Here is a 110,056-nt window from a genome sequence, read left to right as displayed (position 1 = left end):
ACTGCCGCACACCAGCCAGCCAGTTTGGCTCCTGAATTTAACTTTTGGAAGTTCAATGACAACAACAACAACATTTAAAGGGATGTGTCCAGTCTCAGATGCAGAAAAACTATCATTTGGATTTGGATGCTAAGGAATAAAAACCATGCATCTCAAAAAAAAAAATACAATACCAAAACAACAGTCTCAGAGCTCAAGCTGGCAAACCTCAAGCAGACATTCGGCACATGGGAAGAGACAGTCTGTCAGTAATAGGAGGCTTATGGTGTCTTTTCCCTGCTGATTCCCATGGTGACTAAAAGAAAAAGTGGCACTTTTACAGCTGAATTTTAATGGCTTGTTTTTATGCTCTGCATAGGAGATGTAGCCAAGTTACATAAAACACTATCAAGCCATCTATTAACTGTGGGTTCATATTTCTTTCTGAGAGTAAATGACCTACACTGGCACCAAGAAAATGCGTACAAGAACAATATTTAGGCTAGTGTCTTACACAATAACTACCCTGAGGCTTTGTGCTTGTCTTGTTTGTTCCTTTTCCTGAATGCTGTACAAAAGTGCTTTCATCTGTATTTGGAGTTAAATTCTCTGCAAGCACATAAAAGTTGCTGTAGCATCCCTGCACCAAGCAAGCAAGCAAGAAAAACAGTGTGAAATATTTGCCAGTATGCTTTTAGCACTGCTTTAATTACGTGGTGTTTCATGCTGTCTACCTGAGCAACCCTGTGGCTTTTTTTTGCATGGCCATGCAGTGCTGAAGCACCAGCGTAGTGATGAGTGTGTCTAGCTGCCAAGGAGAAAAATAACAGGGTTCCCCAGCCGATCTCAGCTGCTGTCGTAACTGTTAATGAAAGAGGCCGTCTCCAGATCTCATTTGCTTCTCGATGAGTGTAATTACCAAAGCCAGCTAAAAGTACTGGCTGGGGAGGAAGGTACATTGGTGAATTCAGCTTTGCTTCTGTTGCTAAAGCTCTGACAGACTTTGGAAAAATTTCAAGCAAATTTGCTTCCTTTTCTTTGCTTGCACCAGACTGGGGCAAACTGGGAGTAAGAAGAGGCTTCAGAGGTGTAATGTGTCGCTGCTGACACGGCCGCTGCCACCCAGGCGGGCAGCCACATCTGGCGCTGGCTGCTGCTTTTGGGTGGTGGCTGGGGCCAACCTCAAGTGCAGCATTGCATCCCTCAACCTGCAGGTCAGCAGGGCTTGTAACCACAAGATCTTCACATTTTTCTCTCTTTTCACATATAGAAACATGCAGCATGTGTTTATGTATACTATTATATGTGTATTTGTGCGTGTATATCTGTATATATCTATACATGGGTGCGTTCAGGTTAGGATATACTGTCTAAAATGTTATTGGTTTCCTGCTTCTCTTCTACTGTTTCTAGGCACAGCCTGCCAAGACGATGACAGTCACTTATTCCAGCAAAGTAGCAAATGCCACTTTCTTTGGATTTCACAGATTACTCCTAAAGTGGAAAGGCAGCATCTACAAATTGCTGTACAGAGAATTTATTGTTTTTGCTACTCTTTACACAGCGATAAGTGTATTATACAGGTACACACTTTCCAATTCACATCTCATTAAACGTTATACTGAAGTTTCACACTTGGTAGCATTAGGCTGATGAGTGACTGGTTGGGGCGGGGGGGTGCCACATAATTGTTGTCCTTTCCTTGAACCTTTTCTAATCTCCTTTAATTTCCACATTTACTTTATAGATCCAGGGGAAGCATGTAGAGTGTAAATAAAATATGGTCTATCATACTCAACTGATTCTACTCTCAGCCTCCTGCCAATGTTGAGCAACCCTTCTGCTGAAGTTAGGCTAAATAAGTTAGCCTAAATTAGTTAGTTAGGCTAAATAAACACCCATAAGTAGCCCATGATATCTAGTCTTTATCGTTCTGGCATTGAGTGTGCCTCTCTGCTTTGAATGATGAGTATAGGCATTTCTTGCTTGCAGAATTGGGCCTTCAGTTGCTCAGAGGTAATTTCACTGACGACACTGAAGTGAATAAACTGAGGGGCAGGTTATATAGTCTTTTCTCAGGAAAGGTGAAGTTATCCTTAAAGGTAGGAGAGCATGACTAACTTTATTTTTAAGGACCTAAGCTTACAAAGGGACAAGCAAGACTAGCTGGAAAATAGCTGTGGTTATTAGCTGGGTGCAACACAGCACCTGGGAGGGCCAGGCCAGAAGGAGAGCTACTGTTTGCACCAAGGTGTGAATTAAATAGAAGCAATGCATCAATTAATGTAGTGAGCCTTTTAATTGATGAAGTGCACTACACATGAATATCAAAACCATGATTCAGATCTTGCCTTGATCTGTAATTAGGCCCCGGTGTTTTCTTTTTATGTGTAACAAAGAAAAATAGCTTCAGTTGGTTTGTGATTAATGACCAGCTTCGCACAATGTTCAGTGGTCTATACCTGTACCTTCAGAAAGAAAATTACAGTATTAATATGTAAGAAAAACTGAAGGCTGACATTCATTTAAATTAATCTAGCTTCACTGAAAAGTTAGGCAATTAAAGACTGTAATAAATATGACCTGGAAAGCACTTCATATATACCACAGTTTTTACTACATGATTGTAAGCAAAATCCACCAAATATTTGTCACGTGTTCCTTTTATATGAAATCAAAGAATAACTGTAATACCTATATATCCAAATAAAATAATTGTTTGTATTTAAGCCTGTTGTATTTCATTAGATATATTTCTCCATGGGAATAAGTTGCTGTGCTCCACTAATTTTCTATCATTTGATGAATATTTTCCCCACTACAAGATGGATAAAGTTGTGTTTTTCATTTTGTGGGTAAGCAAAATTTTGTAGGAGTAAGAGCAAAAACTGCTGCAATGTGGCATTTTCAAATAACAGTGAGTAGAAATTGGTAACTTTTTGCACTTCAGACAGACCTAAGCATTTTGGTTAAGTAGCCCTCTGGAAAATGAGAGCAAGTTCTGCTTGCTCACTTACCTCTTATTATCATCATTGGTCTGGATGAGATAGCATGCTAATTCTAAAGGTGTATTGACTCTAATTAGCAGTGCCAGTCGAATTAGTCATGAGAAAACAGCAAATACATGAGAATAAATAGTCTTCTCTAGCTTCTTTATTACACGGTACAAGTGTTCTTTTAGAATCTTTAAGAAGCGCTTTAAGAATCTTCTTGAAGACGTTAGCCAAGCTTGCTCCCAAATACAACTATGTGATCATTTGTATGTATTTGCACTTTTTAGTGCCAGAGTATTACAAAAGGACATATACATTTTATTTTTGCTGCAGATTTTTTCTTACAGGAAGCCAAAAACGGTTCTTTGAAAAATTATCAATTTACTGTGACAAATATGCTGAACAAATCCCAGTAACTTTTGTGCTTGGTAAGTACTGGTTACACATGAAATTATTCTCCAACACTGTCTCTGTCCAAGTATCTTGTACGTGTATGTGCAAGGAAGCATTGCAGAGCTGAGGGGCATGTGGGAGATTAGAAGCTCACAATAGTCATCAGCTTCCAGCAGGTTTCCTTAAAGTCAGGTTGCTTTTGTCACATCAACATTTATGCTCAAGTTCTTAATATTCCAACAAAAGAGCATTTTAATATATATAAAGATATATATAGTGCCCACTAACCCTGGTACATTGTTCCTGACCTTTCAAAGCACTAAATTCACTCAAAGTCTACTACAGAAAAGGAAATTTGGAAGTTTGTGTTAACATTGTATGAGATACTCAGATGTAATAGGTCATTAACTTGCAGTGTCTATTAAGTATTGATTTCATACCGATTTTGACATGACTTACTGCATTTATTCTGGGAAATGTAGCAGCTTAGTGATATGAATAATACCCTATAATGTAAATCAAGGTAAGCTAAACAGAAGCCCTGATAGGCATTGGACCTTTTTTTTCTTCCAACCCACAGGTTTCTATGTCACGTTGGTGGTGAACCGGTGGTGGAACCAGTTTGTGAATTTGCCATGGCCAGACCGACTGATGTTCTTGATCTCCAGCTGTGTCCAGGGAAGAGACGAATACGGCCGCTTGCTCAGGAGGACTCTAATGCGCTACGTGAATTTAACTTCTCTGCTGATCTTTCGCTCCGTGAGCACAGCCGTCTACAAAAGGTTTCCCACCATGGACCATGTGGTGGGTGCAGGTACTGCTGCGTCCTTCTCCCAGAATTTCTTTTCCTTTCCCTCACGGGTAGGGGCACAGGGAAGGAAGGAGCCACCTTCATGTTCTCTTTCCTCTTTGGCCCCATGTTTCTGTCACACTAACCCTTGTCAAAGATGCCACCTTTTTGTCACTGGCTTAATTGAAGTGCCTTTAAATGGCCATTTTTAGTGTTCTTCAAGACTTCATCTAGTGGCACTACAGAAAGCAGAATGAGTTGGAGACTCTTACATGGATCTTTTTGCAGGCATTGTGGGGGCAATAGGTCTGCCCCCAACAAACAAGCACGTGGAGCAGGTATAAAGTTTTCCAAGGCATGAAAACTGAAGTCGTTGTGATGTCGTGTAACACAGTAGGAGTGCTGACCTGTTATCCAACAATGTCTCAATGTCTAGGGTCTAGTGCATCAGGGGCTGGTTTCCACAGACACATCACAAATACTCAATTTCATCTCAATTATTTCTGAGTAGATTGAATAGGTCACAGATTGGTTGGGATACACTCTGAATATCACAAACACCAGGGCTTTTTTCTTTGAATTTACAACCCCACCTTAAACTTAGTTTTTCAAGGATAGATAAGTATTAAACACGTCTCTATTCTCTCAGCATAAAGATTTGGTGATTTCTTCCAAATAGGAGATATGTTGCTACTGAACATTTTACATTTCTTAAAATTATTCCTTTGGCATGGATTAGTAAACAAAGTTGTAGTAAGTTAAAATATGCAGTGTGTATATACATATACACATTCAAATATGTGTAAGAAGCTTTGGATGTTGAAAAAAAATCCATGCAAAATGCACTGATCTTTCCAAAAAAATCATTTGCGTTGTCACCCTTTTTTCCAAAATTCAGTTGAATTTTGTAGTTCTCTTTCATGTGCTTTTCAAAAATATTGTTTACCTGAGCCTGTGAGAGGTCAAGGAAGCTTCTGTCGCTCTCTCCAAGCGATCTGCTTCTAGCATGTACTGGAAAATTACCACATTTCCAGCAGGCTAATCCAGCTCTGCCTCCCTATTGCTAAAGACAATCTGTTCCGAAAGAGACAAAATGTCGCAGCATTGTACAAAAATTGTAGACTGGAAAACAAGATTTTTTTTTTTTTCTGCACAGTGGAAAACATTCTACTATACACTACATAACTAAGTATTGGCAGGCAGCTCCGTGGATTTCAGTACAGATTGTGTAGGTCCTTATACACATTGTGCCACAGAATTTTGGTTGATGCGGTATTGAGCACTTGAGGGTATATTTTGCTACTACTAGCATCCAGTGATTAAGACAGCACTCTGCAATTATCCCCTCCCTAATTCCCTACGGCATTATATAACAGGCTGCATGGGAGGGCAACATTTAATATGAACGTGAGTGGCAGAATCTGATACTTACAGAGCAGTCATCACTGAAACAACTTGTGCCGATTTTGCATTTTGCTCTCAAACTGAAAACTGCCATAGTGTAACTACTGCTACACGTTTCCCTTTTCAGCAAATGAACTGCTTAAATTCATAGATTTTAAATCTGAGAGCAGGACAATGATAATCTAGTCTGACTCATCCACAACACACGGCATAAAAGCTTACTCACAACCTCCTTTATCAAGTTGCAATTTCTGACTGAACTGTAATACCTTCTAGGAATCTAAGCAGCCCTGATTTAAAATTCAGCTGATTACAATGGAGAATACACCGCAGAGCTGGCATTCACAACAGTGAACTCACTGTTGAAAAGTGGAATTTCATTTGGAGTCTGAACTTGCATAGAGTCATTTTCTATTCACTGGATTTTTAAATAGTTTTGGTTGTTTGTTTTTTTGTTGTTTTTTTTTAGTTAGGTGAAAACACCATTTTCTCTCAATAACTACCTATTAGAAGAGTGCATAGAGGCTTGAAAAAAAAAAATATGAGCTTCATCTTCTTTAGACTCTTCCTGCAAGGTATGGTTTTCAGTTCTGGATCTTCCTCATAACTATTTTCTAAGCTTTTCATTTCATTTTTACCATTCTGTATGGAACTGTAGGCAGTCATTTCACATAGATTCATGACATCATGATGCTGAGTACTGCAGCATGTACACCATAATCATCAAATGCCTGTCAGTCCTTAAATTTCAAATCCTGTTTGTTGCAAGGTGTGAGAGGAAAGGTGGATTCAAGAACATGAATCTTGAAAAACATGAGTCAACTGCTTGGCAGAGAGCCACCCAAACCAAACAACAGGAGGTGCTGAAGAGAAACATGAGGTTTGAACCCAGTGACATGGCTACCTACTGCTGACTGAAGTGCGCCCACCACTAACTAATCCTTTCTCAGATGAGAATAGAGAAACATAAAATGAAACTTACATATATTTGATTGTTGTTAGCACACTCCGTGGGAGATGCCCACCGATCAGCTCCTTCTTGTAACCCCTAGCCATTACATCATTTGACATGGGTACCCTGAACCAGTCTTGCCTCAATCCATCCCATTTTGACAGGAGTCCTGAATACCCCATGAATCATTTCAGGGAGAGCACTACTGACTTTTTCCAGACAGACTTGTGTTCTCATTAATACTTTTTCCGTAAGATTACTTCGGCTAACACTGTTCACATTATTGCCTTTTCATTCTTTATTGACATCTCCCGTGTCAAGCTTTTCATATTTTTGCAAGGATTCAGTGCCCTATCGTTCCTTAGATCACCCTTTTCAAGATCTTGGCAGAGTATTTGCCAAATATTTTCAATTTTCTGGAACTGCTCCAGTCTTCCAGTGCCAATGTTCTTGTTCAGAGAGTTTGTCAGTTAATTCTTTAAATATTCTTAAATAAAAATAAGGTGAACATATTTAGAAGCCATTTAAGTTTAATAAATATCCTCTCCTGTAATTCATGGAATATAAGGTGTTTTCTTACCCCTGCAATTACAACAAGCAATTCTGTACTGCATATTGCTCGTGTTGCTGTAACATTTACCAACAGGAAATATTTAATATTTTCTGTGATAAGTATTCTAGGTATTATTAATGTCCATCAAAGACAATATTTAATTAATATAAACATGAATGCCTTAACTTTAAAAATAATGGCAACTTGAATATTACTTTGAAAAGAGCAGTGATGTTTATTTTTTTCTGAACAAAAAGGTACCTGGTTTAAGCAGAGAGCTGCACTGATTCTTGGAGCTTCGCTTTTCTTCATGAACCCCTCAGGCTGTGCCCTTCTCGATAATGACTTCCCAGAACCTCTCCAGGGAATTGCATACTCCAGACTGTCATTTGTTTTTATATTCCTTCTGTTTCAGGATGAGAGAAACACCTTTTCCTGTCCTATAATAAGAAATCTGGCCAGCCAAAAATCGAAGGCAGCCTTAAAGACTGATTTTCAGGAGTCAGGAGGATTTGTGGCTAGCAGGTCAATAATCAGTTACCCGATTATTTCTGTGCAACTGATTATGACAGCTGGATGCACACCACACAGGGACCTTTTAAAAGTTGTATATTTCTCTCTTCTTAAGTTCCAGGATTCTGCAGGAATACCGTATCTTTCTGCTGAACTGCTTTTCTTCTAGCCCAACAGCAGTGTGTCCTGTCCTTGTGCTCCTTCTAAGTACTTGCAGTGTTCATACCTTCTGTGTTGTACTATTGCAACTGTACAGCAGTGTCAACAACAGAGTGTTTATGAAGGTCGCCTTGTTTAACAAATGTGCTCTTACCTTATTCACATTTAAAAAAAAAAAAAAAACAGCTGTGGAAGTTTGTATATATTTCTTTTTCACAGCTTCATGTATCATCACCAATGTTAGTAAGAGCAGATCAACTCTTACTAGCTAAAGGACTAGAAAAAGGACTAGACTTACTAGCTAAAGGACTAGGAAAAAATCACTTCCATTCTCAGTTCCCCAAAACTGAATTTACAGCACTCCATCTATTGTTAAACTTGTAGTTAATGGATGAGCCATTTATTTTGGAGCTGCTTTGTTACTATCTTTGTCCTGTTTCAATTCTAATATCAACACAATAAAAGAAGCCTTATACCCACCTGAGCAAAAACTAAGGTCCTCAAACCTAAAGATTGCTCTAATACTAGAAAATCTAGGATTCAGCCAAATTTCTGAGGTTGTTTTTCTCAAAGGCACGGGTGGAAGGAGGACAGCAGAGCAGAGCTGAACTATCCTAACCACAAAGCCCAAGGAGGTTGAGGTGTTGCTCCAAAAAGCCGGCTGCCCCCATGCCAGTCCCAGGCAGCGCAGATTTTGTCAGACACAGCCCTGGCTGCCCTTGGAGCTTCTCGCCATGGAGGGAAGCAGGACTTCACAAGGCCAGGCTATCTCTGCAGGAAACATAATGCCTTCCCAGCGCCAGGGCCAGGCAGGCAGCCAGGCAGAGTGCAGCACGCCTCAGCATGCAGCCCCGGAGCAGACGGCATGGCCCAGTGCACCGTGAGCAGCAGGATTTCTCTGCATGGCTCCTCTTCCTTCTCCTCACTCACCTGCATAACCCCAAAGATGAAACACAAGCTGGCAGAGAAGCATTTCACTGGCAGAAGGTGCGCTCTCTGCTGTGCTATGTTTCATGCACATGCCTGCGTCCTCCCTGGCTTGCTCACTTCATTGCAGATTTACCAAAAAATTATCAGGATCAGAAGGTTGCCGGGCTGCCTTGCAACATATAATGACATCTTGCTAAAAGCCATCGTTGTTGAAAAGTGATAGTTTATTGGCTGATGTTATCCAGTTCCTTATTTTTCTAAAAGTAGAATATGAAACTGGAGGGTGATCAGTACAATACTTAGTATTATCTGTATCTACAGTATTTCAGCAGTTGCATAGGAAAACTGAGCTATAGCAAATCACTGCATATATTGATCAAGACAGATTGCTTTTCAGATACTTAGTGCAGAAAGAAGTTGTTTTAAGCAAGAGTAATCCTGGAAAAATTAAAAAAAAAAAAAGGAGGCTATTATAATTAGTGTTTTGCATAGTTCTATGGAAATATCATATGAACATAATCATATTCAAAATCTATAACATAAATTGCACTGTCTGCACAGAATAAATCAACTCTTTTTTTGTTGTTGTTGCTGTTGTTTGTAAACAGGTTTTATGACAAGATATGAAAGAAAAATATTTGATGACCTTAAGTCTCCCCACCTAAAATACTGGGTTCCCTTTGTCTGGTTTGGAAATCTGGCATCCAAGGCACGGAAGGAGGGTAGAATTCGAGACAGTGTGGATCTGCAGACGCTAATGAATGTAAGTAGAAAAAGTAAATCTAGAGAAAACTAGTATTAAATTGCTATGCGGTAGCTTTTCACTTACACAACTCGATTTAGTGCACACAACTCTCCAGAGTCATCTAAATGATCTTACTCAAAGTCTATACCACTTTTCTCTGTGCACCACTGTACACTCAGGCACACACAGCAGCAGTGCACTGGGATTGTATTTATATGACTGAGGAGGTATTACCTGAAACAATAATTTGATGAGTAAAGATTTCTTCTAGCTTCACCGTAAATTTATACTTGGTTCATTGCTGCAGAAAAAAATAAATAAATAAAATAAATCTAAGAATTATTTGGCATTTTGATAATTTTAATATCAATTTCAGGAAAAATAATCTTCCTGAATATTTTATTATGTGGTCAAACATCCTTTATATGATGGAACACGTTCTCTTTCATATATAACTAAATTGTAGATATGATAAAAACAAAATATAATTTGTGGAAGAAATAGATATCATACTAAAGCATTTAAACTCCATAAATTAAGTGAATATTCAAACACGGCAATGGGCTGCTGGATATAATCATTTAATCAATTTATACTACCTTTTCTCCCGGTCCTTTTGCATGTATAAAAATGAACTGCAACAAAATGTTTGTCATTCAGAATTGATGTCGTTTAAGTTCATTGGGGTTTGTTTCTATTTTTTTTTCCTTCCCATTCAGGAGATGAATAAGTACCGGTCTTGGTGTAGCCTTTTGTTTGGCTATGACTGGGTTGGAATTCCACTGGTCTATACACAGGTAGTGAGATGTTGTCTTTCACAAAATTTGAAACACGGTTTCCATAAAAGGGGAGATTTGTGCCAAATGTCCATAGACTTGACTGGCAGCTCCAAGCTGTTGGGCACTCCCTGAATCCCACTGGCTTATGGATGCCTGGCTAAATATTTAAGTCATGTTTAATGTGGAGATGTTTTGAAGTCCTTGCATAATTTGGAGAGCGGGGAAGCACCAAAATGCTCGTTTCCTGGGTCTACTTCCTAGCCATAATTACTCATGTGGCCTCTTTATTTGTAACATTTTTCTACAGATCTGTAAATAGTGTTACGAAAGGCAGTCAGAGGCCTTTGGATATGTGATGCCTTATGCATAAGACTGTATTATTATATGTTTCCAATTAAATTTTGTTCTTTGCAGGTTGTTACTCTTGCAGTCTATACTTTTTTCTTTGCCTGCCTGATAGGGCGACAATTTTTGGATACTGACCAAGGGTATCAGGGACATGACTTAGATCTTTACATTCCAGTCTTCACACTGTTACAGTTCTTCTTCTACGCAGGATGGCTCAAGGTAAACTAGTTTTCTGGGAAGGTGATGGGGGAACCCTCCCTGGGTGAGCTGGTGAAGGTGTCAGAGCTGAAGTCAAGGTGTCAGATTCACGGCACACTATAAAATCACCAAGGATTAATGGAGTTATACCAAAGCAGGATTCAGCCCAGAGTGCCCTGTGGTCATAAAGAAAAAATCATCTGATACATTTTTAATTCTACTCAATGGATTTTACTGTAAGAAATTGTCAGGATCCTGAAAGAGCCCATTTTATTAATAGTGCAGTGACAGCTCCCCAAGGAAGCATTACTCCAACAAAATCCAGTCCCAGGACTTGGACTTTAAAATAACAGAAGAAATATTAAAAAAAAAAAAAAAAAAAAAAGTTTTTTCTCCCCCTCAGCTGTGCGGGAAATACTGTTGTTGCAGACCTGGCATGAGCTGAAAGGGACGAAATCATACTTGCTTCTTAGGATCAAAGCCTGCCTTTAGTGTCTACTGTTAACTAATCAGATGCAGGCAATTAAAGGTCTCCAGTTTCAGATGAGTTTCAAACATGGCAGCTAATATTGGCTACAATCCCACTGCATAAAAACATTCATTAAAAAAAAGAGTTATGGAAGGACTTGGATGCTACCCATCATCCCACTGATGCCTGGTCAGTTAACATACCGTCATCGATCCGATAGATGAGTAATTAAGGCACACACCTCACACTGATTCTCTCCCCTGCAGTATCAAGGTAGACTAACTGAAAAAAGTTTTGAATAAAAAGCAAATTTGTACATTAGGTTTCCTTTTGGGATTAATAATCATAGCTGGAAACTTTGAGCTCACATTTGTTAGGAAATAAATGGCACAAAATTGGCCATTTAGAGCCCTCTTCCCATTAAAGTCCCCATTTTCAGAGCGCTCATCCCACAGCCACCTCACAATGGCACGGCAAAAGAAGGCAGCATACCAAGCTGGTGTATTGCAAGGGTTTTGCAAGGATTGCAAACATTTAATAGCAGGGTAGATGCCTATAGACCTTAAATTCCTATCTTTTTAAAGTGTATTCATCACAGACTTTCTTTGAAGTTGCAGATGAGAGGCTTTATCTCTAGGCACTGCCTTTCAGGGGCTTAATAGTGAGTTACAAAACTGGATGCTGTTCTTCCTGACTCCCCTGCCCAATGCCTTCCCCTCCATCAACACCCAAGGCTGTCAGTAACATGTTTTCCAGTTAGGCTTGAGGCTCCCAGCCAACTCCAGGCAACAGCAGGTGTGGGATGTCATTATAACTGAGAAATTTTCTGCGTAAGACAATGAAAGGGAGGAGAAGCAGCTTTTAAAAAGCAAATGTAAAATCAGCAATGCTCCCTCAGACTTGCAGTGCCACAGAGTCAGGGTATTTCTGTTCTGAAGGTTAAAGCCCGTTTCCTGCTGAGTGCATTGGGCTTCGGCTGCCAGATTGTGTAAAGGGCTCAGCACTATTGACTTCAGTAACTTGGCAGTTCCTCAGAAATGATGGCGAAACTGAGCTCATTCCTTGGCCTCAGGCCTGATCTGTTATACCTGCAATACAGGGACAAAGTTTCCCACCACGTGAGACATTGCTAAATCCCCATTTTCATTACTGTAATAGACAGGCCATCCAAATACAGGCCTTAGCTGTCTAGCATTACATTCCTTTCCAGACAACAAAGGCCAGTGGCCAGGAAAAGGCCATTGCTGCTGTTCCCTCTGTCCTGACCATGCTCACTGTGGTTTTTTAGCTCATGTGATAGGTTTTGCAGTGGATTTTGGGGCAGTGATTCCTGAGTTAACACCAAGTGTCTTCCCTGGAGAGCCACAGCACCATTTGTGCTCTGGCACACTCCGATTCCAGCAGCTACATCGCTGTATCTGAAATCCGGTGCCCCGGGGCACAGCAATGGGTGCGAGCAGAGGTGTCCCCTGTCTGCTTTTCATTCCTCCTGCCTTCAGTGGGGTTTTCATAGCGTTGGTCTTCTCAGCAGTTCATTCCTCACCTTCCACTGCTGGCCTAGGAGAGTCAGCAAGCGATTAGCTAATGTTGCAGCTGAGAGGTCTTTAATCATGAGGCACATGTGAATAAATAACCGCAGAGTGACTGCCTTGCTATTATAAGTTATTTAGATCGCAGCAGCCCTTAGCAAGTTTCACAAGGGAGGCCGTTTAACCCTGCAGTCTCTTTGCTCAACACCATGTTGAAGCTGGGACCTCACCACTGCTCCCTGCGTGGCCCTGGCCATCTCCAGGATCTTGGCTTTGGCTAGCAGGACACACGGCTTTCACTAGACTTGAGGATTTTTGCGGGCTGCTTTTCCTCAAAATCGCTCAGAGAGATGCAGTTAGCATGACCTTAGGGAAATAGGGAGCAGCTAGGGGCTGGCATCCAGGCCTGGGCTCAAAAGACAACTGTATGCCTTCCAGAAGGCTTCAGCTGCATTGCTGGGAAACATTAACTGAATGGGCCGGTGGAGTATCGAAGACCATAATGCAATAACAGAGCCTTCAGCAGCTAAATCATTAATTTAAATCAGCCCAAGACAGCAGTGAGGGAAGGTAAGGAATATCTTATGTGACAATCACAGTGGCCTGGACATTTCTCAGTTCCTGTAGGCCAGTGCTGACAATCATGACTGACAGCACGAACGAGACACCAGGGGCTGCATCGATGGGGAAAGCAAGCTGTTCCTTCACTCGACTGGCAAAAACATCACACTGGAGCCTGTGTTATGATTGCAAGTGACAGGCAGAGAGGGAGAGAAAAATCAGATCAAATTTTCTCTGAAGCAGCAGTCCTGACATTGCATGCCAACCTCTATTCACGCTGTCTCGTTTCCCTTTCAGGTCGCAGAACAACTTATTAATCCATTTGGAGAAGATGATGATGATTTTGAAACTAATTGGTGCATCGATCGAAACTTACAGGTTGCTGTTGTTATTTCTACTTCCAGCTTTAGCGTATTATAGATCATCATCACATTTAATCCCATTTCTTACATCGAGGTACAAATTAAGGGCAACAAGCGTCATCCAAACAAACTCTTTCCCTGAAGGTGTACCTATAGCTATAATCCCCAGGTTTTATTTTCATAATCTAATGCACCCTAATTTTGGTATTTGGCATTGCTTGCTGCCTGACTAAACACACAAATAGACTACCTCCAACTTTAAGCTCACTTCATGCCAGGAAAAACAAATAATGTCGTTTAATCCTGCAAAATACAAAAGCCATCTATTCCCATCTAGACAAAAACATGTTCTGCTGATCTGAATGTCTAATGATTACAACAATACATATTAATCTTCCTTAAAAAAGAAAACAAAACTATATGTATATATAACCTCAGTGCTGGGGACTTCAGAGACTTTTTAGGGGCAGCAAGGGGAGGAAAAGCAAACCTGAGTATGAAGCAAACCAAGCAATTCAAGTGTGCACAGAAGTGGGAAAGGCCTTCACACCTGCCAGAGATGGTCTCTGGCTTAACAGTACCTCAGGCTTCTTGTGCAAGGGTGAAAGAGAGCCCTGAAATATATTGCAAGGCCCTAAATCAGGACGGTCACACTCTTGATTCTGCAGGTGTTAAAATGTGGACAAGGCCTATCAAAAAGCTCCTCAACTTGTGGAACATTTTAAGGAGCACAATTTATGCCCTGCACAGACTGCCCATAGCACGTAGAGGACTACAAGTCCATTTAACCACATTGTTTGTGAGGAAAGGACCTCAATCCCAAAGAAATATCTTCACAGCACAGAAGACTCAATTTACAATAAAATTTAGGATTTTGTGGGTGTAGGAGGGTATTTGGGATGTATTTTAATAACACTGAGTCTCTTCACACCGCCCAGGGCACCATACATGGCTTACTTTAAAGGGTTTCGAAAGAAATATTGAGTCAGAGAGTTCAAAGCAGATTATTTTGTATGCTGTAATATATTGAATGTGACATAATTTATACAAAAAAAAATCTAAGGTCTCGCTTCTGGCGGTGGATGAGATGCACATGAACTTACCGAGGATGGAGAAAGATATTTACTGGAATGACTCTTCTGCCCGGCCGCCCTACACAAAAGCAGCTGCTGATTACTGCATTCCATCATTCCTTGGATCGACTATTGAAATGGGGTGAGTGGCACTAAAGTCCTTAATGCTATAAGAAAGGTTACCCCCGGGGCAGCCCAGCACCTCTGTTGACTGATGGACACTCAGAGCAGTGCTGCAGCTTGGCACCAGTGGCTTGTACTCTTTGGGGACCTTCACCAGTCCCCAAAGGCTGGTCCTCCTTGCTAACGCTCATTTGGAGCAGCTGCCTTGGGAGTTCCAGTTTGTAACACCTGATTAAGACCATTTCCTTTGTAGGAATGTGATAAAGAGGCATGGGACTTAAGGATGTGATGATATTGTGAATGAGGAAGACTGAGATGGGAAATTAAGTTACTGGGAGGGGGTGGACAGGCTGGTGTTGACAGGATGATGTCCTCAGCAAGCCATGTGCTCATACAATTGTGCGGCCATAGCACACATTGTCTAATTATTGAACAGATTACATTTGGGGGGGGCTTGCTGATAGACTGTGAGTACTGGATGGCACCTGAAGACAGTGACAAACTATATTAATATTTTTTTTTATTTACTACAGCTTATTCATACACCCACAAATAGCTGTTCCTTTGCCTGTCCAATTAGCAGATGATGCCTTTTACCTTGTTGGATGAAATTAGTCCAACTTTTTGTGAAGATAAACAAGAAGTCCTCTTAAATGTTGTATGGCTTTTCATTGACTAATAATCTAGGCAAGTAAGCTGGAATGGTCAGATTTTGTGAAGGGATAAAGAAGAGGAGTCATTTGCCAAGACCAACACAATAACCCTTGTTATAAAGAAGTGTTGGGAGTCTATAGGATTGCCGGGTGTAGTCAGGATCTATATTAGACAGCAGTGATAGGCCGGTCAGCTTAGAAGGTGTTAAGTTTAAACACTTGTGACATGCTCTAATATAAAACAAGGCATTAGGTGTAAATACCATCCTGCCTAAGCAAATACAGGACAAGTAGACATTTTTATCTGAAAATCTTTTTTAAAACTTCAGTCTTTTTTTGTAGCTTTAAAGTATATCTCAAAAAGTTTTCAACTTTTTCAAAAATTTCCAGCTTTCATCAAAACAAAACAAAACAAAAAAGTGGATTTGTTTTGCTTCAGTTTGTTTTGCTTCATTTGGTCTTGGAAAGGAAATTGATGTTTTCTCATTTTTATTCCTCTTATTTTTCCGTTTTTGCTTGCCTTGTAATACAAAGAACAAAGTTTTATATCAGTTCCTTTTATCACACACAGCCTTTTCAGAAGTTCTTTCATTCTGGAAAAACTATTAGATAGCCAAAAGAGAAGAAGAAAAACCCATAGAATATAATTTATTTTACTGTAATTACCACAAGAAAAAAAAAGAATATAAGAAGAAACATTATTAAGTCTGAGAACAATTTTTTTAATAAGAAGCACTCCACAAAGATGAGGGGTAGTAGATGAATAGTTTCATGTTAGTCCCAATGAAATGCAAACAGCTTCTCTTATTAACTGTTTTCCCCTCTGAAATATTTCTGCATTCAACTCTCTAAAGAAGAGCTAGTTAGTTTTTGCAGACTCCAAAAACAAGGTCTGATGGGTCATCCAACTCCAAAGCAAATATATATATAAATCTTGAGGCCAAATCCAAGTTCTTCTCCAGTCCCCTAAACTAACATCTTCACAAATGCAGAATGAAACTTCCTCTGTCTTTCTGGGTTAGTGTTCCCTCCCCGAGCTCCTTGCCTCAGGTTTGGCCCGAGTCCTTTTGCAATCCTTGCCCTTAGGACAGATAACCAGGCTAATTTGACTTGTCTTGTGGGATGCACTGGGTCTCTACTGTGCAGTGAATGGCCTGGCAGATGAAACAATAATTGTACTCATTAACCAGAAGTCATTCTCATTAACCTGAAGTTGTTCTCATTTGCCTGAAGGCCTCTCCTGATCTACAGCACTGTGCAGGGTTTCTTTCCCCTCTTACTCTCATCCTAAGCGCAAGCCAGCCATGTGGAGCTGCTGCAGAGGGCTGCCGCCAGGTATTGAGTGGAGCAGCCTCACTGGGCTGCCCTGGCTCCTGACACCAAATTTCCCTTCCATGCCCTTCCTGAGGGACGCATGAGGGATTTGGCTCCTAACCCCTCCCTCATTGCTTTCTTCCTGCCAAGACTATATGCAGATATAAGGATATATGCAGAAGTGTTGCAGTGCATGTAGACTGCAGCGCTTCCTCCGGGTAAGTAACACCTACCACCTGGTTTATTTGGCAGGCTGGCTGATACCGAATTCCTCTATGGGGAAGAGTGGCCCTGGGAAGAGGAGAAACACCGAAGACAACACTCAGTGCTGAGAAGAGTCAAGAGATTTCTCAGTGTCCATGAGAGTCCTTCATCCCCTGCTCACCGGCGCTACAATCGGCAGACGAGTGAGAATTCGGTGTTTTTCCCAGCAGATGAAAAGGGGCACATCAGAAGGCTGCAAGAAATGCACACAAGGGGGAGACATTCTACCTCAAGCTTCAAGAAGAAACATGAAGGAGTTGAAAGAAGTAGCAGACTTCACAGTAGCAGAGATCTAGGACCGATAACTGAAACCTCAAGGAATGAGACACAGTTCAATGACAGTGACACCTCATCTGAGACAAGCAAGCCAGTTCCCGAGGTCATCATCTCTGAAGTCAAGGAGAAAGCACCTGATGTGCTGGGCAAACCCGCTCTGCAAACAGAGAGCACCACAGGTATGCCAGAAGAGAAGCTCCAAAGGAGCCTAACTGAGGCAGACGTGACTCTTCTGGACCTTCCTTTCTTCCCCCCAGAAGTGACTACATACCTCCCAGACTCTGACATGCGTCAGTCACTTCCTAGCATGATAAGGGAGCCCAAACACGAACCCCATAGTAGTAACATAGCCGGTTTCGTAACAGATCATGAGGGAAACCTCCAGCGATGGAGTTTACCAAGCTTCCACAGTCCCAGTACAATGTCAAATGCTGACTCTGCACCTCCCGTAACAGATCCTGGGACAACTTCACAACAAAGGACCTTAAGTGATGGAAAAAACGTTACTTCTGCTGCTGCTCCAGAAACATTTGAAATGCACCACTTACTAGGTAACCTGGATACAAAAGAAACAGCCATAGTAGAATTTTCTAATGAGAAAAGTGAAAGAAAACTTTGACAGTGCTTCTTCTGGGTCTGGCTGAACTTCCTCTCTTTTCTTGAAAATGGTTCTCACACAGATTTGTTGCAAAGTCCAGAAAGGCAGGCATGCTGCTCAGACAAGTCCTGAGCAAGATCCAGTAGAGGATTTGGGCACCTAAACAGGAGGCACTGTGGTGACATGCTTTAAGCCATTTGGTCACTTGCTTCAAATCTGTGACCCTGTGGGGAAAACACTTATGGAGAGAACTGAGAGCCTCAGAAGTGGATGCAAACCAGGCAGCACACACAGCAGTGAGATGTATAGGCTCACCTAGAGGAAACACTAAGGTAAAGAAGACCAGAGGTGGCTTTGTACACTTTGGATCCACCCTGAACACTGCCATCTAATCTGATGGCCATTCTCTCGGATTTAAGCCTGTAACATCCTCGCAAGATCACCAACAGTTTTGGTTTCTAGTTAATCAGCTGGAAAGGGAGATGTGGGCTCAATTCCCTCAGCCTGGAGAGATTCAGTCAAATATCTCCCACTGCCTGGAGGGGTGCTTGAAAAATCAGGCTCCTTGCTTGTGGTTTGTGGGGGCAAGACCCCGCTCTGCTCCTGCTGGAGGGGGGAAAAGAAAAAAAAAAAAAAGAGAGGATTAAATATTTAACTTAATTAAGAAAAAGATAAGATGTAGAAGATGTAAATCTGATGGCTGGGCGTTGGAGCTTTGAGCCTTGGTTTCTGCTCCTAGGAGAATGTATGTAGCTTGCCCAGGGGCTGTGGCACTCTCTCAAGAGGTAGAGAGCCGTAGAGGCAACTGATCTCATTCCCCCACTCTTGTAAGGGTTTTCAGCTGGCATATATAAGGATTTTCAGCATCTATGGAGAAAATCTGGCTTCTTATATAACTCTGTCCTCACAGACCATGAGCTTGAGGTACTGTGTTTCCCTCTGAAAGGGGATTTAAGCCAGAAATGACTCCCCTACAAATCTTCACTGAGGGTCTGGTCCCACCACACCTACTCAATCTCCTTCACACAGCTTCCACCAGAGTTAAAGGTGTGGAAGCAGAGTCCTCATCCTCCCCAACCCAGACATCAGTGTGTTTTATCTCAGCATATGTAGGCCTCCAAAAGCCTTCCCAGCTTCTCATTGTCCAGCTCTGCTCAGCTTCCATCATTTTCCTCTTGGCGTGGCTGCTACCTAGGGCACACACTCGTGCTTTCTGCCAGGCCATTAAGCATGACATGAGCAATGATTTTTCTGCTTCTCCCACTCACTCTGCCAGCACTCCCTGGCCCAGCAACAGTGTCCATTCTTCAATGGAGGCCAAAGGAAGCCATCCAGTAACCACTGAGTGGATAAGCTTCAGTTAAGTCCCACAGAGGTGTCTATTACACGCAGATGTATGTTAAATTAGGAATGACAGGTCTGAAGTCCCACAGTATATTCTGCAATAAGCAAATAACATTTCACACACAGCAGGCCAGCTCCAGGTTAGCTATAATATAAATATAATAAAAAAGAACTACTGCTGGGCTGAGTTACCAGAAAAATTTCCTCTCATTTAGTCTGTTATCTCACTTTTGCAAACATCTGCGGGTTCTGACTTGTATTAAATTATCTTTTGGAATTACATGCTCTTTTAGGCATTTCTTTTGGTGAGCTATTTGCATGGTAAATGGACTATTTTAGCTACCCCAACAATTTACAATTCACGTTCACTGGCAATGTGAACAATGTAGAATTATTGCATGAATAAAGTTATTTTGAGAAACGCAGTTGTCTTGACTGTACTGAACTGTCAAGAAACACTTCTGGCAAAGGTTTGACCCACCATGCAAAGTCAGCTTGATGTCTACTAGGACCAGAGAGGAAACCCTACAGAAGTGGGCAAAGCTGGAAAAGACTGAGGAGATAATAGGGCCAGGAAAGATAAATATGTCAGAACAACAGCTTGCGCCCAGCAAGTGGTGTTAATCTTAAAAGAGATAAGATACATCAGAATAAAGAGAGGGATGGTCCCTGCACACTCAGCCTGACTTTCCATGTATTTCTAGGATGTGTTTGTGCTCTATGCCAGGATTCACAGAGCCAAGCTGTCAGTGTTCACACTGCAGGGACACATCCTACCACCCTTAAAATCCTCAGTTGTAAATAACAGATCTCTAACTCTTCCTGCAATTTCCTGTTTGAGGAATACATATGTATTTTGGAAATAATGGAAATGTACCAGAATGGTAAGTCAGCTGCGTAACAGGAAAACAGAAATACCCAGCTGCTGCTAAATGAGTGATACATGTTCATAGATGTTTGGTATATCACACACGCACATACACATGAAAAAGAAGTTTTCTAGACAAAGGAGTTTGCTTACAGTCACGCTGTTCTTTAAGAATGATCTGGATAAAGAGAGGATAAGACAAAATAATCCTGAAATAAACAATAACCATACAGTATAATCTTTTCTGTAAAAAGAAACAAATGGCAGATGAGTTATTGTTGCTGCAGGTTGATAGCTGCGATACCAGATGTCTAACATGATGTAGTTGCAAATACAGAGCTGTGAAAACGCACCAGAGAGAGAAAGCATTCCACACCTGAAGGCAGAATCAATATTTCAGGGATACCTACACACAAACCGCCTATCTTTATTTATACTTACTGAGTCTTACAACTGAAGCCTTAAAACCTAAGACCCCATGATGGTAACCCTGCCAAGGCCTGCAATGGGCATAGCACTGGCTCTGTGTTGAGCACATCCACACATGTGGCAGCTGAGGCCATCAATCCCTGCGCCGGGGATGCTGAAGCAGGGCCTGTCCCCAGTGCCCTACAGCCCTGCCCAGCCATGGCCTCCACCCGGCTGGTCCCAAACCATGGGCCCATGTCCACCAGGGAGGTGCCCGATGCTCGGGGATGGGGTTGCCCAAGTGCCACCGCAGATGTGACCCAGGGACACCGGCCATGTCTGCCACCACTGCTGCCTCCCGGCAACCCTCATCTCGCATCAGGCCTGGCTGTGAGGGGAGGTGGGAGATAACGTGCCATTTGGGCCTGACGGAGAGGACTTGACTCTTCATGTCCATGGCCTCTTCCACCAGCCCAGTAAACCTGCTCTGAGCTTTTCACACACAGACGTTGTTCAGCTTCAGGGACAGAAGAGCAGCACCAACACATCCCATTTCCCCACCACAGGCCACCAAGCAAGCTGGAAATGCAATTGCTGTTGACCCTCTCATCCCCCTCAGCACAGGCAGCCCTGGCAGTGTGGAAACCACTGCAAGAAAATGCAAAACAAGGCAGTGTTGAGCAGAAAGCAGATTTTGCTTGGTCAAATTTTATTCACATGAGCAGGGGCAGCATCAGTTTTAGCAACCAAAACAAATTTTTCAGTGGGTATCATTCAGGTGGATCTTCTTTGGCTCAATCATCTGTAGAAAGCTCAACAGCTCCCCTTGCACGGACTGTAATCTGTTTTTTGCTATGCAGATAGATGCTGCTCCCAGCTGTCTGAACTGCCAAAGGGCAGAGGTGTCAGGCAGCATTGAACACCGAGACCCCAAAGAGAAGAAGAGTTAAGAGAGAACAAACACAGGGGAAAAGCAGGTTTGAGAGGAAGTTGTCTGCAAGGGTAGGGGAGAACACGGTGATCACACAGGGATCAGTCCAACTCTTCATATAAATTGGTTGGAGCAAGACCATATAAAGGGAATTTACGTGGCACCAAGGAAACAAGGTTGCCAAAACATGGAACATAATGAGGAAAAGAAAGTCAGTGGGAAATGAGATGGAAACAGCACACAAGAAGAAGAAACAGTACCTAGAACAGATCAGACCAGGATTAGTTTCACCCATTCTTAACTGCCATCTCGTCGGTCTTGCACTGTTAAGCATTTTTATCCTTCATGCTCTCTTCTGTGCAACAAGCTATGATGAGCTCTCTTCGTTTAGAGAGCTGTGGTGTTCATCAGTTATTCAGGAAGAAAATATGTCTTGGTTGTAAATATATAGAGATTGAACCAAACTATGTAATCTGGGACAAGGATCATCCCAAACCCTGAAATCTTGGGGAGGGGTGACTACATTCTGGTTCAGAGTTTCAGTTATAGTCCTTTTTCACAGGTCTGCTGAAGATCTTTACAACAGCATTCGGGCTGAGGCAGAATAAATGCTATTGCAACTCAGTAATAATCCTTCCTATGAGCAGCTTTTGCAAATCCCACTCTGTCATTCCCGCGGTCAAAAATGCAGTAAAAGGCAGACATAAAGACATCTCCTAAAATCCAGAGCGGGCCAGAGCGAGTGGTGATGTCAAGAGACTGAAAGCCGCTCATGCAGAAGGTTTGGTCATCGATAGACTCCTGGAGGGGAAAGCACATTTCCTTGCAGTGTCCCTTCCAGCCCTGGCTCGGGAGCTGGGAGCCAGGAGCCGGGAGGATACGCACCTTCACGACATATTGCTCCGCTGTCAGCTTGTATTCATGGTGCCCGATGGTGAAGCTGATGTGGGGCAAGCTGGACAGTCTTCTGCAATCTACAAGAAACTGTGAGCAATGCACTGGTTGAGATGTGATTGATTTGGCTTTTATGAAACACTGTCCTTTGCATTCGAGCTTTTTGCTGCAGCTGACAGTGAATTTACCACAGAGAAACAACATCAGGCTGACTTACAGCCCAACACTGCCCTCCAGCTTTGCAGGTCCCACACTGGGTCAAACCAGTCTAGCAGCCTAGATCACCTGCACCAATGCCCCCGGGGACTTAGGGAAGATGAAAATCACTGCAAGCTCCAAAGGGGTAAAGGGGTACTCTGATGTTCTCCCTTACAATTTGGAAGCAAAACCAAGCTGGTGAGCCCCAGTGAAGAAGAAATAAGCAAGGTCTGCTGAGCAAAACTCCTCCAATGCCCTGGCTGGGACTGGGTCCCATGTACTCTCTCCAGTAACATCATAGTTTTAGGGAAAAAAAAAAAAAAAGACTTATCCAAAAAGCCTATGAGGAACACAGCACTTTATACTTTACTGTGCCCTGGAGTGGGATTTAAAGAACAGAATAAGAAGAATTAAACTCTGACATGTCCATTAATTTCTATAAATAATACATTCACTTACGGTAACACAGCAGATTGTTTCCTGGCCTCTCTAGCTATTTTATGAAACAACTGGCACTGCAGAATGCTCCAAGCCCCAGAGGGATCTTTGCTGCAAACTATATAGTTTAAAGTCATTGTTTTAGGAGCTTCCTATAAGGAAGAATCTACTTTTATTTTTGTTGTTAAGTCTGCTTAATGAAAACTATGTCCTAAATCTTTTGTATACCTAGCAGGTGTCAGACCATTAGAACAAAATAAATCATGGGATACAGAGGATAAGAGTAACAGAGCCAATATAATGGTTTGTAAGATATGAGAAGCAAGACATAATTCATTTACATAGCTAGTACATGCAGAGCAAATTAATCCTCGCTGGAAAGAGATAAAAGTTCTGGTAAAATCATTGACAGATGCACCCACTTACACCAGGATACATTTGAGCCAGTATACTTAGTATGTCTGTCGTTGCCACAAAAACAGTCACATAAAGTATTGCTTTCGGGTTCCTTTTTGCAGAATCTGAGATGCCAGCTGAGTGCTATTACTTCAGCATTGGAGTAGATAACTGTATACAGAAAGGACCTGTTTCTTTTTTATATTATATTAGTATAACTACTTTGGAAATACATATTTTATCTATATTCATGAGTATGTACCATTATAACTTGTTATCAAAACAAACTGTTCAACATGTATCTGAAAAATTTGAATGGAAACAAAATTTAACATTTAATTGAAAAAGAAGTCAGAAGCCTCATAAGTTACACAGAAGTAACTCCAGGTCTTCCTCTTTCAAAGGGAGACAGATTAAAAGCTTACTTTCTCTCTGATCTTTGCCTGGTGCACTGGGCAAAAGTAACACTCTTAATTTTCTCCAAAGTGCAATTTTGAGTCAGCAAAGTTAACAAGAACTGTACATCCTGGAACCACAGTAAGGTAGTATTAACTGTGGGAGTCAGCAAAAGACCAGCAATAATGCACTGCAAAAATAAGCTGTCCCCTCCCTGGAGATGGGTCAGTTTAGTCACCTCAGGCTCATTACCTCGGTGCTTCAGATATTGCTAGGGATCGGAAAATTAACACCAAGAGGATGCGAAGGGCAGCACAGAGACATCACTGATGACCAGCCCCACCTTGAGCACCTCAGCTCATGCAACACCCCAGAAAGGAGTGTGGGGATCAAAGGACTGCAGATGTGGGCCTTTTCTGACTTTTGTGATCCATTACTTCAGTTATTTTCCACCCTATAAGCTCTTTGCACCAAATACCAGTTTCTCTTCTCCTCTGTCTGTTTTCTGGCTGCACAGTGCTTACCTCTCCAGTATGTGATGGACTTGCCCCAATATACTCCTGGAGTTTCCTGATTTGTGAAGAGGGACCGGTGATGAGAGAAGTGCCTGAATCAACGATGGCTTCACAACCGTGGGAGCAAAATGCCACCCGGCCCTGGATTTTTATACTGCAAGCAAAAAACAAAGCATCTTTAAACAAATTGTGACTGTCACACTGTGACTGGAGCAACACGTCATTGCCAGCTGAAGTACAGCCTGCAGTTAAAACCAGATACCAAGCCTTCCCAATCTTAAAAGTCAAGAATGTCTTTAAAAGCAAAGTAATGAAAGGAAGCAGCATTAGGAAGACTTCTCATTTGTGGGCCCACTTCTCCCTCTCTGGACTCCTGCAGCCCCAACCATTTGCTGCCTGCTGACAAACGTGTCCCCACCCAAGATGAGGTGTGTATCCTCGTGTTTGTTATGAAGCACAAGCAAAGGGGCACCAACTACTTTGACCAAGGAAAGATTAGAACAGGACCTAGAGCTGGATTCAGTTTCCTGGTTCCACATCCACTTCACTGAATAGTCCACCAAGAGTCAATTTGGCCATTGGTGAATCACGTTAAAACATTTAAAAATACTCTCCCAGAAACCAGCTACCCATGTCACAGCAGATTTGGAGAGCCAGTAATCCTCAAACCCATCTTGGCAAGCCCCCTCTTTGAGGGCCTCAAAGATGAAACACTGCAGCCAAGTCCTCCTGCATCTGTATTGCTAGGTGGTTTTGCCTCTGCGTGCTTTACCTGAAGAGGTGAATTTCACCACATATTTCACACATACATACATACTTGTTCAGATGTATTTGCCAGTAGCTTTTCTCGGTGACTGGGACCCAGTGAATTGAGCCTTTGTAGAGGGAATGGTCTATCCCCCCCAGGATCAGCTCACCACCGTTCTCAGTGTCATCTCCTCTGGAAGCAGAACACATGTTAGCAGCGACATGGGCGTATGTCAGCGTACACCTACAAGGTTACACTTAAAAAGCAAAGGACAAACCACAGACCTTTCTAAATTCAGGTGTGGATGTCTGAACCTGATTATTTCCGAATTATAACCAAATAGATCCCGGTTCGGAGCCTCCAAGCAATCTCAGAAAACTTACTGCAGGCCACCGAGGGCTGAAGGCAGGCACTAGGAGCAGGTTGAGCCAGCTACTGCTCTCACCTCAGAATAAACTCTAGATAAATTGGTGGAGTTACAGCTAGGTTCAGATTAGGGAAAATTTCTCTTCTGAAATGTGGCCACTTGGGTGTAGCACTGCATTTCTGTTCATCTCCACTGGCAATAAGGAAGCTTCCAGCAGCTTCATGTCTGAGCTGGGAACTTTTCTTTTGTCTATGGCCAGCTCCAGCAAGAAGAACCGTCTGCCCAAAAACTGATGATCCCCTCCCAACACAGTTTTCCCTTTCATTGCTTTTTTTTTTTTCCCCAGAGGAAAATTGAAAAAAAAAAAAAAAAAAGGAGGAAAACAGGGGAAATTACTTTCTGGAATGGAAGATTTATACAGCTGCACTGTTGTCTCCATCAACATCCAAAGTACATTTGCTTCTCATTTGGCACTGTCACTTGTAAGACTGACCTTTTCAGATAGAAGGAGAAGACTGGCTCCTCCACCAGCTTCTGGTTCATGATGCTGTCAAACACGGGCAGAGCATTGCCCACTGCTAAGGAGGGGTATCCCAAGCCCAGCACGCCATCAAAGTGGGCAAGGGCAAAGGTTGTTCCTGGCTCAAACACGGACTCGCCAAAGTCCTGTCCCTTGATGGAGATGTTACTGATCTGTCCAGTATGAAAAAAAGAACAAGCGGAAGTAAGGGCACCATCGGTTCCAAGAAATTAGACATGTTTCAGGTCCATTTTGATGAATTCACTACGTTTGTTATAGGTAGTGCAGAGAACCTGAGTAGCCTGGTGTTGCCCTGCTGGCTGACACCCCTCCCGGCTGGATGCCCACCTGCAGCGTGTCCTTGGCAGCGATGCCCAGCAGCTCTCCGGTGCCGTACTGCAAGGAGAAGGCTTCCCCGCCATGCTCATACGAGTCCGACAGAAAGGACTTGAATTTCTGGTGCACCCCTGCACAGAACAGACGATACCTGTGCCCCGAGGGAAGGTCCTGGCCACTCACCCCCTCCCCCGTACAGAACTGGCCGAGATGCAGGCGAGGCAGATTTGGCTTTTCTTATAAGGAAGCCATCAACAGAGGTGCCTGTCCCCCTGCAGACACCCAGAATACCTTGTTTGGGGGGTTATCTTTTTTTTTTTATTATTTTGGCTTTTAAATGGAAGCAGGGAATCCAAACAAAACTCAACATTCCCGCAGCTATCTCTTGCTCCCCCCCAGGTTTATTTTCACACCTTTCACACGTGGTGCAGAGGGAGGCCGGGTGGCAGCAGCGGGGGAGCAAGCTGGCGGGACGAGGGAGGCCTTCGGAGCTGTCCCAGACCCTCCCCTCCCAAACTCCCAACAACTTGAGAGAGCAACATTTTGGACTTCTTCCAAATTTTGCTCACAGGTGGCATAAATAGAAAAATAAACAAGTAAATTGCCAGTTATGTCTGTACTCGGCTGAGGCCAATCTACCCAGGACATGAGGAGCGCGAAGGATGGTAAAAGGTTTTCTTACTGCACGCTTCACTGATGCAATAGGCGGAAGGGACCCAAAAATTGGACGAGCCGGTGTCAAACACCACGGTGAACCTCTGAGGCGGCGTGCCCACACTCACAACTCCATAGTACTGCGCCTGGGGGGGACAAAGTGGTCGGCCCTGCGCTGCCCCCCTGGCAGCTGCTGCGGAGGGGCAGGCGGGCCCTGGCGCACGATGCGGCACCTCCTCAAGCTCTGCAGTGCAACTTCAGCTAAACGTGAGCGCACACCACCTCTGCCAGGTGGGGAATCATTTCTGGCTCTGGCTTTCACTTTTCAAGTGAAAAATGAACTCTATTCTACAGATTGGATCTGATGTAGTGAACAAAGTTCATCCAGAGGATAAAGGAACCACTGACCGCCCTTGGACATCAGCTGAAGATAATCTGCGGACACGTGAATGCTGAAGTGAAGAGCTTATCAACATCCAGCCTGCAAGTGTCTAAGTGCCCATATCTGGCCATGAAAGAGCACTTCAGCGTTAAGAGACCTATTTTTAGGAAGAAGCATTTCTGGAATTCAAAGGCAGATAGAAAAGCACTACCCAGTGCCAAGTCGTTTGTAGCGATACAAATATTTGAATATGTATCTTCAAGTGCATGCTTGTTAATTAATACTCTGAATATAGTTTCTGACCCCAGAGTTTACATGAATGAGATAACCATAATGCAAGCCTGTGTGCCATGTAACAGCAATAGAGCAGGATGCTATTCCTCACTATATCAAACATTTATTGATTAATCTGTTAAGTAAAACAGCACTATGTCACTTTGGTCAAAAAAAAAAAAAAAACATCCCACACAAAACCGTTTCTGATGCTAGCTCAATATGCTGGGGAAGCTCAATATGCTGTCCACAGAATGGACAAATGGACAAAATGTTAAAGCCAAGAAAGACAGCTTACAAAATGGTTGACCTGTTGACTTGCCTGTGTGAGATCCAAAGAAACTCATGTCTTTCTTTTCTCAGTTTAGAGACCTAGGTCAGTCTCAAATCCTTAACACATATTAAGCTGAGAAGATAAAGCAGAAAAATAAAAACTCTACTTGGGTCTTTGTTATCACTGATTTATGACTCCACGTGACCAGATAAATGAGATTTGGGGGATATTTTATAAAATGCAAAGATCCAAGTTTCTGATAAATAGAATATAGCCACATGAACTAATCAGATTCTCCTACTAAAAACCCAATCCTGAACCAAGATTGATAGAGGGAAACCTTCCACATTTGTTTGGAGACCCACTGAAGACCAATAGAGATCTATCCAAAAATTAAACTCGTCAGAGGACTACCACTGCTAGATTACATCAGCTTTCTGCCCAGGTCCCATGTTAACCTAGATCTATCTATTTTGTATTTTGTAAAGTAGCACACTGTTTTTTGATGATCCAGTATTTAAAATGAGCCTCCCTTCTCAAGTTTTATAATTTCTTTGAGAGACTTGATTTCAAATGTGCTGGGGAAAAAATCTGCTTTCAACAGAACAGAGTTCGTATGATTGCATTTACCATAACCGTACTTACATTCATGTAATCATACAGCCTTTCTGAAGCGGTTCCTACCGATAGAGTAATATCTGCAGGGAAGCAATGCAGGTACCTCCGAGCAAAAATATCGGGGTGGTGATTCCTCCAGAATTCTTCTAATTCTCCCTTTTCTTTAAGTTGTTTCTTGATAGATTTAAATCGAATGAGCGGGACGCTATGCAAATAAAAGAAATACACAAAGTCTAGCTGGACCTCCTTTCTAGAGTTCTCATACACTATTTTTCTTCGGTATCTTTTCAGAGACCTTAAGTAACACTAAGCATGGGTCACCCCAGGCAGCCAGCTAAGACACGAGGTGCGAGCTCTTACCGTTCCACGGCCACGGCGAAGGGGACGTAAACCACAGCCAGCAGTATCACCCTCATGTCTTCAGCCGGCTCCGAGTCTGATGACACTCATTTACTTGGAATTCTCTTTTTATACCTCGTCGCTAGCAGAGGGCCGTTCGCCAGGTCAATCAATTACAGGAGGTCAGAGCTTTGGCAGCAAGTTGATGAATTTGTTCTCAGAGCGACTGCTGGATTGTGTAAATATTGGTGCTCAGCGAGGCTGGGCACTGATAACCAGGGCACAGTCTAGACCAAAAATACATTTTACTAACAACCATTAGTTTCTTTCACATAAATATAATAAACAGGGGAAGTTTGGCTCCTGTTAGCATGGGAAAGAGTGTAAGCTGCTTTTCAAGCTTGCTTTAGTGATGCTTTAGTAGCCCAGGAGTGTCCAAGGCAGAGAAAGTGGACAAAATGTGTATGTGTGTTTCACTTTTACATGGAGACATTTCAACAGGACTGAGCACATGGACATTTGGTCTGGTTGTAACAAGCCATCCCCTAACAACTGAAGATTAATTCTCTGTTTATGTGTGAGTTCTGGTCTGAACTAAGTGTGATTGCCACCCCAAAGAAATAACAAAAAAGTCTTCTAAGTCAAAAAGATGACAGCCTGCAACACACAGTAATAAACAGACAGTGTTTTTCTCCCATCACGCAGCTGCTAAGGCTGTTTCTAGCTGAGGCTTTGCTGTGCACGTTTCAGCAGGATGTTTGGAAGCACTCACTCGGGTCGATTTACCCAAGAGTTTCCTGAGGCTCACCGCTCCCACCCCTGCCTGGCATTTGGGTTCACGTCAGGCTGGCAGAAAAGTAATGGTGTCAAAAAGAGACTCTGATCTGACAGGTGGCAAAGCAAAGCCCATTAGCCCTCTAGGAGGAGGCTCAGCACTGAGCCTACAACTTGCTTATGAGACTTTTTGAATCTTTTGAAAGTGTGCTACAAAGAATGAATGGCAGCAACATGCAAAAATAAGGAGTCATCACCCACTCTAATACTGATGTTCCAGTAAAGAAAAAAACAAACAAAAAAGAACAAACGTTGGCACAGAAGGGGTCTAAATGCCAGTCACAGAATTTAAATACATGTGTATTAAGTAATTCTCAGCATGTAGTAAAGTCATTTTTAAAAAATTGTTCCTTCAAGCCCCCTGACTTACTATGTCAAGTTGACTGAAGAGAGACGTGAGAGCCTTAAAGTTAACAAATGTAGATCTCACTTTTTTAGTTCCTATGGATTTCGAAATACATGTTTTGCTTTTTCAAACTTACCTCCAAAACTGTAAGGGCTAAAAAAGCCATTCTCAGCAAAGGCTGAGCTGGGAGTAGTCCCACAGCTGTGTGCAGGGCTTTGGTTCTGAGAAAGCAGCAGGATTTCTATTCTAATCTTTGGTTTAAAAGAAAAAAAAATCTCAAAAATGCAATAGTAACACACAACTTTTATATCGATTTACATTTTATTGTGATGTTTCTGAGCTGTCCAGCTTTGATCAGGGTTCCCTGTTCTTTCTCGACTCAGCCATTTTTACAAAAGTTTTCAACAAGCAGCTGTGCTTTCCGTCCAGCAGCCATCCCAGCCACTGAGCTGCGGGACCTTTGTGCTTCAAATGAGAAGAGTGAGTGAAGCTCCGCACAGAGCAAGAGATGTGGCCATAAGTGAGCTTTCAGAAAGCAGCGGCATTTCTGAAGAAACCCACAGAAACCCCTCTGTGAAGCAGAGCTGATGTCGTGCCCTCTGGTACGGCACTGTCACTTTGACAAGAGCAAGGCAACGCCTGTGCTGAACGCTTTTATCACTTGAACTTTTCCTCAAATGCCACAAATGCTTCTGGGAAGTCATTAATACTCATGTTGTAGGGCATCAGGAGTGACTCTGAAGACATAAAGTGACTTTCAAAATACTGCTCTGGGTCTGTAGAGGGAACTGTCTCTGCCTCATGTCCTCCACAAAGTCATTAATTCTCAGAAGGATCAAGATTGTTCATTTTATTGCAAATGTAGGCCTTTATTATCCCACAACATGAAGGTTATTTTTTCCCAAGTACACTGATCTCACAGCGTGTTCCAAACAGGCTTTCATTTAACCAACAGAGGTACAAAATGCAGCAACAAAAGGTCATCGTGACTTTTTTTGATAAACTGGAATAATGATTAAACAACAATGCAGAGGATACCTAAGAAATAATTTCCCGGAGCTTAAAAGGTTCATTAAGTAGAAATAATTCAAGCAGGAAAAAAAAGAAAAAGAAAAAAAAATGTGTGTGTTTATAGACATAAGGTATATTGCAAAGTTGTTTCTCTATACATGGGTTATTAAGAAAAATATATCTAAACTACATATTAACATCCTCTTACGTAGGGTTTTATGCTGTTGTGATCAGCAGGACAGCTGAAGGGATTTGCCTAAGGGACACATATTTGTTAGGGGTGTAAATTTTACTACTCAGCCCTTTTCATTTCTGCCAAGTGCATTTGCTCCTCCACACCTGCAGCAGAGCAGGCGGTCTTCAGAAGGCACCACGGCCTCTTAGAAATGGCAGAAAGCCCTGCTGAGGGCCATAAGACTGTTCTGAAGTCAGAACACATCCTGGGGTAACTGCTTGAGGAAGGTGGCCCTGCGAAAAGCAGACGGGGCACGTGCCCCACGGCAGGCCTCTGCAGGGTGCGCAGTGCTGGAGCAGCGAGGCAGCGGCGGCCCAGTGAGGCCTGTTCGGTGCAGACTGGTGCTCAGAGCTGGCAGGCTGTGCGGGCAGCGCCTCCCACCCCCATAGTGAGAGGATTTTCAACACCACTCTTCCACAGCAAGGCCACGGGCAACTGCAGTGTATCCTTGTTCTCCAGGCTTGATATGCTGCCCAGCTTCCGTGCTGTTTTACAGCCCTCAGGTTGCAGCGCTCACTGTTCTCCATCCCACTGCTACGCTGGTCCCCACCTGCCCCTCTCTGTTGCTCTCCTCCCCCTGTAAATCCTCTATACACTTCATGCCATCACATCTGCACAGCGCACATACTAGAAAACATCCTATAGTCTATACCCAATTCATATTTAAGAGCTGGTTTGCATTTAAAAGCAAGTGATTGGAGAGCTCTGCATCATCAGATTTGACCAGAGATCATGAGGCCACCTTGACTGTTTGATACTGCCTTTTTCTCAATCTTCTGTTTGTTCTGCATTTTGTTGTTCCAAGAATACCATGTATTTTGACTGTGTAGCACTCCTGGAAAGTGACTGCAGATTGATTGAAGAAAATATCCTCCCTAAGTTATGGTAAGTGTGGAAAATGGCAGCAATGAGCTGCAGATAACAAAGACAACAGCCAGCTGCCAGAAAGGCTGCTTCAACATTAAACACTGCCAGCTTTCAAATCCAAAGACCACGACATAGCCATGGCTGACACACTTGTGGGACAATCCACAAGAAAGCTTAAATCAGCAGCAGCACAAGAGGTCAAAGCACAAGAGACAGGAAGGTTGCTCTGAAAAAACAAAAGTGTTCCTGACCTGAATGGCACGTGTCTTGCTGAGAGTAAGGAGAACAGCTCACACAGCACAGTCACATCTAAATAGTCACCGCTTTTAACATCGTATTTCACAGAATCATAGAACCATAGAATGGTTTGGGTTGGAAAGGACCTTAAAGGCCACCCAGCTCCAACCCCCTGCCATGGGCAGGGACACCTCCCACCAGACCTGGTTGACCAAAGCCCCATCCAGCCTGGCCTTGAGCACCTCTAATATATATAATAAAATATATAATATATAAATATAAATATATAATAATATATAAATAAAATAACACGTCTAATCTAATCTCCACTCTTTTAGTTTAAAACTGTTCCCCTTTGTCCTCCCACTATCTGCCCATGTAAAAAGTCACCCTCCATCTTTTTTATAAGCCCCCTTGAAGTATAAAAAGGCTGCAATGAGGTCTCCCCGGAATCTTCTCTTCTAAAGGCTGAACAGCCCCAGCTCTCTCAGCCTTTCTTCATAGGAGAGGTGCTCCAGCCCTCTGAGCATCTTTGTGGCCCTCCCCTGGACCCACTCTAACAAGTCCACATCCTTCTTGTGCTGGGGGCCCCAGACCTGGACACAACACTCCATGTGCAGAGGGGCACAATCCCCTTCCTTGCCCTGCTGTCCACCCCTCTGTGGATGCAGCCCAGGATGGAGTTGGCCTTCTGGGCCGCAAACGCGCACTGCTGGCTCATCTTGAACTTTTCATCCCCCAGAACTCCCAAGTCCTTCTCCGCAGGGCTACTCTCAATGAGTTCCTCTCCCAGCCTTTACCCATGTCTGGGATTGCCCCGACCCAGGTGCAGCACATTGCACTTGGCCTTGTTGAACCTCATTAGGTTCACATGGCCCACTTCTCCAGCCTGCCCAGGTCTCTTTGGATGGCATCCCTTCCTTCTGGTGTATTGACTGCACCACTCAGCTTGGTGTCATCTGCAAACTTGCTGAGGGTGGGGTGCACTCAATCTCACTGTTTATGTCATTGACGATGATATTAAACAGCACTGGTCCCAAGACAGACCCCTGAGGGACACCATTCATCACCGGCCTCCCCCCAGACATAGAGCCTTGACCCCTTCTCTCTGGGTGCAGCCATCCAGCCAATTCCTTATCCACCAAATGGTCCACCCTTCAAATCCATCTCTCTCCGATTTAGATACAAGAATGTTGTGTGGGACTGTGTCTAAGGCCTTACAGATGTCCAGGTAGATGACACTGGTCGGTCTGCCCTTGTTGACTGATACAGTCTCTTCATCACAGAAGGCCACCAGCTAGGTCAGGCAGGATTTGCCCTTGGTGAAGCCATGCTGGCTCTCTTGGATCACCTCTATGTCTTGAATGTGCCTTAACACTGCTTCCAGGAGGATCTGTTCCTTGATCTTCTCAGGCACAGACGTGAGGCTCACCGGTCTGTAGTTCCCCTGGTCCTCCTTCCTACCCTTTATAAAAATGGGAGTGATGGTTCCCTTTGTCCAGTCACTGAGGACAATTCTGGCTGTAATTAAATCCATGGCAGTTTCTCGTCAGGTTTTAGTCTGCAGATTGCAGTAACACAGTTGGAAGGTTCTGGAGAGCAGCCTTGGACAGTTGTGACAGCGAGTGTATTAAGCTGGGATTCAGACAAGAAGCAAAACACGATCTAATGAAGAAGGCCCTACACAGTTAAGGGTGCCAGAGGCTATAGTAAACACGGTTAAATTAGGAACATAAATACTGGAGCCACTAAAGGTAGCAGATTGCCAAGTATTTCTGTTAAAGGTTTGAGATAAGTACTGGGTGGCAAGTAATACTGTTAAATTATGTATTTGGCACCTTGCAAAGCAAATCCATAAAAGTGCCACTCATCTGGAAAGCTGGTCAAGTCTTAACAGGTATTTTTAAACAACAATTAGATTATAGCTGGCATTTCCACTGAAAGTTTAATTAAAGCTAATCCTTTTAGTTTAAAAATTTGGTCTTCTGGGGTGTTTGCTTTCTCCAGTCAATCCCCACCACCAGTACCAGCTGCTCAAACAGAACAACCACAGCAAACCAAGAGGAGCAGGGTTTCCATCAAAGCAAGAGTTTGAGGAAAAATTGGAGAATGTCAAGAGCATGCAGGAAGAGGGGAGATGGGATGTTTTCTGGGAGAGCCAAGTGGGCCTGAGCGTGTGTGTGAGGCAGGGAGGGAGACCTGCACTCTCAGCCATCGTGTCCGTAATCCCCATCACTGAACACTCATTCAGTTATCAGAAACATTTCAGAGCCCTTGAGATTAGTGCCTGGTGCCATGTAAACAGAGCCTTATATTGGGAAGACAGAGTTACCAGCAGGCCAGTGCACAGCAGCAGGAAACCAAGACTGGCCTCGTCCCTCACAGCCCCGTCAGTCTCTGCACAAAGAAGGTCCCAGGATGGGCAACAGCCTGAAAGCCATAGTTGCTTTTGTGCCCTCTGACGACTGCCAGAAGTACCTCCTGGAAGAGCTGGAAGAGATGCCAGTGGACAAGATGGTGGATCTGAGCGGCAGACAGCTAAGGAGGCTGCCTCTGCACATCTGCTCTTTCAGGGAGCTGGTCAAGCTGTACCTGAGCGACAACAACCTGAACCACCTCCCTCCTGAGCTGGAGCAGTTGCAGAACCTCCAGATCCTGGCGCTGGACTTCAACAACTTCAAGGCGCTGCCCCTGGTGGTGTGCACGCTGAAGCAGCTGTGCATCCTCTACCTGGGCAACAACAAACTCTGCAGCCTGCCCCTCGAGCTCCGGCTCCTGCAGAACCTCAAGACCCTCTGGATCGAGTCCAACTGCCTGCAGCACCTGCCCGAGGTGGTGTGCGAGCTCAGCCTGCTCAAGACCCTGCACGCCGGCTCCAACGCGCTGCGCACGCTCCCCACCCAGCTGCGGGGCCTGCAGGAGCTGCGCACCATCTGGCTCTCGGGCAACCTGCTGTCCGAGTTCCCCCCCGTGCTCCTGCACATGCCTTTCCTGGAGGTGATCGACGTGGACCGCAATGCCATCCGCTTCTTCCCCAGCCTGGCTCACCTCCCTGGCCTGAAGCTGGTGATCTACGACCACAACCCCTGCAGGAACGCACCCAAAGTGGCCAAAGGGGTGCGCAGGGTGGGGAGGTGGTCGGAGGAGAGCCCTGAACCCCGCAAGCGGTCGGGGGCAGTGATAGAAATCACGCTTGATGAGAGACCGTCGCCACCTCCTATTGACAAGCCCGAGCCAGAAGCTGAGTCGTGATGCTGCTCAGCTACCTCCACCAGCAGAGGTGGCAGCACACCCACGGTGCTGCCCAGACTCTGCCCATCCCTCGCTTGCTGGGTTGGAGAAGGCATTGTGCCGCCTGGAAGACCTCAGGGTAGGTGCACCAGTTCAGAGCAAAACGCTCTTCTACAGCCACCCTCTTCTGCACGCTCTCCAGAGCAAAGACTTCTCCCTCTCCCCCTCTGTGGGGACCACTCGGAGCTGACAGCAGGGTTTATGTTTCCTGTGGTGGATTGGGCAGAGCACGTACAGGCTCACTGATCTCCACCCACGGGAACCCCGTGGGCTCGCCTTCCCTCCTTTACCCTTTCTGAGGTGTCCAAGCCCAGCTGGAAGCCACCATGCACGGTGAAGATCACTGCTGGGAGCTACAGCTTTAAAGTAACCCACGGCACTTGTCTCAGTGACTTGTTTGAAAGGCAGCAGCAGAAGTAACAGCTCGAAGGTTCCCCTGCCCACCGCGTGGTACGTGGCAGCGGAGCCCTGGCTGCACTATCAAGGCAGCAACGCGTACTGGAGAACTCTCCTCTTACAGCTGCTGTCTTCTTCCTGGAAAATTTGTGACCACTCTGGTTCTGTTATTGCTAATTAGCATTTCAAATGACAGTGAGGAAAGCTACATGCTTTTTTTTTTTTATGATCGGTCTTACGTAGCCGACCCCACTGCCTGTGAGGGCAGCTGTACGTGCTGAGTTTTGATGCAGTAGCAGAAAGCCCTGACTAAAATGGGAGAACCACAATCGTTGCAGAGGTAACGTGCGCGAAGGAAATGTAAGGCTGGGAGCCTGCACCTTCAGACTTACACAGAAACTGAAGCTGAGGCAAGCTTTACCCGATGAACTCCAGCAGGGTGCTGCTGGACTTGGGTGCTTGCAAACCTCAGGTCCGTTCAGATTTCCTCAGAAATGCACTGAACTTTCCAGTGCGTTTTGGTTTAATGGTGTAGCACAGAATAGAAACCTGGCTCAAAGTGACTTTACGTTTTTAGCTTTTGATTCCATAGCACTGAGCGCTGGGTTTGGTGGAAGACAGCTTTTTAGAGAAGGGTGGGGAGCCCTTGGTGGTACAGAGCAGCCACTTCCCCCTCTCCCTCGCTTGTCAAGTGGAACTGTCTTTCCAGCACGGCACACAGAAGTGACAGTTTGGCTTCCCATAAAAGGTTTGAGTCAATGCCAGTTTGTGACTGCTTAACGTCATTTACATTCTTGAAAAATTCTCTGGAAATATATAATCTCCCTTAGCGCTGGCTGCCTTGTTAAATGAAGTGCGCGCTTGGATCTGGCTGGTACCCACATAGCGTACTCGGTATATTCATTAAATTAAATAAAGTGTACTAGATTCTCACTAAGCTAAATCGTCTTTCTTTGGAACTAACTTTCCAAGCTCTCTGTCTTTTTCCAGCAATTTCTTTCTACAAAAGAAATCATTCAACGGGATGAAAATCTGGGGCTTTCTTAACATCAACAGTCAGTGTTTCATTTCCTGCGGAACTAACTCGGTACTCTAGTTATCTGAGAGGGTGGAGGAAGATACACTTTCACCTGCTTTTTAAAGGTTTGTTTTTAACACTACTCTTAACAGTATTTTCAATTCGGGTGATTAGAAGAGAGTCTATGTTGAGTTTGGAGGAGCTTTCCATAAGCAGATTCGCTTCATTTCAGGAAGAAAAACGTTTGCACAGATACTTTATTGATTTCAGATTAACCTTCCTGCTTTGGCAGACTGCCCCTGCTGTTCACCAAGGTGCTGCAGGGCACCGGGAAGGGCCAGTGGGGTCACAGCACCCATCGAGCACCTCTCTACAGCCCACCGCTCAGATGGGGGCATCTGCACTCCTCTCTGCTCAGAATCATCAAAAATCTACCTGAAGACTGCTGCAGGAACCAGACTTCATCACAGTCCAAGTTCCTGAGAAAGGACATTGTGTCTTTATTGCACTCATGAGCACCGCAGGAGCTACTGGAATAGGAAGGAATATAAAGAGATGGGTCACAACAGGCATGTGGGGAAAGGAGTGGAGAAGAGAAAAAGGAATCTGATGCAGTGTGGCACATCTCTCACCAGCTGCCCTCCTGTTGTAACAACCCGCATTTGTAAAGACAGCCAGCCCGAGTCTGGTACCTGACAGACAAACACATGGACTATTTGGCCCAGCATGCTGATCCCTCTCTCCCAAACTGCATCTCCCTCTCTAATGAAACTGCACTTCTTGGTTCTACACAAAGACAAGCGCAACTTTGATGAATATGATTTTATTTATTTCAGCGTATTTTAGGTGGAAGCTGGAAAGGAACAGGGGTTGTACAAGTGAATCTTCCCCCCAACACATGTAAACTGAAATAAGTTAAAATCAACTGAAGGCAGTTACTTCTTGCCGTTGATGGAGCTGCTCATCTCAAGCTTCCGTTCCATAACCTCACAAAAATCACTTAAAAAACTGCTCGGTGAGATCTGGTCCACACATCCTGGGGTACCGGAGAAAATTTAACACGGGCGATGGTCTGGGACACGTTTTCTGTTGAGAAAAAGAAAAATCATAACAATCAGAAAACACTGAGGTTGACCAGTTTCCCCCCACCTGCCTTTATTTTTAATTTTTAGTTGATATTTTGCTTTCAATACTAGTTTTATCTCAAGGCTTTGAGATGGCGCTACCTATTGTGATAATACACCAGCTTTGCGTGGTAAGAAAGTGATTCACAAAACAGTGCAAACTACCTCGTAGTGGGTACGCACAGGATAATCTGCCAACAAGTGGGATTTCTTCCCATACTTAAAAACAAAAGCAATTTTGTTCTAGCTGCAGATTCCACTTCAGACGCAGCTGCAGTTAACTACAAATTTCCCCAAAAGAAAAATCCCTTACATTCTGGTCAGTCACTTTTGCAGATGGTTTAGTACTGCAAGTGGCACTTGAATAGCTGGTGACTTAAGATTCACTAGACAGTTCTCAGGCACGCTACTGTAAGCGCGCTGATGGCTCTAAAGGCCAGGTCATATACTAATGCAAAAAAAATCATATAAAATGAATATTAGCACGTCAGATGTCTGTCTTCATTTCAGATAAGGTATTTTTTATCACAAGGCTTTTCTGCAGTTACTCTTCCGTTGATGGAGATTACCCTACACCATTGTAACTGACCAACACAGGTAGCCATACCTTGGTGCTGCTTTAATAATGTCATCTACACGAAGAATCATTTCTGCTGCTTCAGCTGCACTCAGCAAAACTTGTCTCTTGACTTGGAAACTTTCTGTCACTCCCAAGACTGCCATGTCTCCAATGGTACCCTCTTTCATATCTTTAAGAAGAGATACATTAAGAAGTCTTTTTTTCTCCTCGCTTATTTTAAAGGAAATTACAAGAAGCTGACGATATGGTAGCTTACCTCCTCAAATGAACCACACTGACAGTAGAGGAAATATTTTTAAAATTATTTCACTTCAAGGCCTAGCATCTTGCAATTACATACAAAAAATAATGATGAAAACTCCACTGGGAAAAGGAGATGATACCCAATGGGACTCTCAGCACCATTTCCTTATGTATATCAACTTCAACGCTCTTCTCTGAAATGTTTTTTGTTTGTTTTTTTAAATACGTGCCTTTCTTTTTGAGATTCTTATGACTAGGCCCAATGCAATTAAGGCACGTGGTTTTATGGGTGGAAACTATCCCCTTCACGAACACATTCGCCCTACCATGAAAAGCCTGAAAGAATGATAAAGCAATGTTACATTGTATGGTTATATTTCTGTTTGCTTTGCACATAAGTCATCATATCCATCACCCTGTTCTGCAACACAAGCAAGTAGAAATGTAAGTACCTCTTAATTAACTTCAATGCACAGGGGCTTCTGTCACCAAGAAAACAATTCATCCAAAAAGATTCAGAGAGCAACAGGAGTGCAACTATGTAACACAGACTTTAAAATAATACAGATGGTAGGCGCGCACTGTGGCATCAACACAGTTCTTTCAGCTGAATGTATTAGTGAGAAACAGATGTGACCAAGCTTTGTAAGTCTAATCCCCCCCACAAACAGCAACCCAGTAACGGAAGCATTATCAAACTCCTTACCAAGGCCGTAAGTAGTCTTCCCTTCACTGTGTGCAGCCCTGAGCTGAGCAACCAGATCTGCGCTGTCATAGCCAGCGTTATCAGCTATTATCGTTGGGATCTAAGGGGTAAACACAGGTTGGTGTCCATTAACGCAGAGACTGATCCCTATTACGCATCACACACACACACTTCGATATTGCTATCGTACTATTCCGTTTCAAGAAGAGCAAATATCAACAACATGATATATGATCTGTTACATTGAACAGAAGTCCGAAAAAACAATCAAACTACCCTTCTAAGGATGTTATTCCCTTTTGTTTAAGGCCCTGTAAGACAGCAGAGGAGAGCACGTTAGCAGATTTGTCACCTTGTTTTACACGGACAGAAAGAAATTGTTTCTGTTGATCATTTCAGACTACAACTGGAGGATTTACTTTCAGACCATAGCTTGCTGGTTAGCATTAGCCACCAGATTGTCCTATAACAAAAACTGCACATGCTGCCTGAAGAGGCAATGCCAAGTCTTACGACACTCTTTAATTTTCTTAAGAGAAATGTTTTCTTACAGTCTTTAATTTCCTAAGGACGGTTTTCCCTAATTTAAAATAGAGAAGCTGGAAGGCAGTTTTCCTCAAATTGACAGTCTGTTGTTAGCACAGTAATATTCTATAAACTTCTTTTCTTGTGGTATTCTATTTTCTGCTAAGACACAACCTCCAATACAAGTCTAGAAAATTCTAGATAGTACTAGAGAATGAATACAACTAAATAGAATCAAGGGCTTTTATAGAAAGGCTATTATTAAAATACCAATACTTTTTTCTCAAATAGAAAACAGTAACTTTTTTTCCCATCATTCATCCAAGGCACATTGCTAAATTTCACTTCTTTAGTTTTAGAAAACCTAAAGTCGGAGAGAGAGAAGCAACCATCTGATATCAGAAGTTAGTAAAGCAATCGGCTCTTGAAATTTTACATGTATTAGTCCAGCAATCTGACTAAATAAACTTACCATTCGCAAAGCCTTAGCAAAGGACTCCATTGCAACAGATTCTTTGCCAGGTGTTCTGATGGCAAGTTCTGCAACAGCGTTAGCCATCAGCATCTCTGAACAACCTATTCAAGGAAGACAAACAGGTGTTTTATGAGTTGAATAGTAACACAATGTCTATTTTGGCCATATTAGAAAGAATCTAACACTCACCTCCACCATAAACAGTTCTAGTGTCCTTCACGGTCTGGGCAAGAACACAGAGAGCATCATGCAAAGACCTCTCTGCTTCATCTAGAATCTGCTGTGTTGCTCCACGCAGAACTATGGTGCAAGCTTCACCTAAAAAGGTTCAAATGCAAGAAGATTTAAAACAAACAAACCAAAACAAGAGCCAGACCAAGAATGTTAACATGACACAACAAGAGGCGATCACAAGGCATTTGTGACAGGTTTGCTATCGCTGCAGTCAAGTTTTACATAAAGAGATCAGTTTGTGGAGGAGGAAGCAGGAAGCGTGATGACATTTCACAGGAAGACGCAGGTAGAATGAAACAATGTACACTACGCCATTGCTTTTATCAGTGAACTGCTGTAAGATACCTTATTTAATTGAGTAGAAAATGATTTTTTTTTCCAAGCTGTAGTTTTGAGACATTTACACTATCTGCATTTATTAGAACAAGCTATCAAGTTCTCAAAGCATGACAGGTTGCTACTTTTCTCATCAATCACACAAAGCAGAAATTTTGGGTCCCATCCTTGCAAGTGTTTATGCAAATGTTTAACATTATGTAAATGAACAATTTCAACAATGAACACGTATCTTTGAAGGGTTAGCGTTTCACTGAAGAGCAAGGCTTTCTGAAAAATGCCTACCTGAATCTATTGCAAATTACCTATGCCATCCTGGTAACTGAACAGGTCAGCAAAGCATTAACACAAATGTTACAATGTGCCATTCCTGGTAAAACACTCACCCATTGCCACACCAGAGAAATGAATGAGTTTATCTTCTCCAATCATGACTTCTTCAATAAGCTTGCAACTTCCTAGTTTTACCAGCTCAGGGTGATCAAAGGTCGATGCAATTTCACCACCTACAAGTGTGAGATTATTGAAGTGTCAAAATGAAAACACCTTTTGAAGCAAGGGCTAAGCTAAGGAAAAAAAAAAGTCATTGTAATTGCACAAAAATAAATTCAAGGTAACAATCGTGATAAACCAAATTTTTCCAACATCAAAGCATGTCAACTTCCTACTGATGTTGACAAGTTCTTAAACCACCAATGTTTTGTTTTATGTCACAAGAACTGCAGTAGCTGTAATGCTTTTGAGTTCTGCCCAGATAAGAGGATACATGTTGTTGTGACAGTATTACAGTGTAAATCTGTTTATCTGTTTAAAGTTTTGAAACTATTTAACTCATTAAATGTTCATAAACTACTAAATCAAAATTTGTTGTTTTGAAACTTGTGCTAGCATTAATTCTGCCTTCCTGATTACGCAGCTGAAAATGACTGGCCATCACTCTCCCAAATCATGAGTCTTGCAGCATGTCACGGCAGCCATGCCGTGCACCATTCATAAACTCCCATATCATAAACGAAACAGACATTACAAAGAGCAGAATGTCCTTGAATGAAACACTGTTCTAGTACTTCGCTATTCCCATTAGAAAACCATTTACATGTATTCATTCCCCATGGATGCTCTATTAACCCATATTAGCTTAATAGCATTGCTTTAGCTGTAGCTCTACAAGAAAAGATCAGATTTGCAGTCGAGTTTGTCCTTACTACGAGCTTGTCACATTTCTTCAGCTTTCTGTTTGACCCACTGTGGTCCAATACAGTCCACTTGCTCTACCTACAAAATTTGTTTTGAATTTGTTCCAGAACGTAAGCAGTGTTTCTCTCACTGAAGTGTCTGCTGGTGTCAATGTACGTACAGACGGCCGCGCACAACTGCAACTTTAGTTTTGCTAGCCTGAACTAGTCAGTATCTTTTCCATTCTCCCTGCAAAGCAAACTCCATTCTCCTGATCACTACCATAATTAGTTCTTTTTAATATGTTCCTGCTAACTACCTTTAACTGGAATTTAGGCAATGAGGATCATCTGTAGCATTCCAGACGGTGTTTCATTTTGATTAGATCCTAAAGTCACATTTACACTGACCACTACTAAAAATGTCCAAGATGCTTATGTTATTTGAGGTCCGCCTCAAGTTGATGACTCAGGCCCGCAATTCTAACAGAGGACAACTGTTTAGTCTTCTCTGTTACTACAATCAAACAACAGCCCTTTATAAGAAGATAGTATAAATGAATTTGTTGGTTTATCATCCTACACTTCCTATGGCTAACTTTTATCTTTTCCCTAGAAAACAAACATTTCAAAAGTTTATCAAGCAGGGACTTCATCATAAAGTACTGTTAAAACATGGAAGAAAGATATTAACTGGCTAACCTATACTTTCCAGTTAGTAAGATGTTACTTTATTCACAGTTGCTGGATAAAACATGTTTAAATCATTGTGCAGGGAGGATTCATATTCAAAACGAACATTTTACAAGTATAACACACTGATGGTAGAAACCAAGTTATACCTGCTCCCGAAAGAATACTAACGGTTATATAGCAGTTAAATCAACAACTTAATTTCCAAGTTAGTTACGGTAAATTTCATAGAATCCTCCATATATGTTTGTATTAAGTTCTGTAAAACAAAGCTTATGCTAAGTACTTCTCACATTCACAGATCAGCTTAATAGTAAAACGGAAGTAAAACCTAGGTGATCAACCATGAATATTTACCGAAGGCCAAATAAATAACGTGACCCTCCAAGCTGCACTCAGTAAGGTACTCCACAAACCTGTAACAAGAGCCAGGCGCTCCACACCAGCAAAGTCCGCATGCTCAATTGCCATGACGCCAGCAGCCCCAAAGAGCTGCTCGGGGTAGTTGTAGATCAACTGCCTGCAATTAAAACCAAGTCACATTCTCACACTGCAGGAAGAACAAACCTTTAAAAAGATTGTAAAACCTTTGTTACCAGAGTAACAAAGGACACCTGATGCTCAGCAGTGTGGACACAGTTTTCTGCAAGCTACCGAAACAGTCCTTTTGTGAGGCACCAACCACATGAAGAAAGTTACACCCACACAGAAACAAACCAACAGCAGTGACAGGAAAACATAAGCTACAAAAAATTTCAAGGTATTGTAGCTTTGAAATACACTGCCCCTGAAGACACACTATCAATGCTTGAAGTTCTGAGTTCTTTGATCCTAAGTGCCCGCTAGCCAGTTACTTGCCTGTTCTAGCAGGGCGCACTAGGACATGTAAAGTAACTTCTCTAACTCCTTACCACCACAAAATCCAAACAGGATACAACTTTGTGGGAACAATAAATGGCCAGTCTTGTAACGTACATAGACAGAAGGCCACAGAGCAGAGCACGTGCTTCTTTGTTTATGTATTCCACTCTCCCCAAAGCAGGGTCAATGACCAAACTATTTTTCCCCTCCAAATTAGAGGCTGGGTGTTGTAGAAATTTAGCAGAAGCTGGGACACACCATGTCTGTCAAAAAAAGATGCTCCTAATCTACCTTCAAAAGGGACAGTTGGCATTGCTGATTATGTACAGAGAAGATTCTTCCTACTTTATATCCATATAGCATCCTGTCAAGCATCTCCTTGCTCACTGTGCCTACACTACGACATCACGTACATGAATGAAACATGACACAGATGGAGACTGAGACTTATAAACCCATCACTAGTTCTCACAATTAACACAGATTTTGGAGTTTTAAGATGTGCAGTAGCCCGTAAGTGTAAATCTTTGCTACTGTTGTAAACAGTGCAACTCATATTCCTATCCTTTGATGCGGTGCTCGTTAACCAGCTTCCTAGCAGACTACAGAACCACTCAAATGAGAATTACTGAAAGGCATAAGCACTTCTCACATTATTAAATATATCAATGCTTTGCATCATGACAGTTTAAAAGAGAAGTGCACTGCTATCAAAAACATGTAATTTAGATTGTGATGTTCACTGGACTTAAACACGGATCCCTTATGAAATAACACCACTTCTGCCTTAAAAAAATAAAAAAGCAGCAGAGGGGAGGGATGACACTGCACCACACTTGAGGGAATGTGAAAATTCTGGCGTCACTGAAGTGACTCAATTAATTAAGCATTGGGTAAGATCACCTAATTTTAGGGATAACCTTCTTCACACATATACAGTATTAAAATCCTGCTACTCCGTGACTGCATTCTAAATTCTAGCCCTTTTCCAAGGAAACATACCTGTTAATAAAGCAGTTTATTCCATGCTTAAGAATACGCTCTACTTTCTCCTTCATTTTTTCTTTCTCTGCCTGTTCTATTTCTGCTACCTTTGCTGTAGAGTCCACTCTGACGCGAGAGCCAAAAATCTAAACCAAAGAAAACAAATTCAGTTAAAAAAATGAATTCCATATATGAAAGTACTGTTTCACAACAGCAGTTCTGTTACATACCTTAATCTTATCTGTATCCATGCCAGTATTTGCAATAAGAATCTTTGCATTTTCAATTCTTTTTGGCTGGTTTACACCGATCTTCTTGTCAAGCAAAAACCCTGTATAGTAAGAAAAAGATTAAGACTTCATATTAAAAAAGGAGAACAGTTCATTTAAATTATTGCTAAATAATTAGTAATATTATTATTCAATTTAGTAATAACAATTTTTTTCTAGAACAAATTTGCATAGAGATGTATGACTTCTAACAATTTCATTTCTTAAGCACACTTCCAGCCAATATACAAAGGCTTACCTTCATCTAAGTAAGAATCAGCCAAACTTCCACCAAGTTTCTTAATGACGTGGATAGCCTCCAAATTACCAGAACCTTTCAACCTAAGAACAGCTTCTACAGCCAGCTTGACAAAGTGATCTTTATGATGAGTAAGTAACTTTGATGAGAGAGTCGTTCCCGCAATGTTCATCAAGTCTTCACGGAACTTCGCTTCATCATCGCTGCAATAAAGCCAGTACAGTTATATGGGCAGGTCTGTGTCTGAAAGCCTTTATTATCATCACTCACCTAACACTGAGTCTCTCTCCCTGCTCTTCCTAACCCACGTGTATCTGTACCAGATTTGAACCATGTTCCATTCTGAGGAATGACAGAATTCCTCCAGTGTCCCAAGAAACAACTTTCTATTGAAAACCCGGTTAGATTAGGAGTTCCTTGTGAGAATAGGTTTATTTCCTGGGTGCGAGACACCATACATATTTATGTGCTTAAGGGATGACATTCTGACACCCGCATTTTTCCTAAATGACACAAAGGCACACGAATATGCCTATCTCAAAACACTAAGCAGAAGTAAGATCCATACTCATACGGAAGTTGAGGAAGCCACAGGTAAAGTATTGAAGCTGATTTTAATCTCATTTTTGTTGAGATAGTATTTTGTGAAATTAAGGACAACCAACAACGAACAAAATCAATTCAGTCTTACAATGACATACCCACTTTTTGCCATTCTGGTCAAATACCACGATAACAGGCATTCTATCACCAACTTGGTATGTCAAGATGGTATCTGTAAGACTTCTGTCTACGAAATATAGCAAAACATTTAATCTACACTTCTCCCCGGCAGAATGAGAAATTGCACAACTCGTTCAGATACCAGGGAACTGCTTCTTCAGATTCTTGAGACTAGGTTATGTAACTAGATATTGATGCTGCTTCTCTGCCATACTAAGGCTTTAAAAAAATACCATTTCATAGTACCTTCTACCATTTGCACTACACTACTGAACTGGTACTCTGTGATGTGCAATTTTACTACAAAGTAGTTTAGATCAACTGTTTTAAGAACAAACACTTTCCATTCAGCTTTGAAAAAGTCTATGCTGTCACGCACAGAAAATAGACATATTTAAAATCAGAGTATGAAATCAGAAATAACAGCTCCGATTTTTGTCCTAAGAAGAAAATTACTGCTTATTTTCTGATTCTGCATGTTGCAAGCAATTTTAAATAATTTCATACAGCTTCTGTACTTCATCTAACTCAAAAGTAGTCTTCTTTTCAGTAACTGTTAAATTCATATATTCAGCTTAAAAGACCGCAAAGAATTTTCCAATGCTACATAATTCTCTCCAGTGAGTTTTAATCTCGTATGGTTTATAAAGAGTTACTGCCAATGTACGTTACTAACCCATGATCCACAGCTGCTTTCAAAAGTGCCTCTCTTGAAGCTTTTGTGGCTGCTCTCCAACCTGCAATGATGGTCTGAGGATGAATCTTCCTAGAAATCAGCAATTCTGCCTCCTATTTAAAATAAATAATTAGCTTTCTTCCACAGCACATTCACATTAAATAGGAAAGGCACTTGCAAGCAATCTGAAAATTCTGAGTGCCACCAAAAGCACAAGAGCTGTAACAATCAAATTAAAGTGAAGACCTAAGAAAGGGAGATTATTCTAGCCACCATACTGGCACTTTTTTTTCCCCTCCAGTCTAGGCAAACTGGATCTGCCTTTGGAATACCTTCTAGAAATATTGATTAATAAGAAAATCTTAGCTCCAATATGAACAGTAACCAGACACACACTTAAAGTGAATTCTCACTTCATGTTTGAGATCAGTTTCCTGTTCACTTACAACTGCAAGTTAAGGTGTAGTTGTGGGGAAACAAACAAAAACAAACAAAAGATCTTCAAATTTTTTTTTCTTCAAAAGTTTTGTGAGGAACTTGGTAAGCTGATGGGATAATTTCTCAGATTTCTTGATCTCAGATCCAGGAACTCTGATCATCAGATTCACTGGCACAGCTTTGCTGAGTTCCTCACTTCTGACATCTCTCTTTCATAGTAATTTCCAATTTAGAGTTTGGCAGTCTTCGGTATGCGGTGTTTAAAGGAACATTATGAATTCAAGTCTTGTGCACACAACAGCAGAATTTAACATGCCTTTTTTTCCCTTAATGTTGTGGAAAAGGACTGAACCTCACAATTAAGCAGTGCTATATCCTGCTTAGTGCAAAATCCAGAAAATGACCTGTGACAGAACAACACTTCCACGTTTCATGATAGTGTAGTCACAGGACTACACTGTCAAATATAAAAACATTTGAAAAAATTTAATACATCACCCTCAGTAATTCAGCTGCCAACACTGTGACAGACGTAGTTCCATCACCAACTTCATCATCTTGAACCTTTGACATATCTAAAAGAGGAAGTCATTGTATTAATGTTTTGATTCAAAATTCCATGCTCTAACTGCTATAAAGTACAAGTGTTTTTATCTCACATTAGTTTAAGGAACAACAACAAAAAAAAACCTTACTCCTTGATAAAGAGGTTGTCAAACTATTAAGTCACAGAAAAACCTGAGATGAAGTCAGATTCAGCATCCATGAAATTCCTTATCTTCATTTACAACAGACACCAGTACCAGCCTGTCAATGGACAAGAGCTATCCCCCTCTCTCCCCATGCCTGAGGACTGGAAAAGGGAAGGCTCCGGGTAGACCTTACAGAGGCCTTCCAGTACCTAAAGAGAGCCTGTAAGAAAGCTGGGGAGGGACTCTTTGTCAGGGGGTGTAGTGATAGGACAAGGGGGAAGGGCTTTGAACTAAAAGAGGGTAGGTTTAGATTAGATATAAGGAGGAAATTCTTCCCTCAGAGGGTGGCGAGGCCCTGGCACAGGCTGCCCGGAGCAGCTGTGGATGCCCCATCCCTGGAGGTGCTCAAGGCCAGGCTGGATGGGGCTTTGGGCAGCCTGGTCTGGTGGGAGGTGTCCCTGCCCATGGCAGGGGGGTGGAGCTGGGTGGGCTTTACGGTCCCTTCCAGCCCAAACCGTTCTGTGATTCTCAAGACAGACAGCCACAGCTGTCTTTCATCCCTTTTGACTCCAGGGACAAGCAAGGGTTGAGGGTAGATAAGGAGACATCAGAATAGTTTTGTGAGAGCAGCATATACCTCAAATTTATTTTTCGCAGAGTTCCACAACTCTTGCAACACCTTGGTCTCCTTATTTCAGGACTTTTTCTAACCTTCCCCTCAATTTTGCACGCTATGTGAAGAATACTTTTCTACAAATAAGTAAGAACTACACAATAAAGCTGCAAATGAAGAAACTCCAAGTACAACAATGACAAGCTGTTAAAAACTCACCAACCAAGACCTTGGCAGCTGGGTTGTCAACTCCAATAGCTTTCAGGATGGTTGCACCATCATTGGTCACTGTCACCGTGCTATCTCTCCCAGTACTTAGCAGAATCTTGTCCTACATGATGCAAGATACAGAACAGTGTTTGAAAACGTACAATAACTATTAAAATTAAATTAATAGGTATGACCACTGAGAACTTGCAGCTATCTTACCATGCCTTTAGGCCCCAGAGTACTCTTGACTAGGTCACCAATAGCAATTGCACCAACAAAGGATGACTGAAATGAAAGCAAATATACATTAGAAAATGATTCATTTCTACTTTAAGATAAGTAGTAAATGCTGGGCCGTATCTTCCAAAGGGGAATCACAGAATCCCAGAGTGGCTGAGGCTGGCAGGGCTCTCTGGAGCCCACCAGGCCCAACCCCTGCCCAAGCAGGGCCACCCAGGGCAGGCTGCCCAGGGCCACGTCCAGGCGGCTTTTGAAGATCTCCAAGGAGGAGACCCCACAGCCTCTCTGGGCAGCCTGCGCCATGCTCAGGCGCCCACACAGTAAAGATGTAGGATCTTAACCCAGCCCTTCCACAGCCACACTCCAAGAGTCTGATTCCAAGTTTCTGGAGTGCTGTATTTTGGTAATCAGCTCAAATACACTTAATTTTCACAGTAACCATAAAACCATGTCTCATGGCTAAACGAAAAGCCTTCCAACAAATATGAACCTTCTGAGCTAAGATACGGCTACTCTGTCTGTATAGACAGAACAGTTTTCCTATCTTCTGTTCAGAGACATGCAACAAGACAAAACACTAAGAGACAAAGGAAGCTCTACATCGATATGAACTGAAAGTACACTTAACAGAAAAACATTTAACAAAAGAACACACAAAATTGCCCAGGGCATCACCAATTTCTTAGAGAGTAAACTCACCAGCCGAGCTGTTTCTGCTTTTTCTTCATCAGCACCTGCCTTGAAAATGTTCACGGGTGCAAGGGAAATGGATGCCTAAAACAGCATCAAAATACTTCTTTAATAGATCACTTCATTTTAAAAGCAAAAATTTGGCACTAACAACCCAAACAATGTCTGTATTACTGAAATGATTTATTTTCATACCCCATTTGGTTTTGATAGAAACTGTATTCAAGGTGAACAGTGCTGGAAAATCTATCTGAGGCAAACAGAGCTTGACTTTTTCTTAAAAAAGTGTTCATGTAACGGAGAGATTGTAAGGTAGACTGTAATCTACCGCATGACTGTGCGCCGTGTTGTCTGGTAATTACATCTCCAGGCCTGACAGACCGTGGTGAGCACCTTACTTTGTGGCGGTGTCTGTGCTGATGGCCAGTGGAACCCGACAAATCTGGTCACTGACCACAACGAGGATTTAGGATTTCAGTACTTGAGTATTTGCGTTAGGCCTTTTTTTTTTTTTTTTTCAGGCGTTTCCTTGCAAATCACATTACAGGAGGCACAAACACGTGGTTTCAGAGCACAGACCGGCATTCGCAAGGAACCCAAGGCCCTGAACGAGCCGGGACCAGCCCCCCGTGGTTTTTCACAGAGCCGCAGGATGGCTGAGGCTGGCAGGGCCCTCCGCAGACCATCCAGGCTCCCCCGATCACCCTGCGCAGGACGGCACCCGGCGGGCTGCGAACACCCCCACAGCACCCCCCGGGCAGCCCCCTGCCAGGAGCCGCCCCCTCAACGGCCGCGCTCTGGAACCTTCCATGCCCGAGGCGGCGGCGGCGGCGCCACCCCCGCTCCCCCCGCGGCGCGGGCAGGGCACGAGGCCGCCCCCGCCGTTCCCTCCCCGCCGTTCCCTCCCCGCCCGGCCGCCCCCGGGCCCCGGGCCCCGTCCCCGCGGCCGCCGCTCACCATGGCGCCGCCGGTCCCCGCCGCAGAGCGATCGCACCACGCCGCACAGCCCCGCCGCGCCCCGGCCGCCCGCAGGAAATGGCGTCCCGGGAAGGCGCCGTGTGGCACGCCGGGAGATGTAGTCCGCGCCTCAGCGGGGCAGGGGCGCTCATTAACCGTTTGTAATTAGCGCCGGGTCTCTCTCGCTGCGCCTTGCAAACCTGCCTGCCAAGAGCCACGGCTTCCGTTCGCATTTCAGTTGTATTTCTATAAAAACGTTTTTCTAGGCAAACTTGACCCTGCCCCAAAGCAGTTCGTGGTCGCCCCAGTTTAAAAAATGTCGTCGAGTTCCTGGAGGTCAGCTCTTGAACAGGGTAAATACTTCAAATTCAAATTAAATTAAGTACCAAAAACTTTAAATTCAGCTTCTGGTGTCCTTTGAGCGTCACAGCCCCTCCCCGACTTGTGCCATGGCACCACCCATATCACCCCTCAAAAGGGAGCAGTTAGACCTGGGAGATGGCCCTGCACTCTTCCACCTAATAAAATTTTGTTTTCACATTAAAGGGCATAAAAAATCCGCTGCCAAGGCTCTGGGTACAACCTACGTGTCTGGTACAGCAGATGTGTGCAATCACAGCCAAGCCTGGTCCTCTTGGTTTCTCCACACACAAATAATCTGTTACCTGGCCATACCAAAAAAAAATATAAAAAGGTTTGTATGACAAGTTCCTCAGGAATTAATTCCAACTGGTATTCCTCTGCTGGCTCCCAGATACTTAAAAATATCCTGTGCAAATATTTGTGCCGGTGACCAGAATTGCAGTATCTATAATTTCTTCTTGGGTTAAGAGAACAAAGCCTTTTACAAAGGCATGGCTAAAGAAACATTTCTTAAGAGGTTCTGTAAACAAAACATCTCCTGAAATTTCTGGGGGTTTATTAATTTGTTGGCTAGAAACATCCCTATTGAAATTATGCCTCAAAACCACTGATTTAGGAGAGGGAAATACTGAATTTTGATAAATCACCATATTTTATAGTCTCCAGAGGAAAGTGAAAACACCATCTGGGCAAGACTTCAACCTTGCATTTTTCTTATGAATTCATCAGTACTATGCTGACAAACTACAGTTAGGCTTTGTGAAATCTTAGTCATTTAATAGCTGAGGAAGGAGTACATTCAACTTGCTGGCATGTGATTCACAAGGTAGTAGTTAATAGCAGCACTACTACTACTACTACAAATCCAGTCCTACAGACATGAGAATGATGAAATATAACTCGAGTAGAAATGAAACAAAAGCTTGGAGAAAAAAATTACAAACTCCAGGTCATCATGTTCTGTTTTTTCTTCCCACTACTAAAATTCATATGCAATAAATGGGGAAAAAATTAGGTAACTACCTGAAGCAATGACTTAAAGCAAAGCAAAAAAGCTTTTACTAATGCAATACAATACAGGAACACTAACACTGGTAAGCATTAAAGTAATCCACACATATTGTCAATGTAAAATCAATAGTTTATTGCCATGCTACAATTTTTTTTTCTTTCCAAATGAAGTTGGCACTGGTAAAGAGGGAAACGTTGTCATAGTACATAACACATCTTTTAAAAATGCACATTTGGTAAGCTCTCTCAATCACGACAGCTTAAAACAAGTTATTTTTTAAGATTAACGTGGAATGGCATAAAAATACACTCTTTCTGCATAGTATAATATAACTTTTTCATAAAAGAAATACGGAATGTTTGTAAAAACAAATCCATTGAACAGGGCAAATTAATTGAAATTTTATAAACAATTTGGCAATGATACTCCCACTGTTTAGACTTTTTTATATAAAAGAAATAAAAATCTAGAAAGCTACCTTTATACAAAGTTGCTATATTTATGCCTTTAAAGTAGGAAAAAACATTTTATAATGCAAATTAGGACATACAATAATCTTACAATATCATACAATGTAATGACAAGAAAGGAACATACAACATAAGATTTTGGCCTTTGTAGAAATGTGTATTTCTGCATTTAAAAAAATGCATTTGTGGCACACTGGTGACTATTGTATTCTTACTCCTCCTACCAGCCAGCTTTCCTGCTAGAAGTGTAGTCAGCTGTACTGTAAGGGCAGGTCTGCAGTTTCGTTAAAACACAGACAATTTTTCAGGAGACGTAAAGTGATGCTGCAGTGGAATGAGATGTAACTCGCGAAAAAGGCAACACGCCTGCTGGTTGAGACATCTGCATGGTTGTGGGATACCGTACAACACTACTTTCTTTCATACCAGAGCATTTCGTATACATTCAGTTATTAAGTACCAAAGTCTTACAAGTGAGAACATTTGTGTTTGGGATTTGGCAAATTTCAGGGAAAATACAAAGTTAGTACCAAATATATAATATATTATATATAAAATGTGGGTGTATGATATACACACATATTCTAATGCAAAAAAACTGCATTAATATGGAGTTAAATTTGCTGACATCCATTCCTAAATAACACAAACATTAAAAATACAGGTGTAATCCTGATCTTTCACACACTTTAGAATCACTTCCTCTTTCATACATAATAGTTAAAGCAATATATATGCAAGTATGACTAAGAAATCAAAATTCACATAGTAATCTGAACTCTGACCACAACAAATAGGATTTTTTTTCAGTACACGTAATTAAATATATTTATATTTTTACAATATTTTTAGACCATTCCTGAAGAACTTGACCAACCAGGTCCTCAGGTGTAACAGAGCTGTTATGTCAGCAGAACTTGATCTTGTAGGAACACATCCAGGGGCCCTCGAAGCCAATACGAACCACTCGTGTGGCTTCAAAGGGTGCTGCGTGAGGCCCAAACACTCGCAAGGAAGATTCCCTGATGACATCAAAGCTCCTACCTCAGACTTCCTTTTCTACTGCCAAAGGGAAGGACTGGAGCACAGGACACGCCGACTCCGGGGTCTGGGTTGTTGGCAGGTGGTTGGGAATAACCACGTATGGCACAGCCCCAGCGTCAGCGAGCGGCAAGGTGAGCTTCATGGCACCTTCATGCTAAGGCTTCTCATGGATAGCAGAGGAGCTGCTCCTCCACGTTCATCTCTTGACAGTTCAGTCACCACGGGTCTCAGTCATGAGCTGTGGCTGGGACCCCAAGGCATTAAGTAAGTATTTTGCAGACAGAGGAAGACGGTCCCTGTTCCAAAGGGCTCGAGCCTATTTCTGAATCATATTTTTACATAATCTCCTTTGTATATACACATATTTGCTACATAAAATAGAATTACACCAAAGTAATGGATATATCAGAAAACATTGTCACAATATATGTATATTACCACACTAAATAATTACTAAAACTGCAAGAAATTTTTCAAAATGCCCTTTGTGATATATAAAAATATAGAAATGTCCAACACTTGTTTCATCAACTTTAAAGGTAACTTTGTATCTCATATTCTATCTGTACACCTACACATTTCCAAACAAAATACTGCGTTAATCTGGAGTAAACACCACATTAGGATAATATCCTCATAAGACACCTGACAGATTTAGTCACATACCTTACAGCACAATATTACAAGATATAATGTACACATGGTCAGAGTTACAGCTGCTAAGATTTTTTTCTTATTCACTTATCTTGTCCAAAAGAGGAAGCAATTTCTAAAGATTGTGAAAGAACATTAGCTCATGACTTCCCATCTTTTCAATATATGCTATGCAAGAAGGACATCAGCAACCTTGACTCCATCTTAACGCAGTCTTTTGTGGTGGAATTTCTTCCGGATTTTGTTGGTGGTTGTTTTGTTGGTGTTTTTTTTCTTTTCTTTTCTGGAGTGTTTATGAATTTAAAATAAAGATATTGTAAATGAACTTAGATTTATATTAAGTAAATACTGTCAAATATAAATGCCTGAATTACTACCTCAAAGAAAAGATGGGAAAAGTTCTTATAATTAAATTCTAACAACACCTAATTCTATCTGTCAAACTGCGGGACCAAATTTCTTTTGGCTTCTTGGGGGTTACTGGAAAATTTCAGATCTGAGTCCACTATTAGATCCTACTAAACCAGCTTTATCTTATTTGTAGCCACTAAATAAATTAGTACAGTGCAAAAACTGGATTTTCACCATTGATCCCACCTTATACAAAGAGAATACTGCTTAGAAATAGAGGTCCAAATCAGACACAGCTCATATTCTATGCTCAAAGTAGTAACTGAAGTTAATCAGAACTTGCATTTTAAATTCCCCAACAGTGGAGACAGTCTGCAATATTGTGATTCTGTCTCAGCATGAAGTGGCTATACATAAAACATATTCTGAGCCAATACACTGTCATAAATCCAGCAAAACCAACTGCTGGCCCGTCACCTGCAAAAGAGCAGCCCTGTTTTGACATTGTTTTGGACTTTCTATAGCTTAGACCTTTCTGTGGCCCTTTTTAGAATAAAGCCCTCATCAGAGGTTTAAACACAGACGAATGTTTTAAGTATCTGGGGGCAAGGAAGGGGGGTAGGAATTAAGGAGTTTATGATATATCCTTAAAACATTTCAGATTTCTACAAAAATTTTGTAGACTTTAATAGGAGTAGTGCTTCAATGCACACCATTACACTTAACACTTACCATATGCAAAACTTACTTATCAGGGGAAAAATGTTACAATTAGAGCTAAAAGTTTCAGAATGATCGTTTTTATATTGTTTTCTGGAGTCACTGACAAAGACCACAAAACTAAAATCAGACTGCCACTTCAGATCAATTTGAGAAAAAATATTTTTGTGATATAACCAATGGATTAGATTCTCGCCAACTGTATTTCCAGTACAATATCTATTGCCTACTTTTGGTCACTGCTACGTCTTTTTTATCAATTCAATTTCCTTCTTAAAAAGATACAGTCCAACGTATGTCTTTCATAAATCATTGCACTGAAGGAATATCTATAATTAAAGGCTTTTCTTCGTCAAATGTGCTTGTAGCAGCCAGTTGCATGCTATGGATGAATAGTAGACCTGAAGGCGATGTTGCCATTTTTGCAGGAGCTAGTGTATGGAAACTTAACAGATCCCAGTTACTAAAGAAATTTGTTACATATTTGTTTCCCAGTCTATATACCTGTGGGTCCAAAATATAAATATGATCAAATACTGTAGTGAGATTTCAGCTGAAAACTGAACCCTAGATTACAGACACTAAATCTAAAATCACAACCTTTAAAGAGACTGAACTGAAAAAATATTTACCAAGTCTCATAGGGTAAAGTGCATTGCAACTACATCTACTTCAAGGGGCATAAAATAAAGAAATAAAAAAGAATGCTAAAGATGAGCAGTGCAGATAACAGGGACTAACCAGTGTGTTTGCAACAAGAAAGCATTATCCCATCTGTAGAATAAAAGAGGGTTAAAAAAAAAAAGTCCTAGAAAATATGGTACCAGATTGGTTAATAAAGACTACAGAAGGTTTTTGCTTAACTCTGCTTGGTGCATATTTCACTTAGAATATTAAAAAAAATGCCAAGACTATGCATTGAGAAATCACAAGAACCTCAATATGTTCTGAATTCTGGGGGCCACAGCTAAGAAAACATCCGTAATGAAGTATTGTGAAACTTGCAACATAAAAAAAAATAAAAAAAATACTCAGACCATCTCTTGTATCTGATATTATTCAGGATAAATGTATGGGACAGCGCACCAGAACTAAAGGGGGATATGTTTCCTTTAATTTTGGCAAGTCACTTAGGATCTACCGTAAACCTCTGTTTCCCTATTTGTCAATTAAGACTATTATCTCCCTGCCTCACAGGAATGTTTTAAGGATTCAGTTAATCAGTATTTATGAGACACCTGTACTATACCGATGAGGACCAAATATTTCTAGGCAGCTAGCTAGATCAAACACATTTGCCTCAAAACACATGTTGAAGCATTAGGCTGGCTCAATTCATGTTCTTAAACTAAGAACAAGAATCACACCAGTATCATCAACCGGTAAATATTCTGCAACACCTGGTAATTTCTCTTCAGTACAAGACTGTTGCTTGGCATAAGGCGAAGCAATGGCAAAGATGTGAAGGAGCATTAACACTGCAGACCTGTAAGAATCTCTACCTATACGGTAGCCTTTACCTTCTTGAGTACCAAGTTCTCCCCACAAGTCAACAAGTCTATCACAGGAGTATGCATAGGTTGACAGTGAGATTATTAATGAATTATTATTATTTATCTCATTTAAGTTCCTCGTAATGGTCTCAACAACTCCCATCTCTTACTTCTGTAAATTCTGTTCTTTGTGCATCTGGTATTTCAGTACCATACAGTCTGTAAAGTTTTTCAGAGTTAAAAGGCTGCCTGATATCCCTTAATGATGTGGCAAGAAACACATACTTCAGGTGCTACCACTGCTGCCACTACTAAATTGAGAGAAGCACAGAGAAAACGTTAACAAAGGAACAGGGATACACTCCAATTTAAAAACCTGAAAATATATATATTTTTTCAATAAAACTTAAATTTAAATATTGCATGAAGACCCTTATTTCTTTTCCAGATCTTCAGATGGCTTTTCTTGCATGTTTTTCCTCACACAGTTCAAGGGTTATATTACATCGCACCAGTTCACAAGCGTCAGTTCCTTTGCAATCACAGGCTCAAGAGTAATCTCTTCTGCTGCCAGTACCAAGGTGCACCTGCAATACTGCCAGAATTCTAAAATTATTCAGAGTATCAAAAAAAAAAAGAAAAAAAAGAAAAAAGTTCTGCTAAGGGTGCATCTGGCATACTCAAACGACATTCCACCTGGATGTACCTGTAACACTGAGCAGCTATTATTGTAACCAAGTTCACCAACTGCAAAAGAAGTATGTTCATAGATAATACTACCTTCAGATAATTTACTACATCTCTTTCTAAATTAAAGTATACTATCAACTATGGATGCACATTGCTAGGATGTGCAATTTTCTATGAAGAACTATCAAGTCCAGTACCCTGCCTCCCGTGTAACCTGTGTCTGATGCTTTAGAGGAAGACAATGACTGCATAATAAACCTTTCCAGTTGTGCAATAATGCATGCTGCTGGAGAGCTGGGATATTTCCGTCAGGCATAAAAAAAGTAGAACACTGGACAAAGACAAACATTTGACCTTCAAGAGTCTTTTTTTGACAAATGCAGAGAGTAAGACAAACACATACACAACCCTGAACAATAATTAAAGCTATGTACAAAATTTAGACTCTTAAAACGTTACGGAACAGATAAAAAGAAGCACAGATGCAAAGAAAGGAAGGCACACTGAACTAAGAAATGATAAAAGAGCCTTAATTCATATAGCCAACCTGTGAATTCCTTCACAAAAAAACTAATGAGATTAAAATTCTGTCTGATTTCACAGGGAACTTGATATGCCACTTGGAATTCTCTTCTAGCTGAAGTAGCTTAAGGCTGGGATTAGATGTGTTCATAATGTTGATCAACAAACTTCGATGTGACCTCCCAAACATCACACAACTTAAAACTATCGGGAATTAGATGCCTTCTTACCCATGTGGTCTTTGAAGGAAAAAAAAAAAAGAAAACCGACAAAAACGTGTGGTGCTTATATCCCTTGAGATGAACCAATATATCTGGTGTACATCAAACTGAGTGAATTAATGAATTACATACACTTCATTCTGAAGGAGCCACGTCAATGAGGAATGAATGCAGATATGTATCTTGAAAGATTAGGTTTACCTGCTAATAAACACATATATCAAGAGGCTTTAAAAACTGTTATAAATGCCATTAATGACTATAGGCACCAGACCAGAATATTTATAAATTCAAAACTGGCATGTCACTCAGACTCTAATCAATTTAAAGAGGCACTGTGAAAGGTGGTGATGCTGCTATGCAGTAATTACTACTACTGTAGAATGAAATAGTGTTACCTAAATGAATACTTGCTCTACATTAATTCCCTTTAGTTAGACAAGTACATGAAATATGCAGAAAAAGTTCTATTAGTCTATAAAAGGCGTTAGTGTTAAGAAATGCAAAGTACTTGCATCTTCAATTTTATAAACTTCACAAAAGGTGCAAATGATCTAATGCTTCCCAGGCTCACATAGGCAGGTCAGTACTGTTATGTCTAGTTTTCCTAGAAGTACCATCATCTCGGGGCAGTGCTTTTTGCAAGCTTGACATAGCAGCAGTTCGTTCAATGTCTATCACAGCATACAGCTCTGTGCGCCTGGTTGGAGTTTGCGGAAGTGGAGTGGTGGGGGTTTTTGGAGTCTGAGGGTTGTCGGAGTCACTACCACCTTCCAAGTCAACCTGTATATAGTTGAGCTGCCTGTGTTCTAAACTTGGACGCCTAATGTCAAAGTTAAAGACTGTTGGGGTACAGTCCCGACGTCGTGTAAATTCTATTTTGTGAGCACTTGCTGGTACTGTTACATTCTCCGTATTGACGTAATTATGCATTGGATCTAGGTTATTGTGGTAGCCATTCAAAGATGGGGTCTTTGGTCCTAAACTGTCATCTTCATCTCTACTCAGCTTGCGGGCTTCCCAAACAGGAGGCAAGGATGGCAAGTTCTCATAGTTCAACAGCGCAGTTCTCCTCTGAGCAGAGTTGTTAATGTTCTGGGTATCTGAGGTACTGGTTGATGTCAAACGACCTCTTCTGACCCCTGAGGCACTAGGGATTGATAACCTATTTATATTTTCATACACCAATTTGTTACCAGATGGTGTTTCTCTACGTTCATCACTGTCGTATCCAGTGTCCCATTCAGTGTTGTTTGTGCTGCTGCCGCTAACTTGGTCTCTCCCAAGTTGCTCCAGTTTCTCTCTTTCCATTAACTGCCTTTGAACAGGTGTTGGTCCTAAAACAAACTTGACTCCTTCAGGCTCCAGGAGAACCTGAGCATCTTTGTCATCAGTACAAATCTGATCTTCTTTCACTTTAGTTGTTTCAGTGTTTGAAAGCTTTGATTCCAGTGGCGCATGCACACTTGATCGATTTTTTCTCTCCTCTTGTACCCCAGTAGTGTTGACGTAAGTGTGCACCTGAAAGGAAGAAAAAAGGAAATTCAAATTCTAGTTGCACATTTTTATTTTTTTAATTTCATTCCTTCTCAACTCCCCCCTTTTCTGATCAAAATACCTGAGAACCAAATATCACGATGGCAACTGTTTTAGAGCAAAGATCCTCTTCCTCACACTTCACTGAGCTGTGCTCAACTTTATTTTTTTGGTTTTGTTGTTGGTTTTGTCAATGTTACTTTAAATAAAATTAGAGGTATTTGAGACAGACAAAATAATGTTTACATCTCAAATTAATGATTATTTTGATTTGATCTTTCATTTCAGTTGTGCTCTAGTTGCAGCCTTCCAGGTTCCATTCGAACTCTGCTCTGGTCAGGGCAACCTTGGTTTCTTAAACTCAGTTCATTAGCTCACTGGGAGAAATCAGCGAAGCAGAGTTCTGCTTTGATCTCCCTTACCATGAAAACGACCAACAGTTCCAGATTTGCTTTGGCTAAATTTGTCTTTGTAACTTCCACGCTGCAAAGGAAATTTATTGCCCATTTAAAAAACAAGACCGTGCCTTGTGTACCACTCAACCATTGACAAGAGAGGTTGGCTCTACTGCAAGAACAGTTCATTCTTCCTTCAAGAACCAACAGCTTTCTAACACCAGAAGCTAAACAGAAAAACATACACTTCCACATGACCTGTGGCACTCATGATTAAAAATAAGCAGGAGTTAACACCAGATGCCACTACGGCAGGCAGGGGTACACCACTAGTTTATCCCTCCAAGTTCCCACAGAGGATCAACATGAGGCTGAAAGGGAAAGACTGCAGTCAGTAAAGAACACCACCTCCACATTTAAACTCTGTCTGCCCACCCAAATGGCAGAGCAGTATTTAACGGCAGAACTCATCCAGTCTTCACAACTTTAAGCTCTACAAACTGCAGTGTTATTTACAGCTCACTTGACTCCTACACTGGTTCTTTAAACTGATTTAGTCTGCAGTAACTCCAGCAACAGCACCTGGACTCTTCTGTGGTGGCTTCTACCAAATGTCTTCCCAAAAGATGGTTCACTGATCTCTGCTCTGGTTACCTTCTCTGGTTTTCAACACTGTTTCTTGTCGCACATGACAATCTTCTGAAGCCAGATTACATTTTATTACATTTGACTAACGTTTTCATCAGCAACAGGAAGGATGAGATAGAACACACCTTCAGAAAGTTTTTGGGTTTTCCCAGATTGGTAGGGCTTCCGCTGAGAAGGACCCCAGCAGCCTGGAGAAATAACCTCACATAAACTTCACGGAGCTCAGCAAGGCAACCTTAAAGCCCAGATCCAGGCACAGAATAACACTGACAGTACAGGGCGGGCACCAACTGACTTGAGAACAGCCTCTCAGAAAAGCACCAGGGATCCAAGTTGAATGTGAGTCAGCAGTGGGCCCTTGCAGCAATGAATACCAAATGCCTATTGGTTGGTGTTAGTAAAAGCACAGCCAGTAGGTTAAGGAAAGTAGTCACTATCCTCATTTCAGTACTGCTGATACCGAATCTGGAGTAATGGGCTCCAAGTACAAGAAAAACATCATCATACTGGAGTGAGTCCAGAGGAGGGCCATGATTAGAGGGGCCGGAACAAGTGATATACAAGGAGAAGCTGAGAGAGACAACTCTGTTCAGTTGCAATTTAATAGTCACTGTCAACTACTTTTAGACAGTTAAAGAGAACATAGAGCCAGACCCTTTCTGGAGATGTTCACCAGAAGGCTAAGGGGCAATAGACACCAGCTGTAACAGGAAAAAAAATGATTGCATATTAGGAAAAAATGCTTTCAGAATAAAGGTGGTCAAATGCAGGAACACAGCTCAGAGACGCTGTAGGATCACCTTGCTTGTACTATTTATTAAAAGCATGACAAACAAGGCTCTGTGCAGTCTCTGCTCTAACTTCACAAGCAGACCTAGAGAACTGTAGAGGTTGCTTTTAACCTCATTTTTCCATGATTTGCCAAATAGAAGACATGTAAATAAGTTTTTGACCAAGATCTCTCATTGTGAAGTCCAACTTAGGTGTTTAAAATTAGCTTCTGAAATTTTTGAAAAGAGTATAGGGAAATACATTTATGTACAAATAAAGACATCGAAAGTATAAAAATTTCAAGTAGTTACACTTCCTCAGTGATCTGTCCTACCAAGCATCATAAAGAGGAAAAACAAATCTAAGTAGTAGCTCAGGTGTGGTAGAAATACATTATACCTGACTCTGAAAAACACAAAAATGAAAACATAATGCTACAGAATTAACAGTGAAAAACCCTCAACTAATGTTGAGCCTGAATTGGGGGGTGGAGAGGGGAGAATATACCCACTTGTTCCTCTGCTACAAGTAGAGGATGTGTTGATTCTTCACCGACAGAGGGGAGGCGTGCACTTCCGACAGAAGGATGCCTGCTGGAAGGATGTGATGAAGCATCTCCAAAAGATGGGTATCTGGGATAGCCGTTAGGTAAACTTTGTGCATTGAACCCAGGAGCTGATTCAATTAGAAAATATGAAAAAACATATTAAAATAGAACATTTTACTATATATGAGTAATATGTTTTATATATTTACCTTCAATTTTCACAAGAAGTCAAAATATGTAAAACAGCTTAAATATTCACAAGACAATTTTGCTGGGGGGGAGAAAAGGGAAAGCAAATTGCTGAGTAGAGCATCCCAGTATTTACTGGGAAACACGTCTGAAGCAACCACTGAAGTCTAGGTGTATAACTACAGCTTTCCCAATAAACTCCCCGTCCAGCTCCTTTTGCTACCATGAACACATTAACAACACATATCCCTTTAAAGGGGGGGGGGGGGGGTGGGCAGGAACAGGATGGATGATGACTTCTTTATTTAAGCTTCTATTTCTCTGAACTCATCAATAACATGCAATTTCTAGTTTCAGATGTCTTGGTATCTGCCTGGGATTACCTAAAATCTTCCAGCAGTTTTGGTAAGACTTCACTCTATCCATCCACCTACCCACAGCAAAAGATTTCAAATCCCCTGTAGATGTGATATTACCATTACCTTTTTCCTAACAAAAAGGTTGGAGCACTGCCTAATATTAAAATTTCTCAGAAATGCTAAAAGTAAAATATGGTGATGTATAATAAAGTAACTGAATTAAGTATATGGTTAAACAGTGCTCTTGTGCAAAAACTAAGTTCCCAAAGCTTACTTCTTAAAGCTGAAGAACTTGTCTACAAACATTTTGCTCCCAGGACTTGAGATTCTGGAAAGCGAATCCTCAGCAAGTACCTCAAAAGAATTCATTGCTGGTAATTAACCTCCTAGCTGAAAATAGCATTTAATTTGCATTAAATCTTTAAGTAATTAAAAAAAAAAAAAAAGGAAAAAGAAAAAGCCTATTTTAAAGCTAAGTACCACATTAAATTCAGGTTTGTCATTTGACAGTATAACCATACTTACTGGTAGGCGTTCGAGGGGTTCTTGGAGCTTCCAACTCAGTCTGATGGTTATTCCTTTCTACTACTGGTTCTTCTACCACATTTATGCTATTATTCTGCATTATCTCTTGCAACATATTAAATAGCTCTTCTGCACGGGCACATTTAAAGGCAAAGATTCCTATAAATACACAAGAAAAAAAATCAAAATCCTTTAACATAAGAAACATGCCTTACAATATATATAGCTTTCAGGTAATAAAACTGGAATCCACATAACGAATACCTGTTAAAGAAGCAAAAAAGTTAAGAAATCTTTATTGTACAGAACACATACAAATACAGTGAGACCCTTTCAAGTGTTTATCTGATAGAATAATTTTCCCATGCACCAGAAGTTAAATTGGAACAGAAAACTGGTTCAGTTAAAACCAAAAGTACGTTCTGAGGGCTAAATGAGGAATAAAATAAAAAATAATAAAAAAAAAAAAAGCAAGTTGCGTTTTTGTCTAAGTGGATAAAAAGGGTACCTGTCAAATTAAAAAAAAAATACACTAAGTGAAATTACTGTGGTGCTACAAGGTTACGTTTCTTAAGCCAGATTTCTATTAAACTACCATAAGAATAAGATACCAGCACAACAGGAAAGAAGGATTTAAACATTGCGCAAATGTTTTTTGCTTTTTTTTTTAAGAAGATTAAAATGAAAAGCTAGTAAGACAAACTGTGTGAAACAGACAGTAACAAACCAATTGTTTTAGGCTAAAGGATAGACACAGAGCACAAAGTGAGCAGCAATACCGTGTATTTTGAGTGTGTATTGTGCCACTTTGCTTTTAAACAGCAGGGAGCGCCCCAACTTACCCTCACAAGCAAAGTCGCAGCTTTGGATTATTCTTCCATTGAAAGCATGAAGTTAAAGTTGACATGCTTGTTAAACGTGGGTGCAGGTGCTCATTTTTTTAAATGAGTATTACAGTCTTAAAATTACACTCTTTACTAAAAACTACCTACCTATATTGCTATTTCTGTAAGTGCAATTATGTTAATATGCTGGCAACTACCTACCATCATAACTTTATTTACGGACACAGAACTGAGATAGATCAGAATTATCAGAAACACTCCACACGGCAGAAGCTCACAAAACCTAGCTGGGAGCATACCAAATGAGGAATGATGCTAAGAGGAATGATGATCAGCAACTAATACTCGGCTGGTGCAGTGAATAAGCTTCATGCTTGCAACACAGCAGCTGTAGAGCTGCTTCTACCGCTTTTACCTAACCAACAATCCAGCTCGAGTACAACAGCCTATATTTAATTTTTCCTGTATTTCCAGAAATTCACACTGGATCCTTAAACCTTTATGGGGAAAAAAAAAAACTGCTAGCTGCCTTTGTCCCCTCTCTTTAAAAAAAGCGCTTCCAAATTGCTAATTCTTTCAAATATGAGGCAAACTGAATTGGCACTAAAAGTGCAAGCAAAAGTAACTTTGTGGAACTTTGATTTTTTATTAAACACATTTGCAATAAATACAATATGATCTGTGGTGTATATAGCATGGAAACACAGTAATTCCTCTAATTTCCCTATCCCGAATTATCTATTAGCTGTGCTCCCAAAACATATCTTTAAGGACTTCAATACCTCGCACAAACTCGGTGTTTTACCACCAGTGCATTCTGACAATATATCAATATAAAATATCTGAGATTAAGTGGAAAACAACAAACAAGAATATTGACTAATTCAGTCAGTTGTAGGGCAATATTCAGGATATTCTCAAATGAAAAACTTCTTGGTCATCTCACCAGCTGAAGATGAAGTTTTGCAACTTGCCCACAAATACTAGTATAGGTCTCAGGAACAATGCTCCATTGCAAAACGGCAGCAGAGAGAACATTTTTTTGCCAGATTTCTTTTTTCTCAATATTCACAGTATTTAACATTACGTAAGGAAGGCAAGAAACAAAAGATGGAAGAAAGGGTTGCTGCTCACACAGTCTACTTAATCTTCTCTATTTAAAAAGAAAAAAAACGGAAATTAGGAGGGAGGCAGAGAAGTCAATTAGAGTCAGTGGAAAATCTTGGCTGTGGAGAAGAACCTTCAAAATTGTCTTTTCAATTGAATTTTATTAGTATTTATTTTACACATTTAAAAGAAACAGTAAATTAAACCTGCAAAAATCAAAGTGGTGGTTTTTTTTCAAAACAAAAAGATTATGATTTTCTCCTTAGAAGTCTGAAAATTTAGTTTAATATGCAGTATACTGTAACATTTTAAAACATCTTTATTTCTTATTAGGAGCTGAATCAATAATGCTTTCTTAATTCTTCTTGTAAAATAACTATCTGCCCTTACCTCTGCTTGGACAATGAAGATTGAACAAATTTGTTTATGATCAAGTTCTTTCATGTTCCTGATTTTTTACAGTGAAGTTAAAAAATATTTTGTAATTGCAAATATCGTTATCTATAAAAACACTAGTAAATGCTAAAAATCGGTAAGAAAATAAAAATGCAACTTAATTTCACAACATATCAATACATAAGAATTTCAAGTACACAGAGCTGCATCATGATAGGAAGATGCAAAATGAGGTGCAGACCTCAACCAATACAGTTATTGCACCACTGGGGACTGCTGCAGTGAATAGAGATTGAAAAGCCTATCTTAGCCAAGGCAAGGGATGATCTGGCAACTGGAAAGGTAGCTGTCTTCCTGGTTAAAGCCACATAGAAAGTAACTAAGCATAGCTGGAGTCTGCAGTCTGAATACAAAAATTTGTAAAAATTTGAGAATGATGTCATTGAAATAAATCAGCGGTATTTGTTTCAGGAAGACGATGAAACAAGTGTGTTAGTGAAGACCATAAGAGAGTAGAGATACCCAGTTCATTCCAGCGCTCTAGTCTCTTAAAAATGTAAAAATAGTGAAAACTCTGAATTCTGAGAAGATTCCCCCATGGTTCCAGGTTTCACCACCCTTCCTTGAAAGTCAAGTCAACCGCTGAGACAGAAGAATTTCCCTGTCAAAACCACCTTCTGAGTTGACCAAAACTATCAACACATACAGCCATGGAATACTCCAGACCAAAATCTATAAGCAACTCAAATCCTCATTTTACTGTAAGACCATCCAACTTACTTTTTCCCAGAAACTGCATTCACATAGCAAGTACACCTTAAATAAATTAATAAATAAATCCCCCAACATCAAATTACTTTCTAAACATCTTTGTATACAAAAATTCTACATACCTTGTCCAGTTTGACATCTTCGACCACTTTCAAAAGAGAAAAGATTTGAGTCATAGCCATAGCGACGGAGACAGAGGTAGTGCCATTTTACAGAGTCCCTTTTACGGGTGTACAAAATTAGTTCTGTATCGGTAAGTTCCATTATGCCAGAACCCAGCTCATTACCATCATCATCCACGTTAATAACCTACAAAAAGGAAGTTCAACAGCATCAGGTAAGTATTCTTTTGAGCACCAATACTACTACTGTGATCTTAATGTTCCACTAATGCACTCCATCTGCTCCATCATTTGAGTTATGATCCTTGAGGTAAAAGTTTAAAAAAACCTCACCAAACCAGTTCCTTTGCTCCTCCAACCCAGAATTAAAATAATACATATTTAAAAGCAATGAGTGAGACTAAGTAACATCATTGCAAAATCCGCGGTGATATTTAAAATAAAAGAGATTTGTAAGTTTAATGATTTTTTTAAACTGACTGTATGTACATATTCTAGTATTTCCACATAGATAAGGCATACCTAAGATAATGAAATCTTTCAGAGCACTGTTTCAAAAAAAAATTATTTGCTTTGTCATATAACCCCACTTAAAGTTGGGAAAAGGAATGAAAAAGGAGAAGGGTCTCTAAGATAAAGCTACCTTCACATATCTGTAGGGCCTTGTACTGTGCAGAATCGCCAGACTGTTTTGGATTTTTTTTTCCTGCCTTTTTAATGTCAACAAATAATTCAAATACCCTATGGTTATCTTGTGTGAAAACATGATGCATATAAAGCTTATATTCTTATTCTTTTTGCCTTTACACCAGTTGGAGGTCTTCTGCACCCCTTAAGGAATCCTGACATGTATTTTCCCCCAGATGCGTTTTATCTCACAACGCTGCTTTTAGGGGGATTCTTTCTTACTCAATAAAAAGGCTACAAAAAGAGCTTCCCTATGGTATCAATTAATTTTACTCCTTAAAGAGACATTTTCAACTTGAAAACTAGTCATTTAAAAAGAATTAAGAATAGTTTCATCTGCCACTGAAGCCTATGCCAAATGTCTTCATTTTGCAAACTACATTCTTTCATCTTCTCCCCCCTGCTGCTCAATCAGAGACCCACACAAACAATGGAGAGATGCTACAAGGAGAAAAGTAGGAACTAGTCACATGAAGCTAAGTCAAATGCATAAAAAGCAAGAACACAAAAATATTTTATCCTTCAGCTTTTCATACTGATAATATTAAATATTTCCAGAATTTCCCATGGTTTTAAAGCTCATTTCAGTGCTGCCCTCAGGCAGTGCATGAATCATTTTTCACTATGGAAGCGTTACATTCCTTTGCCAGCTCACGGAGACAGTTCGGAGCACAGAAGCAGAGCCGAGTTGTGTGACTACGCAAAGGTATGTTTACTTAAAGGCACTGACTTCAGCAGCTTCACGTTAAGCACATGAACAAGTGTTCACAAGCTTATAAATTCCAGGGGTATAAGGGACAGAAGCACGTATATAAATGAAGTTCATTCAAGTAAAGGAAAAAAGGTTGTCCAAATGATACAATCAACCGTGATCTTCAACTAAACTCAGCGGTCCTAAAGTCTTCCATTGCTGACCCCACCTCCAGGTTCATAACCACAGCTCTCCAATAGCTCTTCCATTATGCCTGTGACCCCCCTCATTTGGTCCAAAACCTCCCAGAGGTAACAGCGTTTAATTGGGCCCCCAGCTCAAACTGGGACAGACCAAAAACATGGGGCTGCTTCTCCCACCTGAAGATCAAAACTGTCATGACAAAACCTGTCTAAAGAATTCCCGTCACTGCTAGTAAGAAAGGAGTCTCAAAGGGAAAAAAAGAGAAACCTGCAGCCAGACACCTACAGGTCTGTAATTGTTTAACCGTTAGGTAATTCTCTCCCTGTTTTCGTTTAAGTATTTTCCATCACAGACCTATCCTGCAAGAAAGCAACAAAATAATTCACAGCATACCACACCAAGTGCTTACCTTAAACTTGTTTCGATGGTTATCTGGGACAGTTTCTTTATCTGGACAGCTACAACAGCTACCCATGACTTCTTTAGAAGACCATGTGATCTCTAAATTAAAAAGAAAAAAGCAAACCACAACCAAACACGGTGATCATTTAGTTGAGGTAAAAATAGAGCATCATCAACAGAACAACACAATACAAAATTCTGCCTGAATTACAATTTTTCATGATGAATTTCGCAGTCAGAAATAATAAAAAATAATATTTAAGAGCTATGTGAGATTTGGCATTGAGAAGTGACTGCGCTAAGCCCTGAAAGTCCTACCAACAGTTCAGCTCGATGTTACTACCAAACAGACCCACTGAACTTGACTGAACCTCTCACCTTAGCTTAGTAGTAGCCCATAGTAGCATTTGAGGGGGAAAAAAAAAAGAAAGAAAAAGAACAAATATTGGTTGCAATTCTTCTCTCTCCTAAACCAAGGTCTTTATGTAAGGCACTACCTGGACCCCAGTTCCACCTAAACGAGCACTCTCCAGCTTGCTGCTGAGCACAGCCCTGGCTGACTCCCGTCCCAGCCCAGGGTTGCAGGTTACCAGGCAGAGGCAACACAAAGAGCCCGCAGGGCAATCCTGAAAAGCTGCCCTGCTTTGGGCAGCTCCAGCACGTTCAATAGAGGGTGGAGGCACTCGGGGCCTGGAGGCAGCCCTCTGCTCAACTTCTGTGCTTCCAGTTTAAAATACTTCCCATGTAGCAAAGCACATACAGCTACCTTATCAAAGGCAAGGGAAACAAAGCTCCGTGTTCAACACAAATAGTTTAAAACTAACTTTTTAAATTCCTATTATGTTACTTTTGGATTACATTGTGTTATACAGTCTACTTACTCTAAAACAACAAAATCCTCAACTAACTCCATGGCTAAATTAAGAAAAAAATATATTTTATATTCTTGGTATTCTAACTGAAAAAAATTTTGTATGTATGGTAAAGCTTTCATAGAGCATTAAGATAAAACTGTTACAGAACCAAGCCTCACAACTTTCTTCTCCTTCCACCACCCCGCTACAAATCAATCTTAAACTCTTAAGAACAGCAGATAAAAGGAAACTTACCCATTTACGTGAGCTGTATATTGGATGGGAACTAAAATTTCCACTACACAAATGAAAAGTGGATCAAAATCTTGGAAGAGAGCTAGTAAGCAACAACAGGTATGACATTTGGAGTCAAGAAGAAGCAAGGCGGAACTTCTTCTGACAGAATGGGAAAAATCAGATTTCATCTTAGGAAAACTGGGACTCACTTTCTAGCCAGGCACTTGTATTAGTGTGCAACAGTAGTATCCAATTAGCACTTTAGCCTGCTGAAAAATAAGGTGCAGGGCAGATGGTGAAGTTCAGCTAACTATTCTTGACCAGACAGGCCATGCTAAAGCGATACCGCTACCCTAGAGACTGCAGACATCTGTCAGTGGCCACCAAAGCCCTGCAGAGGTGAAATGAAGAACTTAACAGAAAGGCTAACAACATGGCTTAGATTAATCCAGTAACAAAGAGGCAGACGGCCCGACACTGCCAAAAATCAATGGATTCTCTGATGTCATTCCTGGCCATAGTGTAAAAAGATGCATTAAATTGTCAGAGCTTTTTTCCCAACCCAACAGGGAAGTAGGTTGTTGTCTGCTTCTACTACAACAGAAAGAAGCTATGCTACACACAACTGGTTGATTGTTCTTGCACAGTGAAGAGAAGCCTTCAATTTTCTTAATCAGTCCAATCAACCTCTCAATTACAGGCTGCTTTCAACAGTCTCCATACATGTATCTTGTTATTAGACTAACTACTCATTTTTTTTGCTGAAGAATTCTGCCTGTTCTGTTAGGAAAGGAAGATACAGAACATCTTCTGTTACTGGTTTCCTACCCTGGCACCCCACCATGCCTCACTACATAGATGTTCAGATGTTGGTCTTATCACCTGACTGACGATACCCAATTTATTCTGTGATAACACTGTTAAAAAGAGCAATGTGTGAAAACAGCTGCAAAGCAGATTAACAACAAATGCAATATAAATTTGCAGCAAAGGTTTTCAAGCTCTGGTCCCTACGGCACTAAATTGCAAAACAGAAGCATGTACTAGCCTTCAAGCACAGATGCTCACACCTAATAAAGCCCAGTCTTAGACTTCTCAAAACCTTTTGACAAACGGGTAATACAACTAAAGAGTAGCACACTGTGACAGTAACGTGACATCCTTTGCACTCACCATAAAGATAAATCAATAGTAAACTGAATAGGCAATAACAAAATAACTGCAAAGTAGTTCGGGAGAAGTATATAGAGTTGCAAATAAAAAGATGTAGTATATGAAGAAGTCTGAAATATAGCTACCATGTCTCAAGAAAGACAAAGAAAATGGATGTAATCAAAATCAATCATACACACTTGTTACTTCATCTCCAATATATTCTAATATTAATACTTCAGAATACCAAGAACCATCATGCTGCTTCAAAGCTGAGATGGGAACTAAGGCAATGAGGAAGAAACAAAACAACCAGGGAACCGTCAAAGTTAAAATCACTCACCTAGATTTGGCCATTAATATTCCCAGCCTCTGTTGCGGCATCAGGGGTTCTGTCATACTTCAAAGTGTCATGCTGTCTTGTCACAGAACTAATCATTTGACCTAGAACTAGAAAAGTACATAAAAAATGGTTTTTTGTTCTTGTTTTCAAGACGCCAGTTAGTAAACTAACAGAAACACATATGGCCTTTTTATTTTGGCATCATTACGTCAAGTGACGTCTACACAGTTAGGCTGCCTCGTACGGGGAACCTTAGGCCCAGCCTCATCTCTTCGAGCTCCTCGAGCATTTCCATTGCCTATCTGGCAATGATATCTCCCGTTATCCTTAGCACATACTGAAACAAACCATGGCAGGCACACAGAGGAAGGCACACAACTTGCTCTGCTCAAGTCCCTCTTGCTCATCCTACTGACCACATACAAATGTCACCTTGTATGGATGGCTAACACATCACCCTTTCTTTGCATCCCTCGCGGCTCTCGCTCCATGGCACTAAGCATAAATTGCTTGCTTTCACTTTTATTTTATTTTTCGCCTGGATTACTCTCATACTAGCTGCCCTCTCGCATTTACCACTGAAAGCTCCACTCCTGCTGCCACCAGGCTAGCAGTTGGCAGCCTCCATCCTCTGTCTGGAGAACTGCCAAGCAAGCTCTTCACGTTTTCTTTGACACTGCTTCTTGAACTGGCGAGAAGGGCTAAATTCTCACAAAACCATGTTATTTAGCCACTTTCTTACCAGCCTTTCAGAGTGTCTGTGCAAACCATTGCAACTCTGCCCATCAAGAGTACTGCCACGATTCTGTATCCATCTGCTGACCTCTGCCTTATGGTTCAATTAAAAGCATTTTCAGAAGCTAAAGCACCTTTCTTTTTTGCACAGCATCAAACGTAACGTAGTCCCAAGCTCACCCCTGGTCCTGGCATCACAGTAACACTTGCAGAACGCTCTTGTTATGGTAGGGCTGTGCAGCAGGACAGCAGAAATACAATACTGGAAAATGCAAAATAACACACCTAGCAAAAGAGCTTTACTTTTTACAGAAGATCTGTCATGGAGTCATGAAAACACTCGACAGCTCAATAAACTAGCTCAATAGCTACCAACATAAAACAAATGAAACAGAATTGGTCAGAAAGAACTAGAAGAGCAAAAACTAAAATACAACTGCATTGTATGAATCCACAGAGCACCTACATATTCAGTCATGTCTGCAATTGTGACCCCCCTTCCCGGTTTAAAAAAAAAGACGTAGTAAAGCCAGAAAATGTACTAAAAGTGGCATGGATAATCAAAGGCAGAAAATAAGAGTACAGAATGATGTGGAGAAGATAACAAAAGCACAACTACTCCAGACGCAAGCATTAGGGAACAGCAGATTACGTTATGGAGCAGGTTCAAAAACCACACAAAAATACATTTTGCATGCCACATGTAGTTAAACTTTGCCATCTACAATAACTTATGGGAATGAGTATCAAAAATGTATAGGTTCAGAAAGTAACTGGACAGATGCAAGGAAGAAAAATAAATATCTCTGTAATGAGCTTTTAAACTCAAGGCTTTCCCATTGGGCTCAAAAAGTCTCTGAGCTGCAGATTCTTGGATGGGCATTAAGGAATGATCATAAAATGTTGGTTATTGTTATTCCCTTCCCTATATATTTCCTACTGACTACTGTAAGAAGCAGGATACTAGACTGATTACTTCAGTCTGACACAAAAGAGCTATTCCCAGCTGGCAGAAAAGGTTGACAAGGACTGAGCATAAATTTTTGAGTACATTGGTCATACAACATTAAAAAAGAAATAGTTTACTACTTGTATTTAAATTGAAACTAAGACGCAGATTCCACAAAGGCACAGAAGGACCACCTTTCTGAAGTGCTCTATGGATATGGCTATTTGCATATGCAACACACGGGTTCTCTCTCTCCTGTGCCCAAACGGTATTTAGGATCAGGAACTTGCAGCCAGTCACGTACCCTTAATATAATTTATTTGCCCTTTAGCCACAAGCCTTCTTGATCTTAGACAAAACTGTATGCAATTGTATTCAAGATCAATCCCTTTGCAACACACACAGGCTCTGTTTCAGTGATGGCCCTACCCAATCTGTTTGAGTACACATAGATTTTTAGGTGAGGTCAGATTTTTGTTGACTTAGCACATCAAAACCAGCTCAGCAGAGAGACCAGCGAGTACCTGAGCCAGCTGGGGGACAGGATCACAACAGGATGACCTCTGCCAGCGTTCAGAATACCCAGCCCTTTCACTAATACTAAGCTTTACTTAGCTTAACAAATTACCTGAGAAAACTTTCAGGAAGGGAGAGAAAACAGAGAAAGAAAGAAAAAAAAAATACCCACTATCTCTGGTGGACTGTGTTTATCTGTCAAATCTTACAGGTGGTCATAAGAATTATATAGTAAACAAACAAAAAATCACATGCAAAGCACACTAATGCAGGTGTCTGCGGTGATATTTACCCTGATATTTAACTAGGAAAGTTTTAAAGCCTTCCCATGGTTTGACTACGTTCGGTAGACTACCCTGCTTTGGTTACACAGGAATTCTTAAATGGTCTAAATGAAGTTTTTAATGGATAAAGGAAAGCACACAGATTTACAGCACCTATCTTCTTTTAAATGTAAAGCTGTAACAGAATTCTCCAACAAGTTGTTTTCAATTACAAGCTGGGTTTTGCTTAAGAGTTATTTACTCTATTTGGGATTTTCTTAAATCTTCCCAGATTGCAAAATATTTACACAAACTTACACACATGAGGAGAAGTAGGCAATTTCAGTCACAACCGTAAAAGTTAATCTTCTCAGTTATGTCTACAATGTCAAACTTGGGAGCTGTAATTTCCCCTTCACGAAGCATCAGTGGCCACGGGGTGCAGTCATGCAAGGACGGAGAAGGGGCAGGAGAGGATTTTGTGCTTCTTCCCAACACATCCATCGGGGCATTGCGAGGCAAAAATGGCAGGAAAGACAAAGCAAGACCTGCACTTGTTTATACCTGATGAACAGGAGTGAAAATTAGGAACTGCCATAAATCCAGTAAGACTTATTAGTTGGATTGGTAAGGTAAAGCGTGTCTCTTCCTTCATAGACTAAGCAGAGCCTTAGACATTTAGAAATAAACTACCTTATTTTGGGGAGGGAGGTGGGGTAAGGATACTACAGCCCCTCAGCAGGCACCACCAGCACTACTGCAGAGGCAACAAGTGATTCTCTCTCAGAAGTCAAAGAAGGGAGAGGCTCCACTGTAAACACTGTCAACACTTTAAAAATAATAACATAAGAAGTAAAATTAAAATCCCACAGTCAAACCCTTGAAAATTCTAACAACAATGGCATTTCTGCCATCGGCCCTGGGCCGGGAATGGTCTGAACAACGTGTGCGTTCCTCTTGTGACCCGAAAGGCACACGGATGAGCAGCAACCTCCCTCCTTGTGCTCAGGCTGACCGGTAGCCCCGCTAAAATCAGCTCAGAGTTGCACAGCTGACTTAAAAACTGGCACGAGCCAAGTTCTGCACACTCCGGCTGCAGAAGCGAACGTTAGGTTACCTCTGGGGGGCTACTTTCTGCTTCCAGTTATTCCTAGCACACCTCCTTTGAAAGTCAGGGAAGTAAAAACCCCGAAGCACAGCACACTTGAGAAGAGGCAGGGAGAAGCAAAGGCTGGAAACCCATCTCTTGGGCATGCTCTCTTCCAAGGACAAAGCGGCCTTTCAAAGCCCCGAGCTGCCACGCTGCCAGATCCTCTGCATCTTGCTCTCAGCCCCATCGAGTTCTCCATCACCCAATTTGGAAGCCTGCGTCTACTTTTTAAATCTTAAAGTGTCAGCATCCATTGTTTTCAAAGACTGTTTCTTGTTTGGTCTATACAATTAAAATTTTTTTTATTTATTTTTAATCCCAGCAACTACAACACAGAACACCCCTGTGCTTTTATTTCTTACTCGGATTTAAAATGCTTGCTTAAAAAGGTAGAGTAAAAATAAAATATGTATTATCAAACTCTCTACATTTAACATCAATTTTGGTGGAAATGTTGTGTGTTATGACAAAAGCAAGCCAACAAAAGTACTGCAGGTTTTGGAGGCATATGAAAACTGCAAACTCATTCAGAGATGGATGGATCTCCGTCAGGGGTATTTCACCTTTTTCATCAATTTCTGCCAAGAATTCTATTTAGCATACTAAGCAGAATAATATTTTTCAATTCCTTAATTATTTTTAAAACATGAAATAGCACATGAATTGATGATGCTGGCATGCCTGGCATCTCACATTTGTTTTTTCTTCAATAACAATGCAGGGATGAAACCCTCATAGTTCAAACTCTGCTGATTCCTAAAACATTTCCCCAAATGTGTCCCACGACCATTGTCAAGTGTTAGCCATGGTTTAACTACACTTGAAACAAGTTAGCCAACACCACCGCTAAAATCATGACAATTCAGACAGCTCAAAAATTAAGTCTATTTAAGATTTTTTCCAGCTGCACCAGCATCATGACACTTGAATGTTTCAGAGCTGCAGAACTCCAGGCTTCTCACAGCTGTTTGCTGTCAAGAACAAACAGAAAGGCTATATTCAATCTGAAGTTTCATTACCATACTCTTAAAAATACAATTTATATGAATGGTTTTCAACACCTGCTTCTTTCTTAACTCTGTAATTAATGCTCAGATCAATCAAGTAAACAAAAAGAAAAAAAAATAGGATATTAGTTGTACTTGACAGCCTTAGGATAAACCCTTAAGTTTTTGAAAGGCAAAAGCTCAATGGTGGGAGGGGAGCAGAGGGAACACTGAACATAAGGGCTGTCTTCTGCACCAAGCCGAGGAAGGTTTCAATTTCACAGCTGACTTCTGTGAAATAAATTCAAGTTATTGCTTGGGGGACAGTTAGAATGACAAACATTTATTATATTAAAAAGAAAAATCTCAGATATTTTCACAGTTTTTCTTTTTTTTCTTCTTTTTTTTTTTTCTTTTAGCTGCAGCATTTTGTTCACAAGCTTTTCTCTATTTAAAGTTACCTGCCAGCGAATCATAACAGTAACAAAACAGGAGATGAACCTCCTGCCATCTGAGGTTCTTTTCGGTTTTTAAAAGTTGAAGTTATTTAGGATTATCAGACACATCTTAAGAAAAGAACACGGTAACTTAAAAGTAAGTATTCTGCTGATACCAGTGTTTATGGGAGCAAGAAAGTTTAGAAGAGTGGCTAGTGTTTTCTCCTGAAGTTTTTAAGACTTCTGAAGGAACAGACCCCACAAGCTATTTCTAACTCAAATTCTCCCGTGCTTTGACTTACATTTGCCATGTAGAAGACAAGAAAGGAATTATTTAACTTACACGTGCCTTTCTGTCATGCGGTCATCAATGCCAGGCATTTTTCATCACAGAGTGCTCTCATTGTGAGAATGACTGGCACCAGACCACACAACAGAAATACAGAAGTTCACCTGAAGGCCTCCCAAAATAGTGCCCTTCACAGAAACCGTGACCTTGCCAAGAAAATAACCTGTGTAAAGCAGAACAAGTGGTAGCGAAGAGCCGAAGGTCCTCCTTCCACCTGACGGCGCCCCTCTTTGCTTTCCCCCAGGTAGAAGGAAGCAGCCTGAAACTAAAGCAGCAAGTGGGATGAAACTAAATGGTTTTCTTTCTGAAACCCCATCAAGTCTCCACTAAGACAGAAACGAAGCCTGTTGGATTTGCAGCCTAAAGGTAGAATTTGCTGTCCGCAGACAGCTGGCCCAAGCCCAGAAGGGCTCTCGCTGCTGCTGCCTTCGAGTTTGGGAATTGTCAGAACTGATGGCAACAAATTATTTGTATCTATGCAAAAATATGCACAATTTTCTCAGGATTAAGGAAAACTCCCCCTTCTCCCTTCCTCCAAGCATGTTAATATTGTCACCTCTAATAAAACTCCTTAAAAATGGAACATTGTTCTTCCCAAGCTATTAAGACACGTAACACTTAAAACCACATTGTGCAGGAACAGACCCATTACACTTCTAGCATTTGCCTCGTCTAGACTTTTTAATTTTTATTTTTAAAAGTATCTACCTCAACTGGGAGAAAAAATAAAAAAAAAAGGAAATTCTGTACCGCAAATAGAAAAGTGCGAAGAAAAACCCAGGGATTATGGAGAAAAAAATTTCTATTACTTGTTTTTAAATACAACACCAGATTCATCCTCTGTTTTAGGTTGCTGGACTGAATGCTGTTAAACCAATGCCTCCACCTGAGGCTGACCTCTTTCCCCAGTACCTGGGGACAGCGGTGACATTCAAAACAAGCAACCCCATTTTGGTACAGTTCCACAACTGGCTTCATGCAGGAACCACACCGCCTTAACGCTGATTTCTCTCGAAAAAAGTTACAAGATTTTTAATCTTTTCCATGACCTCGAGTATCTGGAAACAAAATCAGTGTCAAACGTTTAAGGACACAGACCACTCTCTGCAACTCACTTTCCATCTTTCCCCCCGACCCTCATGTTTCCTGTCCTATTTTTCCTTTCAAAGCTTTTTACAGAGTGATACTAAATATGAATTCATTTAATTTCAGATTTGACATCCTTTCTGCTTCGCAGTTTCCACCCTTGCATACCATGTCCAATATTGCTTGGTGTTTAATTACATCTGGCATTTAGCCTGTGAACAGTGAATTTTTGCCATGCAAAAACACAAGCAGCGAGCACAGAATGAAATTTGAAGCAGCCTATTTCACCGTTTCCTTCATGAAGAATACTGGGGACTGGGTTATGTCAAAGAGGAAAAACATGCTTTAAAAGATACTGCACAAGCTGTGCATTCAATCCCATTTAAAACACCCCCAAATAATGGCAGAAGTAGCACTACCTTTACTTGCCCAAACGTTTTCTGACAGAACCTGAAGCTTACATGCTCAGCTCCTTTGAAAGCCAGCAACACCACCGAACTTCTGTTTTCTGTTTGCCCCGGGATGAGCCATACAGCATGCAACCTGCCCCTCCCTGAAGCTCATTCCAGCGCATCTTTCTCTTCTTTTCAACTCTCACAACTGGAAATACCTGAGGAAAACACAGCCAAGTCCCTACAGACACATTATGATAGGCAGTTTTTCCAGCTCAGAGTTTTTGAGCAATGTTGATGCTGACGGTTATCCTGGAGCATCGACCAGTTCCACCAGGATGCTGTCACCCCGGAGATTAAGCACAAACCGAAAGTACAAAGCCAAGCTTTTCAGGTTATACGCATACAATTTCTGAGTAACTCAGGACATCCGGTGCTCGCTAAACACAGACATCACTGCAACAAAGCCGCTTTAATTTTTCTGCACAAAACAACTTTTTCATCAAAGTGGAAGGCACTGGAGACAGCAGGCAGACTAACAAACAGAGAAACCAACTCACCATGTAGGCGAACTGCTGCTGAGTAAGATAACAATTGCTTTATCACCATTTTACTCCTTGCAGAATAGCAGTGAAGGTGGCTGAAGTGATCCTGCAATCTGCGGTTCTGCTGATAGCTGAATCCTGCCCATCTCCTAACGGGGTAGTACAACAGATTAAATGGGTAACTGATTCATCTGATGTGGCAAGCCCCGCGTCTTCAGAGTTGTGATGTAATCCACGGTGGCAAATTCTATATGATTTCAGAATCCTGGTATCCTACTTAAGACTTAAAATAGCCCATAGTATGACCTTCTGTTTATTTTGGCTAGCCTACATTCACTACCACGAAGCCAAGTTCTTTCAATTGGAAAACAAAACTTAGGTTTCTGGAACACGGGACTCCCACGTACCAGACCTCACATGCACATAAGAGATGCAGCATCAAAATAAAGCGTTTGCCCTGAACTAGTAATTACTGACTGTGGTCAGCTCCAAGAGACTCGTTCCCCCAATGGTCGCAGAATGGTCCTATTCACTTTGTAATTATTTGGAGAAAAAATAGACGATTTCTGTACATCGGCAAAGACTGACTAATTCGCTTTGATGTCTGAAGACAGAACAGATGTAAGAGGTGCCAGAGCTGGAATATTCTCCCATGGAAACAGAGCGCTTTAAAGGGATACGTGTGCTCAGCAGAACTGGAAGAAACCTTGCCTCCTTGCCTCTCCACATACGCTGCCATCCTTCAAATCAACTCTTCTTTCAGATGTCCTGGCCTCGCGCAGCCTGACGTAACAACGACTCGGCCCCACGCTGTGAATGTATTTTGGAGAGATGGTGTTAAGGTCGGATGCAATCCTCGCCCTTCTTCCATTTGGCAATGAGAGTTAAGAAAATTAAGACTGAAGCTGCATCAGTACCATAAGGCAGAAAAGGCAGCAGTGCTCGCTAACAGAGGTACTGGCAGGAAGAACAAAACACCAGTGCTAACAGACCATCACAGAGCTAAAAACTACAACAAAGGAGATCCAAGAAGAAACTAAACGTGCTGAGAAATAGTTTGGTGCCACTGGCTGCAATTATGGAAAACAGACAACGAACGGCAGAGGTGAAGTTGCCGAATCTAGTCTATAACTTCATTTATGCTAACAGGTGGAGCTTTACCCCAAGATTTTTATTAAATGAGCATGCTGTCAGGCTTATGATTGAAATACAGTATTAAACGTACACTCCTTTTCTCTCGCTAGCCCTTTCCAAGATTAAAAAAAAAAAAAACAACTTGGCAAAACCCAAGCTAACCTGCCAGCCTCCTGGCTCCTGTGAAAACAAAATTATTGCAACCACACGCAAGCTTCAGCACACCAGCCCGTAGCTTCTGCGTGCCGCCCTCCGAGCCCTCTTTGAAGGCGTGATTAGGAGGGCTGATGCACCAGCACAGCCAATTCCTCCTCTCTGCGCACATCACGAGCTGCCCTGGCAGCAGCATCCCTCTCCAGGCAGCTCCGGCAGAAAAGATTCTCCTTCTCCTTCTCCTCGTCCTCCTCCTTCTCCTCTCCTCTCCTCTTCCCCCTCCCTCCTTTCCAACACCCAGATTTGCACAGGTGGGTTTCAGACCTTCTTCAAGTGATGCTTCTGTTTTGCTGCATAGGTTTTGGGGAGTTTTTTGGTGTATCTGGATTCAATCTGATTATCATAAAGCAATGACCCAAACCCACTTAAAATAAAAAGAAACAAGAAAAAAATAGAAAAGAAAAGCATTTTTTTTTAAACTAAATGTTCCCAAACAGTCTGCCTTGACAATGACCTGCCAACTATCTTGAAGAGCTGTTATGCAAAATTTGGAAATTGCATGTTAGTATTAAAACAAAATAAGCTCTACGGCTCTTCTTAAAAGCAATCACTTTAGCAAAATGCTCAACTTCAGGTAAGTTAGTTAAACATTTCTTGGAACACCATTTCTCAGTAATCCCTTAAAAATACGTGTTTTTTCCAACAGAAAAGCCCTTGTGTTCACCACTGTCACTATGTCAAAATGAAGATGGAAGAGCGACCTGAAGGGCCGGGTCAGAAGAGCAAAGAGATAACTACAGCAGGTAGCAGTGTCCTGCTAACAATGGGACATTTCAGGCCCACTTCCATGACACTGATCCTACACCTCTCTCCACTTACTTCTAGCATAGCGCTTTGAGACCCACGTTCCCTTGAAGGAAGCTTCCACCCCATCTTTTGGCGATATAAAAGACAACCACACATTTCATCTAGGCACTACAGCAATACAACTACTCTATTCTACAGGTACACAGATAAAAATGACATTAAATGGAGTTTAACATCTTCAGGTTAGCGTATTTAAAAAAAAAAAAAATAGGTCTTTAATGAAAAGGTATCTGGAAAAAAAAATACATGAGCCGTTTATGCCACCATCCCCGTTAATCCTTCTGAGTATGAGACAATGTTCCTTGTTATCTTATTTAAATTTTCTCTAAAAAATTATCCCCTTATTCTAAACTTCCAGAGAAACAAGACTTAAGTTTTACTTGGTATCGTTTTTAAAACAACTTACACGCATGCAAATATATTTTTTTAACTTTCTTAATAAAACAATTTCTCCAGATCCACAACACCATGCTGTTTTCTGTGAATGTCTGCCAAAATAACTACATCCTTTTAAAAGAAACAACCAAAACATCAAACTCCAAACCGCTGCATTAGGTTAAACAAGCAAGCTGCACTAAATTGTTTTAGTCTTGGAAACTCCAAATATCTTTAAAAATGCCCTCTGAGAAACAACACATGTGAAAGTATCATTTTTATGCAACAACAAAACAGCAGAAACGGGACTGAAGTTTTAAGCATCATTGCTACAGGAAAGCTTTTTGGATACAGGATCAAGGAGAAAGGCAAGGAGATGGGAAAATAAAGCAAAAGGGTACAACAATTAAGTCAAGTAATGGGCCCTAGGAAGAAGGGAGACTTGAGCTTAATTCTTGAAAAGGATGCCTGGCTTCAAACTGTTGAAATAGTGAGTCAGCTCTCTAATATTTAACCACAAATGCCTCCTAAAACTTGAGGCCCACAGCTCTTGCCAATTCTTCAAAGCCAGCAAAGTGCCAAATCTGCTAACTAAGTGGCACTGAATTTATATTTTGCATTATTCTGATCTCTGAAATAGCGTTCATTCCAACATTTCAGGAAAGGTTAAGTTTTGCTTTTATGTTTTTGACATGTTTTGCAAATAGTCTTCTAATACATTAATTAAAATTACATTAAAAAGCCTGCAAGGTTTGCCTTACCCAAATTAAAAGCAGACGCAGTAACACATTATCAAAGCTAAGACCATGCCACTGTGTTTTCTAAAAAATAAATTAAAAAAATACTGTTTTGGTATGTATTCTCAACTTGTGTCCTTCCTTATCCATTCATTGGTTTCTGTTTATCAAAAAATTGCTAGCATGTGGATGAAAGTGACCTGGCATTACCCAAACATCTTGCTTTTATAGCTGTGTTTTTGTTGTTGTTGTTTCTTGGAAAACTGAAAGTCCCATCCTTACAAGGTGTCGCTAAATCTGGGTTCTTTTAAAAATCGTTTGTCACCTCTATTTATCGCTGCTCCCTTTTCTGCAGAAAATTTCTTTCATCACACTTGAAAGACTGCTGAATTTCTTAGTTCAGTTCACATGCCTCCTCATGTGCTTCTCATACATTTCTTCTTCCCACTTTAAGGAAGAATTCTAACTGCCGTTGAACTCCACCTCCCCTACGACCTCAGCTTAGGGTGTACAAGGGGAAGATTAACACTAGCTATTTGCATTCTCTGCAAAAGCTGGACTACGTAGACTTCACCGGTAGCTGATGAGAAGCGAGATCCATGATCTTAGTTAGATCCATAATCTCGTTACCACTGAATTACATCTGTCGAAAAGCAAGTAGGTTATTTTTTTTCTTTGCATTTGCAATGAAAACGAGCATATGTACATCTAGCATGGCTGATTTCTTGAACCATCCTAACCTGTCCATGAGCTGAGCTCTACCAAGTGATTCAAACCCTGATGTTCCCAGCAGATTTAATCATATTTGGGCATCAAAGCAACCCTTTTCTTCTGTTTGCTGCTGAATCTCTTACTGTCAATTTACACACAATTAAATAGCACTTCACCCTTTACAACATCTTCATCTGTTTTGAGTACTCCTTGGTTAGTGATTTAACAGACTCCCAACTAGCCTAACTGATACAGGCCCTAAAAAAGTTTTATTTTTCCTATCTGAGGTGGAAGTTACCAAAAAACTGGACTGTGATCTGCCAGTACACTGGATAGAAAACTTCCATTAAACTAAAAATCTTTATTTTCTTAGTGTGTTACAAGTAACACAGGTTAAAAGTCCCATTTACTTGTATTATATTTTTGATTTTCAAAAAAAAGCTCCTCTTTGGGTTTTAGAAAACGTTTGTTTCTTGAACACTGCTGAAACATTGAACAGAAATTTCTGTAGCAATCCAGATCTCTCTATACAGAGCCCTACCAACCTTTATTCTGTTAGATGAATATTTCACCACTGGAGACAACTGCTGCCCAATTTTAACATCACAGAGCACCTTCTTTTATCAAAGAATTAACATACCTGCCTACAGACTCCATACTGAATTGTCCACTTTTCACAAATACCTCCTAAAGATTGTAAAGATCTGTAAAAGTAATATGAGAACGATAGGTAACATGAATGGAAATGGGAGTGTATGAGTGTGCATGTATGTGTGTCAGTGCCACAGCACCAGAACAAGGATTAAAAGCTTAGCTTGCACTGAGAAGGAAGAACACAGGTCCCCGACCTCTGCCAGTGGCAGAGCCTGGAGGACAGCAGCATCACATCACATAGATCAGTCCCCTTCCCGTTAGCTAGCCCGCAACACAGCCTACTGGCATATATTTAAAAACATTTATTACAGAAAAACAAAGGAGAAACAGACGATGAACAGCTGCCTGTCCTAAGATTTATGGAAGCTGAAAACTAAAATGACCATGCCACAATGCTGGATGATCACTAAAGGATATAAAAGGTCATCCAAAAATTAGTTTGTCACCAGCAATCAAGAGGGACCCCTGAGGCGTCACGAGGATTTGACAGCTTTCTTCCTGTCCTGTCCTGCTCACAGGGGATCCTGGCCAACACACTTGGGCTCAAGTCTTGGTCCTTGTTGAGTGAGCGGACATGAGGCTGCAAGCAAATGACATCTGTCAGAGAATGAGTGATGACTGATTTAGAGATTGGAGAAACAAGGGCATCACCTTGCCCTTCTGTAGGATCTCGCACCGAATTTTGTTACACCGTTATTCCTAAAAATATATCTTTAATCAATGCTGTAAAATAATTCCACTGAATTGCTAGTTTCATTTTAAAGTTAACTTGAATAACTATTTGCTCTCTTTTACTTCTCAAAATAATGGATTATAATGTAAGAATGTACATGTTTCTTGCAAACCCAGCCATGTTTTAAAATCCCCCAATACCATCAGTTGTGGACTTCACATTTTGCTACTACTTAGATAATTATTTTAGAAAGCTGTCATGGGAAAAAAAATCATCTGTTTTTTCAACTATATCTGTATCATGTGGAAAAGTGTTCTGGGGTGAGATGGCGGGAAATGGAAAAAATATCTGATTTTATTCTTCTTTGTGTTAAGAATGAACTCAAGACATTACCGAAGGTTCTTTCTCAGGCATTTTATAGTCCCAAGTTAGTAATTTGAAAGTCTGTTTGTACAGTGAAGGTGCCAATTTTGAAGAGCAGGATTTTACACTAAAATGAAGACTCCCTCACCACAGAAGTCACATTTAATTTTATTTAAACATGACCTTCCTTAAGATTCCTTCCACTACAAGTGGAAGATGTCTTTTAGAGAATCACTTCCGCGGAAGGTTTTCAGGGTTAAACTCTCTACTTTGTGTCACGCAACATTTATAAGCACTGGTACCTTCAATTATACAGAAAAGCCGTAATTCTTTAAATCAAGAGTATAAATCATATTCACCACATTATACTGAAATCATCACCTTCGATCTTAAGTGGCAGATGATTTTTAAGGAGAATAAATGATCTTTACGGATTCTTGTCTTGATAGCAGATGCATGTTTTGTGATCAGCAACTGCGACGCCTGAGTGTGTGCAGCACGTGCTGCCATGCAGTGGTCACATCCTTTTTCTTCATTGCAACATCAAGATGTATTTAGCAAGCAGCCCCCACCTGCTTGTAGCTCCTCATTTTCAGCGCAGTGTTTGTAGCAGGACTGGGTTTCAGAAGTGCATATGAAGACCCAGCTGCAACCCTCTCTGAATGAGCAGAACTGCATTCAATGGCATCCTCTATGTACAAGTACACGCTGATTTTATGATTCTCTATTATTTCATGAGGGGACCTTACATGCTGCAAACATCTGCAACTTCTAGATATGAAGAACAAGGCCGATGTACTTGAAAATACCACACCAGGACTTCAAACACAGTGCATGATGAGCTGATTTGGTTTACAGTTAGCATGGACAAGCGTGTCCTTGCCTAGCCATTTTGCCAGCATCCGATGGCTATATTGAATGCCTATTTTCTCTTGTAATAGATTAATTCTAGAGACAGTGGAAGATCCCAGTACTTTACTACCATTATTAGCAGATGGAGCTAATTATTATTACCATTAACGCAGATGGAGCGCGCCGCTGAGGCACGGGGAGCAGCAGCAGCCGAACCCTGGCAGGGCTAACGGGCAGGCACCGGGGGCAGCAGGACGAAAAGGACAGCAGGGCTGCTCAGAAGCACGCCGGCACCCTCCGGGAGGTCGTCTCGTGGCAGCAGGAGGCTGCCCGGTACCACAGGCCAGAGGCGCCGCCATGTGCCCTCCTGCCCGCTCCCAGCCACAGGTGAGCGCAAACTCTCACCCATCTCCATGGTGAGCTGCTTCGTGGAGCAAGGCCAGCTGGAAACGTATTTTTGGAAGGTTGTGTTGCAGCCAGTTTAGCTTCCTGAGCTGCCTCCCTGCTGGCCCGGTGACAGGGCTGGCGAAACAGAGAGGAGGCAGGAATGTGCGGGGAGAGCAAGACTATCGCTGGCTGCTCTCGGAGCTCAGCTGGAGCGTCACGCCAAATCCCAGCTTCGTTAGCACAATCTGACCACAGATAAAGTGCCTTTCGTCCCTCCTCCTGCTAAAGTGTACCTCATCTCTGATAAATGTAAGTGAAATACATTTACTGCTACACAAGCAAAAAAATAGTAAGAAAACCACTTACACGCCTACATTTCCACTGTCTTAGGCTGTGCTTCTTAGAAATGCTCCTCGAGTTAGCCATCGCTCCCATACATCACTATTTCACTGATAGCTGGCCTGGGTTAAAAATGATCGTTTTCCTTGCTGGGCTATTCTTAATCTGCACCAGCTTCCCGATCAGGTTGGCCACGTGAGCACACAAGCAGAAGACAGGGGGTGGCACTGCTTATCCCAACAGCACCCCAAGGCTTTGAAACACTCCTGAAACTACACCCACAGATACACCTTTGTAGTTACCCTACTCTGTGTTGCACTTAAATAAGCGATCATACCTTGCTCTCAGTGTGAAGTCAGGGGAACAGAGATGAACGCGGATCGAGGCAGTCTGTTAACAGGGAACATGAATAAAGTCACGGTTCTGACCCATCTGTGGGACTCGGTTGGATTTTAAAGCAGCCACAACAAGGAAAACGGATACCCTCCCGATACGACAATATTCTGTAAGATGACAGGTAACTTTACTTACTGAATTTAAACAGCCAATTTGCTGCTTCAGGGGATTACAAGTCCATCCAAAGCATGATATAAAAACCAATTATTCATAGATTTTTACATCTACGGCACCACGATTGTGTGGGTGAAACCTTGGGTCTCTACCAAAGTAGCACAGTTGTTTTAAAAAAAAAAAAAAAAAAAACACAGCATGTAAAATATTTTGGCATGAAAACATTTAAATAAAAAGCCCACAAAGCCTGCTGGCACTTACTTTGACAAGAATGGAAATAAAAATAACTCACTCAATTCTAGGAACTAGATTTGTATTTTAACTTTAATTTCTAAGATTCAATATCATAAACTAGACTTCCACTACAGATGAATGGAAGCAAAACTGATTCAAACAGATATTTAATTGACTTCTAGACTCCCTTCCAGAATTGCTAACTCCCTTCTAGAGTTACTCTCTAGGTGAAAACTCAAAGCAGTAAAACATCTATACAAAGATTTGCCTTGTTATATTTCTCTGCTCCAGCATCTTAACAAATATTTCTTTTAACTAAGGAAAAATAATTTGTTACTGTTGTTGATATTCAAACTCCTGTGAAGTACGTAAAGAATCTTCTCACTCCTTACAACACATTGCAACTGCTCAGGAAAGCCCTGGGAACAATATGCAAACAAACCAGCAAAACCCCAAGCCAGTTTTTTTGGTGCATTTTGTTGGCTTTCCGTAGGCAAGGTATGGGGGCAGAGTCTCCAACATGCTATTGAGAGCAGAGAAATACATTTGCTTACCTTTTTGAAATAAAAACAATTTCTCTTCAGAAAAGTTCACAGGGTAACAGTTCTGGAGGCAAATCCAGATCTGTCACATACCCAGAAGACGACTACACGTCCTCAAAGACCAGCTTTCAAAGGTAGCGGGCTAAAACAATATAAAAAATTAATTATTTAACTACATAGAAAAGAACTAGCCAGTTTGGGTAAAAATGTAAAACTCAGCTAGAGAGACTGACAGCTGACAGCCTCTCACCAGCAGCCTGGTGCAAGCTCAGGAGTGATGCTTTACTCACCATCTCCAGCTGACAGGTACAGAAATCCAATGCTTGACATGCTAGGAAAAAAGGTTTTTTACGTAATACTTTCTCAGCACACCAGAATTCCAAAACCAGCTCAGCTGAAACAGCGTTTTCCACGGAGAGGATTTGTTTTTACTGGTTTTAACAAAACGCAGCAGATTAAAAGGTATTTCTGAGGAACTATTGCATATGTATTGTACTAGCTGAACACTGCCACCTGAGACCCCTGCACGTTGTTATATTTTGTGGAGAAACACGGTAATGACTGCTGAGGTGCTCTCCTGTGTTCAGAAGAGATGTGGGACACTGTCAGATCCCCGAGCTGTCCTATCCTTAGCAGGTGAGTTCATTACAAATGGATTAAGATGGGATTTCTGGATTTAGAAGTTATAGCTTAGTAAATATTTGCACCCAGAAATCACTGGTCAAATGGAAAAAAAAAAAAGATTGTTTACGCTTCAAGAGGAGATAACTTGATAGAACCTTTGAGAATACGAAATCTGTTTTTAAAAGCCATTAAGTATGAAAAACGCCAAATAATTAAACATGCAATAAATACGTGGTAATTAATGTCTGTAATCAACTGACAAGAAAACTAGTGGAGCTTTGATCTCTTGAGTAGCTCCAAAACCAAGGTCAGATACCTTTCTGAGTACATTATTTAGGCAGAAAGTTACCTGGTTTCACTTCAAGAGTAAATGGGTGAGATGTAATAGTTTGTCTGAACAAAAAGGAATCAGACCAGGTTCCTCCTGCCCTTAAGCAACGTGCAGCTAACAACAAATGCTGGCATTACCAAGCAAAAACAGAACAAAAGAGCAAACCTCTCTTCAATATTCAAAGGTATTTAGAAGCCATTTTAGAGCAAAAACTACAGACAAACTTGGTGATAATAAAATGTAATACATCCCTTCCAAGGCGTACGTGTTATCATATCACCCTGTTGCACGTAAGACTGATGTAAGCTACAGAGCATCCGTCATCCCACTGCCGATCCCTCTGCTGGGTGGAGAAGGCCAGCCGGGCGACCGCACCACCACCGCCCATGGTGACGGGAACAGCAGCAACCGCGGCCAGGGCCTCTGGAGTCCAGGAGGCCCGGAAAGCTCCCCGCAGATCTCACTGCCCATCCTTCCTGCGCTGATTTGACCTTTTCTCTCCCTCACAGCCTCCATCAACTTCACCCTTAATTTCAGTAAAGGCAGTTACGAAATCTTACGTGTAGTTCTGTACTTAAACAGAGGTTTTATCTAACACCCTGCTCCATGTAACCGTTCGAAGCCGCAACTGTAAGGACATCAAACATACAGCTTGATGTGTACAGGCTCAGAAAAAGCAAAACATACAACCTCTCAGGAAACTAGACAAAGACAAAACTTGACCCAGACAAAGCCTCCCGGGGAGCTGCAGCTATACCTTGGGTACCGTCAGCACGCAGCACCAACAAACCCACTCCTTTTCGTAAGCCTGTAGTATAAACGGTCCGCAATACTAAAAGGGTCAAGGGAATAAAATAATGGCCACTGACCTTGAAATAAAAGCATTTTCAAGACACGCTGTGCTAGAAGTACTTTAGTTGCCCTATAGGAACTGTACTCTAAGAGAGAACATTAAAAAGCGAGTCCAAAGGTCCTTACACATGGATCTCAATCATGTGAGACTCAAATCCTTCCCGCTGCCATTTTCAGGGCTTTGCTTGTAAACCAGGGCAAAGAGGGCATCTCGTCAAAAACTCTCCCACAATTCCTTACAAACCCAAGTCTATACAGGGGCAAGTCTGTGTGGCAAGGAGAGAAGGTAGGTCAGAAGAGCACGTGCCCAACAAACGTTTCAAAAAACAGCGCCTGAATGGCAAATGAAAAGGAGCGTGCATCACTGTAAACAGCCAGCGAGAACTTCAAGGAACAAACAGTCATGAGGATGGTGCAACTCCTGCCAACCAAACGCACAAGCTGCCCTAGCAGCCCAACGAGCTTGTAATTTTGGATATCGGCATGTTTTGGAGACGCATCAGGAAGCATGCTGAGCTGGTGCAGAGAGCTCTGGTCATCAGCTGGCCTGAAGCATCCATTAGTTACCTAGTCACAAAACACCAGAATTATCCAATTTGCTGGTCTCTGACGCAAAAAGATCAGTCCCTACTGAAGTCACCCAACAAACGGGCAGAAGCTGATCACCTGCACGCAGCAGGACGGTAATGTGGGCACCGCCGGCTCCCGAGCACTCCTGCTTCCCCCTTCCAATGCACTGCCTACTGGGGAGGAACCCAGGTTCCCAGTGCAAGCCAGTTTCAAGCAAGGTGGAATTTACACCTGGATCTTGCAACACACAAATATAGCATTGGATCCACTAATATCATCTCTTCTTCTTTGCTGTGGTGGAGGGGGCTGAAAACAGGGCTGAAGTATGATTGGTATCAGATCTGTGACAACTGCCACAAAGATTGTCATTCAGTAACGGTGGGGGGAAGGAAAAAAACACCACCCAAAATAGTCAAACAAATTAACAACAGCACAAGTATCTATATTATACTCTGCGAATGTTTTCCCATATAAATGTACCTATCTATATATGTTGAATAATATCTAAATAATTATAAACCATTAAAGGGTGCAATTACTATTTATATCTATTTTCCAATCTTAAGCTGCATCTTCAATTATCAGGAACTGATGCGTTCAAATTCCAAGTATTTATCTTTAATTGTTCTGGCTTCTCTAATTGATTCAGGAAAAAAGAGCAATATGAATGGCAGAACAGATGTTGTAACATGTGATTAACATCACAAGCTTGTCCAGTGATCCTGCGCAAACCATGGGGTTTCTGTTGTCTTCAAGCAACAGGGACAGACGGGACATTTCTGGGGAGAACAGAGGAACAAAATTCCTGTGAAATTCTGCATCCAAGACCACCCCTTAGTAAACCTACAAGTCAGCATCAAGAATTCAAGTTTTGCATAATAATCACTCCATCATTCTGAACTTAACAGTGAGAAGAAATTGCACAGGTAATTTTGCATCTTATACTACTCTGCACATCAAGGCAACAGTACCAATGCGGGCAGACAGAACAGGAGCAGGTTGAAAATTACCAAAAGCACATCTGTTTTACCAGTAGCAACAAATATCTATACTGAAAAGGAGCAAAAAGGTTAAAGGAGGTGTTTCTTCTTCTACTACAAGCAAATACTCATGTTGATAAGGGTCACGTTTTATATCAAAGATTTTAATGTTACAGGCAGACATTTTTCAAAATAAATGGAATTTGAAAGTTCTTTTAACCATATACTCAAAATTAATGAAAACCTTTTAAAACCTTAGAGCTTTTCTTAAATATCCTATTTTACAATTTGAAAAGCCACATTACCTTAATCATGTCCCAGGAGCCACACCTACGTACACGTGCTATAGGACTGACTGAAGGGTGAGGAGATGGATGTAAAAAACTCCAGTTTGCAGAAGAAATTCAGCTGTACTCTACTCACATCTCATTTCCATTAGTAGTAGTACCTATGCACCTCAACCAGAGCATTTGCTATTAGTTACATAAAGGGAACAACTAAGACCACTGCACACCTTTAAAAATAGCCAGAACAGAGTGAATATTGCTAATCAAAACAATTGCCTAGCACTCACTCAAGGTCACATTAAATATTGCGTATTAAATATTGGGCTACTGCATAAACTTTTACACTGCCAACCCCTGCTTGCTTCCCTAAGGAAAAAACAAAACAAAACAAACAAAAAAAAAAACCACAATAATTTCTTACTACTCTAGTGAAATCAGTGTCCAAATGACTCAGTACTAATATTTTCATATCTATCCCACTTAACTTACTGCTCATACTTATGTTGACACTGAAGCCCCCCCCAAAAAAATGCCAAAATAAATCATTATTTTTAAAAACTAAAATGGTCAAGTAGAGAATTACAAAGTGGTCATGAAAACAGCTTCATTATAACGTAAAGGGATATTACAGGGATCTGCTAAAATACCAGAATTTCACTTTTATAGAAACCTACAGAACACCTATAGAAAAGAAAACAGGCTGTAGCCTCTGAAACCGCTTCCTTTCAACTTATATATTTATATATATTTAAGTACATATAAAGCTACAGTTATCTATGCAAAGTGCAATTTCAAGCAACTACTAAATTCTGTTTAAATGTTGGGGAAAATAAGGTATATTTGAGTTTCAGGATCAAGAATAGTAATTGGTACGACTCTCTAATCTAGATTTATACAAGCAGCAATCTTACATTCTGCAACGTCTGGCAGTGCAATTTTGAACTTCCGCTCCCACAGCAGTAGAAGCATCAAAAAAACTGCAGAAATACAGCTTCAAAAGTTCCTAAATATTTAGGAACAGGAATGGCAACCATTTAGCCAGCACAGATTCTGTTTAAAAAATGAAATAAAATAAAATACTCTTACTCCTACAAAATAAGGCCATAAAACTTCACTTGAGTGTACAAATTAAGATTAAACTTCTGAGATTTAAGCCATTTCATTTAGCAGACAGAAGTCACTCCCAACATTTTGCAAGAAAAAAGTCAACTAGTGATGTCAAGCATCCTCCCAAACTCCAGCCCGAGCCTTATCCAACTCATCAGTAAGTTTTATTTTACATAAATACACAGCATGAAACCTTCGAAAGCTTGGCGTTTGCTAAACCTGAGGACTCATTACCAACAGCTGCAGATGACAAGATTTCTGTCCCCCTTCCCAAATGATCTGCAGCACAAAGATTAATTTAGAGTAAGAACATAAGCTTTAAGCCTTCACATTAATTATCCCATTTCACCCTGGTAATCAAGTCTATCTGATTTCTTATGGCAGCAGAAGATAAATGGCCTCCTTTCACCTCAAAATTAATATTCAGTAAACTAGAGGGACAGTAGTATGTTTTAAGAGCTTATTATACTACTTAGTATTTCAAGTTAAAAGGATATCTTTGAAATGATAACTAAGTATTGTTTGAAAATATTTTGGCACTGACACAATCTGCAAAGAATAGCCCAAGTTTTAACTTAATTATCCTTTTACAAGAACTGTGGTTTGAGAAAATACAACAACTTCATAAACATAATAATCGCTAAGCGTAATAGCCTTTGGCAGTACTGTTCCAAAGCAAGTTTGGGTATTCCAAGATAAACCATGACTCCTATTCTTTCTCTCTGTACTTTTGCAGTTAATATAGAAAATTCAAAAGCGAATGAGAATGTGTGTGTCAGACTGCACAAGCAAACAAAACGCTTCCGTCAAAGCAACACGTTACATCTAGCAATAACTGAATTAGTCAACAGCAACATGTTATGGAAACTGCAAGCCAACAACAGACTCTGCAAAAGCTACATTATTTTACAAAAGAGAACTAGGAAGGAACTAAAGAAATGTTAGAGCCGCAGAAGCAGTGTGAAATAATCATTATGTAAATACAATGCACTTGAATCCAGGTATTATATCCATTTATTGCAATTCCTTTGTTTATACTAGAAGACACTCTCCCCAAAACAAATCACAGAAGCTACCTATCCCCACATAATAGTGCAGAAATATTGAAAGTGATTTAGAACTAAGAAACACCATCATTAGCTACTGCTAAGACAGTAAAACACTGTAATTCAAACTTTATACGTAATAGGTGATATTACACAGGCTAACCTAAGTCAAGCACCCCCCAAATGTAGAATATTCCAAAATTCAAGTTTCTTCCTACTGATTCCCGGTCCCTTTTCTTTATCAGGTAGCATTCGATCCCCTGGGCTCTTCCACTACCTCATCTTGCCCAGCTCCTACATCTTTTGTTCAACCCCACCAACCTTTACACTGCTCACGTATGTGGAACACCCCAGATTTCCACAGGTCCGGTTCTGTATCTGAATCAGATGAATTTTCTGTAATATCTGATCACCATAACACACTCATAATTGGCTTGTTCTACAGATAATATGCACTTTTACACCATTGTACGACTCAGCAGAAATTATTTAATCCTTAGTGTTTCTAAGATTGTGAACCTGACATCTCCAGGCTCCTTCAAATAACCTACTCATTTACGTCGACTACCTGAAAAGTGCAGATCAATTTCTGTACATTACCCCATAAACTACAGTAAGAGAATATTATCTTTTTTAATTTAGAAATAAATATTGCTTAACAAGTATCTGGAAAATAACTAGAGAAGCAAGAACATTATGCAAAGCGTGTACACTGATGTTTCTTTGCAAGGAAAGAGGACTTTTAATTTAGGTTACTTAAGTTACCATATATATATATATGGTATGTATGTATGCGTAACATCATAAGTGAGAGGGCAGCAAAACGTAGTGCAGAAGGGAAAACAAACAGTCGGAAAACTTTTAAATAATATAGCACGGAACCACAGCCAGAGGACATTCATCCCCCGCTTCTGCTGTGCCAGCGGCTGGAAGCCTGTGGTATGCTGCAAGCAGGGCTCGTGTCAAACTCTGAAACCTGCCCAGTGCTGCACGCTGATGCAAATCTGCTGCTACAGCAGAAACGGCAACTACCTCCCCATCGACAGGAGGGTCACCAAGATTTTAGCTTATTTACAAGAAGGGACGGAAGAAGCAGAATCTGAGAATTTCAGTTCACAAGAAATGAGGAGCGAAAGATTAACCCTAGTGTGCAGCTGCTCTAAAGCAGCTAAGTCCTCTCTGTACCATGGAATAAAGTTACATTTTGTGTTTTAAAGCCTCCGTTAACTCAAGCAATTTGCTTCCCTGTAGGTAGCAAAAAGCTTAAGTTTATAAATAGCTGCTAAATGTTATTCTCAACCCAAAGCTTGCAAATGGAGGAAGCTTGTCCTTCAGTATCTAACTCCTCATGGCACGCCAGATTATGTTTTCTGTATTTTTCTCCTTCTGTGATCAAAAGTTTCCCTTATTTCAAATTGCACTCCCAGATATCAGGGCGGAAGCTGATCAAGCACCTTTGTTATCACCCAAAATATATTAATTCCTGTAGGTCATAACCAGCTTCTAGACACGTCTTTCAGGACAGATGGATCATTTGGAACTGTGCAGAAGGAAAACTCATTATGTTATCTGCAATCAGGAAGATGTCGGTGAAATACAAAATGTTCACCTCAGAAGCTTCGCATTTTATGGAACAGGAGGTAGAAGTAAACTAGCAACCTTTACAAATTGTATTTTAATTTAAATCACAATCTGCCTTTGTGCCCTCTGCTCCACCAAACAAGCTCTGATTTTCCTTTCAAGTGATTCCTCCTCTTCTCTGAAGTTTCCTCCCCTGACTTCATGGAGTTCCCTGGTTTCTTCTTCACTTCCCCCCAGGCTAAGCTCCAGAGCATCCCCGCCTGTGCTGCAGTCACAACAGCAGCCTCACCACCGTACTGTGGCAGCAGCAAGAGGAACGATGCTTCCAAAGGGAAGTCTTGGGCTTCTCACAGGGTACACGTCTGCCCTCCCAAGGAAACCCACCCTTCCCTTTCAAATGGCCTGTTCCAATACCTCTTCACACCAATCACCGCTAATGTACATTCAGCTTCTTTGTCCATAATGCACGTACGTAATGTTATCGGCTTTTATTGCCTCCAGGATTCTGTTCAGTAGTGTGATGGTCCACTGTCCACTTGACTGAAAGTCTGTAATGATGGAAAGAACTGCAAGGAAGCGCATCAATAATTTAACAACTCAAAATATCCAGTAAGCTTGACTAGAACACTATTAGAGTGTGAATTTGCACCAATACACTGAGCAGCCTGTGCTAATTCTTGCTGTGCAGGCTCTCAGAGGTAGGCTGCAATTCATACGCCAGCTTCCTGCCCACTCACTCTGCCCTGCAGACAAGCCCCGGGTGCGCTTTAGGTACGGCACTGAAACTCCGACCAGAAGCGACTCAGCTATACGACTGTCCCCGCAAGGGTTGTTACCGAACGGCTCTTAGCACATCCCACGGACTCTTCTGTAACAATTAATTACTTCGCCATGATCTCGATCGAATGCAGTGAAGTCACCCTGAAGAGCACCAGCTGAACAACTAGTTCCATACAGCCACACAACTCCTGCAGAAGCTTGCAAACATCAAACAGGGATCACGAGCACATCAACTTCGTTAACTTTCCACATTCTAACAGCCCTACCTCTGTAGTATGTTTTTTTTTTTTATTCAACCTGAAAAACATTAATTCTTGGCTGCTGAGGTGCTACAGTTTTTTTTTTTTATTATTATATCCACTAAACAAAGGTCAAACTGAGTAGAACAAATTTGTATGGCTGCGTCAATTTTACTAATTTTTGCAACGGATGTACTGAAGTGATAGCTGATTTCTTTAATCTCTGGCACATCCGGACTTTCCTACCGGCCACCAGATAGCCCCGGGAACAAGAAGTAATCACAAGTTCCTCAGAACTCATTTGAGAGTTTCTCCGAGAATCACCAGCGATGACACTTTTGGCAAGTTTAATTCCATGTGCAATGTCACGTCACTGCTACAGATTTATACCATTAATAGTGACATACCACCTTAGATGAAACACATCTTTTGGACCAACAGTAGCTTAGTTAGTGAAAGACCAAAAAAAGCACTAAGATATATGTATAAATAACACACAAAATCTGCACGAAAAATCCCGGAACACCACAAAACCCCCCAGTGTAATTCGTAACATAAGGTGCAGGCTGACCGATACACCATCACACACTTTTATAGGGAAGCATTTACACTTTTCCTGGAACTAAAATGAAGTTCTGGGAAGCAGCAAACAACATTTCCAAGGAAGGAGCTGATGTACAAATTCCCTAACCTCAGGAGGTGCCAGCCCTACCCTACTCAGGAGACAAGCACTGAACCACTGACGCTCAAACCAGCTGCTAATTGCTGCAGTTCACAGCAAGATTTTTGCCATTTAAAGCAAGCGAACAAAAAGGCATACTGTAAAATGATTTACAAACAGTTTGATCATCTGTGTACATGATGGTTGTGTAAAGCAAACAGAAGGAAAAAAAGTGCACCGGCTGCTTCAAGCTATGCTGTCACTACTTTTGAGTTAAAATAAAAAAGAAGTGCTGACATCCAGTTTAACTATTAACACTTCACCCAGCTGTGGAGCAGCTGGACAAAATCGTGCCATTCAGACTTAAAAACATACTTAGAGGAGAGTGTGAATGATCTACTTACTCGCTTTGTATCTGCACCAGCACAGAAGTTTAAATCTCTGTAAAAAATTGAATTTCTATAAAAATAACTTTAAAAGTAGAACTCCACAGTCCCAAATTACACACCCTAAAGATTCCTCTTCTTACGGAGTTTTCTTCTCCACGTCTCAGCTTGAAAAGAAAATGTGATGGGATTTTAGCATAGGGCAAAACCATCTCGGCGTCTCAGTTTCCAGGATTTTTACCAAATCTCTATTCAACATTTTTAGTCCCACCAGTAGCTTAAAAGTGATATATTCACAAATGCAGATTTGAAACCCAAAGAAAATGTAAATACAGTTTGTTTTTAGGGTTAGCCTGTGAGGAACTTGGCAAGAGTTTAGCTTTTAACATACAAAATTCACCATCAAACATTTTGGTGACAGTTTTAGTTACATTCTAGTTACAAATACAGGCTCACATGCTAAAGACCACACCCCCTTATTCTTTCTCGCCTTATTTTTAAATGCTTCTTTGTATAATATCCCTGAAGTTGTAAAAAAATCACAAAATCACCCACCTCAAAATAGCCCATTCATAAGGATAGGTAACCAACGATCTGGCCTCACGAAAATTCTGTTTGGTATTGGAATTTATACACGTAAAGTATGTATATATTTGTTATTATTATTATAAAGCATGTATATATTTGTATACATATAAAGCAAATTCTCTCTCAAATCACTAACAGCTGACTCACAACGTTTACTATTTGAAGTAATATACAAAAATACTTCTACTGTTCATCATAAACCATTTGACTTTATTATTCCGTCCTTTCAAGCATTCTTTTTATTTATTTATTTTGTTTTCTGTTCTGAAGTGAAGAATAGAAACACGTTTCTGAAGCTACGCTTCCTTGGTACAGCGCACTTGAGAAATAACGTATCATGTGCAACAAACCTAAAATCTAACTACTTTAAAACCTCATTAGTATGGTGTTTCACTTACTCCTCTTTAGCTGACAGGGAAGTTTCATATAATTCATTATACAAAAGTTTACATTCTTTTCAGCTCCTGGGCTGTGTCCAATTTTTGACAGTCTGGAAGCTAGCATTTCTACACACTAATGATGGAGGAGAACCTAAAGCTGAATGCACCCGAATGACAGAAGCGAGCTGAAGATTTTCTTTCCATGAAAGAATGAACGGTGGCTGTCCCTTCCCCATCCCCCCCAATAATTTTAGCTAATTATCAACAACAAAAGCCATGTTAACTTGCGTAACTCGACTAGAAGAAAAAAACCAACACATCTAGGTCACAAACTTTTATGTAGGGCATTGGAAAGCAACATGAAAAAACGCAGTCTGCCTCTCTCAGACATTTTGACATCTGACAGCAGGATTAGAGAATAGGTCTTACTTCAAATATGCTTATTTTCTTGAAATATTTCGAGACCTCTATGCAATCAAGCACTACAGCAGTTCATAAAAATGTTTAGTTAATTTCAGAATAATTACCAACTCAATACGTAGACTGGGGAAACAAATGCTCTTTTTCTAGCACAGAAGTTGCAAACTGCATATTCCATGTACAACACTGCATTCGGTCTGGTGCTAAAAACTGATGCTTATGGCAGAAAGTTTCATGAAAAGGCAACGCACAATCCGTAACGCTCTGCCCGCTCTGTCAGGCAGCGCCAGAGCCAACCCACCCATCGCTCCGCCATGACCAGGCATCCCGCAAGCAGCGCGGCGGCAGTCGGACGCATCGCCCAACACCTGGGTAATATCCCACTATTTATTAGCCTAAGCCTCGTCGACATTTAATTATTTTATTTAGAACTTTCCCTAGAATGCAGTACTTATCATGAAGTGCTTCGTTCCTGAAAGTCTCAGCTGCACAGGTTTACTCCTCCTCTGACATCCTCCTACTCCACGCTACGAAGAATTCACCTGTAATCTGGCTCGCCTTCATTCCCAAGGGAGAGTTTACGAGCAGTGAATTACAGAATGATTGGCATATGCTTAAGTTGCACCTTATTTTTCCTACATCCCTTGCTAAGTTTTGTCGCCTGGGGTTCAGCGAGAAGTCAAAACATCCAGCAAAATCTTACATGAATCAGAATCTAAATAAATAAAGAGTAACTCAAAACCGTGCTCCAATTTACACATCAATAGGTAAGAGTACTGGAGGCTCTCAGAGGTGACATGTGAACATGAAACTTGATTTATCAACTGTTTGTCAATTAGCTTTTTACATGCCTGTATTTGTGAGCCCTAAAACTTACAAATATTTAAACTGGGACACAAACAACAAAAACCTGCCTTAGGCTGAGCCCCAGGGTAAGACAGAGACATTTATGTCCTTGGAGGGGGAGGCACAATAGGGGACAGGCTGCAGCATAAATGTTATCAATTTATTTTAACGTCAACAATGAAGAGCGCTCAGAAAATGTGAAATGGATATGGTACTGGCACAAATCAAACTCTCAGAAAGGTTTGGTTCCGTTTTAAGTTCCATGCAACTAACAATATTAAGCTGCTTTTTACTTTTATATTAAACTATTTTAAAAACAAACCATTTAAAGTTAGTGAATTACATCCATTTAACAAACAGAACTATAGATTACAGGTTACTTCACAAATACAAACTCTTCAAGAGAAATAAATTTAAATTTAGCAGACACATGAAGCTGTGCTGTACGGGACCAATTTAGAGGGACTCTGCAGAACGAGGAACTCTAAAGCAGGAAGAAATCAATATTTAGTAAGCAAACATACTGACATTTATGGACAAAAGTCACAGTAAAAGAAAATGCATTTCTGAAGGTCAGATGATCCACATCCACTGTAGGCACAGAAAATCCTAGACAAATAGCTTAAACTTTAGATTTTGAAGGGCAGCTCGTCGCCCTTTACTAGCAGAAATATTTCGAGACTCTAAGTGGCTATAAGTATCTGACAATAACAGTCATAATATATACTTAAACATGAAGAGTCTTCCAGAAACTAGAAGCTTATCTGAGTTTCTGGCATACGCTGTGCCTTTAAGACAAAACAAACATTGCTCCAGAACTGAAGACCTAGAAGACAACCTGAAAACGCTTTCCCCACCTCTGTTTTCAAAACAGGTTCTGGAACTTGGTGAAGGGGGAATGTAAGCATTGGGTAAGAAAGGTTTACCTATCTAGCTGTCTACCTAAAAAAGGATGAGGAGAAAAAGAAGAAAAATAATAATAATAATTTGATTGAAGCCGATGTAGTATATTCCCTTTTACCCTTCCCGCATACGTTCTTTTCTAGCCCAGCAACTGTTAAGAACGAGGCATCCTCTAGAGTTGCAGGACTGCCTGACTAGCATGTATTACTAAAGATGTCTCCATGGGCCTAAAAATGTTATTATAAGAACACTAAATAAAGAGCATAAATTTCAAGTTTAGAGAGTAATTTATTAGACAACGTTGTATAGAATATTAGCTTGTTCATTGCTTTTTAAGATCTAAACTTAGTCAAATGCCTGTTAGTAACGAAGATAAATGTAATGGCATCCTTCCCAGCCAAACTGCAACGAGAGAATGCTCCCTCAGAAACCGAACACTGTAGGCTACAACATACGCAGTAGATGAAGAGACTATCAGAAAGATAAGAAAATAGGCATTCACATTCAAACAGAGCATCCAAACATTTGCCGACTAAATGCTTTTAAGAGCCTTAAAGTAGGGGCCAGTCAGCTAAGACTAAGGCTATCTCCAGCCTAGCCGCACAAACACCACATCGAATGACACGAACCATTCAGCTTGCTTTGGCATTACTGCTGGTACACCTAATAAAAGAGGGGTCAGGCACTGGAACGGGTTGCCCAGGGAGGTGGCGGAGTCACCGTCCCTCGCAGCGTTCACCAAGCGCCTGGACGAGGTGCTACGAGATACGATTTAGTAGATTAGTGAGTAATATTGGTGATAGGAGGACAGTTGGACTAGATGATCTTGTAGGTCCTTTCCAACCTTGTGTTTCTATGATTCTGAAATTAACACTAAAACTAGAACTACTCAAGTCCTTTCACATTCACTGCTGTACAAACTGACGAGCAATACGTACCCTGCGCTCTCAATCTGGAGGCACTGAAGCCTATGTAGTAGGTTTCAGGAGAATGAAACACAAGGCAGCTGCTATGACTCAGAAGAGGTCATGACAATTTCATTCCGCTATCCTCAAACATTCCTAAAACAGGTACAGCGAGCTAAATATTACAATTATTGTAGTCATCATAATTGAAAACAAAGTTTAAACACTCGATAAATAAATCACAAGTCAGTGATGCAAAAACGTTGTGGCCCAATACTTCATGAGACATGAAAAATACTTAAGAGCCAACTGGTTTCCCATAGTCAAAAAGAAAAAGAAGTATTACCTCTGTTAATATTAGCTTTAGTTCTGCAATAAGACATAGCATTTAATGCTATTTTTATTGCTAGTTTAATTCAATTAGTCTATCATTTACAGACTACTAGTCAGATTTGTCTCACCCAATAAACTTAACAAGTACAGCAAAACGTCTTTACTAACTGCAATCACACAGAGTAATAAAAGTCCACAACACCTGACATTGTACTCACACAACAAAGCTTAAGGCGCGTCACTAGTGCTCCTCTCTTATTCCAGAATAAGGAAGTACAGTCATCAGACAAGTGAACCAAATTGGGAAGACACAGCAAAATAATTTTCACAGGTCTCTATTAAAAAAAAAAAAAAAAAGATAGCGTGCATCCTTGTCCGCTTCGTTAGATAAAAATGCAGTTCATCTGTATAAGCAGAGCACAATACCTAACGACATGAAGAAAAGTCAGACGTGCAATGATTTTCTCATGTAGTAGGATCACTATATATCATATGGTAACACTCGGAAGTTTCCTAAATCAAAAAGAAGAATCTGACCCGAAACACAAGTGTAGTGGTAGAGGAAAAAAGGACAGACTGGAGCACCACGAGTAGCAGGGCGAAAGAAGAGCACGTTGTGGAAATTCAAGATGCAGATTTTTCGGACTCAAAGACAATGAACGTGAAGTTGATGAGGGAAGCTAGCAGTCAAGCAGACTACTGAAAAATCTTCCCAGCCGTATTTTAAGCAGATCGCAGAGACACGAATATCAGGAGGGGAGGGAGGAGGTACTTGAAGTACTCCAGATGACAGACACAGGCCTAAACTTTATTTGTAAAGACTGAAAAAGAAAATGTGATCTTGGAAATGTTGTTTGGACAAGGAAGAAGAAGGATATGAATAAAACATGACTGTGGATTCAAGGAGAAGAGAAAAAAAGAGGGCTACTCCCAAATTACTGCCCCAGGCGACAGAGGATTATAGTGCTGTCAGCAGCATTGCAAATGGAGAGCAAACGAGTTAAATCTGAGAGAGATGATAATGAGCTCCAAGACATTCAAAATGTTTATGATAATAAGAGACACTGCAAGGAAACGTAGGGCTGAATGAAGGCACGCAGAGCGGCGAAACTCCAAAAAGAAACGCGGTAACCTAAATAAAGGAGATAGCACAGCAGTTCTCTACAAACACGGTACACCTCGGGATTACTGGGAACAGGCTACGAGCAGTCCCACAGATGCCTACGTTTCCCTGCGGTGCAAATGGGCTTATTCCCACCAAAGTAAAGCAACGCTTAGCTGTGCGCTTTGTAAAAAGCACGGCAACACTTTGAAAATGTAAATAAACGTCCCGGCTGCACATTGTACTACCTGACAGATGTATGATAACTATTTCAGTTACACTTATTGTGGTCACTTGGAAGGAAAAGCATGTTTGAGTTCGCATAAAACCTGTAGTCTAATTACATGCTTCAATCACTGTTTGAATTACTGAAAAATACAGTCAGATACAAAGAAAAACCTAAAAGGAGTATTCTACGCTCCGCTTCTAATGGTTGGCTGAGGAGGCTAAACCTCTTCAACGGTGTCTAGGAAGAAAAAAACAACCTCCACTTGAGTTTCAGTATTATCTTTTTTTAATTATTAAACAAAACAACATCAACTACGCTCCACAGGAGTAATTCAAAGATATACATATATATTTTAAACATAAATACAACAAACAGTCTCCAAGATGTCGGAAGAATCTTAACATGCTTCCCTGAAGTAGTAGCCCTCCCTGGGTTTGCCTGGTATCTTAATTTGCCTTTGGTTTCAAAACTCGAGGCTTGCCAAGAGCTATTCCTTTCAAAACCTCAGGAATTCCATTACTAGTTTTAAGCTAAATTAAAGGAAAATAGAGGCATTCAACGCATGGCAAAAGTATGCACAAAGTGTTTGTTGATACTCATAAATAGACTGAAAAATTTAGCCGTCTGAAGGATAACTGCTGCACAGTCAGCTCTGTTCTGCTCGGCCGTGCAAGCGAGCAAAAAGCTGCTGCTGTCATTTCCGAAGAGCTCAGCACAAGACACGTTGCTACCAAAATGGACTACAGTTAGCGGCGGACCATTCGTTTGTCACTCGAAGCTAATATGTAGGGCAGAGTTTGCATTTCGGCAGAAAACAGCCAGAGTTTCCCTTTTAAAGCTGCTGCTGCAACAGCTCCATTCGGGGAGGAGATGTCACCGTGTGCTCAGGCACAGCAAAACCCGTCAACTCTTCGTCCTGTCATGAAATCAAGGCATTCCCTCTCAGAAATACGTGACTACATACTGCTACAAAAAAGTATCATGTATGAGGAGAAAAGTCTACGAAAGCTTTCTAGTCTAATCTAATATGATGCCGTTGAATATCTTTCCCCTGCCCACATACTCAGCGCAGCGTTGCTACCATTATTTTTACTGACTGACTTCGGGTAACGATGAAACGTCCCCACCTGCACACTGTGCGACGTGTCACACTGAGGTGTCACACAGAATATCCCATCCAAAGAAAATCTGCCTGACAAACGGTTGCTCGATGGGTGTGGAGGTAAGAAACGCCATCGGGCAAGGTGTCCCACGCGGCTGAACTTCTCGGCGGCAGCCACGGGAGATCGGTGGGCCTGGCAACACAACGGCTCCAAGTCACTGTTCGGCACCTTCCACCAGGAGCACAGGAGTGCAGGTACCTCACGCTGGACAGAGGGTCTGTTTTATCCTTGAGAAGGCAGGAAATCAAAGCGACTTTTCACCACTCAGTCAGCACACAGTAACAGATCGGTGGTTTACAGCAACCATCACCACCGTAGGAATGACGGCAATAGCAACTGAGCCCTGCCAGGGCCAAAATCCCAACGAAGAGAAGCCCGGAGAAGGAAACCTGTTCTTCTGGCTAAAGACACGGTGCCTGGCTTTGTCAACCGAGGTCCCGGCAAGAAGTCTGGGAATTACCCTGGGCCACCTGCGAGTCAGCCTCAGATTAAGCACAGCTTACAAAACAAGAGCTTCAGTACTCCACGTATGGATGTGAGAGCGTTTTAGGAGAACAAAGCCATGAAATTAAAGTATTCAAAAAGAAGAGAAGGAAACAGTCAGTAACCATAACGCCATTTCCACTAATTAGAAACGAATGCATATAGTCGATCCCAAACATGCAATAATCATGAAATTTTATTGTATAAACATCAGGAAAAAAGTGATTAGTTCTTTTATTAAAGCCTAGGGATAATTATTTTTGTTGTCATTTCAAGCTTGAGGGAAAGACTGAAATCCTGGAGAATTACACAGCTCCAGGAAGATCGGCCGTAATAAAGACTGATATACCGGGTATCACGATTGCTGCCGGCCAAGCAGCAGCAGAAAGGAGGAAGCTGAAGAGTGCGCTGTGTTGGGGAATATGTGAGGTACACACACGCATACAGGCACATACACACGTGTAACGTGAGAAGAGATCACCACCCGTTTGTGACCAGTTCACATCTGAAATGCAAGCTTACCTGTAGCAGAAGGGACGACCAAAGGGGAAAAAAAAAAAAAAAAAAGAAAAAAAAAGATGCTTAAGAGCAAGAGATGCAAAGTCTGCTATATTATGCATGTTCTTGGGCAACTTCTACACGACTGAAATATCACCTGTGTAAGCTGCATGAAACGACATCTCTGGACAGCAACTTTCAGCCAACAGCCCCTCAACCAGAAAGAACAACGTTACACAGCAGCAGCCAAAGCAAAAGCCAGTAAATTTGTTTCAGAAAACGTGGCTGACCAGCAGTAGACAGATGAGCTCCTCCAGCAGAAGCTACTGCCCGTGGTTACTCATCGCCAGCCGGCAGAGAGGCCACCACCCCTACAGACCTGCGAGGGCGGGGATCACGTAAGGGATCACGTAATTCATCCACTTCAGGAGGAATTCCCCGTGGCACCCGGGTGCTGAAGGCAGAGCTGACGCTGGCCGTTACGTGCCGGCTGTGCCGAGGGCAGGCAGCACCACCGACTAGCGGCTCCTTTGCTGGGAAGGATCGTTCGGTGCCATAATCGGTGGCAGAGCAGAAGAGACAAACGGCTGCGGGATGCAGCATCTAAAATTTTCATAGACGTTTGCAAAAAGCAATGCCTATCCACATCCTGAAACATTAAGTAAAGCCTGAAAGCCTTAAGACAGGCTTTGAAAACCACACTGTTATTTAAGCAGAGGAGTCATACGCTGCCTCCTAGGACGCTGTCTGAAGTTAACAGCATTAAGTCTCAGGTCAGCATCGTAACTTTCATAGTTTTTTTTGTTGGTGGTGCTGTTAAACCTATTTACTCTTGCAGGATATCTTGCGGTTTTCTTAGCACACGCTCTGATAACTGTCTGTTCTGAAGTTACTCTTTAAGAACTCAACACACACACTGAACAAATCCATTGTTCCAAGAATTTGACGGATGAACTGCAGTTATAAGCAGGAGCGTATTTTTCCCATTAAGCACCGCTAAACAAAACAATAGGTACCAAATGCGAACACCAAAAAAAAAAAAAAAAAAAAGAAGAGGTATTAGTATACAAATGGCCAGATTCTTCCCTCAAAATCCCTTCGGAGTGCATAGCAAAATCAGCGACACGCTGCCACGGATTAAGGGGTCTTAGCTGTGAATTATGCCCGTGAGCTGTAACCGAGAGATGCACTCAAACCCCCCAGGCGACCTGGCTGAACCAGGCCAGGACCAAGCGCCCTTCAAACCAGCACGACGCGTCCCTGTCACCGAAAGCAAGGGCCGCACCCCGCTCCCACCGCCAGCCCAGGTGTTTGTGCAGCGAACCCGGCCTCCCCCTCACCCTGCCCCTCCCCGGCTCCCTGCGCACCTCGGCCCGGCCCCGCGCCGAGGAGGAAGCGGCAGGCAGGGTGCAAACAAACAGCAGCACCCTGCTTTGCCATACGCTCTCGCCGAGCCCGCGGTGCTGCTTCCCGGCTCACGTCCCACGGTGTCCGTGGCGAGACGGGGCCCGAGCAGCCCCAAGGGCTCGCAGGCAGCTCAGCCCCCCACATCGGCATCCCCAAGGGATGGACAGCGGGCAGGAGGCCAGAAGGCAGAAAGCCCGACTTTGACCCGCTTGCGATGCCGGGAAACACGCCTGTGCACCACCACAGCTCACATTTAAACTTGCCAAAGCAGCTCAACGGGATTATTTTTCACACCAGATTTAAGACCAAGCGTTGTCACCACGTTTTCAGAAGCCTAAGCAGCCGCAGCCTACTCGGGCAGAAGCGGTAACGGCGTTCCCAGCTCCACTCTTCATGGTTAGCGAAATGAAGACAGAGCGGGAGCGACGCTAACCTAATAACGGTGCCTTCGCCAGACGTTCCTCTAAACAGCACTGATTAAATTGGCCTGGGCTTTTTGCTTAATAAGAACATATATGCCATAAACCCAATACAGCCACGTCAAGTATTATCTTAACTGGAATTTAATGTTTACCAGGAATTTAAATAACAGTTCAGGTGACTAAAGTGGTCCTAAAGTGGCTCAGGAGTGGATTTCACCACTATTCAGAGAGCTGCATCGCTTACACCGCAAGAGCCAATGGTCGCAAAAGGCAGTAAGCCTGATTTGGGTTCTGGATTAGACCCCTAATAAACATGGATACAGCTACTTTCAAGCTAATTTTCGAAGAGTAAAGTATCGTAAGCAGTAGTACAGATAGGTGGTTAGAAATAACGTTGCTAACTTTCAACCGATGCAATTTATTATTGCATCATCAGGTTTTAAAGGGAGTAATTTCCATGGCACGTAAATATCTTTGTTTACGCTCACCCAGTTTAACGGAGGACAGAAACACACTAATTTAGCAGACGGGACATATCGCATATCAACCTCAGAGATCAAGAAGAAGCTGAAGCGCAGGATTATATTGACAGATCCTCAAACCAGTCTTCACAAGTGCCGTATACTGTATTCTTCGACAGTTTATGAAACTCCTTTTCTTACAAAGCTGGATTCTTCCACAGACTGCCTCAGACAACGTTTTGTATAAAGGCTGCACTACTTCTCTTTAACAGAAGTTTCTCACACGAGGAAGGAGCAGACCGAGTTACTGTGCGAGAATTACACAGAAGTGAGACCAGTTTATTTGACTACAGCTAAGCACCAACATTCAAGAGAAGACACTGAACTGGAAAGCAAGCAAAGCCCTGGGAAGCCATTTAACCTGGTATAAATACAACTGCTGGAATGTTGTTTCACCAAGCGTTTTCAAAGCATTCTTTACCTGCAAGCAAATAAACCCAGAGGTTCTCGGTCAAGAAATGACGTCCTTAATCACTTTGCTTTTGTAATGCGGTTCATATTTTTGGACTTGAACTGGCAGTTTATGCTGACACCAATACACATTTCTTTTTAAGCAGGCGTGGACCGGTGTGCATTTCAGATGCACTTGCTGAGAAAAACAGGTAATGAAACAATGTCCCCGGCAGTTCTGCTGACCCCAGCAGGAAAGCAGGATGCTTACGGGGTCTGAACCCAGGTGTCTTCATAACAAATCACTTTTCACCCAGCAGTGAACCTTAGAAAAAATGGTCCTTCATTCCCCTAAACGCAACCATATTGTGGAGCAAGGAGCGCAGGGTTAATGACAGAGTCATAATACGGAGGTACTGTGAACACCGGTAAGGCAAAATATTTTTTCTCGTGACACCACATACCGCTCCGTCACTAGCACCTTAACCCACAAGCCTCAAAGACGACTCAGAAGCCGTACAGAAACAGAAAACCTTTCCTAACTCTTTTAGCACCCAACCACCACCGGCAACTTTCGGACTCCAACCCCGACCTCTGCTGCACGCCTTCCCCGCGCGTATTACACACAGCGTTTCCAGCTCGGCGCCCGTCAGCGCTCCTCAGGGCTTCTCCCCGCGATTATCCCGATTATCCCGACCATCACGAGGAACGAGCCGCGGGGCCAGCAAGCGGCGGCAGCACCCCCGCTCCCCAGGCACCCCCGGGTCACCCCGGGCGGAGCGGGGCGAGCGCGGCCCGGGCTCCGCTCCCCGCGGCCGAGCCCCGCCGCCGGGGCCGGCCCCTGGCTGGCGGCCGGGGGCTGACAGCTCGCCCCGGCCGGACCCGCCGCCGCCGCCGCCGCCGGGCTCGCCCCGCGCCCCGCAGGCGGCCCCCCGAGGAGGAGCCGGGGCAAGGGGAGGGCCCGCACCCACCTCCGCCGGCCGCCGCCGCGCCGCGCCGAGCCGAGCCGGGCCGGGCCGGGCCCCGCCGGCGGTGAGGGGCGAGCGGGCGGCCCCGCGTCCCGCGGCGGTAACGGCTGCGCCTCCCGGCAGCCGCAGGGCCTCGCGCTGGGCCGGACTCTGCCCGCCACCGCTTCCGGGGCACGGCGCGGACGCCTTCCGGGGGTGGCGGAGGGGGCGGCGGGGCCTGCGCGGCGGCGCCCAGCGGCGGGAGGGACGGGACGGGACGGGGCGCAGCCCGTGAGGCTGTCCCGGCCGGGGTGGTTGTGGAGTTAACGTCTAAGCACGCGCACACCCAAATGACGCGGTTGGGTCGCAGGTTGAGCAGCCAGCGAGCGGTGCTTAACGCGTCCCCATCGCGTGTCACAGAGTCATTAGGGTTGGAAAAGCCCTCCAGGATCATCTGCTCCAACCACCCCCTGCCACCACTGTCACCACTGAGCCTAAGCACCACGTCCAGCCTTCCCTTGAGCACCTCCAGGGACAGTGACTCCACCACCTCCCTGGGCAACCTGTCCCAGTGCCTGACTGCTCTTTATGAGAAGAAATGTCTCCTCATTTCCAACCTGAAACTCCCCTGGCACAACCTGAGGCCATCCCCTCTGGTCCTATCGCTAGTTATCTGCAAGAAGAGGCCGACCCCCAGCTCTCCACAGCCTCCTTTCAGGCAGTTGCAGGGAGCAATGAGGTCTCCCCTGAGCCTCCTCCAGACTAAACAACCCCAGTTCCCTCAGCCACTCCTCACAGGACTTGTGCTCCATGACAGAAGCATTTCCCCCTTGTGTCCAACTTCTCTGCTCTTACTCTGACTTCTGACTTCACCAAACAATGCCTGGCTTCTGGTCACCTCACAGAACTGCTCAGCCCATACATCCAACCTTCTTAGCAGTCATGCACCTTGTGTTTTGACTGCTTCAGTCATCTGAGGGCTTTCACAGGGAAAATGGAAAATGTTGCTGTTAGCTGCTCACCTTTTGTCCCTGCTCTTGACAGCAGATGAAGCAGAAGCAAATGAATGGCAGCGGTCCCCAGTGTCCAAGTAACCTGTGGGCTGTGTGAGAGCTGGAGAAGCTGAACTTCATGCAGAGGTTTTCTTCAACTGCATGTCCTAGAAACACAATGATACCTGAAAGGGTGGATGTGGATGAGATCAGAGGAGACGAGATCTTCCTATAGTTGGGTCATGTAACATGAAGTCTCTAGCAAACATGGCCATCTAACGTACTGTGTATGCTTGTATATCTCATAAATGTAGCCTATCTAATGGGCTACAAAACAACGAGCTGGTCTAAAGACAGACATCTGCAGCACAGCTTGTGTCCTTTAGGTACTCTTTTACACAGAATTGCCTTTAAGTCTCTTCAGCCGTAGTTGTTGATCTCGATCTGTGAGTCCACATCCAGCTAAGTATTTCTACATTGCAATTTTTCCATAGCCCTCAGCCGCATCTGGATAAGCAATAAACAAAGTTTCCACAGGTCTCTTATGTTGAGTCTTTTTTTTTTTTTTCCCTATTCTGTCAAGGGGGGTAGGAAAAGCGCAAAGAGAGGTGAATGGAGTTAGAGCCAGCTGGAGGCCAGTCACAAGTGGTGTTCCCAGGGCTCAGCACTGGGGCCACTTCTCTTCAATGTCTTTATCAATGATCTGGATGAGGGGACTGAGTGTACCCTCAGTAAGTTTGGGGACGACAAGTTGGGTGCAAGTGTTGATCTGCTTGAGGGTAGGAAGGCTCTGCAGAGGGATCTGGATAGGCTGGACTGGTGGGCCAAGGCCAATCTACGAGGTTCAACATGGCCAAGTGCTGGGTCCTGCACTTGGGGCACAACAACCCCATGCAGCACTACAGGCTGGGGGAAGAGTGTCTGGAAAGCTGCCTGGCAGAAAGGGAACTGGGTTATTGGTCAACAGCCATCTGAATATGAGCCAGCAGTGTGCCCAGGTGGCCAAGAAGGCCAACGGCAACCTGGCT

General features: G+C 41.9%; 5 protein-coding genes across 7 annotated transcripts; 2 read left to right on the top strand and 3 right to left on the bottom strand.

Moving 5' to 3' along the window:
* Nucleotides 1-1,410: 1,410 nt before the first annotated feature.
* BEST3 (bestrophin 3) lies at nt 1,411-17,979 on the top strand. The gene is made up of 9 exons (XM_035544343.1): nt 1,411-1,562; nt 3,306-3,400; nt 3,946-4,179; nt 9,275-9,429; nt 10,131-10,208; nt 10,605-10,757; nt 13,593-13,673; nt 14,721-14,872; nt 17,073-17,979. The coding sequence occupies exons 1-9, from the start codon at nt 1,411-1,413 to the stop codon at nt 17,977-17,979; spliced, it is 2,007 nt and encodes a 668-aa protein (XP_035400236.1).
* A 4,151-nt stretch (nt 17,980-22,130) lies between these two features.
* LOC118246864 (cathepsin E-like) lies at nt 22,131-28,934 on the bottom strand. The gene is made up of 9 exons (XM_035544342.1): nt 28,879-28,934; nt 28,546-28,723; nt 27,000-27,117; nt 26,330-26,448; nt 25,955-26,154; nt 25,164-25,286; nt 24,356-24,500; nt 22,395-22,493; nt 22,131-22,310 (listed from the first exon to the last, which is right to left on the bottom strand). The coding sequence occupies exons 1-9, from the start codon at nt 28,932-28,934 to the stop codon at nt 22,131-22,133; spliced, it is 1,218 nt and encodes a 405-aa protein (XP_035400235.1).
* Nucleotides 28,935-34,805: 5,871 nt separating this feature from the next.
* LRRC10 (leucine rich repeat containing 10) lies at nt 34,806-35,639 on the top strand. Its single transcript, XM_035544257.1, has one exon. The coding sequence runs from the start codon at nt 34,806-34,808 to the stop codon at nt 35,637-35,639; it is 834 nt and encodes a 277-aa protein (XP_035400150.1).
* Nucleotides 35,640-37,899: 2,260 nt separating this feature from the next.
* CCT2 (chaperonin containing TCP1 subunit 2) lies at nt 37,900-50,905 on the bottom strand. Its single transcript, XM_035544095.2, has 16 exons — nt 50,796-50,905; nt 49,848-49,922; nt 49,128-49,193; nt 48,918-49,029; nt 47,892-47,968; nt 46,956-47,068; nt 45,557-45,759; nt 45,259-45,359; nt 45,047-45,174; nt 43,600-43,703; nt 41,702-41,821; nt 40,935-41,063; nt 40,743-40,846; nt 39,746-39,845; nt 38,824-38,965; nt 37,900-38,178 (listed from the first exon to the last, which is right to left on the bottom strand). The coding sequence occupies exons 1-16, from the start codon at nt 50,796-50,798 to the stop codon at nt 38,148-38,150; spliced, it is 1,608 nt and encodes a 535-aa protein (XP_035399988.1). The 5' UTR covers nt 50,799-50,905; the 3' UTR covers nt 37,900-38,147.
* A 1,383-nt stretch (nt 50,906-52,288) lies between these two features.
* FRS2 (fibroblast growth factor receptor substrate 2) lies at nt 52,289-108,085 on the bottom strand. Of its 3 annotated transcripts, none has more exons than XM_050708028.1 (7): nt 108,061-108,085; nt 71,117-71,223; nt 68,538-68,629; nt 66,547-66,733; nt 63,306-63,464; nt 62,197-62,360; nt 52,289-59,856 (listed from the first exon to the last, which is right to left on the bottom strand). In XM_050708028.1, exons 3-7 carry the CDS (start codon nt 68,601-68,603, stop codon nt 58,906-58,908), a joined length of 1,527 nt encoding a protein of 508 aa, XP_050563985.1. In that variant the 5' UTR covers nt 68,604-68,629; nt 71,117-71,223; nt 108,061-108,085; the 3' UTR covers nt 52,289-58,905. The 3 variants fall into 3 exon arrangements, with proteins under 3 accessions (XP_050563985.1, XP_035400099.1, XP_035400100.1); XM_035544206.2 differs by lacking the exon at nt 108,061-108,085 and adding an exon at nt 86,107-86,244; XM_035544207.2 differs by lacking the exon at nt 108,061-108,085 and adding an exon at nt 78,540-78,617.
* Between the last annotated feature and the right edge of the window lie 1,971 nt (nt 108,086-110,056).

This window comes from Cygnus atratus, chromosome 1 (assembly GCF_013377495.2).
Source record: "Cygnus atratus isolate AKBS03 ecotype Queensland, Australia chromosome 1, CAtr_DNAZoo_HiC_assembly, whole genome shotgun sequence".
Lineage (NCBI taxonomy): Eukaryota > Metazoa > Chordata > Aves > Anseriformes > Anatidae > Cygnus > Cygnus atratus.
Note: the sequence above shows the minus strand (reverse complement) of the source record. Positions and strands in the feature narration are given on the sequence as shown.

What these genes read in the sequence shown, in the direction of transcription:
- BEST3 (XM_035544343.1), top strand. Translation starts at nt 1,411, where the DNA reads ATGACAGTCACTTATTCCAGCAAAGTAGCAAATGCCACTTTCTTTGGA. An exon ending in GCATCGATCGAAACTTACAG is followed by an intron (nt 13,674 to 14,720) that starts GTTGCTGTTGTT and finishes AAAAAATCTAAG; the next exon opens with GTCTCGCTTCTGGCGGTGGA. An exon ending in GGATCGACTATTGAAATGGG is followed by an intron (nt 14,873 to 17,072) that starts GTGAGTGGCACT and finishes TTTATTTGGCAG; the next exon opens with GCTGGCTGATACCGAATTCC.
- LOC118246864 (XM_035544342.1), bottom strand. Translation starts at nt 28,934, where the DNA reads ATGAGGGTGATACTGCTGGCTGTGGTTTACGTCCCCTTCGCCGTGGCC. An exon ending in TTCTCCTTCTATCTGAAAAG is followed by an intron (nt 25,287 to 25,954) that starts GTCAGTCTTACA and finishes TTCTGCTTCCAG; the next exon opens with AGGAGATGACACTGAGAACG. An exon ending in GTCCATCACATACTGGAGAG is followed by an intron (nt 22,494 to 24,355) that starts GTAAGCACTGTG and finishes CATTGCTCACAG; the next exon opens with TTTCTTGTAGATTGCAGAAG.
- LRRC10 (XM_035544257.1), top strand. Translation starts at nt 34,806, where the DNA reads ATGGGCAACAGCCTGAAAGCCATAGTTGCTTTTGTGCCCTCTGACGAC.
- CCT2 (XM_035544095.2), bottom strand. An exon ending in ATAAACTGCTTTATTAACAG is followed by an intron (nt 43,704 to 45,046) that starts GTATGTTTCCTT and finishes TTTTAATTGCAG; the next exon opens with GCAGTTGATCTACAACTACC. An exon ending in TTGCTAAGGCTTTGCGAATG is followed by an intron (nt 39,846 to 40,742) that starts GTAAGTTTATTT and finishes TTTACCCCTTAG; the next exon opens with ATCCCAACGATAATAGCTGA.
- FRS2 (XM_050708028.1), bottom strand. Translation starts at nt 68,603, where the DNA reads ATGGGTAGCTGTTGTAGCTGTCCAGATAAAGAAACTGTCCCAGATAAC. An exon ending in AAGATGTCAAACTGGACAAG is followed by an intron (nt 63,465 to 66,546) that starts GTATGTAGAATT and finishes GTGTATTTATAG; the next exon opens with GAATCTTTGCCTTTAAATGT. An exon ending in TACTTGTAGCAGAGGAACAA is followed by an intron (nt 59,857 to 62,196) that starts GTGGGTATATTC and finishes TCTTCCTTTCAG; the next exon opens with GTGCACACTTACGTCAACAC.